The following is a 115,310-nucleotide window of genomic DNA, read 5'->3' as shown; positions in this document are numbered from 1 at the left end:
TACAGAGTACTATCTTTTAACCAGTAAGTAAAACAACAAGAAAGTACTATGTACAAACTTTCTGTACAGTACTATATAAAGTTTGAATAGTATTTTTGTCGGCTTACTTCGGCCATCGTACGGGGAGGGCTTATTGAAGTTGGATTAACTTTTTCCAATCTCTTTATTTATCTACAACAAAATAATATTTTCTTAAATTAATCAAAGCAAGTTCTCGATACCTGTCTTTTCGTGCTATTGATTCCCACTATGTAATGACTTTGTTGCTGAATTACACAAGAAGTCAGAAAAATAATATAATAAAAAAAAATCTTTAAATTCAATATCATGATGAGTAATAGGCTATCCTTCTTTGAATTTACTGTTTAGATATGGAAAGGGAGAGAATTCAAACCAAAATTGTCGAGTCAGTCTCATTTGTTATTGATCCTGAGTTTTACAGCTTACTGCATCTTTGACACATTTCTTTTTGAAGTTGGACTTATTTACGGCATACTATTTTATAAGCATTAGTTTCCTTTCAGGTTGTATTTACTTTTTTACCGGTATTATAATATACCGAACCGCGAACGACTTTAGAAACGCAACACTAGATTATTTTTGTGTTATTTTTGAATGAATGTGTCAACGTCAAAAGCGATGACTGCCTGTTACTAACGCCAAAATGATTGTCAGAAAGGTCAACAAATTCTGTCTGACATTTTTTGGGTTCTGTTTTACACCTTCTGATTTTGCATTTGTTCAGCCCATTATTAGTAATTGGTTTTGGCAATTATGCGGTTGGAACTTGAGGGCCTTACAGGTTTTCCTTCAGTCAATTCTTTGGCAAAGCAGTTCATGGGAAACATTTATGGCATGAATCTGTACTCAATGGCACTCGGCAATTTGGTTAGCAGTTGACGTTGCGGCCGTAAACATGATTGGCAAATGACGTTGCATAATCAAATTCTGTTGATGTTCATTGTCACTACACGTTGATCTGTTCATTGATGGCCAGCAACAAATCTTGTCTACTTGTATCGTTGTCGGAAGGACAGTACTATGTTGTGTCTGTGTATGTGTGTGTATCCATCCAGTAAAGGGATTTCAAGATGAAGTTAATAATGCAGGTTTAGGAGAACGTTTACAAATATCTTTACTTTTAGGCTACATATGTTAAGCAGGGCACACGAAGAAATAAAAACGGCTATACTTCGTGTTCATTAATTTTACACATATATGCTTCGTCTTGACATCAAGAAATAAAAAAAAAACACCTTTGTAAACTTCATGCGTCTAAAGCGCCTTTCTAGATTTACCTTCACCAGGAAATCTCAAAGCCGAGTGAAAAAATGACGCTACTAGCTTGAACTACTCGGTCTCGCATGGATAATAGTTTTTATTTTATTTTTTGTCATAAAGCTCCTTATGTATATACTGGTACTTTAACATTCTTGGTTTTAATTATTTGGGCTTTGGTCGTTTCTAATGAGGGTAATGCAAAAGTAAAATCACAAAAATACCAAACTCCGAGGAAAATTCAAAACAGAAAGTCCCTAATCAAATGGTAAAACCAAATGATAAAACAAATTGTCAATATGTAGGTACATCAGTCATCATTGTGTCATAATCTCAAAACAAACAAACATTTAACAAAAAAGCACAAAAAGCAATTTAATCTTCAGATGAATCAGTTTATAACGTGTTATTTTCATTTTGAAGGTGTATGCCTGTGCAGTAAGAGCCATATGTAAAAGCAAACAGAAACGCAAACAAACTACGAATAAAACAAACTGCGTGGTTGTCGTTGTTTGTCGTCTATCATATGTGTTGTTCCATAATTGTTTTGTTTATTTCATAAGTTATTGGTTTTCTCGTTTTAATAGATCCTACATTTTATCATGTCGGGGCTTCTATAGCTTACTCTATAATACTCTCTTTACCCGGTGATTTAAAGTTGTTTACATCTACGTGTTTTGGTCTCTGGTGCATAGTTGCCTCATTGGAATCATGCAACATCTTGTCATATGGCTATATAATATTGATATTCAATAAAAAACGACCGATTTAAAAGCTCAACTGATTTCTGATTTATGGGACCCAAGATACAAATACTTGGCGTTAAAAAATTGTGCCAATAGGTTAATAGAGTTAATAGATCCAAACATAGTCTATAAGCTTTATTTAGTTATTTATAAATCATTTAATTTTAGCGATGTGTATAAAAAGAAGATACTTTTAAATAACCCGTTAAGCAGGTTTATTCAGTGTGAACAACAATTTTGATAATATTTCTTCATAGACAGAAAATGTATTACAGTCATTCCTTAAGTATAGAAGAGGTCATAGCCGAATAAAACATAACCGAATATCAATTTGATCACAACATTTGATAAAAACTGTTTTTCAGGCCCACTTATATTAATCTGTTTTTGACAAGTAGAATAACGAACTTTTGCACTGTCGCTTATATTAAATCGTAGAATGTAATTTCAAGGTCAATATACGCCAGAAAAGCCGAAAAAATACAAAATAACCCTGAAATAAAGGTTAATGAAAAAATGTGTAAGTATGATGTAATGAATGCCTTTGGATATGGCTTTACAACATCGGAAATAGAGGAGTACATAAATTCTATACGTTACTTTTTAGGAGTTCATCGTTTTGTCCCACTTCTTGGTATTTATGGAGATATCGGATGGATCCCGTGCCACTACAGACATTGGACTAATATTGTGCGTCTCTGGAATAGACTTGTTCAATTTGATAACAATCGCATTACAGAACAAGCCTTCAATCACGACTATGAAAAATGTAGAAATTATAAGTGCTCTGACTTCAAAGACATACTCATGAAACTTGGTATAGAGGACTATTTTGATCGCAAGGACGTTATAAGTATGACTTTGTTCGAATCCATCTTGAAGGAATACTATTACTGTTTATGGAAAAATGACATTGTGAAAACTCCAAAGTTGAGAACTTATGTGAAACTGAAGGCTATTTTTGGAATAGAAACTTATGTTAAATTAAATTTGAACAAAACTGAACGATCTTTCCTAACACAGCTGAGATGTGGAATTCTTCCTTTGAGACAAGAGAAAGGTAGATATAGCGGCGAGCAACCAAATGAACGCTTATAAATTGTATAGTTCGTTCTTATGTTGTACTGTTATACCACTGTCCCAGGTTAGGGGGAGGGTTGGGATCCCGCTAACATGTTTAACCCCGCCACATTATTTATGTATGTGCCTGTCCCAAGTCAGGAGCCTGTAATTCAGTGGTTGTCATTTGTTTATGTGTTACATATTTGTTTTTCGTTCATTTTTTTACATAAATAATGCCGTTAGTTTTCTCGCTTGAATTGTTTTACATTGTCTTATCGGGGGCCTTTTATAGCTGACTATATGCGGTATGGGCTTTGCTCATTGTTGAAGGCCGTACGGTGACCTATAATTGTTAATGTTTGTGTCATTTTGGTCTTTTGTGGATAGTTGTCTCATACCACATCTTCTTTTTTATAGCTTATGTAAGTTTTGTAACAGCAATTCCATGGAGGATGAGTGTCACTTTATTCTCCACTGCTCCTTATATAATGACTTGAGAGAATCTACTTTTAATGATATATTTTCTGGCAATGAACTACTAAATATGACAAACGATGAAAAAACTATCTTTTTGATGACAAACTATCCTAGAAAGCTGGCTAAGTATACAATGAAAGCGTTCCGGCATAGACGTGAAGTCTTCAGTATATAATACATGAACAGTTTGATAAACAGTATATTGCAAAATTATTCCAGTTGACAGTATTGATTGTATTTGACTGTAATATGAAAATATAAAAAGGTGACTTTATTGTGAATCTGAATATTTCCAGTTTCTTTATTATAAATATTAATTAATTATGCATTCAACTTGACATTTACTAAATCGATCTTCTAATAACTTCAATTTTTATATGAGTTTGAATTTTTCATTATTAACTAATTATTTTGAAATTTAGCTTAATCTTACTTTTCATTTATTTGTTTGAAATCCGTGATTACACATGTCACTATAATAAACATTTACTTACTTACTTACTTACTTACTAAATTCAGACTCGGTTTAAGAATGTTGTCAAGCATACTAGGATGGGTGTCCAAGAAAGCTCGGAATTATCAGAATTGAATTCTTTAGGCATACTTACATATACTTTTTTGTTACAAAATAGCAACAACGACAGCAAGAACAAAAGAACTCTTTTTTATCATTATGTAGGTTTTTTTTTTTAAATATTGCATTAATTTACGTGTACTAGCCAGATAATATCTGTCATAAAAAGCAGAACGTATGTATTTCTATTAAGAAAGACTAAATCAAATGTGTGACATCCAGTCAAGACAGTCATTTATTTTCGAATTGTTAATGCATTTAAAAATATAAATGAATGATGAAATAGGAAAACATTTTACATAGACATTTTTCCTGACAGTATTGTTTGATTGTAAGTTCCTTCAACATCTGAGGACATTCTAAGTTTAATACAATCATCTATAATACTAAAATTACGAGGTCCAATTTGTCAGCCGTCATCACGTAAAAACGATGAATCAAAGAATTCAACTTTATATATAACTAATATAGTACAATGCCGTTGATTAAAAATTACACCACTCCAGACCCTTTTGTTTTCCACATAATTAATATTGCCAATAATTAAGAAGTTCCGGGTCGAATCCGATACCGATACCAATAGTATATTCACCTGTTATGTACCTATTACCTTATACTTATGTATGTTCCGCATCTGACAGACCAAACGCTGTGTTAAGGATTTTGCTATATACACGGGTCATCCAGGCCTTTTTGTTTTCCAAATAAAATTAATAAAACTAATAATTGATATAAGTTCCAGGTCTACGGGTTCAAACAGAAAGATGTTGAAAGCAGAGAAAACTGTGCATCTTATAATCGGCATGACTTTATCAGATGACAATACCAAATACTTAAATAAGGCTTACGCAAAGTTATGTTCTTTAACTCAGTCACAGACCCGCGATATCACGGGTGTGTTCTAGTATTTTATAAAAATATATGTAATATGCTTGAATATGACACCTCTTTGAAAAAGGGGGGATATATTGTTATTCTACGATTTTTTTCTTCCACACTAATGTACTAAGTCCACGATTATATACTTCAGTATCACGTGACGCCACCATCCTCAACGCGCGTGTGTCTAATTTAAGATTTTAGAAAGTTCCCCAACAATATATAGACATCACTCTTAATCTACGAAAATAGAAAAAAATAGGGGTGGGTGGGGTTTCGGGATGGGGGTCCAAAGACATGTATACTAGACGTGCCATGTGACTTTGGTACACTCAAACTGGTTGCTGCTACTGTGACAACGTCCAGAACGGGTTGACATCCTCCGCTATTGCTTGCAATGGCAAATCTAGTTCAACTTGTTTTTTTTTAAAGTGAAGCTTTTAAAATTGATACCGGTAATATTAATTTTCATTACTCATCACAGTGCAAAAGTATTTTAATCAAAATATTTCCTTGTATCAATCTAAAGTTCAAGTCAGATGAGATTGACAAGCAGTCTTCTCACATGATTGACTTTTTCTTTAATATAAACTATAAAACTTGTAACACAGTGGTTTTCTGTGGATGCATCCCGTCATATTTGCTGCTTAGTTCATTGGTGTATAAAGTCAGGCCATTGATTTTCTCTACTGAATTGTTTCATATTTTGCTTTGCTGGTAAAAGATTGGTCTTTTGTATAGCTATGCAAAAGTAAAATACTTATATAAGATCTCTATAATCTAATAATAGCATAAATACGAGAAAAGGGCCTCATTTTTAGATATGAGTAAAAATACATTCTGCTAAAGATGTCTTTTACAACTTTTCAACTTAATAAATGATCTGACATTTCTGTTCTAAAATGTACAAATAAGATCACCTTATCAATTATCTTATAACATACTTTTGGAAGGGTCGAATAAATCTTATTACTTGTGCAATTCTAAGGACCACTTAATGGCTCAGATCATACCCCTCTTTTCGTGCCCATTGATTTTGTAAAAGTTAACGACAATTCAACCAATCTTATACATATTCATCATGTGCACTTACAAATCTTAGTTTTGACAGTAATCTGCTGGTATACGAGAATAAAACAAAATCTAGAAGATATTAGCAAAAAAAGGCTTCAACATTCCTAGTATCCTTTGGATTTAAATATCTTAAATAGCCAAAAATAGGACCGTTATAGGTTATCATAATGGCGCCATGCATAAATTTAATCAAAAAAAAAAAGGAAACTACCGTGATTTGTTATGCATTTGAGAGTATGTTTAAACCTTTTGAAATCATAACTCCCCGTGTATTTTACTCATGTTAGCTGCACAGCATTTTGGGTTAAAGACATTTGTGATGGATGATATTCAAGAAATACACTTTTTTTACTTTTTCACATTAGAAATTATACTCGCTGATTATTGTTTGATTGCCATTGATACTGTAGATTAACTACTTAGACCACTAGGCCAATGTTTATCAGTATCGTCAACGGATTTGTTTTACTGTTGATGTCGTTGTCCACTCCATTAGAAGAGTTACTTTTCTTTTGTTATCCGTTTTCCAATTGTCTTATAAGACATTGATTTGACATCATTACTACTTCTGAACTTTCTTAATGAGACCATATTGTTATGGTGATTCGTTATAACATTGTTCGGTGAAACTGACCTTTTATTCTAGAATTACACTACGGTTTCAATAGAAATCTAGAACTTTCTATGACATAGTTTCAGATTTCTTTAAGCGAGTAATTGAAACAATTTTAATATACTTTATTATAAACATTATTATTATTAAGTACACCGAAGTACCTGGGTGATGTTTACAATGTAATTTGAGTATTTGTGGTAAAACAGAGCTTCAGAAATCCCGCTTGACTCAACTATTTGATCTGAAGCTTTCAATTTTTACAAACAAACAAACTAAACTTTATAGAATTTTCAAATTTCTAAACTTTGGTTTAATAACTTATAGTTTGAAATAAGTAACAACATATATAAATTACTTGAGAAAGAAAAACAAAATAATGGAAAAACAAACATGAGTTATTGTATAGGATAGCGTCAATAGCCAGGGTACATGTTTACTCATTTAATGTACTGGACAATTGAGCAAGGGACGAATAGTAAATAATAAGTCTTAATGTCTTAATTGCCAAATAATGAAACAGAAATCAATTATGTACGAGATCAATACTGTTGACAAATCTTTAACGGGATATATGATGATTAAATAACCACGAGGACTGCAAGTAGGACATTTGATATTCTAGGATGGAAACCAATAACTTCTTTATAGTAGCTTATATACAATTATGACAATTTACATTTAGTGAAAAAAAAATGTAAAAAAAAATATATAAAGTTAGTTGTAAATATGCAATACCAATGATTGAATAACGTTATATTATTAACGTTGTGAAATCTGATCTATACTAACGACGATTGAAATCTCTTAAAAGTGTTATGGAAAAATATACCGAGCTGCAGAAGAACTGCCAAAGTATTACAACCGAATAATGTTTGAAGTGAGGATATTTTGTTGGATTATACTGACATGTTTGGTATGTCATTTAAACACTAATTAATCCTTTTAAGTTTTAAGTGTTCGTCATACTGTTACAATAACTGCCGTTTATTTCTGGTTTTATATTAGAGGGAAATTTAGTTTATTCATGCTCATTGTAAAATCATACTTTAATTCATATAATGTAAAACGTTTGGTTTCATTTTATATATATATAAAAGAGTGCCATACAATGATACAAGCGAGAGGTTTATATGGCTATAAAATTAGGTGAAATCCACCATTTTCCTCTTCTGATAATGCCTGTACTTGAGTCAGGAATATGACAGCTGTTATCCATTCCTTTGATGTGTTTGAGCTTTTGATTTTGCCATATGATTAGTGACTTTCTGTTTTAGAATTTTCCTCAGAGTTCAGTATTCTTATGATTTTTACTTTTTTTTTAGTGATTAGTACTTTCATAAAAAAAAAAGATAATGATATGATTTTTGGTAATTTTAACAAAGACGTCAGTTCAAGTTATTGAGGAATTTGCCAAGTTGGATTTTATCTTTAACGAAATCCGTAGTTTATTGATTCTTGTATGACTGTCTTTGCCTTGTATTTTGGATATAAGCTTTATAATGTTTTATTCACCTGATTGTTTATGATTTAATATTAAATCAAAATAATGTTTGGAATTCCAATTTTGTTTCTGAATGAATATGCTCCTGTTACGAAGTTTTCTGGGGCTGATTTTTTATATACCTTTAAGATATAGATTGTGAGCTACCCCGAAACATTCCTTTTTTATAGCAGAGTTATTCAATAGAATTGTTAAAAAAAGGCAAACAGTGTTGAGAGAATGTCATTCGCGTTGAAACCCGAGCGACAACACATAAGATAATTCAATTAACGGGTTTTTGCAAGGTATATTCTGACCACGATTACAGCGCCTATAAATTATACTCATTCCTTCGTCAGGTCTATGTTTCAAAACCTTCGAATTGATAAATTACAAACTTGATCTCGTCTTCATTATGAATGAATAACATTAACAGTTCTATGCCACCAACAACCAATTAATATATCTACTCGGGGTGCTATTTTTATTGAATATTTTTAGAATAATATGTTGAAAAACTAACAAAAAAGGTGAATGCTGAATAATACGTAAGAAGATACTATGGAAACAACCAAAGTTGGTCGTAATAACGGACGGAGTAACGGAAAACACTCCATCACTATATATCGTCCGCTTGTGTTTAATGTAAATATGTAAGTGGTAGGGTTGGGCTGAAAGGGGTGGTGTAGGATGTGGTGTGGGATGTGGTAGGCATACGTGGTTGTTGCTGTATTGTTTTGTTCACCATGACAGTTACTGACTATTGACGCTGATCGGTTTCAGAGTTTGTAATTTGGATATAAAATGTGTCCTTCATCAGAATTGTGACGTTTACATTTTGTTCAATGGATATTTTCCATACACTGATCTTCTTCTTTATTATGAAAAAAATATCATTTGATATGAAGGGTTGTTTATTCATACAATAATAGAGACATAATAAATAATAAACAAATAAGTAAAAGCTTTACTTCCAATACTTACACGTGTTGGTCAACGTTTCTTATTATGTAACCCCTTTCATAATTTGTAATAAATCTTGTATATGAAACACATTGTCAGATTTGAGGTTTTTAATGACTACTTGCAATTTTTGAAAGCTTTGGAAGCTATATGTTAATTTAAACACTGTTTATTAATCAAACATTTCAGCTTTGATGAAATAATATAATATTTATTCAAAATATTATCAACCGAACTTGTTTACCTCTTTGTCATGTTAAATGGACAATAATAAATCTTATAAGGTAAAGCGACTTAGTACATCTGCGGATATTTCTAATGTGAAAAAGTAAAAAAAAGTGTATTTCTTGAATATCATCCATCACAAATGTCTTTAACCTAAAATGCTGTGCAGCTAACATGAGTAAAATACACGGGGAGTTATGATTCCAAAAGGTTAACCCAATAAAAGCCAACACAGCCTAATGCAGTAAATTCAAGACAGCCTTAGGGTTTAAACTAAATTATTTATGGCATGAGAGGGGGAGATGGGCTTTACCTTAGCTGTATGTGGCAACAGTTTTTGGAATTTTGGTCCTCACTGCTCTTCAACTTATTACTTTATTTGACCTTTTTAATTTTTTATGACTTCGAGCGTCACTCATGGGTCTTTTGTAGACGAAACGCACGTGTGGCATAAAAAACTTAATCCTGGTATCTATGATGAGTTTATTTCATTTGGCTTTAAATATAAAGAAGATGTATATGTTAATAAATAAATCTTACGCGACGAAAGTGACAGGTAGTTATGCACTCGCCCAAGAAGAAAAAACCATAACAAACACCGTCAAAAATAGCACTAAAATAAAACACAAAATAACCCACTGAAAACAAAACAAAACAGTGTTTGTTTGGTGTTATATACCTGCATGATCTTTGTAACTTTTTATTCCTGTCTTTGAAAGTTTGGTATCTTCCTAAATATAATGGTTTTTTTTTTACATTATATAAGATAAAAGATATGGTATGATTGCCAATGACACAACTCTCCACAAGAGATCAAATGACACAGAAATTATCAACTATAGGTGACCGTACGACCTTCAATAATGTACAAAGCCCATACCGCATAGTCAGCTATAAAAGGCCCCCAAATAACAAATGTAAAACAATTAAAACGAGAAAACTAGCGGCCTAATTTATGTACAAAAACGAAAACAAATGTATAGCACATCAACAAATGACAACCACTCAATTACAGGCTCCTGGCTTGGGACAGGCAGCTACATACATAATGTGGTGGGGTTAAATATGTTAGCGGGATCCAATCCCTCCCCCTAAACCCTGATCATTGATGAAAGTTTAGTGCGGATTAGTTATAACGGTTCGATATCGTACATTCGAACTTGACAGAAAATCAACAAGCAGCTGATAGTAAAAAATCTGAAAGTGACAACAAAGAAACTTGACCCCATGGTCAACCCTGATTGTTACTTCAGTTTATGTTACCTTTGATCTCAAGATGATGTAAAATTAGATAAGCTAAATCTTTCAAACACGTGAGCCAATTTTGTTACACAATCATTATTATCGACTGTTAGTGGAGCTAGTTCATACCCTGAACATATCAGTACAGTGGAGAGAAGTGGAAAGTTCAAATAGCTAATAAACAAGGTCAAACGTCCATTTTCTTTTTAAAAAAAATGCCTGTTCCTAGTCAGGAATATGAATTTTGTTTTTAAGTCTTATCGTATTTGGTTTTGTTAGTTTTAATGGACCCCCTGTTTAAATAACATATTGTTACTTAAAAATGTATCACATATTGATATATTTAATGTAAAAATGCGCTAAAACCTAATTGTCTTTTTTCAGATATCAAACACGTCAGGCTATCATTCCTTTGGAAATGCACAATACCATTGTTGGCCATTAGCAGCTGATGCAAATTCTCCAACACCTTTAACGTCTTGCTCTGGTAAGTTTTCGACATTCTCTGCTGATGCAAAGTACCCGTTACCTACGCTATAGATTACCACAAAAGGACTCTTTTCGAGCCTTTTAAAGCTGACTTTGTGGTTTTTCTCTTTCCATTGTTGAAGGCTTTTTGGTGACCAGCATAGTTGTTAATTTCTGTGTCGTGTGGTCTCTTGTGAAGAGTTGTCTCTTTGCATTCATACCTTATCTTCTTTTTTTTTATGTTTACAGGGTGACAGTTACCACAGACGTGAAATCATAAAAAAACATACTGACATTATCATTGAATATAATAATAATATCAGGCAGTATTTCTTATCAAGTGGTTTATTGTTATCTGAGACTACTATAACACTGTGTTATAGTAGTCTCAGTTGTTATGTCTCGAATAAAACTAAATTGTCGAAAGAATGATAAACTTTAATGTGGAAAAGAATTCAAATAAAAACATCTTTCAGTAGCAGGAGTAACATGCGTGATACTGAATATTTATTAAACTCTATTAACTATAAGAAATGCTATTTCTGAATTTTTACGCGTTCTGGACTTATATAACACTTAAAATTTCCGTTAAGGTGGCTCGTGGGTACACAAATTTTAGCAAAAAATTCAACCTTTATTTTTTCATTACAAATTTTATTTATTACACTATTAGTTGTTACTTTATAATATGGTACAAAAACAACCCAAACAATTGATTTGGTTTGGCCCCAGATGACTTTAAAAATTGAAAAAGCTACAAATTATCTCCCTTTGGTGCAAAAATGCCATTTTTGGCCTTATATTTGAAATATCTTTTTTAATTCATCGGTGACCTATATTTTTTATTATTGTTTTCAAATAAGTTGTACATAAACTAAATAATGGTAAAATTTAAGCGATTTCTTATATTACGTTATTTTTTTATTTCGATATTTCCTCTTTTTCTCCTATTAGTTCAACAGAAAAAAAGGACATTAACAAAAATGTATGCTTCTTCCAGAGGCAGATTTTAGCTTAAATGAACGGTGACCCCATTTTTTTTATTTCATTTTTCTTTTAAGTATATGATAAAGTTCATTTATGAAAAAATATAGCGAAATCCTATATTAGGAAAAAAAAATCATTTATACCCAGGAGCCCCCTTAAGCGGAAACCAATTTTGTTTGTTTTTACTTCTACTTGGTCGATACTATGATGGTCCAGTAGGTAGTACCCGTTATTGTTATCATTTCATTGATGCATTGTGTTTGTATTTCTATGATGATTTCAGTTCAGTAGGTAGTACTCGTTATCGTTATCATTTCATTGATACATTGTGTTTGTATTTGCTATGATGATTTTCGTCAAGTAGGTAGTACCCGTTATTGTTATCATTTCATTGATACATTGTCTATGATGGTTTTCGTCCAGTAGGTAGTACTCGTTATCGTTATCATTTCATTGATACATTGTCTATGATGGTTTTCGTCAAGTAGGTAGTACTCGTTATTGTTATCATTTCATTGATACATTGTCTATGATGGTTTTCGTCCAGTAGGTAGTACTCGTTATCGTTATCATTTCATTGATACATTGTCTATGATGGTTTTCGTCCAGTAGGTAGTACTCGTTATCGTTATCATTTCATTGATACATTGTCTATGATGGTTTTCGTCCAGTAGGTAGTACTCGTTATCGTTATCATTTCATTGATACATTGTCTATGATGGTTTTCGTCCAGTAGGTAGTACTCGTTATCGTTATCATTTCATTGATACATTGTCTATGATGGTTTTCGTCCAGTAGGTAGTACTCGTTATCGTTATCATTTCATTGATACATTGTCTATGATGGTTTTCGTCCAGTAGGTAGTACCCGTTATCGTTATCATTTCATTGATACATTGTCTATGATGGTTTTCGTCCAGTAGGTAGTACTCGTTATCGTTATCATTTCATTGATACATTGTCTATGATGGTTTTCGTCCAGTAGGTAGTACTCGTTATTGTTATCATTTCATTGATACATTGTCTATGATGGTTTTCGTCCAGTAGGTAGTACTCGTTATCGTTATCATTTCATTGATACATTGTCTATGATGGTTTTCGTTCAGTAGGTAGTACCCGTTATCGTTATCATTCATTGATGCATTGTGTTTGTATTTCGATTCCATGTATGGTTTAGGTTATTACTTTTTAAATTAAAAAAAATGATACAATTCTGTGTTTAATGATGACCAAAAGAACGAAGACAAAGGAGTTTCAAATTTAAACAACAATCGCATTATAAAACTAACCTTAAACTAATTTTTTGTGGTCCTTGAAGAAAATCTGCAGTGATAATTTTTATTGCAAAATATCATAATTATGTCAGTCGTTTGGTGGCCATACCTGCAAACTTTGTACAATTCAAAATAATTTTTTTTCATATTATTATATGAACTTTATCCTATAGAAATCATCAATCTGTTATGCTTCAACTGCAAAGCGAATTATGTTTTTACAAATCAAGAAAAAACAGATTTTTATATGTTTACTTTCCTACACAAAGTTAATATATAAATAAACATTATAACTAGAAACTACTATTCAGGTGACGTTAAGATGCCTTTGAATGGTAATTGCAGAACACTAATATAAAAGGTTAATTTAGTTTTGTTCAAACATGGTAAAAAAACAATTCAGAAACGGTCTGTTTTAAGATATTTAGATAAATCCATTGGGAAACTAACTATTTTCAAATATGTATGCAAAGCGAAATAGATCAATATAGCATAGAAAAGTAATCATTTGGATTTAGTATTCGATAGTTGTTATGCATTTTTATTTGAACAAAAGGAAATATGGTTAGAACGTAGATATATACGACACAAAAACAGAAAAAAATACTGCTTTGAAATCACTGATATTGCATTAATCATTTTCAAAGGACATCTAATATTATATGAGATCTCCAGTCAAATCACCTTTAAAGGCATAATTACAAAGAGGTTTTCACTAATGTTTTTTTTATTAAATTAAATCCATTAGTCCTGGATGTTTTGTTCATGATTTTCAAGAACAGTGAAACATAAGAACTTTTAGTTTTAGGTACATAATTTTTCATGACTAAAACTAGCTGTCAGTAACTGCGAGTACTCTCAGATCTGTACCTAGTGTAATTTTGTTGTGGGGATCCATAAGTACCCTGCATGTCACGTCCTTTTCATGTTTATGTTTGATGTATTTCTATTTGTATTCATCTGGTGAGTTAGACCTTTTTCAACTGATTATAGTTTATTCTTATGTAGTATTGTTACACCACAGTTCCAGGTTAGGGGGATAGGCGCCTTCAAACTAGTTTAACTCCGTCACATTCTATATGTGCCTGTCCGAAGTCAAGAGCCTATAGTTCAGTGGTTTTTGTTTATTGTTGTTTCTCATATTTGATTATCGTTTGTCGTTTTGTATAATTTGTTCTTGTGTTGTGCCGTTGCACAAGGGAAGGTTGAGGCAAACAAACTAGTTCAACTCGACCACATTCTCTATTTGGTTGTTCCAAGCCGGGAGCCTGTAATTCAGTGGTAGTCTTTTGTTGTTATCTAACTTTTATTTTTTCGTTTATTATTTTGTACATACATCATGCTGTTAGTTATCGCTTTTAAATAGTTTCAAATTTGTAACTTCGTGGCCTCATAATGCTGACTATACGGTATGGGCTTTGCTTTTTATCGAGAGTCGTACGGTAACCTATAGTCGTTGATTTCTGTGTCATTTGATCTCTTTGGGGTTGGGTTGTTGACAATGATACCACATTTTTTTTTAGTTTTTAATGGTTTACTAACGCACTGTATCTGTTTCTTTCATTTTAGAAAATCATGGGATTTGTCTATTTCCGACTCTTTTATGTTTACTCAAAATCCATTTTTTATACTCGCTTGAACTGCTGTTCTGACAACTGACAGAAGAAAGTTCTTGCTCCATTAAATAAAACATTGTTATACTTTTGGCTGTACTTTTTTTCTTCTTGTTTCTGTGTTTGGTTTCCTTTTATGAAATACAGACATAAAAATATATAAGTGAATGTGGGGCTATATTTGTTTCTCGTTGGTGGGTTTTCCTTTGTCTGTAATACTGATATCTTAAAATAAGTACATTTTAAAACCATCGATTAGAAAAATTAGGTTGTTTGACCGCCATGGAATATCCAGTCCTCTTTTTCTCGAATGGGATCTACCGTTTGTCACATGTGGGGATGGTTTTATTTTAAATGGGTTCGTGTTTCTCTTGTTTTAGTTGTGAGTGCTGCTATTTGTGTGCGTTGTTCATACTTGTAACGCTTTAGTCTTTTATTTTTCATGAACACGTGTTGAAAATTATTCGGTCAAGTTTCAAGGTAAGGCAATTCTTTTGTGATGCCCCCGTTGTCAACGGAGGGGGCATTTTAAAGTTTTACCCTTCTCAGTACATACGAACGTACGTCCCGAAATTGGTTTCCGTTATGTTACTTTAGTTTGCCCCAACAAAATCTTTTTAAACTCATATACCATGTTTAATATCACAAAACACAGATTAATAAAAAAAAAATGAGAATGGAAATGGGGAATGTGTCAAAGAAATTCCCGCACCCGCAGGCGTCCTTCAGCTGGCCACTAAACAAATATATACAAGTTCAGTGATAATGAACGCCATACTAATTTCCAAATTGTACACAATAAACTAAAATTAAAATAATACAAGACTAACAAAGGCCAGAGGCTCCTGACTTGGGACAGGCGCAAATATTTTGAACTTGAGTGGCGTAACTTTTATCGTATTGGAGTTATACCGCTTCAAAAATAAATAAAAATGCATTCTCTAACTTTAGTTTGCCTCAACCAAATGTTATGAAACTGACAAATAATGCTTATTACGACAAAACACAAATCAAGTGCGATATTTGTTGGCTTCATTCAAACTGTTATCGAGTTAAGGCACTTTATTATATAATTATGCGAGCAGGGTACCATCTGTGTCCATGGAACACTTTCTATAGTTATTTTATTGTCTTTATTACCGCTCTTCCGTGTCACATTTTGTAAAAGTAAACCATTATAGGTAAAAGTACTTCAGCACAGAGCCTTGGCTCACCAACCCGTACAGCAAGCTATAAAGGGTTCCAAAAATTACATGTGTAAAAATAACAGTCGATTCTATGTAAAAACAACAGTCGATTCTATATAAAAACGAGAAACGAGGAACACTTATGAACCACATAAAAACGACAACCACTGAACATTTACTTTTCTGAGAAGTTGAACATCGGTTAACTACTGTCGACTTCATTATCTATGCCTTTTCTACAGTTTTAATTGACAAGCTGTAAACTCTTAAAACAGGTTCAGTCCAATTTGAGAATGCTAGTTTTCCTTTCGAAGTCAGCGGATGCGAAAGTCTTTCTATGAATTGAAAAAGGTCGGATGTTCGTCAATGTCTGAGACAATGAACCTCGCCCTTCACGACAAATCGAACTAAAATACGAAGAGACGGTAACATATATTCTAAAGAAAAATTGTTTAAATTCATGGCGATACAAAACAAGTCATTAACTGAATGTGGAATGTGGAATTTTGTTCATTGTTTTAGCATGTGAATATCAATTTATATGTATATATAAAAAAGAAGATGTGGTATGATTGTTGATGAGACAACTCTCCACAAGAGACCAAAATGACACAAATCAACAACTTTAGGCCACCGTGCGGCCTTCAACAATAAGCAAAGACCATACCGCATAGTCAGCTATAAAAGGTCCCGAAATCACAATTTAAAATAATTCGAACGAGAAAACTAACAGCCTTATTTATATAAAAAAAAATGAAAGAAAATTAAATATGTAACACATAAACAAACGACGCTCACTGAATATAAAACAGGCTCCTGAATTCTTAATCTAACTTAGGAGATAAAATCATTTCATTACAGGCGTCAACATGCGATGGGTTGTCCCCCCTCCTTCAGAAATAGAAGCAGAAACAGAGTTTAACGTCACATACGAACTCATTCTTGATACAACATTCTATACCTGGGCTTTTACTAATGGTTATTTCGACAACTCAGGACCAACTGGGTCAGGATTTTCGTAAGTACGTTAGGACTGACACTAATGACACTTTACTTTAAGCATGAATATACATGTATCTTAAGAATGAATATTTAACCCAACTCTTGTACCATCTAATAGTAAAACGTCTGTATATAAAACAAAATAATAAACCCAACAAATGAATCATCTGATAGTAAAAAGTCACAAATTCTCCAAAATACAAAACAAAGCCGACTTCAACATATGAACTATTATAGTTAAACTTAACCGAATGCTCATCTTTCAAGAAAGCTCGGCAATGGTTGCGTGTAGTTTTTTTTATACCTCACTTTGTTTATTTTGTTGAGTGTATGTCTCAAAATTTTTAACATAAGAAATCACGTAGTTGAAAAGTTTCTAATTACTAATTTTACTGAGAATACCAAAAAGAGAATCAAAACGCTTAAGACAAAGATAGACCAAAAATCATAACGAAAAATAGAGGAAAAGACATCAACTTTATATATAAGTCCCTACATAAGAAAATACAAACTGAACAAAGCGAAACCCGCCAAAAAAAATGAATGATATCAGGTGCTTCGAAGGAAAAGAGTTATGTTGTTCATGGTAAGTAAATTCGGCGTTTAGTCTCTTTCTATGATGTCATAGTTCAGAAAAAGAAGACCGGAGAACGGCTATGACTATTGGAACATAGCCGCTTTTATCTGTGACACAGATATTCTTCATTAACAGTCAGTCACCCGGCTCACAATAGCGCCCATAAAACATGTCCTCCACTGAAACACTAGGAATCCTTGGACTCATAGCGTCCTTGTCAACAGCAACCCTTTCAAAAAAATCATGAAAGAAAACGTAAGTTTTGTAATATCTTTTCAATAAGGAGATAAGTACTCCATATGCAAAAGCTGCTTAAATATTGCTACATAGACATAGTTATGAAAGACAACTGAAATCATTTCTTTTGTTATCAAGTGTTGTTTTAAACCGAACCTCTATGTCAATTTCTAGAAGTTAGACAAGAGTTGTACTTTACCGTATCTGAGGTATCCTTTTACATAATGTCCGATGGGATGGAAGTAGTTCAAATAGTAATAAAATTTCCATATTGAATATTCATTTTTTATCATTGGTCAATTATTAGAATAAACCTGTTTTTGGTTTTACCGAAGACATATATTTAAGAATTGAATGCTTCTGTTTGTAAATTTATTGGGGTGTAAAAGCGTTGACAGAAGTACATTTTGTATGAAGCGCGCGCTTCATTCTAAAAATGTACGCACGGTCAACGCTTTTACAACCCTATAAAGTTACAAAAAGAGGCATTCAATACTTATAATTACATTTTTTTTAGCTAGGATCATGAAAACACGATTTTTATCCAGTTTTATTTAATTCACCTGTGCACTTTATTGTGGGACCTCGTGTCATCATGCATGATAAATGTTATTGTCTCATGCAATTGTTTACGGATTAACATGTGATGTGCTGTTAGCCAATCAGAATAACGTATTATAATGAAACATACATCTAATGTAATTATTTTCATGTGCAATTATAAAATTGAATGATTGATTTTCCGGTACAAATAATTTGAATCTTTTTACCCCTACTTTTAAGTCGTTTCTTCTTCGTATATATTCCTTTTGAAATATATAAATTGAAAGGTTAACAGTTTGTTTTACACACAACTAATAATGGATTTCTTCATAATAAAAAAAGTATGAAGATTTTTTCGTCGAATATCGATCTACACAACTACATATTATATAGGAAGGAATGATCATTGAAACTTTTAAAATACATTTTTTTCCATCTTATATGAAAATACGATGCTTGCTTTATCAGAATATCATCTGGTTTATTAAGTTGCACTGTGCATGGAAGTAATATTACTTCCATGCACTGTGATACTACACGTTTGCTGATTAACAAATGCCCGAGGCTCCCAACTCCTACGGGGACAGGCGCAAAAATGCGGCGTTGTTAAACATGTTTTGTGAGATCTCAACCCTCCCCCATATCTCTAGTCAAAGTAGGATAAAGAAACACACAACAATATGCACAGTAAAACTCAGATTAAGAAGTCTGATTTCGATATCAGAATAGGTAACAAAAGAAACCAAGGAAAATAATAATGATACAAATAAATAAACAAATGTGACTACTTACAGTTACTAACATGCCAGCCTTCATGTATTGCCATATTAATTCTTATGCTTATGTACCCTATAACTATTTGTTCACTCCCGATTCCATTCACAAAATTTAAAATATGACCCAACTAATTCATGTCTATACTTCACAGCGATGATACGACAGCACAGGCTTGGTGCGAGAATACGATCTGTCCGGCTGCAACTAGTGCAGACGAAACTAACTGTTGTGTGCATCATGTTAATGCCCATTCCTGTCCCCTGGCTGGACTTCCTAACGCTCTGTGTGGACCTTGGATACCGCCCACTGGTAGTGTATTTACACACTCTTCGGTACTAGTAGGCCCAGTACAACAGGGAAATTGGTCAAGTCATATTGGCGGACTTTACGAAGAAGGCTTAACAGCGCTTATAGCTCATTTCAAAGTTGCTGGCCTACACTTGGCCTTGGAAATAGAAACTAGGGTACTATCAAAAACAGGTGATTTGTTTCTATTAAATCGGTGTCTTTATAACAGAGAAAACCACATTCAAAGTATTAAATATAAAATGAAGTAAATAAAATTTATAGTAGGTTTACGACAAAATAGAGTTGTTTTAATGTGCATAAAACCATCAAGAGTGTGTGATTTGAAATGTTATTTTGATACACAACATTACATACCTTTAATTCAATTAAGTAATTTCATTTTTTTATTTATTTTTATCGGAAGCAAATAAGTTATTTGGTAAAAGTTGAAAACAGAACGCAACAGTTCTGATGAAAAAATGTCAAACTTAAATTAAATGGAGTAGCTTTGAAAGTGATGAAGTTATTAAATCCAAGTATCTTAAAAATGTTGAACTGTATTAATACCAAAAAATAGATATTATTCATGGTAAAATGCTTCATACTAAATCAATCAAAATGAAAAAGTTCTATGGGCATAGATAGAGCAAGCTGCATTCAGTAAACTTCAAAATAAAGAATAGGTTTGATGTAGGTATAAACAAGATTAGTTGAAACACTCGTTACTATATTAGGACTGGAAATGTTTTACTATTACATTTGTGTCAAAAGCTTTTTACTTAATATATCAAATATTTGGTTAAACATAATATAATATTGTTTGTTCCATACAATGTTTTTTTTCAGATTGTGGGGATGGGACATGTGCCGCTGGAGAGGATTGTGAGACGTGTCCTAAGGACTGTGGATCATGTCCATTACAGTCATGGGCGATCGCCCTGATTGTTACATTTTTAGTCCTTGCCGCTACTGCAGCATGTATCGTTTTTGGAGTAAGTTTACTATTAAAAGGTCTTTTTGATATAAACTATCTGTCAACACACACTCTACATTTTTAAATGAGTAAATTCAATAAATTCAGTTGCTGTCTATAAATAATTCTCATAGAAAATAGAATATGCAATAGGTAAAGAAACATATAACACATACAGCTACCAACCCCTCAAAGAGTTTTTTTTTATATTATTTAGGATATATTTCATCTATATATTTTTTTTATTAATTTGATTGGTTGAAATTAACTTATAGTGTTAAACAAGACCTTATAATTCAGAGTTTTCGCCGGTCGCTGTCTGTAATATATGTTTTGTTTTTTTTGTCTTCTTTAAACATCATAAATTTAGAAACATTTTGTCATTTCGGGGGCCTTCAAAGCTTATAACTAACTATACAGTACTGGTTTGGCTTAGTAATTATGACCGTATGGTGTCCTGTAGTTGCTAAGACCTTCGTTATTTGGTCCCTGGTTGATAGTTGTTTTTAATTGGAATTAAATCGCAATGTTTTATTCTATACTTAAGCAAACTTAGTTTTTAACTTGTAGTATTTCCGGTATCAACAAAGAAAGTTGTTATGGGACGAATCATGGATTGCTAAACACGATGACATCAAAGAAGGTAAACATACGCTTTTTATTACCTCACCTATCTCAAAGGGCAAAGTGAGCTTTCCTCATCACTTGCCGTCAGTCGTCATTTTTTTACAAAATTCTCCTACTCTGGAACAACTGTGGCAAATTTAACCAAACTTTCGCCACAATCATTAATGGAGTTTCATGTTTAAAAAATGTGTCGTTGACCTTGACTACCAACACAAATGACCTACATGGCATAAAAAGAACAAAGAGGTAAAAAGCAAGGATAATGAGTCGACGACATTATCTTAAAAACTATAAAATATAGGTAAAAACTCTAATATTGAAAAGGACAGGCAATTGCATACATAATCACATTTTGCCGAAATAGTTATTAGACTCTATTGTGTTCTGGGCAAAAAACTTCCTCCTCCTCGATGAAAAAAAATAATGAAAACGTTAGTCCACACAGAGCGTTAAGAAGTCCAGCCAGTAAACAGAAATGGGCATTAACATGATGCAAACAACAATTAGTATCGTCTATTTTTAAATGTTGAACATAACATTTTGCCATATACATGATCAGTAAAAGTTCACATACCCACTAACTAAATGTATTTCAGATGATGGATTAAGAGGTGCATTTGGCAGTATGATAAGTGTGAATTGTACAAGTAACAACGACATGAGCGGGACAAACAGTATGGCTATGTCCGCAACACGAAAACAAGTGTTTGCTAAAACAGCTATATAGTATGTATTTTTTTTTAGAGAAATTCAATAACTTTATATTTCAGATAAATAATTATAGATTATCGTTGATTATCTCAACGAAATTGATTTTCTCGCTTGAGCTGGTACAGCGAAAGTGAGAAAAGCAATCGAGTTGAGATGACCAATGATAACCTGTTTATCGCTGTTTTACCTATGACGACGTTGTCAATTTCAATGTCAATTTCGTTAGCAACGCCACGTGGCCTCCTTAGTTTCTAGCGATAATTTTTCCATCTCAAACGAGAAGCATGATATGAAAATTATCACCAAAAAAGATCAATGGAAAAATGCACAAAATAGCGATAATTTCTGTTATCTTGCTATTGAAGAATAAATTGAATCACACAATTATATAAGGAATACAAATGTTATAAAGCATCCCTGGCCTTGAAGGCATAAAAATTTGCCCAGTGCTCGGAGCACAAAAATCATGCTCGAAACATGAAATCCAGCAATTTGATTGGTTGATTTTCGATTCTGAGTACAAAAATCATGCTCGAAGTTTTATGACCGTGAGGCCATGTCCTACATCTGTAAAAACGAGTAGATTTTAAATGTCGGAACAATCATACAGACTTTACTTCAAAGTTAATATGTCAGTGTTATAACCTCTTTTCTGGAACGATTGCTTATACGAAACAAAACCAGTCTTTATTTTTCGCGATTTTTTGCCTGAGTTTAGAAATTCAACGGAATGTTCCAAGCAATAATTTAAAACTGTTACTTCTGTCCTTAACATTTTTATTTCATGGAATTGTAAGGATATTTTGTTTCTAATTTTTGAGCATTTTCAGTATTAAAAAATATATACGTTAAAATATCAACTAATCACGGAACAAAATTAGCATTGTATCAAAGACGACATCTGAATTTATCCACAAATGTCCACATTTGCAATACATAGCATTTGCCCTAGGCGTAGACAGTGTACCTCCGGCATACGAGTTTTTGGATGTCCTCTTGGTATCTTCCAATAAATTTTTATGAATATTGCAAGCATAAATGACAAGTTAGGTTTATATATCATTTTTTCTATTCATATATGTTTTGCGTTCCAATACTCTTTACATTGCATTTACCTTTCCAACCGTAGCAATCGTAATTTTTAGTAATTAGTTGTTTTTAAATTTTTGTTATTAAATTGATATTACTTGTTAAATCATATGAATTCGATTTTGCAGCAAAGGTAGAACAGTTTGCGTCAGGAAAATAAAGAAAAAAGAGTTTTCATTAACATCAAAGATACGAAAAGAAGTTAAAGCTACTAGGTAAAGTATTGCTAGATTACTATCAACAATTATAAAATGAGAATACTCAGACCCTTATCCCGAAGTCTCTGGAATAAGGGAATGGGAGCATTTGGAGTCAAGAAGCTTTGAGTCTTGGGTTTTTTTTTATCAGAGGGTGGTTCGTCCGAATCCCTTCATCCCGATTTGTCTACGACTATGGAAACCACTTCTACTACTTATACATTTTTACTAATAATACCAACATGTGCAACACTATGAAACTCGTTTATTCAACAAATACAAAGTATATTGATATTAGAAGTATATGAAATATCAATGCAATACTATTGTTCATTATTATATGTGTACAAAATAAAAGTTTTAATCATATTTGTATATATTTCGACATCCGTTACCCAATGTAGTAAAGTAAAATTCTTGCAAGAGTGAGGCAGCGGTGTTGTAGTAAGGAATGTATAAATACGAAGCCACGTCTGGTCGGAATAGGAACATTGCACTTTTTAAAAAGAGCATTGCAAAATCTCTCTGAGCAGTGTTTATATGGCCCGTTTACCTTAATTTTCCAGTAGCAGTCCATATTTCCAGCACTGTATCCCTGTAAAACACAATTTGCTAGACCTACCTGTATTTTTTTTATCACTTCATGCTCGTCCTGAACGTTAAGGTAATAATTAATACTGAATGCTAAACAAACTTCAATAAATGAATCAGTCGACATAAGTTATATGAAATGACTAATCTAAGTCGACCATAACTCAACTAGTTATCTATGTTGTTGTTGTGTACTATTATTTGTCTGTTTGTCTATCATTTTAAGCCATGGGGTTGTCAATTTATTTCAGTCGATTTATGAGTTTGACTGTTCCTCTGGTATCTTTCGCCCCTCTTTTTAACTCAACTGTAGATGCTTAATTGTGAATATTTCAGTTTCATGTGTATATCAATACATTGTAGGGAGTTAGATCAGTTAAACCTGTGTAAGTTTGTGGCAGGCTGTATAGATGTACCGAACGTTTGTATACTGACAGAGTACTGCCCTAAAGGTAGCATCAGTGATGTTCTTATGAATGATGAAGTGCCACTGAACTGGGCATTCAGGTTAGAAATGTACAACAGCAGAGATAGAGGAGAAATCGCTTAATTCAATACTTAAAGAAAATAATTTATAGATATTTATATCAGTTATTGGTATTTGAATAACACATTGTATAATAGTATATATTTCTTTTATTTTAATGGAATTAGATGTAAAAGCAGGCAATTGTCTTTCTAATTGAGGGTTGATACTTAATTTACTTTGCTTCTCATTTATCATAGGTTTATAAATCAATCTTTACTAAGTAATTAACTTTTATCTTGCTTGATAATCTCCAATTCATTTTTTTTTAGTAGAATGCACATTGCTATCGGTTGTTTTCTCTTTTTTGCATGCTTTCAGTCAATAGTTTATCAGAGTTATAAATATTTATTTTTACATTTAAGGTTTTCATTTGCAAGCGACATTGCAAGAGGCATGAATCATTTACATGACCACAAAATAATCCACGGAAGACTAAAGAGTAATAACTGTGTAGTGGACGATAGGTGGACAGTGAAAGTCACAGACTACGGACTTACAGAATACCGGACAAAGGACAAAATGATGATAGACCTTGATGACGACGATGATGATAATGATGATGATTATTACAAGGAAATGAGAACACATGTTTATCGAGCACCTGAGTTATCCGGACAATCTTCATACATCCCCACTGAAGCCGGAGATGTTTATGCCTTTGCTATTATATTGGTTGAAATAGCAACACGCAACGATCCATATGGTGTAATTGCTTTTATCACATTTACATATTTGATGTAAAATACTAAAGTCAGGCTGATTTAATTACTATTTATGAACAATCATTGTTTGATCTAAGATAACAAAATTGCAAAGAAACTAAAAAAACTTATGTTAAAATATCTGCCACAATAAATTTGCATATACTTGCATAAATGAATGTTCTACGAAGAACGATATAATTTTAAAGACTTTTACTATTGCACGTGTTCAGAAACATATCAGAAAATTCACGATGACTGTTATTATAATCTGCAAGCGTTATAATAGTAAAGTTATGTTATCAAGTTACGTATTAAGGTTAAACGGTAGTATCAATAGCATTGTCCGTTTTGTTTTTGGTTGCACAGTGTTTCTGCTGTTTCGTTGTTTTTCTATATAGTTGATGTGTTTACCTCAGTTTTAGATAGTAACCCGGATTTGTTTTCCCTCAATTGATTAATGACTTTCTAAAAGCGGTATACTACTGTTGCATTTGTTCCATAGTCGATAATAATAACATGTTATACCTTTACCACTTGTTATAATAAACCTGGACAAAATAATTATGTGTAATATAAGACATAAGAAAACAACTGTCAGGAATATGACAGTTGTTATTCATTCGTTTGATGTGTTTGAACTTTTTATTTTTCCATTTCAATGTATTTCAAAATTTATATTGAAAATATTCATCCTGTAGGTGTTCATAAATAAATTGAAAATATATATATACGATACACTTACTTGTTGTCCATTCGTTTGATGTGTTTTATCATTTGATTTTGCAATTTAATTAGGGATTTTCCGTTTTGAATTTCCCTCGGAGTTCAGTATTTTTGTGATGTTACTTTTTATATCCTATCACAGTGCTCTTAAATTGACTTCCTCAATCTGCTTTGGGAACACAAAAAGTCAACCTACGGCAAGAAAAATGTAACACTACCTTTCCCCTCAAGTCGTCTTCCATTTGAGTCAGAAAGATTGTATGTTACACTCCAGTCAACTCAATCAACCGATTAACTATGCTTGTACAAACGGCAAAAACAATAACAATCATTTTTTAAATGGCAAAAACAATAAAAAGAAACTAATTATAATTCTGCTTGAAGATCCTTGTATATATATTTACAGGACGAAGATGTTAATGACCTTCCTGTAAACTGGAAACCTCCTGTTCCAGACCTCGACCCAGAATATGGAGATAAAGATAATACGTGCCCTTGTCCTGATGATTACATAAATGTAAGTGGTGATAATCCATAAACAATAAATAATCATACCAACATTTAAAAGATGGAATACCTGCATCTATTGCCCCGATAGTTTGTTCATTTTGGAGATCTTTAGTTACCAAACTGAAACGGAAGTACTAAAACATTTTAAATCTAATCTAAAATCTAATAGTCGATCACCAAAATTGGCCGGATTGGTGTATATATGGCAGATCTTTTTGTAAGAAGTTTTCATTTTGTTTTTTTTATCAAATACAAAAAACAAGACCTAAAGACGTAACAAACTCGATTAACGGCAAAACATATTTAATATGCATATCATTTTGACTTTTAGTTCAAACTACAAAAAATCAAATGGAAAGCAATTTTTTTGTAGTTACTGGACCAGTGTTGGGATACTGTAACGGTAAACAGACCAGACTTTGATACTATAAAGAAAACAATCCATAGAATTAATCCCCACAAGATGAGTCCAGTAGATCTTATGATGGCAATGGTAAGAAAATAAGTTGTTTATTACAAGTTAAACCAGAAGACATATATACAAATCATTAACATGTAATGGTTGAGAAACGTAGTACTTTTATTTCCAATTTATAAAAAAATATCGTTGTATAGACATTCCATAAACACAACTATAAAAACAAATTTTTATTTTAACATGTTACAAAACAATGGTCATCTATATAATTATGAACAATTTGAAATACTACTAAAGGACTTTGAGATATATTGGTATATAAACGCAACAGTAGTATACCGCTGTTCAAAACTCATAAATCCGTTGACAAAAAACAAAATTGGGGTAACAAACTAAAACTGAGGGAAACGCATTAAATATAAGAGAAGAACAACGACACAATATTAAAATGTAACACACACAGAAACGGACTAAGCATTAAACAAAATCCAATGAGAATAACAAATATAACATCAAAACCAAATACATGAATTTGGGATAGATAAGTACCGTGAATGTGAATTCACACTTTAAAATAAAATAAAACAAACGACACAACGGAAACACAACGTTAAAATGTAATACACACAGAAACAAACTATAATATAACAATGGCCATATTCCTGACTTGGTACAGGGAATTTTTAAAGGAAAAAATGGTTGGTAGGACCTGGTTTTGTGGCATGCAAAACCTCCCTCTTTTATGGCCATGTGAAATATAACATTAAAATGACAACAAAACATTACAGGACTACAATATAAATAAATAGGAGAACACACTTGACAAAGAAACACACGAATAATAGCTAACAAAAGGCAACAAGTTAAAAATTTTAATACGCCAGAAGTGCATTTTGTCCACACATGACTTACGAGTGACGCCCAGATACAAAGTTTTGAAAGCCGAAACACGTACAAAGTTGAACAGCATCGAGGACCAAAAGTTCAAAAAAGCTTTACCAACAAATGACCAGGGTTTTCTGTTAGATACCATAACATCCCTATATCATTTTTTTCTTTGTCTTTGCACATATTATTTATGTTTACTAAACCTTTAAATCAAATTCAGCTGACTTTCTTTAATCATGTAATCAATTGGTTCATCGTAGATCAAAACATATTTTCGTAAGAAATCCATGCTTATTATTCTAAGTATATCAAACGAAAGGGCATCTAAAAAAATATGTCATTAATATATTCCAGATGGAGAAGTATTCCAAACATTTAGAATCTATCGTAGCAGAGAGAACCCAGGACTTAGTACACGAGAAACAGAAAACCGACCGATTGCTTTACAGTAGGTTAAATCTAACGTAAACATTGTTTTACTTTCCTCTAAGCTACCTTAAAGTATAATTAGTTTATAATTAGATCGTATGATAGGATAATTGGCTTCATTAATGATTTATCTGCTCCAGACAACCTCTTTTCAAGTTTACTTCAATTGAACTTAAAAAAATGATGGCATTGTGGGAAAAAATGCTGTAGTTTGACTATCATTTTGTTTTATCGTGATACAATCAGAATGACGAAGTGGAATATTGAACATGGTCCTATTTATTAAATAAATATGTTAGCAATATGTTGAAAGTTGCGGTATTTCGATTTTAGTCGAGATTTAGAATGCATTCAGAACTTTTCGAACTGCAGCTTTATATTGACACATTGTTATATGTTGCATATATGCTTTCAGTAATACAATCAAATACAAACTAATGATCTACCATCTATAAACAATTTTATAAAATCTTAAATATCGCCCTATTACTTTGATTTAGTCAAAGAGAACTCTGAAATGAAACTGAAAGCAGGTCTTTCACAATCTGAACATTTATTTCTGTAAATACGTATATACACTCCACGGATTTGGCTATACTTTTTGGAACTTTTGGATTATATAAAGCTCTTCATCTTTTATATAAGCTTTAAATTTTATATATTTTGGCCACGAGCATCAATGAAGAGACATGTATTGTCGAAATGCGTATCTGGTGCAGAAAAATTGGTACCGTTAATGTTATTGCAGTGGAACCCATGTCCGTTTAACTAACCCATCCCCTTCTATTACAGGCATGTTGCCAAGGTCCATTGCTGATGACTTAAAAATTGGCAAATCTATTGAAGCAGAATGGTTTGACAGTTGTACAATTTACTTTAGTGACATTGTTGGGTTTACAACCATTTCCGGTGCGAGCACACCAATCCAGGTGGTTCAGTTACTCAACCAGTTATATATCACCTTTGATGATATTATTGACAAATATGACGTATACAAAGTAGAAACTATCGGTGATGCATGTATGTATGAAATCATATATTGATTTAACTAAAGGAATACTTGTTTAATGAAAAAAATATTTATAGAAATAGATAGTAGAAAATATTTCATCTTCCACTGGATTTAAAACGTTTCTGATAATTACGAGAGAGAACATTTTATGTCTTTCATATTTATGAAAAACATTAAGACGTTATAGTTTTCAAAGGTAAATCTAAAATATACATTAACATAACGAAAATTCTACCTTCTAGATATGGTTGTTTCTGGAATACCTACAAGGACATGTTTGCATGCCCGAGAAATTTCTAATATGTCGTTAGAAATAGTAGCTGCATGTAAAGTGTTTGTCATACCACATAGGCCTTCGGAACCACTCAAGATAAGAGTGGGACTTCATTCAGGTAAGTACTTATTTTCATGGTTTCTGGTAGACAATGTAAAAATATATAATACAATTTAAATAAATCAGAAGACAATTATTAGTGTTTTCTTGTATAACATTTTCTCATTTCATTTTTATCTCTTACTTGTCCTGATGTGGCACTATATAGCTTGCTGTTTGTTGTGATCCAAAGCTCCGTGTTGAAGGCCGTACTTTGACCTATAAATGTTCTACTTTTTACAAATTGTGATTCGAAAGGAGTGTTATCTCATTGGCAATCATACCACATCTTATTATTGGTATTATGATATATTCAATTTTGAGTTCATTGAATTGCATATTTGCCCTTTTTCTTTTTCTTATATTTAATGTATATATTACAACGTGAACATTTTATAATTTATTAGTTGACTTTTTTCTAAATTATACTCTACACTAATGTTTTAACTTAATCACCGAACATCGTTCTTGTTAATTCGTTATATTTTTCAAAGCGTTATAATCCGATTCCTTATTTTATATCATCAGGTGCTCTTACGTTTTGATCTCAAGGATTGTGAAGGCTAATACAGATATGAACATTTACATATTTTGAGATTGTTTGACTTTTATTACGCGCTGAAATGTTTCATATGAAACCTCAACAAAAAAATGACGCATATTTATTTTTATAACAGAATGGATAGTTGTACTTATTAAGGTGATTTGGGACTGTTCGATTGCGCATAATTTCACGCACGAATTACAAAAGTATTTTTCTTAAATTCGACAAAATCTCTTTTAATATTGATTGATTACACATGTCAAATCATTGTAGTTATGTAACTAATAGAATATTTTCGATATTATCCGTATTTGTTAAAGGGTCAAAATGACATTTAACCCATTTTCACCATTTTCCCACCAAAATTTGGGTTTTAAGGCAAAATATGTTTTTCCTCTTATCAGTGTCCTATGTTTTTTATTTGCTCATTATTTGAAGCTATATTTCAGCTTTTTATATTACAGTTTTTGACCAAGTGTCATAGCATGGTTTTTTTTTATATTCCGATAAAAATATGTCAATACCTCTATTTTCTCTATCATTTTATTGAAAAATGGTCCCTTTTACATACCTGTTTAAAATTAAAATTTTGAGCTTAAATGGTCCGTGACCCCTTATTTTTTTTTTCAATTCGATTCACTTTCTGTTAAGAATAAAATAACAATAAATACGGCACTTCTGATAGACATTTCGAGTAGGCCCGAGCCACCTTAAACTACTGTAACTATATTTTTTTCTGAAGACTATTCTATAATTTGTCCACATTTAAAAGAAGTTTTACTTTCTTTATTGCTTGCTTCCAGGAAGTATATCGCCGACATATTTTCCGTATGCAAAGTAGACCTTAGTGTGACACTCTCGTAAAAATTTGGTGATCGCAATACGCATGGATCTGTCACTGAAAAAAACTACATGTTATACGCGTGCTCAATATCCATGATTGTTGATTGTTTACTATAAGGTGACAATCGGTAAACTACGGCTTAAAAACACGACAATTAATGAGCTGCCATATTTTCACTTCATAACAGACAGAGAGAGAGAAAAAAATGACGATAATACGATATTTTAGGGTAAAAAATTACAAAAATCGTACCCAGAAGACTAAGTTTGTGATACATACATGCATTGGTTCAAGAATTGGATAAAAATTATTTTTCACCAGTCACTCGTTTCATATGACTTTAAAGGTCCTGCCTGTGCTGGAGTTGTTGGTCTAAAGATGCCACGATATTGTTTATTTGGAGATACTGTAAATACAGCATCCAGAATGGAATCAAACGGAGAAGGTAAGCTAAAAACAAAATAGCTTGTGTTCACTTTATAATTTTCAGATTTTAACCTTTTTTAGATATAATTTTATCAAACGTTATAAGTAAAGTGAACAGTAGTATAGAAGTGTTCAAATGAATACAATTTGTTTTTTCTCTGAATGCATGTCGAATTTACCTTTATTTTGGACAAGCATATGATGTTATATTGACCAATCTTGAAATTAGGATGCTGTTATTGAGAGTGTTTGTACAAGATAACAATTTAAAATCGTATTAAGAAAATGTAGCATAGTGTGGTCAAGTGAACTTCAGGTTACTGATGTTTTTTTTGTCTTTTAGCATACCGAATTCATATGAGTAATTTTACATATGAAGAACTGGAACACATGGGTGGATTTGACTGCGAATCAAGAGGCACAATTCCAGTTAAGGTACGTAAGAAACGAAATAGTAATTCAGACAATTGTTATATTACACAGCATACAATCTAGCCATACCTAGTATATTTTTATATTGAAATTTATATTTAAGATTTAAGAAAATAATACTTATCTATATGAAACCCTGTTCTAATAGATACTAACCATTTAAGAGTACCTTACAGTTAAAGCTATAGCGGTAAGGTCATTGTTAACAACTTTAATGCAATAAATTTATATTCAAGTATTAAAAAAATTATATATTGAAATTAAACTTCAAAAAACGACTATGTAACACAGAAATGTGCCTTATAATGAGATGCATTAGGGGTATCAGACACGATTGTATTAAGTTAAATTATTCTTGTGTATTATTAAAAAAAATATTCTCGAATTCTATTCGTTCTCAACTTCTGCCTGCGTATAGGTAATATTCAAGTTCTGAGTTATTTGTTCCTATTGTCATTGTCACCATGCTGTATTATAGGGTAAAGGAGACATGAAGACATGGTGGTTACTTGGACATACAAATGATTATAACAAAATCCATGAATCATTAGACAACCCAGTAATTCCACAAGGTAGATTGACACCTATCGTCAGTTCAAGGGCAGATGTTTTGGAAGCTGATATTCCAGGTATTAATAAATTTCACGCACTGGCATATGAATAAAAAAAATATACATTGTTGGTTTGCCTGTTTAAATGGTTTTGCACTATTAATTTTGGGGCCCTTTATAGCTTGTTGTTCGTTGTGAGACAATGCTCCGTGTTGAAGGCCGTACATTGACCTATAATGGTTTACCTTTTTTTTTTAATTTTTATTTGGATGGAGAGTTGTCTAATTGGCACTCAAACTACATCTTACTATATCTAATTATTGTGGAGCTAAAACCAAATACTGAGAAAAAAATATATTTGAATTTGAGCATGGCTGATGGTTCATGCTTCATTGTTACATTAAATGACTAAAGCATTGAATGGAAAATCAAGCTTTGTATTCGTTAAATCTGTTTACAATAATCAAAGCTAACAACTTTTTGTAATGTTTTATTGGCAAAAACTACATATATAAACAGTCATAGTAAGTAAGTCCATAGTTTATTATCAAAATCAGGACAAGTACATAAAGTTGATATTTTGAATCATTGGACAAACTTGTAAGTAAATAATAATGATGTTAAACAAAGAAAATCTCACCTAGGCAGCAGGAATTGGTAAATATTTTTATTACATAAAAGTTTACTTATAATGGCATTCTATTAGTTGGAGCCAGGGGTTCCAGGAGAATTCGCTATTTGCAATGGTTAATTTGTATGAAATATTATTTTTTCAGTAAACAAAAATAATTTTTGAGGCTACAGTATTTACTTGTCCACATTGCATTTTTGCTTTGTATATACAATATTTAGTTAATAATATTATGAGGTTTCTTATGTAGTTTTTTTTCTTATATTCCAAAAAGATCTATAATGGTTTACTTTTATAATTTGTTTTTGGATGGAGAGTTGTCTCATTGGCACCTGTACCACATTTTCCTATATCTATATATCTTAAATAAGGGGTAGTTCAATTTGGAATTTTGAATATATCCATTTATTAAGTTTTCCCAAACATTAAATACTTTTGGATAGCATATGTGTTCTAGAGTTTCGGTTGAGTCCGTACAGAAAGTTGTTTTGTGAGACTTTTATTTTGTACCACAAGGTAGATTGGCACAAATCGACAGTCCACGGGCAGATATGTCGGAAGCTGAAATTCCAGGTATTACTAAATTTTATGCACCATAACATGGTATATGGACTTTAGCATTAGATGGCAAATCAAGCTTTGTATTCGTTAAATCAAAACTAATCAAACAATTGTATAGCGCTTGTTTCTTTCAACACAACATATTTTATATGTTTTTGCAGCTGGATGACTCGAAGGTACATTTGCTGTTGTCTTGTTATCTCCTTTTCAAAGGCAACATTGTTCGTCATTTCTCAATGTTAAGTGTTCTTTATTATTTTTCGGTTAATAAAAAGTCTTGTCATATTTTGATGCATGCATGGCTTTATATTTACTACATAATATATTTAATTAGAATAAAACAAAATATAAGTATCTTATGCATTGTGTGACATAGGGATGTAAAAATTGTACCATATGTTGTAGTCTGTAATGGTATACAATATATCCATTGACAGACGAATCTCCGCCTAGCACCCGACATTTCGGAGTTTGAAAAGGCTTGTAGGCTCGGAGTATTAAAATGTGTTCATGTAGGATGAGACGTTTTGCATTATGAACTACCACCTTTAAAATCCGACTCAACGTGTCGGTCTAGTACGAAGAAGGGTTATATTCTTATTTTGTTTAGTTGTTTTAGTCCTGCTGTGCATATCATATTTTCTACTGTACAAACACCTGCTTCATCATAATGAAATTGCTTCGAAGAAAACAATATCAGAAATTTATAAATTCAGCTTTACTACTTGTTCCATGAGGAAAATGGAAACTTCTGCTTTAAAGGATGCATACTTATAGGACTGTTATTAACAATGTATCTGTTTGTCCCACTGAATAAATAAATTATACGAATTCTAGTTAACTGTTTGCTGTATTTTTCAGAATTAGACAATTCAAGGAAGATCAGTAACATCAGCACTTCAAACGATTCCGGCTATAATGAAAAAGCTGACGACATTCTACCTGATATAGACATGTGATTTAGTAGACAGAAATAGACAGCCTGTGTGCAATGCCTTGACTTTGGTGCTTAGCTGTCTGAAAAGTAGTGAATGTAGCATCGATAACAGTTTGAATGTTCATTTGTATGATGGCGATCTCTCTATTCTTTTAGATAGAACTTATGATCTTTTTACCTTTATAGGGAAAACTAAAACTATATTACAATTAAATACCCCAGTCCAAGAAAACCAATTGGTTTATTAAATTGATAGTCATACAACATTGTCGTAGTTACTTTCCAAACAATTTTTATTAACTGTAAAAATGCATGTTTAAAGAAGGAAAAAGCAATTGAAATATATTATATGGCATTATGCAATTACAAGCTCAAAATGCTTTAGTTCCGTAGACAAAATGTCCAAATTGGGTCTAATTATCAAGAAAATGTAAGATCTCAGACAAGATTCTATCTTCTCGGAGATAAACTGCAACAACTTGTGAAAAGATTATTAAAAAAATGTGATATGAAGGATACATAGCCAATCGCTGCTATTGAAAATCAGAAAAATTATTTCTTAAAGATCAAATGTAAAGTCTAACGTAACAACTTTTACTCAAAGGGTCACTTGTATCTAACGAATCTTCCATTTCATTCGATTTTAAAGTGCTCATAACTCCTTGTCAAAGACTTTAACATTTTTGAATCGGCAAGCAAACAAGAATCAATCACACTAATTTCATGCAGAGTCAGTTTACTCTAAAGGTGCATGATAAGCTAATTTAGGAGTTTAAATGTACGTCTTTATCATTTAAGGTGAACAAACCTTGTTACCTGTTATAACAGATTAAGTGATAATAACTGAATGATATGTCTCACTTATTTTAATAAACTACAACACATTTGTATGTCAGTTCAAATTTATTACGTCCGAGTTATCTGCCCATCTATGCATATCCGGTATCTTCATGTCATGGACACTACAGAGTTAATGATGGAAGACGGATCAGATTAAAATCAGTCTGCTGTCTGATCATATATCTTGTTTCAGTCGTTACGACATCTCAATTCGCTTCATCGACCCACAAACAATAACTTAAAGATATACAAAAGTTTTATTTCAAACGAAGATTAAAAACAAAATTAGATATATTTGTCATATTAATAGCAGTTGTAACCGAGAATACTTAATATGAAGATTTTAAAGTCTCTTAAATGATTTATGAATGGTTTGGTATAGTAAGTACAGTAATTAGTTGATACTATTTGTCAAAGAATTCAAAATTTCATTCCACTTAATTTCATATACATAACTAATGCTTTGATGTGTTAAACATAATTAAAGATGCTGACACTCGTCATAGAATTCGTAGCGCGTATACACATTTATAATACTCTTGAGAACAGGTAATGTTGTATGTGAGTAGTAAATATAAGCCATAAAAGTCAACTCTATTTGATCTTTGAATTTTGAACCTTGCAAAAATGTGTCAATTTCGCTTATGTATCTTTCCAGAAATGTTTTCATATCGTTTAAACGAAACTAAGAGAAAAGGTGTAAAACTGAATGTGAAAGAAAATTTTATGTCGCAGTAGTCGCATAACTGTATTATCATTATCATATACATATACAAGCAATGAATACTGGTGTCCGAATAAAGCTCTAACTATTCTTTTTGAAAAAAGATAAATTGTTTCAGGAGAAAAATACGGAAAATTAAAACCAAGTCAACAAACAGATTTTCTTAATTTACTCTTATTTAGAAAAAAAACCAAACTGATGTTCAAACTTTTTGAAAAGTAAATAAAGTACTTAACTGGTTTTGTAAATGTAGGATGTAGTTGCTGTGTTGGCCATTTTTATTACAAAACAGAAAAAAAGAAAAAGAAAATTAAATCGGAAATTACCTTATCAAATGGCACTATTAAAAACTGAAACACATTAAACGAATGTCATATTTCTGACTTGATACTAGCATTTCCGTATTAAGAAAATGGTGGCTTTTACCTGGTGTTATAGCTAGCTAAACAACTCACTTGTATGACAGTCGCATAAATAATCTCAAACGAGCTTAAGCAGATGAAGAACACATAGATAGAAAAAAAAAGAATACTTACGAAGCGATGATTGTGTTCCAATTATCTGGTTTACTCATTTATCAATCAATCACAAAAGACTCAAAAACGTCTTCGTTTCTTATTTGGTGTGACAATTCACTTTTCCAAAAAGAAAATCTATTTTATCATATGATTACATAAACTTTTCGAAATGCAGATCTATTTTTCGCTTACTTGTCTCAAAATATTCTAATGAATATTTATTCAGAAAAGCGCGTGTTATGCATAGTGAAAATATATTTATTTTAACTGTATCTGGATTCGAAATTTTGCTGGTGGACTACCGGTCTGTAAGGATACAAAATCATCCAAATATTTAGTTAAAACAGTATTTAGACGTACAGTTCTAGTTGTTAATTAAAACTGCTGAGAATATAAAAATGATTCAAACGGAGATGCATCGAATGCCTCAATAGTGCAAGCGTTAAATGATTTGCGAATCCTGACTCAAAATATGGGCTTTAATAGGAGGAAAGATTGCAAAAAACATTCTTTAAACATAAATAATTGAAATGTAATAAACGGTAGTTGTGTTTAAATGTTATAAAACAACAAATATTTCTGTCTTAAACCTAAGTCATCCCTTTGAGGAATTTCACGGATGCAACCACGAGCGGGTAAAGCATTACGGAAAATTTGTTTCAAAAATGACGTCAGATATATTCCAATTGTCGTTACTACAATCCTTTCCTCTATGCCTTGAAAATGACCTACCGAATTAGACTTAACACCGAGTATATAATTTATTGAGCTACACGACGGTTGTCACATATAGAGCAGTGTTTCTTACCTTGCCCGAGAACCTGAAGTAATCCCTGGTGTATGATGGTATTCGTTTTGCTTAGTGTTTTTATTTTCTATATTGTGTGTATTGTATATTCCATATGACGTCGTTTTAAAAGTTACAGCTTAATGTCTATGTACCGGTAAATGGTTTCCATAGAATGTAAAAACTCATAAGATACCAGGCTTATAATTAAAGACGTCAGAAACACGTTTTGTGTATGTAAGACTGCTCAGCTCCGCTCAAATCTTTATTAGGTCAAATACGAGTTGAAGAGCATGGAAATCCAAAAGTTTGAAAAAGTGGCGCGAAGTACAATTGAAGCTATATATGCCTAGTAGTGCAACAGTATTCGTTTTCGAATAAATCAACGATTTTACTTTATTACTGAACTTTTAATTTGCTGAGTAAAGTACCAAAAAAATAAAGGCAACAGTAGTATACCGCTGTTCAAACTCATAAATCCATGGACAAAAAACAAAATCGGGTTAACAAACTAAAACCAAGGGAAACGCATTAAATATAAGAGGAGAACAACGACACAACACTAAAATGTAACACACAAAAAAAACGGACCAAGCATCAAAACTTTGCGTCAAATACTACTAATGGGAGTTCAAGAAAAATTATTGTTCGAAGAAATCGGCGACAACTGGGCTATTGGTACCATCGAAACGAAACGTCTTCAATCATCGGCATTGACCCAGTGTTTGGAAAACACTCATCAAACATACAAAGCTCATCAATATTCTACTTATTTTTGTACATTTTTAATACCCGAAAACCATAATTCGTAGGTTTTCTAAGGATTATTTACCATATATCTGACCATTCAGTCAAGACATGTTAATCAAACTCTACAACAGTTACTGAGCACTAGAACTTAATGAAGTGACATCTACGATCGTCACCAATACTATAATTTCAATATTTTTTTGTACTAGTTTCAAACATACAATAAAACGACTCGCTGCATAACATGCCCGCACAACTACATTTTTGTTATTCTGTTTTTGTCGATTAATTCTACGACAATAATAGTTCCATAGTTGAACAATGATTTATCTTTGCTTAGTGTCTAGTGGCAAATATTTCATGGGTATGGGGGTAGGCTCTGTCACACGAATCTCATGGTATTTTATGTAAAGGCAGACATTACACCCCGATGGGGTTCTCAAAGAAATTGTGCAATTAATATATTTACTGTGTAGATAGACTTGAACATTCCCTACCTTTTTATATGATTGTTTAAGTATGAAATTTAGGGCAAATTTGTCAATGAGACAACGCCTCCCCCACTCGAGACCAACTGATATAGAAGTTACAAACTATAGGTCAATGTCCGGCCTTCAACAATTACCAACTTAAATGAAGACTCAAAGAAAAACTGTAGATAGCGCAGATAATTTTTATGATATTAATATATGGAGCATCAAAAGAAAAAGAACTCTGCAAAAGGTATACTAAATGAATTTTAAATAATCACGGTTGTTGATATTTTATTTAAACAATATTTTCAAACTTGAATGTTTATATTTTACTGAAATAATAGCAAGAAAAGACAAGACCACTTTATTAAAACTTAGGAACACTGATTTGAAATGAAACGATCACAATCATATAGAAATCATATATGCAAACAGACCGTTAGATACTAACAAAATGGTTAACTATGGTATACACATGTGAAATAAGGGTTTTCCTCGGTGTTGGATTTTGACCCGGATTTGTTGTCGCTTAATCGATTTATCATCATTGACTGTGATTTTCTAATGTTGCCCTTATCTATGTTAATTCGACAGAAGCATTTGTTCTTCCATCGCTGGGATCGAACTGCTGCTATTGGGAACTCGATACAACACCGACTGCACTCCTGACCACTCGGACACCTAGACTGAACTAAGCAGTCAGCTTTCTATATAATGCTTCAAATCGGTATTATGCATGCCTAAGTTTTAGTAATTTTGACTTGTCTAGTCTATTACTATTTATTTCATTATTTAGGTGTTTTCAACATTTTGTTCAAGAAAAACATAGCGCATAGATCTTATCAAATGAAGTGAATTGATCATGTTTTATTTCTCAACTATAAGTAGATAACATTTTAAGAATGCAGTAACTATTACTAATCAACGTTAGTCTGGTTACCTAGATTTAAATATAACACGGTTACGGTTAGCATTTTAAGAGCTTTGATTTTATAAAAGCTATGTAATTAGAGTTTCCGTTACAGATGGCCTTAGTGGATTAAATAGGAAAGATGTGTGTTTTATAAAACTCTTATTAGGATTGATTTCAAGCAATTAATTAACCAATTTGGAGGAAATTAACGAGAAAATGAATTTAATATTAATTTCAGTATTATTTAGCTCTATATCATTACTAAAGGGAAATAATTGGCCAGCACATACTACGTAAGTTACTTATTAAAACAAAATATTAAACAAATTCACAGTCAATAATGCATGAAATCACTTCAGATACTTTTGATGCACCTTTATATTTGTTTTATGAAATAATATTTAAATATTTATTTTAGATACATGACTTGGACCTACTGAAGAAAAATTGTGTTATATGTGATCTATATTAAGATGGAGATAAGAATAGAACTAATTATATAAATAAAATTGATAATGTTACGCAGCTTGCTTTTGATAAAGTTGAATACGTTCATTTTTATCGCTAACAAATCGCAACTTCAGTACTGATCGAGGCCAAAATATTTTAAAATCAAAAGCTTTTAAAAAATGAAGAGCTTAAAAATCGAAAATGACAAAAGGAATAACCAAAGTCAGCAAATGAACTTACAGCTTTGCATGAGGGGATATATTCCTTAGGTTAATTTAAAATCATTCAAAATATTATGTAACAGCAAATCTTAATAACACGAAGTTCGTATTTCATGACCGTATGGAAGTACATTGACTACTGGCCTGGTGATTCTCTGAGGGACGAAGAGTCCTGAAGCAGAGGTATCGACCAAGTGGTAGTAATAACATTAACAGTACCAAATGCAAAGTAATCAAATGAAATCATGATTGCTTAAAAAAGTTGTTTCTATTTGTAAAAAAGAGTTATTTTAATAAAACCATATTGTTAAAACTAGGAAAAAAAAATTCACTGTTTTTTTCAATTTTCAACAAACATAAATGATTGCAAGTTTATAAATGAATGAACATTTAAGAGAAAAGTCAAGAAATGAATATACTTTTAACATCAATTGCACACTTTTTTTTTTCAAGAAAAAAAAGAAATAGTTAAAAACAAAGAATGTAAGATAAATGAGTATGAACTTTAATCTGAAACGTGCAGGTATCTAGAAGGCTGTCAATGAGCATGACTAAATTATCTGCTTCTACTGATCTGAAGAAATCTGATACATCTGTGTTTCAACCAGACACCAGTCTAATAAACATATCTAAATTAATGTAGCTGTTTTGTTAACTTTATTCAAAACTATTTTTGTATTACTTTAAACAATTTTACTGTTTAAAAAAAAACAAGGTATTTAATGAAACGAAAATTAAAAAAAAAGAAATAAAAAATAACTAAAGTAATTCTTTGTTAACATTAATAAATTTTTCTATATATATGCACATGCAGTTTGTTATGTTTGTTTTTGATGGGTGTCGGTATCTAATCCATGGTGTGACGTTCAAACACATGCATTACATTACCTTTCTGATAAACTTCTATGAAAACCTAATCTATATGAAATTGATTTATCTGTAAAGAGACGGATGAATTTCATTAAACATAATTCAACAATCTAAAGCTCTTAGCTATTTTGTTTTTACTTATCAATCTGATACTGTCTAACTATTAAAACTATTAGGCAATTGGCGTTTCAGTTATTGCAGGAAGAACTTGATAAATGTACTTAAACAATATTATTTAAGATGATGTATTCAAGTATGCTTTTCCACTTACGCTTCTTGAGGATTTGTGACACTAATTTAAATGTATCTCCGTATTCATTTATATTTTATATTTTAGTCGAGATCTTTTAAAACATGTACTTACATTGGTAGGTTATTTCAACAAACTGTCAATTGTTAACCAATTAAAGAGATTGAAAATAACATACACGATATCAATTTTAAGGCACAAGATGCGGATTTCGACAATTAGATACCAGAGGTACCAGGTTTATAATTTAATTGTGAGACGCGCATATTGTCTACATAAGACTCATCTGTAACGATAAGATCACATAAGTTATAAAGCGAAAAAAAGTACAGAGTTGAAGAGCATTGAGGACCAAGAATTCCAAAATGTTGCGTCAAAAACCACGTGTCAAAAACAGCTATGGTAATTTATGCCTGGGATAATAACTCAGTTATTTCGTTAAAAAAAATCAAACATTTATAAAAATGACCATATAATTGATATGCATGTCAACACCCGAAGTGCTTATTGAGGCCATATTTTTGAATATTTTAAATCTAAAACAAGTGTTGAAGATCGGATCAAACAAGAAACGACCTAAGGTTCATAGTATGTTCCAGGTATCTGACGCTTCATTGTTATATAGATATGCCACTGAGGTTCCACTTTCCTCAGTCAAAGCTGTTTCGTGAATTGCTATTTTATTTTCCTTTAGTCTTTTTTTTTTAAATCACTAAATAGATCTTCAGCTAGTTTGATAAAATTCCATGTAAAGGCTTCCTAATTAGAACAGTTTAAAGGTAACCTCGCCTTGTATCCATCATATCATATGCTGTTGTTTGGACTCACCTGACTAATAACCGTATATTAGACCAACCACGTGACATAAGGAAGGGCTAATATAGGGTTATCAGCATGGGATTATTCATCCTCTTCTCTCATCTATGTACGAACGTACCAAGGCTGATAATTCCATAGCAACCCGACCACGTTACGTCACTATATTTGCGTTTATCAGGCCGGGTCCGTTCTAACAACAGTATAAAGCGTAAAATTTATTATGTTGCACTGAACAATCTTTTCGTCAATCGGGTTATACTTAGCGTGTATTCGCATGGCAGGTGATGTATGTATAGCTAGCGTAATGTATCCTGTTAATGCAATTGGTCTTGCACCTTTTTGAGCACAACCGGTTCCCTCGGCCTTTGCTTGTTACCATGATTTATCTCTTCTTAGTCGATTTGCGAGTTTTGAACATCGGTAAAACGTCTGTCGTCTAAATTTATAACATATGCAGAGCTAGGAATTTCTTTGCTTGGTATGTGATAGCTAGTTATGATTTTGTAGAAACCTAAGTAACCAGTCTTCAGATTGAAATCGACGGACATGAATGTGCACTTGTGGTGCTTTCTGTTGTAAACATAGTATGTCTCATTGACATTTACTTCAGCACGTGTTGAAGAAATTGTCAGTAATGCTAGAATAATTCTGTATCGTTTGATATTATGATATTTGTATAAAAATATACACAGATGTCACAGATGACCACAGATATGTTCCAAATGTTATAAACACAACCCCTATCTCTTTTCCTTGATTGTCATATCACCGAATGTCTGAGACGCTGCACAGGGTTTGTACATGCACGAGATACACGGCAAGATCAGCTTCCGTTTTGATAGAGTTCGTGTTGCACAGTCTTTTATCTTCTATGTAATGTTTTGTGGGCTTGTTCGTCTTTTCGTCTTTTTGTTTTTGTTCTTGCCATGGATTCAAAGTTTTTCTTTGATTTTTAAATATTCCCTTTGTACCCTTTTCCTTCTTATCTATTGTATTCTACGTTGTCTGATCATATAATTTCTACAAATTCTCGGGATAAACAGAACGTACCATATTTCAAATTCCTTGGATGAATTTGACCAAACTGTAAAATACAGCTTTTTTCACATAAAAATCTACATAGGGATTTCAGAATAACTTACGGATCAATTTTAATGGTAAGATAAAATGGTAAAGCAGTCGAAGGCTTAAATATTTTTTTCAATGGTAAAAAAGACACGGATAAAGCACACAATACGATAACACCGAAGTTTCAAGACTAAGAACATGCGAGAGTTGAGATAAAACAACAAAGAGTACGATACAATTTATAATGATAATATGCAACTACACTTTGATTATATAACTTTACATACCACAGGTTATAAATAAAAACCTTATCGAAAATTGATATTCCAGATAACATCTTAAAATATTTCTGAACAAATGAAAACGTAAAGTAAGAGTATGACATCACAAATCTTACATTTCATTTTAAGATAGCTATATGTATTTATGAAGGCAGCCATCAATCAAAATAGAAAGGAGACATTGAAAAAGTATAACAGTTCAAGAATGTCGTCTGCTTGATAAACTACAAGATGTCCTATCTTTTGTTTGTTTCACATCATTTGGAAAAATAGTGTTTATGATTATTACAATTGGAATATCAAAGATTAAATGATATACGCTTAAAAAGATCAACATCACGAAACACATATAGTTACTAAGTTTTGCATTGCTGATTTAATATGTTATTGCAAAACATGACGTAATTTTTTGATAAAATCCTGTTCTGAGGAAAACGAATGTAGTACTCAGCTTTAACTTCGACGGAATTTTGATCTTGTCTTTTTCAAGAAATTCTTTGATATTCACACTTAGATAAATGCTTAAATGATGCTTAAATCTCTAAAACTTCAACTGCAGAGCTATCAATATTTTAAATTTAGTAGCATAGCGTGTTCAAAATATGACTAGAAGTTGTGAGAACCACACATCAAGTACATAAGCTTAGCATTGAATATTCTAGTTATATTAGAAATCTCTTTAAAAATAGCCCTTTCGTAAAATAATTTGGTATATATTGGTAATATCTCTTTTCTAAACTTGACATCTATTGTATAAAAAAAATGATGTAAATGCAATGCATCTGAAAAACAAGGAAATGAAAAAGCAGTAAGCTTGACAATCAAATTTAATTTTCAGCACTTCACATTTTATAACTAATATAGAAATGAGATCTAAATGGTGTTGGGATCCGTAAGTATGCAACATTAGATAAAGCTTATCAGCTGCTCAAGCTTCCTATAAACTGTTTGAAGATTTGTAATTAAAACACGTGGTTGGTATACACATTAGGTAGCATTAGGTAGCTAGGGATGTTTAGAGTGGGGTACTTCTCCCGAAATTACAACCCCAGATTACATTTGGAACAATTTAAGTTTTTTTAATATGTTATACACCAGGAAGATCACCAAATGAATGACAGTTTAAAAGACTTAATGTCCTTCAGTTCCAGAACGCAACAATTTTGTACAAACATTCAGATCCTATTGAATTATCCACTCGAAATAAAAAGTTTGATATGATTAGTTATTCTCCTAATTGCATAAAGTGAAAAAGTTTGAAATCTTTATAAAACAGCAGTTATTTGGGTATATTTCCCGTCATGTGTATACTAATTATTTGATTTTGATTGTAGATCTATATGGATTCTATCTTTGAAACTTTGCATGAGAAAAATTCTCTTGTAGCATACATATTACTATTTTTGGTAGTTGGTCTAGGTTTTTTTTAGAATCATAACTGCCAGATCGGATTATTTGATATTTAATTATTTTCATAGAAGATATAGCACAAAAAAAACAATAGTCTTTTGTCGTAAAATTCCTGCAACAAAAAGTAGAAATGTTTGACTTAATTAAAAATCTTTTTAGATGATAGTTATTATATTTCTAAACTAATTTTGTCTCTCTTTAACTTTTGCATGCAAGATTTGTATAGTGGCATGTTTAAGTTCAGTGGAGTATCTTAATTGAGCATGTATGTAAGTTCCGCTGAGTTTATTCATTGAGAATGTGTTCAGGTTTTGCAGGATGAATCATATCTCAAAGTTCTGCAAAGTTTATTTATTCATTAAACAGAATATGAGCACGTCTTTGGTAAATCTTAAATAATTTCTCTTCAATGTTTTCTAGGTCAAGCGTATTTGATGTAATCTCAATGTTTAAATGTTAGGTAATGGGTGATATGTAATCTAATTCGATGACGAATTCTAATTATTTCTATTCATATAATTCTAAAATACTTAATAAATTTTTCCCTGAAAAGAGAAAAAAAAACCAAGAATTTGTAATATAAATCGCGTGATACCAATCACATTTTACTTGTAAAATTTCACTTTTTTTTTCTTGAAACTTTTTTCCCTATAGCAATGCAACATCAGGAGATTAAATATAATGAGAGTCTTTTCTTTCATTTATCTTAATTAAAAAAAGAAGGGTTCCTTGAATGAATCCTTGTCGGATGTAGATTTAACAGGGGAAGGTTGAAATGAAAACTCCTAATTAATAATTTACAGGTCTCCAATTGAACCTGACAAGTCGATTCTCTGTATTTTTGTTTGACAATGAAACATCCTTGTTTTAAATTTCTTGAATAAATACTCGAAATGAGTTATGACTTTCATAAAATTGTTATTTATTATTTTTATTACGTAGAGTGAAAGTTTTAAGTAAGAGTAATATGAATAACCACCTCATATGCAGATAAATAAATTCATCGTAGATATCAGGTTTATCTTTTCATAATTACGCCAGACGAGTTTCGTCTACAAAAGACTCATCGGTGACGCTTGAATCAAAAACATTTTAAAAGGCTAAATAAAGAACGAAGTTGAAGTCGAATGCCCAATTTACATTTATTAATTATACATATTAAGTTGAAGCATTCTTATAAGTCAAGAGTGTCGACATATTCATCTCTTAAAACAGTAGCAGAGGTCTGACGTCGGTAAAACCAATTTGAGTGAGTATTGTTTTTCTATGAAGCAAAAGCAGGTTTATTTATTAATATTTTTTTTATGGAAAATAAAACGTTTAGAAAATATTTCAAATACGCCACAGATATAAAATTTTCAGGACAATCATTTGAATGCTTTATATTGTTTTGTCTTGCTTCCGATTGTATTTCAAATGTTCTGTTCTGTTATGATATACATGTATATATTTATGATATAACTAAAAGCTGTATTGCTTGTACTTTGAAATAAACTAAAAAATAGAAGAAAATATAACATGGGCAGATTTTTCGTGGATTTAGCGTGTCTATGTCAATATATGATGCAACCACTCATATCAAACGTTTATCTAATTGAACAGATATTTTTTCAACAGGTATTCAAATAAGTATATAAGAAGATATTTTCCAGTTAGAAGATTATTATGCATTCCTGGATATGAAGGGGATAACTGTTCGATACGTAAGTGTTATAATATTTATTTTTAGTATTTTTGAAAATTTGAAAAACTAAGGATTTTTCTTATCTCACAAGTAGATCACCTTAGGCGTATCAGGCTCAACTTTTTGGAATTTTTAGTCCTCAATGCTCTTCAACTTTGTACTCGTTTGGCTTTATAACTATTTTGATCTGAGCGTCACTGATGAGTCTTATGTAGCCGAAACGCGTGTCTGGTGTATTAAACTATAATTCTGGTACCTTTGATAACTATTATAATCCTGGTACCTTTGATAACTATTAACTGTTGTTGTCAAGATTTGATAAGAATACAAGAGAAAGTGTATCGTGGTTATAAGTCCATGTGCAAATGAATGTAAATAAAAAAGAGATTAAAAACACATATAAAAAATAGTATACGCACAACAAATGATGAGGGAGTAACAAATATCACATGCAAATAGTAACTGCTATAAAAGCAGTGAATTTCAGAGAAACACGTTTTATGAAAATCATTTTATTTGGACGACTTCCTATTTTAGACAAAAACATAATTTAGAAGTTATTTTTTTAAATTAAATTCGAGGTTATAATGAGATGTTTACCATGATAGGCTATTGTCATCTTTCTATATTCATGTTGAACATAACTAAACTTTAATAATTGGTTTTTGGTTTTAGAATGTTTTAACTGCAAACGTTTCAGAGAATTGGATACAAGAGTTAAAACACTCGAAACAAATCGACCGGTAAGTTATAGCATACAAAAGTTTAATATTGAAACATTGATGAAAATGTATTTCTGCTTCGTTTATGTCCATTATTTCCGTAGCATAACTGGTTATATTTTAGGCAAACATTTTTCAATACAATACTGTAATTTTTCATCGTATTCCTTGAACATAGTGTTGTCGCGAATAATGTTGAAGTTAGCTTTTTATTAGAATTGCAAAGTATGCAAATACTAGTACTGAACAGCAACACAATTTCTAGATATACTAATTCAATGTTCAACGGCACTTTTGATTGGATATAGAGGTTATATTAAGTAACAGAAGAACATAGATGTACAATAAGATGGAAACACTTCTTGTTGCAGGTGGTTGGATGTTCACATTATGTTTGTACTTAACACACATAATAATAACATTTTAACGCAAAACATCGTGATATGTATATAAGCAAAGTTGTTGCATGGAAATAACCTGTACCATCCTCGATGAAATAATTCCCATTGCGTAAAATGAGGAAGAATTTATTTAAGAGTAAATTTAGTAAACTCAAAACTATGATAATTATGTTGAATTTTGTTGTAAATAAATCCCGTCAATCTATCTCTTTTGAAAATAGAACGCAAATACCACACGATAAAAGTAAATTATAATAGTTCTTTCGTTATATTTATTTGTGTGTGGTGTATCACACATTTTATATTATTCACTTATTATGTTGTGTTGAGAATCAAAAGGAACTAAAAGACTAAAAGAGGGACGAAAGATAACAGAGGGATAGTCAACATAAAGATGCTTCTTCTATAATTACACATTAGTCGAATATCGCTTCAATACTAAGCATATGGAATGTTTTTGTTCAATTCAGACAAGGTAAATTTAGTAATTTCTATAAAATAAAGAGTTTTAAACCGCTAAGATTTATTTGAATATCATAGTAGAACCACTGTAATAAGATTACCTTATATTTGAACCGTTGCTACTTCACTGAATATTACGGCATTTTGTCTTTTTTCAAGGTCATCATACCGAATAATGGTGGAGGAGGTGGAACAGGTCAAAAGGGAGAAAAAGGGGAAAGGGGTATGACAGCAGAAAGAGGGCTACAGGGTTTCAAAGGTGAAAGTGGTGAAAAGGGTAGACCAGGACAAATTGGATTTACAGGATTTAAAGGTGACAAAGGAGAATCAGGAAATGATGGGAAACCTGGAGAAAAGGGAGATACAGGTTTGAATGGACTACAGGGAGAAAGAGGACAGAAAGGGGAACCTGGAAATATGGGTAGTGGAAATGGAGGAAGCGAAAATAAGGGAGAACCAGGTATAAGTGGTCCACGTGGTCCACCTGGATTGACCGGACCCCAGGGGCCAAAAGGAGATCAGGGACGACCAGGAGTTGATGGACTACCTGGCCAAAAGGGAGGTCCAGGAATGAATGGTAAGTTTAGTCTATATATGACACGAATTAATGTAAGGATGTTCAAGTACCTGACAACGTCCACTCTGTGTTTTCAGTATAAGATGTTTTTTTTTATTCATATCCTTCTGATGAGTTTACCCTTTTGTATAGTCCTTTCTTAAGTCGTACTGTTACACCACTGTCCCAGACTAGGGGGTTGGGATTCCACTAACATATTTTACCTCTGTACACCTTGTATGTGCCTGTCCACATGCAGTAGCCAGTAATTCAGTGGTTGTCATTTGTTACTGTGTTACATAATTGTCTTTCGTTCATTTTTTTTGGTACATTAATTACGCCGGTTTTTTTTCTCTCGTTTGAAATGATTTACATTTGTCATTTCGGGTCACTTTACAGCTGACTATGCGATATGAGCTTTGCTCATTGTTAAAGGCCGAATGGTGACCTATAGTTGTTTATTTCAGTGTGACTTAGTCTCTTGTGAAGATATGTTTCATTGACAATCATACTGCATCTTCTTTATTCATATTTGCATTTTTTTTTTCATAATGTTATGAAACTATACACATGATGAAAAGTAAATTAAAATACTTTTATTTCCTTTCTTTAATGTAAACAGAATTACTTGCTTACTTGTTTATTTTTATTATCAGGAATTAATGGCTTTCCCGGAAAAGATGGGTTAAATGGATTACAAGGACCGCAAGGGATAGCAGGGATGATTGGCGATCGTGGGTATCCGGGCATTCCAGGGGGACCAGGACAAAAAGGAGAGTCTGGTGAACGTGGTCTTATGGGACCACCCGGCTTGACAGGTCCTGCTGGTTCTATAGGAGTTCCAGGAATAACAACAACAATTGTAGTTCCTAATGAAGGTGAATACAACTTTGAGATGTTATGCATTCTACTTGGTCGAATAAGCATATTTGCATTGATACATATATCTAACAATTTTTCTTAGTATGAAACGATATGTTTTAAGTCTCAAATTATAATTTTGAATTGTAAGTAACTAGCTTAACTGCATTACAGTAATCGTTCAGTCACATACTTACGATCACTAAATAGTATATTCCATGTTTATTTCTTGTGTATAATCCATTCAACATGTTTTATTTCTTTTTCAGAAATAACGATTTTAAAAGACAGAATAAAGGTAATGGTATTTGTTCTCGTAAAAACTCATTGTAGTTTTATCTACAAATAAAATGATACATTGTAAAGTTTCTTAAAAATTGCAAATACAACATTTTGAATATTATTTAGGCAGTTATTGTGAAATTGTCCGTTTCTAAGTATGTTGGCATTTATTTTTTGTTTCAGTTCAGTATGTCTGTTGTTCCGTTGGTTTCATAGGGACACTTGGTTTAAGTTTGTAACCCCCGGATTTGTTTTCGCTTAATTAATTTATGACTATTGAACAGTGGTTTACTTCTGTTTGCCTTATTTAAAATAAGAATAAAAAATGTATGTTATTACAAAATAAATATTATGAACGCACTATTATCCTGGTATCGATGATGAGTTTATTTACAACAACTGGGTCGATGTCACTGCTGGTGGAGATTTATTTCCCTAAGGGCATCACAAGCACAGTAGTCAGCACTTTTTTTGCTGACATGAATTGTCATTGATATGGTTATATTTACTACAAATTTTTGAATTTTTTTGAAATACTACGGCTTTTCTACCTCAGGCATAGATCACCTTGGCTGTAAATGGCAAAACTATTAGGAATTTTGGCTCATACTCTTCAACTTCGAACTTTATTTGGCCTTTATGACTTTTTTGGATTCGTGTCACTGATGAGTCTTTTGTAGACGAAACGCGCGTCAGGCGTATATACTAAATTAAGTCCTGGTATTTATGATGAGTTTATTTACAACTTAAAAGGAAGATAAAAAAAAACCACGTCACATGTATATATTTTTCAGAGTTTAGAAAATAACGTATCATCATGTTGTAATGAAGTGACAGAACTAAAAATCATAGTTACAGGAATATTAAAATCTTTAAGTACTACTACAACTGCCGCTGTACCAATTACTACACCTACCTTCATTTTTCCAAGTACAACAACAACTACTACGACACCAGCGCCAACAACAACAACTACGACGACGCCAGCGCCAACAACAACAACAGAACCTGTACCAACATCGTTCCAAGGTAACCAAATTATCCAATGATTGCTGTCTGCGGGTCTTAACTTTGATATTCTAATATGCGCAATAATGAAAACTCAATGAGCGCGTCTTCTCAATTTCATATTATTCGTTGTTGCCAATTTGATTTTAAATTGAATTTTCACCGTTTAGGGGAAAGTAATTTTAAGCGAGTAAACAATTCGATTATACATGTTTATAGAATTGAGACGACGATGCTGTGTGATAAACCCACTGGTGGCCTTCGGATGTTTTCTGCCCCTTGGTCGGAATGTTGTTTCTTTGACACAATCCCATGTTCCATTCTTATTTTTTTCATAAACATGCGAGATGGTACATATAGAACTTGCGCGTTGTGTCTGCATTAAGCACAACAGGGGTGTTCCATTAAAAAGAAGCAGGCAGGCAAAATCTATTACGAAGCATTGAAACCTACTAAAAGTTGTGCTAAATTGGTTTAATGCAATTTGATATTGCTCCTCCCCTTTTAATCTCGATCATGTTCCTAACATTAAGAGATCACAAAACTGAAGCCAGAACATGGCAAAACACATAATCTTTAGATTTACAGTATCATAGTCACAACTATTACTACGCGTATAATCCTTCATTGGGAGTGCTTATTTTAGGAAAAATGATGTTACACTTGAACTAGTGGGGGTGCAGTTATGTGCCAAATCCTTTTGAGTAAAAGCTAGATACAGAAATAAGTAGTGTTCCTCCATATAAAAAGCAAAAGTAAACTATGTACTATATGTTTAAACACCTACTTCCGAAAAAGATTCTGTACGAAAATACCATAATATGCTAAAACCTTCTTATTGATGTTTTCAAAAATGAATAGCTGCTTATTAAATATTAAATTGATATTAATAAGGTTTCTTTTTTTTTTTTTATTCTTGTTGGATATTTCCTTGACCAAAAAGGAGCATTCAATTGTGCTTACTTTTCCGCTCTGTGTCGTCGTAATATAGACGAACATAAGATAAGATAAGATAAGAATTTTATTAATCTAATCAAGAACCCATAAAGGGCATCATTTTACAACACAATATGATTGGAAAAAACAAAACAGAAAACTAATACCATACTATAACGTTATGGACAGGATCAGAGCCTAACACAACGTGTGTTTTATATAACTATTATATTAAATCTTAAAACAATAAAATATCATATTACTTCATATATTTTGTTTACAATTGGATCTTATTTCTAAAGCTTTGATAATGTAATTTCCTAGGCAAACAAGAGTTGGTAAATGCTCATTTGTGAACAGCTAGAAATATTTCTTATCATTAGGTAGTTCTTTAAAATTAGTAAAAAAAAGTGATAACTTTATCAAATAATGATCATTCTCTCTATGTAGTTTTTACTATATCTATCTTTCTCAATTCTAAGATCATGAGCACTTATTCTCATTTTACATATAGCTCTTCTTATACTAAAATCTATAATTGATTAATAAGCCTCCTTTACAAAGTCAGTCTTGAGTTTGAAATAATTTTCTAATTTACTATTACCTTGTGATAAGGTTTCAGATCTTTTGACCAATCAAAATATTTTAAAACTATTACAAAGTTTACATTTTACAAATTTAATTAATTTATAAAAAAAACATACGTGCGACAAAATGTGTACTGCGCATCCGACGTGTCTTGGATATAAGTTAATTCTTATAGCTGTTGTACGTTATGATTCTTTGAATTGACATTTATTCTAGTAAAAGAGAGATAATTCAACTTAACCATGCTAAATCGCACATTACTTCCATGCAATAACACTATAATAGTTATTTACCTTTAAACTTTTTTACAATTGATACAGGTTGTTACATGTATATTATAAAAGTGGGATATGTGTTATGGTATTTGTCACTGCATTGAAGCATTTACATATAATTAAAAATGCATACTTAGTCGAATAGCACAAACCAGTTACTTATATAACATTAAGAAAGAAAAAAACCATTGCAGGTTGTGAACCAAATCAGTTTAAGTGTATAAGTACAGATAGATGTCTCCCATTGGCATTTAGATGTGATGGTATCAATGATTGTGATGATGAAAGTGATGAACGTAATTGTGGTAAGTGATACCAATAGACATGAATCCATATTGTCGCTCTATCATTTGAATAAATGAGGTGTGACATGATTGCCAATGGGACAACTATCAACCATAGTCAAAATAACATGGATGTAAGCAACCATTTTGGAATGCATATAGTATAACTGGTATAAAGTAGAATTATGTCAAAAAAGATTCCATAAACACTTTACTGAAAATCCTGATGGTGAGTTTTGGCTTTTTCATGATATAAGATGTCTTTTAAAAAAAGAAAGATATGGCAAGATCCATGTTGTGCTAGGGGAAACTTTAGAACAACATAATTATGATGAAAGGTCCATACTGCCTTTATGTACGTAAATCAATTAAAATCGAAAATTCATTCATCACAACTCATTTAGTGATGTTCCTTTTCTGAGGTCGAGAGACTGTCAATGGAAACAAACCCTTGAAGACAATATGTATGACTATGACCACATATATTTACCCTATAGATAACAAATATGACAATGTCAGTCAAAAAAATGTAGCTAATAATTATACCACAGTTCATCTCATAGTCAAATATTTTTTAGTCTAATATATAGCTATTAACAAGACTGACAATACATCCCTTTACGCATAACTATTACATTATATATATTTGCAGATTGTAACGAGTTCCAGTTTACATGTGAATCTGACCAGCGTTGTATTCCCATAGATAAGAAATGTAACAACGAATTTGATTGTAGTGATAGATCAGACGAAAGCAACTGTAAATATGATAATATTGTTTTTCCCTTTCAACATTTTTTTCATTTCCATACCTCATTTCTAAACTTATACCTTCAATTTGACATAAACGGTCATCTCAATATCATAATCTATGACAAACGAGACGATTTAAATCCCCCACCTTTGTAGCAATGTACCAAAAGCTTGCAGCTGCTAACCAACAATATAAATCGTCCCCAGTGCCGGTGAGCAGATAGTTTATGAACAAGGGTGATGTCAAAGACGTCTGGTCCTTTTTCTAAAAAAAAAATCATTGACAGATAACAACACCTTGTTAGTAAACACTCCGTATCAACTGAACAAATAAAACATGATGGTTTTGAATAATTAATTATCAATTATTAATTCTAGGTACTGACGTTGTTTATCATCTTAATTACGCATTACAGTTAACTATTTTTGTCATTGTAAATTATTTACCTTTGCTGTTAAGTCCATTTTAGGTAATCTACTTTTGTCGTGACTCGGAACTTATTCATCATGTCAATGTGCCGTTTTTTGTAGTCTTGTCTTTCAGTTTTGCTTATGTGTTTTTATGTATCTTTTTGTCATTTTTTTTTCTTTTTTGACATACTTGTTTTATAGAGATTATTATTAAAACACTGGGGACTGCTGTACCCCTATTTTTAACATTTTATCTACATTTTATGTATGTTTTGTTTACAAGTTGTTGTAAACATCGTGAAATTTCATACTACTGTCATGCGACATATTTACATGAGGAAATGCCCGTACAAAGTCAGGAATATGACATTAGAATTTGATTCGTTTGAGGTGATTAAGCTTTCAATTTTGCCATTTAAGAGATAACTGTATTGTATTTGAAGCTTAAAGGACGTCCATCGGTAGTTTTACTGTCGCAAATTGAGTTTACCTGGCGACGCTTTTGTCCCGCCTCAGAATGTAATAAAATTGGATAATAATAAGATTTTTAGGTGCAAAATGTGAGTTTCTTTTTGGTTTATCATAATAAAAATTACATGTTAACACATTCAGCAATTCAAAATGTCGGCTTCCTTAGTTACAGACAAGGAGATAGAGAATTTTATGTTGGCTGGCAGCCAATCAGAACCATTGATACAAAATAATTGCATTTGAATTGATAATGGACTTTCCGAACTTAATTTTCCATGGAGGTCGATATTTTTGTTGTTTTACTTTTTCCACATCTTTACTTTAAATCTCGTTAGAGACACTAACTTTAAAGTATTGGCATAGTTTTTTCTGGTTATAAACGTGTACTTTTCTCTTTTGGTCTAAACATGTATCGAAAGTGTTGTGCAGCTAATTGTTTGTCCGTGTTGTGCAGTCAATTGTTTGTCCTTAGTATGCAGTTTATTATTTGTCCTTGGTGTGCAGTTTATCATACAAAAAAGTAAAAACACAAAAATACTGAACTCCGAGGAAAATTCAAAAAGGAAAATCAAAAATCAAAAGGCAAAATCAAAAGTCCAAACACATCAAACGAATGGATAAAAAAAATGTAAAATTCCTGACTTGGTACAGGCATGCTCTAATGTAGAAAATGGTAGATTGAACCTGGTTTTATAGCTAGCTAAAGCTCTCACTTGTATGACAGTCGCATCAAATTCCATTACATTGTCAACGATGCATGAACAAAACAAATATACTCAAAGAGACAGCAGTCAATATTGTGTTATCATCTAAATATCACTATAAAAACAACAAATGTAACGAAGAAGCACAAATAGGCATACATCAAATTTTACATACTCATATTGTTATTCTTATACGACTTAATTAATCTATGTAAAGTCTACCCGTAAAGGATAGAAGGTTTTCAGAACTGGTGTAAAATTGCGCGTTTGAAATTCGCACAGGTAGACATAAAAATAATTTTGTCGTTCAAAGTATGACGGCATACATACATGCAGAGTCACGTAAAGTAGATATAACAAAATATATTTAACAATAAAAGTAATAATAATAAATAAAATAATTGTGTGGTTCAAAGTATGACGGGATACATAAGTACAGTTTCACGTCAAATGTATATCATTAAAACAGACTTAACAGAAAAGTTTGTTTGTTTTACAGTCCATTGAGTGTCCTTGATGTGCAGTTCATTGTTTTATGTTTATATGCCGTCCATTATTTTTTCCTATTGTGAAGTCCATTGTTTGTCCTTGATGTGATTAAATTGTTTGCCCCTGTTGTCTAGTCCATTGTTTGTCCTTGTTGTACAGTCCATTGTTTTACCTTTTTGTGCAATCACTAATTTGCCACTAGTGTGCAGGCCAAATTATATTTGTATGGTCTCGCAACAAAATTGTAGGTGTGATGTAGTTTTACCCTTGCCCGTCATTCCGTCGTTCTGTCATTCCGTCATTCCGTAATTCCGTCATTCCATAATTCCGTAATTCCGCAACAAACCATTATACGAACTTTTTTGGAATGTAAGTTAACCACGATGAGTTACAGATCAAGTTCAAGTGTCGTTCTGCTCCACTAGTTTTTGCCGAAATTACGGGCTTCCGACTTTGATAAATTGTTGAAAATCACAGTTATACGGTTAAAACGTACTTCTTTCTATACGCCTTTACATATTTTTGGCTGATTTTTGATATGCGAGACTACCATCATGTTTGTGTCAACATGAGTTGTTGAAATTGCAGATTTATCAACTTTTCGACACATCTTGTTTTAGATTTAGATTGATTTACATCCTGTAATTATCTTTCCTTGTTAGATACTAGTATACCCCGCATGTCTATGTAAAGATGGTGCTATATCGACGTCTAGCAAATATTTCGCTCGCTTCAAATGTGCTAGGGATCATCTTGAATTGGCATTAAGTTGCAAGCTTTTGTTCGTTTGGTCGTAGGTAAAGACGGCATCGTGAATATGAGATGAAAACTACAGATGAAAGTGCTGTTCTTCTGCTATACACATTTAGTTCTTTTGATTTAGATTTTTTTTTGCTATGTCTTTCTAGAGTTCCGGAACTTCAACTTTTTAAATAAACGCAAGTTTTCACATATTGCACTTACACCCAGTATGACTAAATTTGATTTCCTTAAAACTGTACATTATTGTTGGGAGTCTTCATTTCGATTTCTTTATATTTTCTGGTTTGTTGTTACAGAGTTACGGGACTTTGACAATCAGAGTAATACAAGACAGTTCTTCACATTTCATGGTTATATTTATAAATAAACTGTTCTGAAAATTTGAGAATTTTTGAAATACTAAGACTTTTCTACCTTAGGCATAGATTACCTTAGCTGTACTTGGCAAAACTTTTAGGAATTTTGGTCCTCAATGCTCTTCGCCTTCGTACTTTATTTAGCCCTTTCAAACTTTTTTGGATTCGAGCGTCACTGATGAATCTTTTGTAGACGAAACGCGCGTCTGGCGTATATACAAAATTTAGTCCTGGTATCTATGATGAGTTTATTAACAGAACCAAATTACTACAAATTTAAAACTCTTGGTAGAATTGTTAATTAAATACTCGCTTTACATTTTGAAAATTGTCTGGTTTGTTATTAAAGAGTTATGTGATTTTGAACTGTTATATACATAATAGTTATACATCATGAATATGTTTCTATAGAGCCAATTTATTTGGTTTTGATTAAAGTCATATGCAACGAGTTTCTTGAAATTATATTGCTTTCAAAATTATTGAACCCATACATGCATTTAAATTTTTAAAAATCGGCTTTACCTTCTAGTTCACGTTTGTTCACATTATTTTCTATACAATTTTCCACACGCAATTGTGATGTGCGCTTGTCGAATTTCTATAACTTCTGCAAACGGCATAAAAGCCTTCTGACATTTTGTTAATCGTTTAACATCAGTTTTGTGATTCAACTGAAGAAACTCTACGAAAATTTATTACTTATAAATCCACACATTGCTTCAATTTGAATTTGTTTTACAATTTCGGGAAATAATTTCTAAAAATACAAATAGGAATCACTCTTTTCAAATCACAGAATTTGCAACAGAAATCAATGGGTACGTTCATCGTAAATCATGTTTAGGTATTTCTATTTTACTTTCTGAAAAAATGTCGTCAATGTAAGTGGCTTTTAGTTTTCAAAGTATGATTAACAATAAAAGCGTTTACTTTTTTAAGGTGAGACAACTGTCCAATGTCCGGAAGGTTTATTCAAATGCAAAAATGGAAAATGCATCAGTAGACATTTACAATGTAATGATGCCGATGACTGTGGCGATGAAAGTGACGAACAGAAATGTGGTAAGTGTTTATCTTATGTCAAATTACCATCGTCATCTGAATACTAGTAACAATGAATAATGCATGGTAAAAATCTTTGAACTATTGCACGCAAAATATTGATGTTATAATTTTAAGCAATATATATATACGGAATTTACAATACTTGTATTATTTACTCCATTATATAAAAATAATAAACTTAATTAGTCAGCATTATATTAAATTGTGTATGTCTTGTTCTACCTTGTCACGATTTTAATTAGAAATGTCACTTTCAGTGCTTGAATGTTATAGAGAAGGACATACAAACGATCAAAACCTCAAATGTTATAGTAGTAATTAATATAATTTAATACTTTTACTTCTCTTTTTTATACAGAAATTGATATTGAAGGCACAGGTGACCAAGAACTCCGAGGAGACGTACCATACTCTGTTCGCTAGTGCAGTATCCACCCGCTTGTACAGTTAACTAACGCGTCTTTCTTTTATTTGATTTTTGACCTAGTGATATGGCATGTACACTTCACAGATATGTAAACTATTCGATAGCTCTCTCTTTCTAAACCTGTAGCTTTTGAATTGTATCGCATTCTTAGCTGTTTTGTGATTAAGGCAAAATGTTGCAGTGTAAAAAAACAAACTTTTAAGATAACAGTGCTTTTCTATTTTGCTTCAATTTCTTTTTTGTGAAGATTTTTACTCTCAAAATGAATGCATTCGACACAATCTACATGTAAGATTTGTTAGATTTGTTCGATAATCTTGAAAATATATCTTTAATTTTCGTTTTCTTGAAATTATATAACTCTGCCGCATTTTGCATTTCGGTATATTATACGTCATCCTCGGAATACTCTTGGAATATGCAATTCTTTTTAAAAAAAATGTAATGTAATTTTTGTATGAATTGATTAAAACTTACATGACAGTTGTTGATGATATATTTTTTGTATTTTTGAGGAAATAAAAAGTTACTTTGAAAAGATGATATGACTTTTATATGACTATTTTTAAAATCAGCGAACTCAAATGACACTATTTAAGACTAACGATCTAAAAAGGTTATGTAACTTTTGTTGCAAAGGAATCAATGAAGATTAATAATGCTATAAAAATAAGAATCAAACTACGTATCTATCGGAGCCGCCATCTTGAAATTGTCGCTAGTTTTATAAATCTGCAATTTTTTGTATTAATATGCTAACATTATGATTAAAAACCGATAGTTTATCATTATTTTCGGGGAAAATGTTCTTCTTTGATATATTTCATTTCTGATTGCATTATAAATATTAGGAAATGTAATACACTTACAGACTTCTTTACAATATTTTGTGACAAAGTCAGTGATTTTGTAAAGCCATTTATCTCAATGACGACTCCTTAGAAAGTTATGAGATTCTCTCCGTAAAGCAATTTAACTCAATAACAAATCCTAAGAAGGTTCTGATAGTCGGTTCGTAAAAGCGGGTTTTTCAATGACGAATCCTCAAAAGGTTACGAGAATACCTTCGTAAAGCCATTTAACTCAATGACGAATCCTCAAAAGATTACGAGATTCTGTTCATAAAGCCATTTATCTCGATGAAGACTTATAAAAAACTATAGGATTCTGTTTTAAAGCAATTTATATTCATGACGACGTCTTGGAAAGTTATGATTCTGTAGATAAAAGTTTACCACCCTATTTTTCAAAAAATAAATACGCTGACCTATATTTTCCATTCAGCCAAACTTAGTAAAAGTAATTGTAGTCAACCAGTTTAAGTGTCTATCCGACTATCCTTTACTGCCCCAATGACACACTACTTGTTTGGCTTTACGAATATTTTGATATGAGCGTCACTGATGAGTCTTATGTAGACGAAACGCGAGTCGGGCGTACTAAATTATAATCCTGATACCTTTGATAACTATTTATACCACTGGGTCGATGCCACTGTTGGTGGACGTTTCGTCCCCGAGGGTATCACCATCCCAGTAGTCAACACTTCGGTGTTGACATGAATATCAATAATGTGGTCATTTTAATAAATTTCTGTTAAAAAAACTCAATTTTTCGAAAAACTAAGGATTTTCTTATCCCAAGCCTAGATTCCCTTAGCCGTATTTGGCACAACTTTTTGGAATTTTGATCCTCAATGCTCTTCAACTTTGTACTTGTTTGGCTTTACGAATATTTTGATATGAGCGTCACTGATGAGTCTTATGTAGACGAAACGCGCGTCTGGTGTACTAAATTATAATCCTGGTACCTTTGATAACTACTATAACCATTGTATCCGATTTTTGGAATGCCGCACATGTATTTGTTCATCTTTATATTCAGTAAATTCGCATAAAAAAATAATTGTAATACTTAAATATAAGCTTATGGCTTTTTCTGCAATTTTTTGATCATTTAAACCGATTCTGATCAGATTGTTTCAATAAACACATGCGTTATTATTATAATTATAAATTAATTGTTTAGAAAACTTTGAATTTTTAAAATAGTAAGGCTTTTCTATCTCAGGAATAGATTACTTAAGCTGTTTTTGGCAAAACTTTTAAATATGAAAGTTCAATACTGGTAGCTGTCATAAGTGTATTTACTGAAACTATTTCAAAATTTGTATATCTTCTCGACATCAAACTCGACAACAACAACAATTACTTACAACGAGATTATTCATTTTGGGAGAGAAATGTTGAAATATATAGTTAATGATCATAACGCCTTATACATTTGTTTCGTCCGAAGCGATAATATGAATTACTATCATTGGGACTGTACAATCATAAACAAGTTAACAAATACATAAATAAAGGCAACAGTAGTATACTGCTGTTCGAAAGAAATATATCGATTAAGAGAAACAAAGCCGGGTTACAAACAAAACTGAGGTAAACACATCAACTATAAGAGGAAAACAACGAAACAACATAAACAATGAAACGCATAAAAAAACAACAAAAAAACAAGGAAACACACAAGGAAACGAACTATAAGATAACAACTGCCATTTTTCTGACTTGGCACAGGTCAAATTTTATTAAAACAAATGGTGGGTTGAACCTGGGCTTGCGGCTAGCCAATCCAACTTTTATGACATTGATAAATATAACACTACAATACTAATATTAAAATGATTAATGATAAAACAGGAGGAGCAATGTGACCAATGAAACCTTAAACTATAGTCAAATTCATCTTAGATCAAATTTGACAGATGGAATTTCATTGCAAAAGGAGAGACAAATCTTTTGGACTATCTATACACTTATACTATAGTTATATTACGTCAATGTAACCATTTCTCATTGTTTTTGTATTGTATCGATGTGCACATGTAACACATTTAAATCACTGTTAACCTTTGTTAGTATTTATTTATTCCACGGTCAAAACACACGTACAAATAACTGTGCCCGACAAATTGTTATTTATCTGTTATAATAATGCATTGGTCAGTATTTCAGTCAGTGAAGACAAAACGCGCGTCTGTCGTATATACAAAATTTAGTCCTGGTATCTATGATGAGTTTATTCACCTTCTAGTAACTTTGGAGATATATATGTAGGACTCGGATCCGCGATGGTACTCCGAACCGCGATGGTCACGCTGAAGTGCGATGGTCTACGCTGAAGTGCGATGGTGACATTGTGACGTTAATTTGTTTATTTTTACGTTGAAGTGCGATGGTGGTTACGCTGTAGTGCGATGGTCAACCTAAGAATTTGTTCAAAAGCAAAATATATGAGCTGTTTCATTAAATTAACACCATTAAGATTTGACAAAATAAGCTGCTAGCCTCTAATTTGGAAGATGGTTTAATATCTGTTCAAATCATACCAAAGACTTTTATTTTTGTTTTAATCTAACTTTCCTATTCTCCTTTTAGCATGCAAGGGTATGGAGTAAGGTTTTCAAGTTAAAAATTATGAAAAAAAGATTCAGCGTGTAGGTCTTTCTAATAGTACTAAGAAGTGTCAATATCATTTACAGAGGCGGATAAAGGGAGAAGGGGACCCGATCCCCCTTTTCTGTGGCTTATATAGGGAATCACTGAAGCATGACTTGAGCGGACCCCCTCTTAAGCAGTCAGCAGGCCCCCGCTTGTTAACATTTCTGGATCCGCCACTGATTTACTTAAATATTATGATAAAACTTAGTGATTGTTCACAATAATTCTTCATCAATATATTCATACCTGATGACGAAACAGTATCCACGAAGTAAAATACCGCATAGTAAATCTATGCTTCACTAATAGCGAGGCTTGTCAATTATTTCACGAAAAATATGTTTGAGGATAATTAATTGGGAAGTACACATTGGGTTTAGTCAGGTTAATTTATGTCTAACATGTTGTAGACCATCAACACTGAAACCATGAAAAAATAAGACTAGAGCGATTGTGTTCTTTCAAAACTAAATTTATCTCGGGAATAAAACAACATTATGTGAACTTGAAATAGCAAAAAAAATAAAACATTGCTAATAATAGCAATTTTTAAATTTTTTTTTATAAAATTGCCCATATAAAATCATGTGCCGATTACGTAAAGATAAATTAAGATTAGTATACTGTATTTGTCGTACAAAAAGTCTGCGGAATAATTCAGAATACTGGTTAGCCCATTTCGTGACCAAGTTCATCTTTCAGCCGCTTTGCTGCCTAAAATTTTTAAACATATGTTTTTAACCTCAACATGTAATGCTTAAAAGTTAAACTGTTCGGGACTTGAATCGTTCGTTTCATTTCCCCCATTACTTTCCTTTATTAGCATGAAACATTATTCTACAAAACCTATTTTCCTGCCTTCGAATCCATGTTGTATTTTGAAAACGTCACATATTTCAAACGTCATACACAAAACCATCGCGCTTCAGCGAAAAAGACCGTCGTACTTCGGCGTGGATCATCGCAATTCAGCGTGACCATCGCACTTCAGTGTCCCAATCGCACCTCCGAGTCCTACATATATATACACATGTTTCTGGTAACATTTATATTTGGTTCTAATAACAATGTGAATTTTTAAAGTTACCTTATCAAAACACACAGATAACCAAAGTGAGATTATGTTAATATATATTATTATTTTTTATTGTCTAACGCTATGAAAGCAAAGCAGTTGACCCAGTAAAGCCTTAATGACGGTAGCATGCAACTTACTCTTTCATGATTAAATAAGAACCATTCTAAGATTGTGATGACATTTTCGATAGAGAAACGTGTTGCAATTCTTTCGTGTATATTAAAGCAACGTCTATTTGTTGCTTTAAGTATTTTAGAGCAAAAGTTGCTGTGGTTTGCGTACCCCATGGAAACGCATTCGGTTAGTTCACGTAACGTAAAATAACGTGTGCAGTTCCTTCGTGTCATTAAGAGCAACATGTAGCAGCTTTTCCACGTTTGAAACGCGTTGAAACAATGTATATCTAATATAAGTCAATGGGCATATTTATCATATATACAGTCAGGGGACGTTGTTTATTCTTCTATAAAAATAAAGTGTACAGTTCGAGCTCTTTATGTAAATTACTTATCCGTATACAGCGTATCCGCTCATTAATACTTTGTGAAATGAGTTTATCTTGTCAACTACCTTCTTCTGAAGAATTAAATAAGATTTGTCTCCATCAGAACATTTGATCTATGATGAATAAAGGCAACAGTAGTATATCGCTGTTCAAAACTCAAAATCGGGGTAACGAACTAAAACCGAGGGAAACGCATTAAATATAAGAGGAGAACAACGACACAACACTGAAATGTAACACACACAGAAACAGACCAAGCATCAGACAAAATCCCACGAGAATAACAAATATAACATCAAAAACAAATACATGAATTTGGGATAGACAAGTACCGTGACACGTCTTATCGCAATGTGAATTTATGAATTTGACAATAATTTAAGGTTTCATTGTTCATATAGCTCCTCCTGTATTATCATTTATCATTTTAATATTAACATTTATATATATATGGTTCTAATAACAATGTGACTTTTGAAAGATAACTTATCAATACACACATATATCTGAGGCTCATTAATACTCTGTGAAACGAGTTGATTTTGTCGACTGTTTTCTTTTAAGGAATTAAGACGTAGTTTGAAACCATCATATCACAATTTTAACACAACATTATACAGAACAATTAATCATTTAACAAATATGAAAATGTAATATAATTTAAAACTTACTGCAAACTGAAAAGCTGTGTATTCTACTTCAAGAAAATACTCTAACGTGTTTGTTTTAAAGTCCGGCAAATTTCATTACAATATTTGCGATGCTACTTTATACTTCTATAACTTTGAGGGCAAACTGTTAACCATGATGCACTGAAAAGTACCTATTATGTAATTCAACTTTGTAGATAAGTATACATTATTTCATATATATTTTCAAATGGTTCTATCTATTTACTTTGTTTTTAAATAACCTAAACGAATGGAGTCAAGAGTAATCAATGATTAAAAAATCATCTTACCTTATTATTTGGTGAAGGTAGAGGTGACATACCTGTGATTCCAACAAATGGACAAACAAAATCGAATATTGTGCCAGCAAACACACCAACTACTAACGGTCTACGGACAACAACCGAAGGATCAGGATCATTTGGATCGGAAAGGTAATAATAAACTATCGACACACTACGGAAAATAGTTGCTTATAGATTGCATTAAATGATGATTACTGCTTTTAGAGATCAATGCCATACTTTTGCACGAGATCGGTTTAACCCCGGGATGTTCGAAAATAACATTCATTTACGAAGGTCATTTCAGCTGCGATATCTCAAATATCCAAATAGATATTGTGAATGTTTCATAATATTGCCAATCATAATTTACAGAATTGACCTGCAGGAATTGAATGTGTCATTTATTTTTATTTTTGGTATTAAAAGAGATTTGTTTTCAAATTGTTTGTACATTGGTTTAACATGATCACTCGTGGATTAAATTTGTAAAGTATTCATGAACAAAATAAACAGTGAAATCGGTTCCTCATCTTAAAAACCACTGTGTACGTATTTTATACTGATACATTTATATTGCCTTTCACAAAACAATGAACTGCATTACAGTATAACTCGACCGCAACGGACCCACTCAGACATCGAGAACCTACTTTGTCAAGTTTGCATTAAATACATTCATAATTTCACTCAATGAAAGTAAAATATTTTATTTATACAATAAAGTTCTCATTTTTATTTGGAAGTACTGTATCCTATTACTACATCAGTTTGTCTTTAATTCTAACAGTACTGAAGTTTGGCCTTTTGTAACTGACGGATCTGAGAAAAGTCCGGAAACAAGTTCAGATATAGGTAAATTAGTCTTATTATAATACTGTATGTTTGTGTATTTTATAATAACAATGCAAGTATAACATTCTACTTAGCTGAGTGCAATTTATCATAGTATGCCATGTTTCCTCAGAATCTTTGATTTAAAAAAAGTTGTCGAATTGATATCTACAAGTAGAAAGGTTAAATAGCACACTTTCTTTTGTTTAAAAACGTAAATGTTTCAGTGATAAAATTATACCAAAAAACATGTCTAACGTCGGGTTAAACAATCGTTCACACGAAATCACAGAGACCAACCGTTTCCTCATTTCAAACACCAAACACTTAATTGATGTTGTAGTAATATTTGCCTGCTTTAAAACTTTATATCTTAATCATCGAAATTCTGATCTACCAGTATCCTCTCATGTACTCGAGGAACAATTTTTGTCCAAGAGATGTTTTGTTCTCAAGCTTGGCACAAAAAATGGTAAATATTAAATTCAAAGTTTGAACCATGATGCCATGAAAAAACAGTAAGCACAGGGTAAAAATATAGGGTTTTGATCCTGGTATCTATGATGAGTTTATTTATTCACTCGATTTGAACATTGGTATGTTTATTGTAAATACTGACACATATTCTCGTTTTCCAAACTTAAGGGAACAGCTCTACTAAAGCATTCAAAGTAAAACATAATTTGTACAGGAGTGTTCTCAAGACATCATCTTGTTTGACATACATTGTACTTAGTGCATTTGATATTTGTCTTCAACTTTTGTGCTAATTAGGCCTATTGTCTTGTCAATCACAAAATTGCATAATTTAAAAACTTGTCGAGTTACAACCAGCATTATACATTATAAAAAAGTAATAAAATTTAACCTTTACAAATGATAAAATCAAACGAAAGGAAAACAACTTATATATCTATGACTAAAAAGAAACGTGGTGCTCAGACACACTTAAAAGACAGTACCATACAATGTCGCTTGTAAATATTACAATATAATCGTCAACATTGACACCATAGTATACGCTCTTGCTCGATCAGCGACATGAGAAACAAGAATGTGTTAATAGTACATGCACTATCATTTTTCATGTTCAGTGACCGTGAAATTGGGATCAAAACTTTAAATGGGAATTAAAATTAAAAAGATCATACCATAGGGAACATGTGTACTAATTTTCAAGTTGATGTGAATTCAACTTCTTCAAAAACTACCGTCACCAAAAACTTTAACCAAAACTTTAACCTGACTTTTGCACTACCATTTTCTCTGTTCAGTGGACCGTGAAATTGGGGTCAAAACTTAATTTGGCTTAAAAATTAGAAAAATCAAATTATTGGGAACATGTGTACTAAGTTTCAAATTGATTAAAATTCAACTTCATCAAAAACAAACTAGACTAAAAACTTTAACCTGAAGCGGGACGAACGGACGGACAGACGAACGAACAAACGGACGGAGGCACAGACCAGAAAACATAATGCACCCTACTATTGTATGTGGGGCATAAAAAAAACGTAAGCAAAAAGAAAAAGCAAGTCTATGTAGGTAGCACTTGACTTTGGACGAACACATGCAAATGAACTGATACTCTTGTAACGATGCCAGAATAACACCTGGAAAGAAACTCGTAAACTGTGAATAGACAAACTTTACGATGTGAGCTTGTTTATTAAATGATTGTTTATGAATTAATTTCTTTAAACCGTTAAAACAGTTGAAAGGGTTTTAAGTAAACTTATCAAACCTGTTTTCTAAAGTCAACTATTTTTTCAATATATTATCATTAATATAGTAATTCGACATTTAATTTACAGATGAGGGAATATATCTAACAACAGCTGATTTAAATAATAAACCTCGATGTATGACTATCAACTGTTTGTTCCCACCACCAGATATAAAGGGAAATAACTCTGTGCCCCCGCCGCCTTTACCACCAATGGAAATGATGCAAAAGGACGAAGTATTCAAAATTGTGGGATTATTAGAACATGACTGTCAAGAAGATGCATTAGCATTACTTGATCTTAAAACAAAACGTGACCACAAAAAACGACATTTGATCGATAGAGCTGTGGTAGTGATGTCTAGTAATAGTGGTACATTAGGACAAATAGCTGTTTTTGAGTTAATGATAATTTTATGTGTTGGATTGTTGTAAACCTGCAGAATTTAGATAACGTATAGACTTTTACATTAAAAAAAGACATACTGTAACTGTAATAACCAACTAGTTACTGTAGCAACATGGAATTATTTAGATTTTGAATTCAATTTGAGCATTTCCTTATCGAATTAAACTTTACCATTAATTTTAATGCCAGTGTGATTTTTTCCTTTTGCCTTCATTATCATACAACGCGTTTTAAGATGTGTTTATTAACCTTTACAATCCTTCCTGTGACTTTCCCTTGAAAATGTTCGTAACAAGAAAAACAAACTTTTTAAATTGCGTGCGTCCGAATCCCTTATCTGGATTTACCATCATCAGAAATGCACACGGCTAAATAATTGAAAGCCAAGGATTTGTAAGAACCGAAACAGTTGAAAAGCTATATGACAAAAGAAATGAAATAAAATTTAAAAAAAATAAGATACATCTTTCTAAGATATTTTTTTTTTAGTAAGATCACAAAAATACTGAACTTAGAGGAAAATCAATTCGGAAAGTCCATAATCGCATGGCAAAATCAAATAACAAAACGCATCAAAAACGAATGGACAAGAACTGTCATATTCCTGACTTGGTACAGGCATTTTCAAATGTAGAAAATGGTGGGTTAAACCTGGTTCTATAGCGCTAACCCTCTCACTTTAATGACAGTCTCATCAAATTCCGTTATATTAACATTGATTCATTAAATAAACAGACACAATAAAAAAAATAGTCAAAATATGGGTACATCAGTCATCATCGTATAACAATTTTAAAAGGAACAATTTGACAGAACAGAAAAACATCTACTATCTATGAACACATTCATTGATTTTATTGAGTGTCTGACGTTAGAAAATTTTATACTTCACATAAATTTGTCGTTCAATGTGCATACAAACAATTTTAAAATTTACATAGGCAATGTTAGCATGGTTTTAGTATGGTTTTATTGATATACAAGATAGTAAATAAAATAGTTTTTGGTCCACAGTTTCAGCAATTAGTCTTAATATATATATATATCTATCTATCTATTCTTTAATTCCACATAGAATTGAGAATGGAAACGGAGAATGTGACAAAGATACAATAGACCAACAAAAAAAAGACCAGAAAACAACAAAAGGCAACCACGGTATCTTCAACACAGCGAGCAAAATTGGCAGCCTTCAGATAGTTCCTTTTTAAAAATGTATACTAGTTAAGCGACAAGGACGCCACACCTATCTTTTAAAAATGAAAAAGAACAAAACTTCAATAAATATAAAACTAACAAAGGTTAAAATTTCTACCTTTCATCCCAGGGCCCGTCGACCTCGTTTTCAGGACCCAACAATTGTAAATATTGTTAATTTCATCTCTACATTAACATGAAAAAATGATTTTCCACTGGAATTGAGCAACAATCAATAGTATATAATCTATACAAAATGTGACAATTTTGCAAAAGTTTCTTTTCTGAAAAAAGTACTGTTCCCGTTGCGTTCTTAACGCACTTTGTACTTATTTCCCTTGCCTATACATTTTGTACTTAAAAATTGTGTCTCGTCACGGTATTTAAAAACACTTCTCAGCAATCGGCATAAGTAAAATATTTTATTAGTCTCTGGCATAATGAAAACACATCTGATTAGTTGGACTGGAGGCAAGTAGATCTTGATTTGTAGACGATGTTTGTCTTGCTGAATATTGTACCATTCAACCAAGTTACAGAGGAGAACATTTTCAACAAGTTACGACGAGACACGACTGGTATTTGCCAACTCGTACTTAAACCAACTCGTACTTAAACCAACTTGTACTTAAACCAACGACGACCCAATATTTCAATAGTGTTTCAACCCATTTCAGTTGTTATTTTATTTCGTATCATATACTATATTTTATATGTACAACTTTATTGACCGGTAATCTGATGCATTTTTTTTCAATTCAGATAGCTATTTAAATGAATAGTTTATACGAAATTGTTTCAATCTGTTGAATAATCATTATTATTTAATAAACTAATCATTGATTATTAGGGGAAAACAAACATTGGGTTGTTACATATGAAAAATTAACATAGAAGAATTCAAGAAAAATACAAATTTTCAAATAAATGCGGCACTTTGATCACGTTGATTTTTAATTACTTGAAAATTCCCGCAAAATCACAGTATAATAAGGTAATTTTTAAAACCAAGAGTATATACATTTCGCGTCCAGTACGCCAATTGAGAATGTGCGTAAAAGGCAATGATCGATAACGGTCTCCGAATTTGGATATTTTCTATAAGAAAATGGCGTTTTCTATGGAAAAGAAGATTGATTTAAAGACAAATAGGAAGTACAAAATATTTGAAAATGTCTGTACCAAGTCAGGAATATGACAGTTGTTGTCCTCGTTTGATGTGTTTCATCATTTGATTATGCCATTAGACAAGGGACTTTTCGTTTTGAATTTTCCTCAGAGTTCAGTATATTTGTGAATCTACTTAACATTACATTTATACGTCATATCACAAATATTTTCAACGTATGGTTTCAGAGGAGTGGCGTCTAAATAGAATCAGTCTCTTCCTTCAATATAATGGATTTTAATTATTTGCGTATTGAAAGCCAAAACTTGGGGGGGGGGGGGGTGTAAGGGGGAAAACATTTTGATTTTTCATACATACATGTGCTTGGTTTTTTTATAACAAAAACATATCATTCTAAAATATTCTTTTAAGCTTTCAAGACTGTGTTGATGATGTTCCATAAAAAGTAAAATCACAAAAATACTGAACTCGGAGGAAAATCTAATCGGAAAGTGCATAATCACATGGCAAATCGAATGAGAAAACACATCAAAAACGAATGTACAAGAAATGTCATATTCCTGATTTGGTACAGGCATTTTCAAATGTGGAATTAAACCTGGTTTTGAAACACTAAACATCTCTTTTTGATGACACTCTAATGAAATTCTGTTATATTAACAACTAAACAGACATAATAAATAAAAAAGTCAAAATATTGGTACAGCGGTCATCTTTTAAAGTACAGAGTCACGTTAAAAGAACCAAAGAAACACACAAAAAAAACAACGCACATACACAACACACCAGCAAAAAATGAAAGATAATACAAACATATTGACGAGATGTTTAAGTACCGAGCCACGTTAAATGGGTATTACATACAGTATCCAACGGTTAAAGAACAATATAACACGTTGTTAAGATGATAAACAACTTCAGTACGCAGAATTTATACATCAAGACCATCATGTCTTATTTGTGAAATTGATACGGAATATTTTATCAACAAGGTCTTAGTACCTTCCGTGTGTTCTTATAACTACATAAGAAAATGCAAGTACCAAGTCAGGAATGTGATAGTTGTTATCCATTCGTTTGATGTGTTTGAGCATTTGATATGAGATTTTTCAATTTGAATTTTTCTCGGAGTTCAGTATTTTTGTGATTTTACTTTTTACCAACAAAGATGAAATATAAAATAAAACATGCTAACCAAAATGGGTACGATTAGTCAAAGAACGAGTTGGAAAATATTGGGTAACATTTGGTCAAAGTAAGAGTTTGTAAATATTGGGTACTAATTGGTCAAAGAACGAGTTGGTGTATATTGGGTACGACTTGGTTGAAGTACGAGTTGGTGAAATTTCGTGTACTCATAATAGCAGTCTCGTACGGAATATTGTGCATAACTATTTCATTTTTGATTTGTAACAAGTTTGCTGTCAGCAGTAATAAATACAGTGATACATTGTACAAAAAAACGTGAATCAAACAAAGAATTTACATTTTGCAGATAGAGAGTTTTAATATTCCGATTCGAATATACGTTCTTTGAAAATTTCATTTTCCAAATTATGAAAGTTATAATAACATATGTATTGTGTAGATTATGAAGAAATCGAACGTAACATAAAATAATAAAGATACAATGTATATCATTTCCCAAATCAAGTAGTGTAAAACTTAATGTAACGAACAGAGAAAATGCATTAACAAATAAAGAAAGTGCATTTTATAAATTAAGAAATGTATAATTATGGCAGTGGTGTAACAGTACAACATAAGAACAAATTATACAGACCAGTTTTAAAAGGCTTAACTTGTCAGATCGACTTAAAGCACAAACACACCTAACAAAAGTACATAGTGGACGTGGCAGAATACGAATACATCCCTACAACAAAAAGACATAAAGTACAACACTGAGAGTGCTCGCTGTTACTGACAGCTAAGAGTTGGCATTACTTTGCTTCATAAAAAAGAATGGCCAACGTAGATACAAGTATCTTGTCTTAGGGAGGGATACATCCTACTTTGTAAAGAATCACTCTGATTCAAACAAAAAATTCTCTGATACTGATATTATCAAGATGCTTGATTTCTTGATGAACAACATATTTGTTACGTTCGGAGGACGTGTTTTTCAACAGACTGTCGGCAATTCAATGGGAACAAACTGTGCCCCTCTACTTGCCGACTTGTTTCTTTATTATTATGACTTCATGCAGGAACTTCTTAGGAAGAAAGATAAGAAGTTAGTAATATCCTTTAACTCTACTTTCCGCTATATAAATGATGTTCTTTCACTAAACAATTCAAAATTTGGTGACTGTGGAATGCATCTATCCCATCGAAGAAGAGATAAAGGATACTACAGATACAGTTAAGTCGGCTTCATATCTTGAATTACATCTAGAAATTGACAATGAGGGTCGGTTGAAAACAAAACTTTACGACAAACGAGATGATTTCAGCTTTCCAATTGTGAACTTTCCATTTTTAAGTAGCAACATTCCAGCAGCACCTGCATACGGGTTATATATTTCCCAATTGATACGATATTACCGTGCTTCATTTCCTATTATGATTTTCTTGATAGAGTGTTGCTGCTCACCAGGAAGCTATTAAACCAACAGCTCCAAATGGTGAAGTTGAAATCATCCCTTCGTAAATTTTACTGACGCCATCACGAGTTGGTTGACCGTTATGGAATAACCGTTTCACAATGATATCGCATACGATCCTTACTTCGTAACTACAATCCCCTTCCCTTTCATGAATGTGACCTACCGAATTAGACTATTTACCGGATTTGTAATCACATAAGCAACACGACGGGTTCCACATGTGAAGCAGGATCTGCTTACCCTGCACCTGAGATCACCCCTAGTTTTTGGTGGGGTTCGTGCTGTTTATTCTTTAGTTTTCTATGTTGTGTCATGTGTACTATTGTTTTTCTGTTTGTCTTTTTCATTTTTAGCCATGGCGTTGTCAGTTTGTTTTAGATTTACGAGTCTGACTGTCCCTTTGGTATCTTTCGTCCATCTTCTAGTTTAACACAATAACCTAGAACAAAAACATGCGTCTACGATTAAATTATCAATCAGTGCACATCCAACATCGAATGGAATTAGTGTAAAGACGTCATAAACAGAGAAATGCATGACCTTGTGTAATGTCAAGATACAAGTATAGACAGATTGTACCATGAATGAGAATACATATGTATATAAAAATACTTTTTATTTTCATTTTCTTTACTAATAAGAAAATCAGTATTGGTACCAATAAGTACAACATTCAAATATTTAATTATAGTGTTGAATTAGTAAACTTTTAGATTAGGTTTATTTAAAGGATTGATAACTTTACTCGGATCATATCTAAATCTAAGGACTCGGTAAACAAAATCTCCGTAGAATTTAGGATGTGCTATCCCATTTTAAAAAAAGTTTCTGCAGGTAATGATAATTGTATCTAATGAAATAATTTTGCCTACCGAGTTTAAGTAACTTGTAGTATTATGAACCAACTGTACATCAAAGCGAGAATCTTCTTAAGGTAAACAAAAACGACCCTTTTTTCACACAAAAAGCCACATACAGCCTTATTGACTTTTTCATTAGTCTTCATGTTTACAGTAATCATATGTGTCCATGCCGTAAAATCAATTGAAGATTAAAGGGTGAACTTTGAACGGCTCTACAAAATTTGAGTTGATTTTCGCTTTAGACAATGTTGAATCAGTATCTTATATACACTGACTTGATCCCCTTCTTTGACCGAAATGAATTTTGTTGCAATAAGATGCATTTTAATGGGCGAAATACGCATCCCCAAAACAATGATGTTCGTTCATATATGAGGTCAATGTCTTGTGAAGTGAAAATTAACAAGACTAAGTCATAAATATATTGTATTGAAAGAGTGCAATATTATGACGTCAATTTAATATCATTACTATGCCTGGTATATTAATATTTTACACATTTTTTCAACTTTTAATAAAAATTTCCAAAGTTTCATTTCATGGGATTTTAAAGCCAGGTTTCACCCTTCGAAATCTACTACTTTTACATTAGTGGTTATTAAACCAGTATTTAACACTTGACAGAAATAAACGTCAGTAATCGTATTATTATTTTATCCTGATTCCAGAACATATTTTAATTTTAATTTAAATTTATATTGAGAAGTACCGATTTAAAGTTATAAACATTTGTTTATTGATTTCTGAATGTATTACATGCTTCTTAACTGAGGACAATAATTATTGACACTTGCTTTATATATATAAAATGTATTTCACTTAACTTTTACCATACATATAAAAGTGATATCAACAAATTGAGATGGCGGAAACAATCAAAATACTTTCTGGTGAAGATTATGTGAACCATTTTGATTCAAAGGCATATACAGGAGCATTTTTCAGTGAGATTGAAATCGATGGATATTCGTTTGCAAAATTTAGATTGAAAACTCTACACAAAATATATTCAAAAGGTAAAACGAGTACATTTATTTGTATCAGCTAAGTCAATGACATATACATTCAGCTTATCTTGTTAAAAAAGTATGTTTTTGATAAATCTTTCATATTTGTTAACTTTCATTTAAATGTGAAGAGTGCATCTTTCGAATGATATTTAAATAACAGTCTTTGTAAGAATAAGTCAATTAAGAAGATATTCAAAACATGAACGAACCACAACGAGCTATCTGAGGGTTCCAAGCGGGTCAAAAGAAAGTAACATCCTGATAGGGAGTTTGAAGTTGGCAAAATCCATCGTCAAGAAATATATACTAATTATGTCATTCAAAAATACCATATAGTCGGCTATAAAAGTCCCCGACATTAACAAAAAAGAGAGAAAAAAAAAAGGCAACATTATTCTAGCGCTGTTCAAAAGTCATTTATCGATTGAGGTGATATAAATCCGGGTTACAAACTAAAACTGAGTTAAACACATCAACTATAGGGAAAACGGTACCATTATATTTTCCCAGCATTATGTTCGCCTTTGTGTACCTAAAGCAGGTGAAGGAAGTCAACTTAGGAGCGCTGTGATTGAATGTAAGAGTTCAATATGTTTTTTTTATTTATCTATGAATAACTGTAGTGTGTTTATTTACAATATATCGCCGCGAAATAGCCTTTTTGTGCTAATGCGGCGTAAAGCAACCAACAATCAATCAATCAATCAATTTACAATATAAATTTTGAAACCTATTGAAATATATTCTAGAGAATTATTCGGAAAGACTTCCAATAATTCATAAATTTGGTATAAAATGACGGTGGGCATGGATAACATAAACAAGCTCCGTTAAAATTTGGTCATGATACTAATTAGCTTCAATTTTTAAAACAGAATAATAAAGTACTTACACCACACATAACTGTTTTATCCACGTTTTCATTATAAAAAGAAGTAAATTTGAAAAATGTTGGTATTGTCGCCTATGACAGAATATATAGAACAATTTTCCTTAAAGAGGAAAACAATAAAGCAACAGAAACACTGAAGTGCAACAAAAAACCAAAACGACAATGCAGGACATGAAGGACATGCAGAAGGACAATGCAGAAAATGAAGGACATTTTTAGAAAAAAAAGGTCGGTTATTAGAACATTATAAACAAGAAAACTATCAGCTTATTTATAAAAAAAATTAGCTGGATCATGCTATTGAGCTCTCAAACATTCCCTAACTAAACTATACAGACATGTTGTTAAGACAACAATATTTAAAGTAACACGATGCACGTTCATGGCGCCTTTTACTGGCATTATATTCATTAATAATTTGTTTTACATAGTTTGAGTAAATTAATCATAACTCTTGAAGTTTGTTATAATGTCACATGTATCACTTTTTTCATAAATTTGAAATACAGTACAAAATGTTTTGAATGCACACGAAAACTCATTAAAAAACAGTAACACTTTCAATTTTATTTACTTTGCCTTAACTCAATAGTTATTTCAGCAAAGTTTTTTTTCCATGCATATATGATTTTAAGTATCTTATTCTCAGGTAACATAAGAGGAAAAGTGCTACTTGAAATTGGATCTGGACCGTGTATACACACAGTTATACCAGCAGCAAGTTGGTTTGATGAAATAATTTTGACAGACTTTTCACCCAGTAATAGAGACATGCAAGAAAAATGGCTGAAAAAAGACCATGGCGCACATAACTGGGACAACTTTTTCAAATATTACAGTAAACTAGATGGTAATGAGTAAGTTGGTATTTACAGTAGGATTTTTTAATATAGATGCATCGGGGACAATTTCAAACAACAAACGTAAGACAGACGGATTTTTATCATTCTGATTAAAGTTTAGTTCTCTGATTTTAGTTTACTTATATGTTAGAGCACGCGAGTCAGTATGGGTCAGATTTTTAAATTTGATTTCTTTTAAGTAGCAACAAATGTTGAAAAATTACAAACGTCTCATACCAGTGAATTTTAATGAATGTTTTAACATGTTTGTATAATTAAACTGAAACTATTAATTCAACAAAATAAGTGAAGCAGAACGAAAAAGGATAAAAGCAACCTTAATAAAAATGGGTTTATGACGGAGGATTGATTTTCCCATTTCAAAGGCAGTTTTTCCGTCAGCAGAAAGTCAATCAGATCATATAGCTTACTCACTCTGAATAATGAATTACTTTAAACCAAATCAATTAGTGTATATGGAAGATATTATTATGCACTAAACTACTATTCTTTATTTCCCTACCTCGAACTTGAGCAAACATGCCTGTGCATGTCAAAGAGTTTTTTCTTTCTCAAGTCTAAGTTTGAATCTATTTCCTCCCGAAAGTGGTTATTCATTACAAAATAGAAAAAAATATATTCACCCAAAATTAATTAATTATATGCAAGAACAGCATAAACAGTTTTGAAAACGGATATATAGGGATTAAGACATTTTAAACTATATGATTCATCCACTCGCAGATCAAGATTTATATAATCCTGATATATCTTATCTCTCTTGGAAAGTTATCACGATCATTAAAACCAACGAGTTGGAAATAGAAACATCGGTATTAATTGCCATGTCGAGAAGTCGTTTGACTCTGCATGATGTTTAAATACACAGCCGGTGAATGGTGTGAACGGACTATGTAATATATACGTGTTTCTCGTTTCTCGTTTTGTTTATATAGATTAGACCGTTTGTTTTCCCGTTTGAATGGTTTTACACTAGTAATTTTGGGGCCCTTTATAGCTTGTTGTTCGGTGTGAGCGAAGGCTCCGTGTTGAAGACCGTACTTTAACCTATAATGGTTCACTTTTTAAATTGTTACTTGGATGGAGAGTTGTCTCATTGGCACTCATACCACATCTTCCTATATCTATGAAATGTTCTACTGTCCTCTTCACCTTTGTGTATAAACTTATGCTCGTGCTGTGATGGACACATGATTAAGCACACTGTTGTTACAACTCCCTTGTCTAGTCATATGAGTCGTATATGTTGGTGCCGTGACCAAGATACGTAGGCATGTGATTGTTTTGTATTCTCTTTATTGCTATTTCAAGCTACGACTGATGATCGAGAATCTATTGTTAGATTTTTTTTTTTAATTTTCAATGGAGCAAAACATGTTGAATGTTTCACTCAACTGGTATATGAAAACGGCTCAAACGGTTCAAACCCACAAAAACGAGGAATAGATGTACACGATGTAAGTACAATTTACATGCTCAACACCTTTACTTGGTTGATCTCATAATGTAAATGTTTCGTTAAAATAATGTTGATGTTAAAAGCAAAAATGTTGCTATTTTTTTTTTTAATTTTTAATGGAGCAACACATGTTGAATGTTTCACTCAAAAGGTATATGAAAACGGTTCAAACGGTTCAAACCCACAAAAACAAGGAATAGATGTACACGATGTAAGTACAATTTACATGCTCAACACCTTTACTTGGTTGATCTCATAATATTAATGTTTCGTTAAGATAATGTTGATGTTATAAGCAAAAATGTTGCTCATTTATTTTTTTATTTTAGATTTTTATCATTACGATGACTGATGTTTTTGAATGCATTTAATAGAGAACACTGTATATTTTATAAAAAAAGACTTGAATATTGAAGATTTAATTTATTGTAAGTTAAAAATATTAAGAAATATTATCAGAGTAACGAAAAATCTTTGTTATTTTGAATTTAAATCCTAATAAGTCATACCTGATGCTAAGCCATAAAAATAGTGCACGTTTTTTGGTAGTGTTAAAACACAATACAGTAACAATTTTTCTATGTAAATAGAAAACCAAAACTGTTATTGAAATATTCATAAAATGACAGAATTATCTTCACAAAATAGCGCAAAAATAATAAATAGTTATCAAAGGTACCAGGATTATAATTTAATACGCCAGACGCGCGTTTTGTCTACATAAGACTCATTAGTGACGCTGAGGTCAAAATAGTTATCAAGCTAAACAAGTACAAAGTTGAAGAGCATTGAGGACCCAAAATTCCGAAAAGTTGTACCAAAAACGGCTTAGATAACCTATTCCTGGGATAAGAAAATCCTAAGTTTTTCAAAAAATTCATCATGTCAACAGGAAAGGAGTAGGTCCGGTAAGGGCTGATATAGGCCTCAAATTTTAAGTTCATCTGACGAAAGATTTTGGACACTTTTTCAACACTTAAGTGTCTATTTCAATAAGTTTATGTGAATCAGTTTAAATGATTTAATCATTTTAAACTCACCAATTCAAAACTTAAACATGAAAAATCTATCAAATATGCCAAAAAATGTCACTTTACAGATGAATTTGGTCAAAAATTAAAGTGACCGCAACCGTGTTCATCTTCAACCTTTATATATGTTATGTGTTATTATAAAATACAACTTACATTTCAATTTTAGGAATAAACACAAACGGTCTAGAATTTAACTAAAATGCTAAAATTGTGAGTATTTCAGTAATTTAGCATAACTTAATGATGCTAGTACCCGATATATGTGCATTGCATTGTCAAAACAGCCCATCTGTACTTTCCACGTAGATACAAGTATCTTGTCTTAGGGAGGGATAAATCCTACTTTGTAAAGAATCATTCTGATTCAAACAAAAAATTCTCTGAAACCGATATTATCAAGATGCTTGATTTCTTGATTGACAACATATTTGTTACGTTTGGAGTTTTTTTTCAACAGACTGTCGGCATCCCAATGGGAAAAAACTGTGCCCCTCTACTTGCTGACTTGTTTCTTTATTATTATGACTTCATGTAGGAACTTCTTAGGAAGAAAGATAAGAAGTTAGCAATATCCTTTAACTCTACTTTCCGCTATATAGATGACGTTCTTTCACTAAGCAATTCAAAAGTTGGTGACTATGTGGATCGCATCTATCCCATCGAATTGGAGATAAAGGATACCACAGATACAATTAAGTCGGCTTCATATCTTGACTTGAATCTAGAAATTGACAATGAGGGTCGGTTGAAGACAAAACTTTACGACAAACGAGATGATTTCAGCTTTCCAATTGTGAACTTTCCATTTCTAAGTAGCAACATTCCAGCAGCACCTGCATACGGGGTATATATCTCCCAATTGATACGATATTCCCGTGCTTGCATTTCGTATCATGATTTTCTTGACAGAGGGTTACTGCTTACAAGGAAGCTATTAAACCAAGAGTTCCAAATGGTGAAGTTGAAATCATCCCTTCGTAAATTTTAAGGACGCTATCACGAGTTGGTTGACCGTTATGGAATAACCGTTTCACAAATGATATCAGATATGTTCCTTACGTCGTAACTACAATCCCCTTCCCTTTCATGAATTTGACCTACCGATTTAGACTATTTACCGTATTTGTAATCACATAAGCAACACGACGGATGCCGCATGTGGAGCAGGATCTGCTTACCCTTCCGGAGCACCTGAGATCACCCCTAGTTTTTGGTTTGGTTCGTTTTGTTTATTCTTTAGTTTTCTATGTTGTGTCATGTGTACTATTGTTTTTCTGTTTGTCTTTTTCATTTTTAGCCATGGCGTTGTCAGTTTGTTTTAGATTAACGAGTTTGACTGTCCCTTTGGTATCTTTCGTCCCTCTTTTTTTCCCCAATAAATAACTAAAAGTTTATATTTTAACAATTTTTTTAAAACTGCTTTATTTTGGGCCAAAAAGGGGTCTTACCGGACCAATTCTAATTACCATATAATTGATATTCATGTCAACACCGAAATGCTGACTACCGGGCTGGTGATACCCTCGGGGACGAAACATCCACCAGCAGTGGCATCGACCCAGTGGTGTAAATAGATATCAAAGGTACAAAGATTGATACAAATGTTTTGTGTATACTAGTATTATAAAGTTTTGAATATTTCGTGAAAGATGAAATATAAGACTATATATATATATATATATATATACGAGTCTAAATTGAAAACTACGTTCAAACCTATGACTGCGTTGGATAAAAACCGCAATTTTTATACGTGTGCATGTCAAACAAATTTCGTTGTAGAAGGGTCTAAAAACAGCACAAACAACATTTTCCAAAAGACCAAAAGCGTGAAAAAGTATATTTAAACAAAACGCATTTGACTAACAGGTCGAACAACTGATGTTCTTTAACACTTCTGACTGCCATTGACGATTGCCAAATAAAATTGATCACAAGATGTTAATATAAATTTAATACGTCACAGAAAAAAAAAATTGTTAACTTGTGGACAGGATGTTGTGCCACAAACATTCGGTGTCAATATTTCTTTAGTACACCATATCCGGATTTCGACAATAAATGTCTCTTCAGTGATGTTAGGGATCGAAACGGTATTTGGAAGGCCATATAAAAAGTACCCTCATTTTTTAGAGAAAGTACCCTCATTTTTAGATTAACTCTTGAATTTTAAGAGTCAATATATAGGATGAACGGATCATATAAACCGGAGGGAAAATATGATACATGCCCAAACAAAAAATATAAACGAGTCTAAATTGAAAACTACGTTCAAACCTATGACTGCGTTGGATAAAAACCGCAATTTTTATACGTGTGCATGTCAAACAAATTTCGTTGTAGAAGGGTCTAAAAACAGCATATATATATATATATATATATAAACGAGTCTAAATTGAAAACTACGTTCAAACCTATGACTGCGTTGGATAAAAACCGCAATTTTTATACGTGTGCATGTCAAACAAATTTCGTTGTAGAAGGGTCTAAAAACAGCACAAACAACATTTTCCAAAAGACCAAAAGAGTATATATATATTTGTAGGGTTGTCACTGACTCAGACGTACTTATGAATATAATTATTTTCTGTGACTGTATCTTACATTAATTTGTAGGATCCTTTACTATAGATAATTTAGCTGATCTGTAACAATAACATCTTCATGCCTTATATATCATGTACTGTAGTACGCCGCTAGATTAAAACTGACGTGGAAAGGTAACACATGGCCAGCGAAAGCTCTTTTTTGAGAGCCCAGGTGGTCGTGTGGTCTAGCGGGACGGCTGCAGTGCAGGCGATTTGGTGTCACGATATCACAGTAGCATGGGTTCGAATCCCGGCGAGGGAAGAACCAAAAATTTGCGAAAGCAAATTTACAGATCTAACATTGTTGGGTTGATGTTTAGACGAGTTGTATATATATATATTTATAAATAAAAGATTATTTGAACTTCATGTATATTAACAATGTTCAAATGAAATGCATGGAAGTAGATATTACATAATTATTCGTAATGAACAATAACGCGATATGAATATAAAATTTATCTTATTACTGATTAAATGAAGAAAAAAATAAGAAAAACAAAAAGGGTCATAAGGTCATATCTTACCTCCAGTAATAGTTCTGAAGTATGTTTTAAAGTGTAGTCAGAATACGTCTGTTGATGAAAAATGAAACGTTTCCAGTCATCAAAATAAAATTTCGACAGCAATAAGAAAAGGTCAGGAAAACAACCTGATCAATGTTATATAAATGACTGTGAAGGTAAACAGCATGTTAAAACAATTGTTACCAGCTCGGTACTTATAATTTCTTACATTTTTCGTTAAGAAATTTTGAAATAAAAAAAAAAGGTTCCGAAACCCCCCAGCAAACTTGTCTCATCGTACCACATCTCCTTGTTTAAGAACTACATAACATAACTACATGTATTAATTCTTTTTTTATGTATTTCCAGGGACAACTGGCAACAACTTGAAGCCACTTTAAGACCAAAGATAAAACGAGTTCTTCCCTGCGATGTTTACAACCAAAATCCTCTCGATCCAATTCAGTTAAATCAAGTTGATGTCATCTGCACGAGTGCGTGTCTCGAATCAGCATGTCTAGATAAAGATGCATATCACAATGCGATGAAAAATGTAATATCTTTGTTGAAACCGGGCGGAAAACTTATTCTGATCGGTGTTCTCAATTGTCCTCAGTATACTGTTGGGAGTGAAATTTTCAAGTGTTTTTCCATCTCCAGGGACGAAGTTATCAACACAGTTAAAGCGAACGGTTTAGATGTAATTGAATTATTTGACGACGATTCTTCGGCAGAAGAGGGCACAACAATATTTAATGGAACAGTTGTCATACTTGCTGAGAAAAAATAACTGGCAGTGGTGTTCGATCACTTCAATTACTAAAATATCGAATAGACTTTTTTAGTTTTGATATATTTCTTCGGCGAGATGTCATTATATATAGTAGGTGCAATCAATTAGGACTAATTTGATATATTAATCAACAACTTGAACTTTGAACTTTTATTATTGAGATTCGATTTTAATAGACAATGATTGAAATGTTCTGATTTTAATAACACGATAGTACTGTCAACTTAGAAGCCAATTATTCGGTACTGTCATGTTTGTAAATGATACATGTTATAATTCCACTATTTAAAGAGAGGTTTAATTAGTCATACAGTGTGCTGAAGTTCAAATACGATTGTCTTCTGTCCAAAAATTTAGTCATTAAACCAAATACTTGATTACTGGTGTACTATATTACTGACCAAGTCTTCTATTTGTAGAAACACATTTGCACTGGTTATTTAACAAAAAATAAATTTAACCACAGCAATATAATACTGCATGACAACATGCAATATTTTACAGGATTAGATTTCAATGATAGATATTCTGTTTTTTTTTTAAAGTGCAGTAACTCTACTACACAACGTATATTTGAAATAAAGCACGCTCACTGCCCGTGTGTAAAAAATACAGGTTCAGGGTGTTCACTTTTATCCAATGATATACTAGAATGTAGAAGTCTACAACTTGATAATTACAGCACCACTTGTCCAATTCTCACAATGTTTAGAACCGTTAAATACAGGTGAAATTTTATTCTATACTTTTTGCAGCTACAGCAATAACATGAATTATTGTAAAAGGGCAAGTTCACTTTTGATAAAATTATCTTTTATCGTTTGATAGGAATTTCATTGTAATGCATCGTAGAAACCTTACAAATTTTGTTTGAATAAAGTTTCACTTGATTTAACATTTCAACTTCAAACACAATATAATCAATGGATCATAGAATACAGGTCAGTTTTGATTTTTTTCTCCTGGTTCTCAAATTAACTGTTCAGCAATGACAAGTGTGTATACAAAATAACAAGTTCTTAATTGATCCGAGTTAAAAAAAAAAAACAAAAAAAAACAGTACTATCAAGACTTCCCAAAAATTGTCTGTAAAGACAAGAATAGATGAGACTCGTGATAAGCACACTAATTATTGTTATTTAACATTTTCCCACTCGTTATATGAATATGCTGAAATGTCTGTACTTGAGATTTTAAAATGGTTCCAGTAGGTTAACACTATTAGGCAAAACCTTCCGGTCAACTTTGAAGTTCTAATTATTATCCAAAAATTAAAGAAATACAAAACTTAATTAAAATTTGGTCTTAACAAAAAGCTCCGCGTGCGGGAGTTTCTTGGTACATTGAAGACCCATTGGTGGGCTTTGGATGTTGTCTGCTCTACGGTCGGGTTGTTGTTGCTTTCACACATTCCACATTTCCATTCTCAATTTGACTAATTCTAATTGGAAAGATAACGATTATCAAGACACTTTCTTTTCCAAAATTAAATAATCTGTTTAAACATTACAAGCATCATGCTTTGCTACTCAAACAACTTACACAAGTACAAAAAAGTAAAATTACAACAACAACTAAATTAACTCCGAGTTATATTCAAAACGAAAAATATGTAGTCAAATGGAAGAATAAAAATCTATTGTCATATTTTTGACTTGATACAGGCATTTTCTTCTGTATAAAATGGTGGATTAATAACTGGTTTTACAGCTAGCTTAACCTCTCACTTTTATGACAGTCGCATACAATTCCATTTATGGAAACGATATGTGAACAAAACGTACAGACATAATAATTAAAATGTGAATACTAGGGTTTCAATATTTTGTTTTATAATATTGATCCCGATAAAACCAAACAAATATAGATAAAAAAAAACACAAAACGTCAAAAAGACAAAGCACATTAGCAAAATTGAATGACAATAATACATTTTTTTTTATCATAGCTCATTAACACGATGACAGGGTGCATAAGTACAGAGCCACGTCATATGTAACAAAGAAACACACAAATGCATTTAGAGAAGCAATGAAAGACAAGAACACAATTATTTACCATAACACAATCAAACTGACGGGATGTTTAAGTAAAACACAAACTAAACAGTAAAAGATAATATTCATAAAGACAAATAAAAGAATGCTTAAACATATTTTGAGGATAATTTACAACGTTAGTACCCCGAATCATTGTTTGAAAAACATCGTGTATTATTTGTGAAGTTGATACGGGATATTTATCGAAACAAAGGCAGTGAAGTTAAGTCTGTCGCATATCGTGACTTATATCTAAGAAATTGATAATGAGCGTCGACATGTTTTTTTTATTAGTTGTTAGTGGCTTTGAACTAGCTGTCAGATAACTGCGAGTACTCTCAGATCTGTTCATTGTGTCTTTTTGTGTCGGGATGTATAAGTACCCGGCCACGTCCACTTTAATTTTTTGTCTATCTGATGAGTAAAGCCTTTTTCAACTGATTGTTATACTTTGTTTCTTATGTTGTACTGTAATACCACTGTCCCAGGTTAGGGAGAGGGTTGGAATCCCGCTAACATGTTTAACCCCGCCACATTATTGATGTATTTGCCTGTCCCAAGTCAGGAGCCTGTAATTCAGTGGTTGTCGGTTTTTTTATGTGTTACATATTTGTTTTTTGTTCATTTTTTTACATAAATAAGGCCGTTTGTTTTCTCGTTTGAATTGTTTTACATTGTCTTATCAGGGCCTTTTATAGCTGACTATGCGGTATGGGCTTTGCTCATTGTTGAAGGTCGTACGGTGACCTATAGTTATAAATGTTTGTGACATTTTGGTATTTTGTGGATAGTTTTCTCATTGGCAATCATACCACATCTTCTTTTTTTTTTATACTTTACGACAAATGAGATGATTTCAGTTCACCAATAGTTAACTTTCCATTTCTTTGTACCATAATTCAAAGACCTTCTGCATAATGATAAGATAATCCAGAGCTTCCATTCCTATTATCATTTCTTTCAAAAAAAAAAAAAAAGGTTGCTGCTCACACGTATGCTATTGAAGCAAAGGTTACTATTTATTTTAGGTATTTTTTTACATATAGCTCTTCAATAGTTTCGGTACTTATACATCTTCGAATTTCAAATGTATTGCAAATATGTGCCACAGATAACCATGGATATGTTCCAATTGTCGGAACCACAATCCCGTCATGGTTTTCTATTTTGTGACATCCCCGAGTGAGACTCATTACGGGTGTTTTATTTACCTTGATCAACCCGATGCATGCATGTTGTATTACTGTTATTTTGTTGTACCAGTAAAAGATTCAAAATTTAGAAAATAAAAAAGTCTTTATCATTTACCCTGTTTCTATATTTTTCCCGAACTATATTGTGCCTTACTTGATATTGATTGAGCTTTTAAAATTTAAACATTACCGCATCACAGTATTGATTATTGAATGTTATTTGTTAACATAATCAAGTTAAATCGTAGGTACTTCAATCACAAGCAGCTCACAGATATGGCCACAACTCCTCTACTTCGTGCTGGTGAAGATTACAAGAAGATTTTTGATGGAAAGGTTTATGCAGATACACTGTTCAACCAAATTGAAGTCGAGGGATTCACGTTCACAGAGTTTAGACTTAAAACACTTCACAACATATTTTCAAAAGGTAAGTAGATATAGGAAGATGTGGTGTAAATGCCAATGAGACAACTCTCCATCCAAATAACAATTTAAAAATTAAACCATTATAGGTTAAAGTAAGGTATGTTTATTTATAGAATCAAGGTAAATGATTGTATTGATACAAAAAATTACCTGTCGAACCAAATATACACTAACATACTGAAAGTAAAAACTAAGAATTACATGTGTTTTCGTCGTTTAATCTTTCATTGATAAAATTAAGCAAAACTCTGAATTGCATGTATACTATGATTTTTCAGGGACTATAAAAGGAAAATGTCTTCTAGAAATTGGATCTGGACCGTGTATACACACAGTTATACCAGCAGCAAAATGGTTTGATGAAATAATTATGACAGACTATTCCCCTTCTAATAGAGATATGCAAGAAAAATGGTTGAAAAAAGATTCTGGTGCTCACAATTGGGATATCTATTTCAAGTACTACAGCAAACTAGACGGAAATGAGTAAGTTGTTACTTAGAATAATATATTTGAAACCTTTTTTCTAAGAATTTTTTAGTTACTTCGGTGTCATTTTTTTAGGAACAAAATTCGGTCCACGCAAATAGGGAAAAAGCGTAAAACACAATTGAATCGAAATAGACATTTACAGGACAATTAAAGTCAGTTATTATTTCATAGTACACAGTGCTGTGTATGTTCTTTTCAAGGATAATGTCAATTAAATAATCTGGAAAGTTACTTTTTAGCTCACTTGGCCCAAAGAGCCAAATGAGCTTTTCTCATCACTTGGCGTCCGTCGTCGTCGTCCGTCGTCGTTAACGTTTAAAACATCTTCTGAAATTACTGGGCAAAATTTAACCAAACTTGGCCACAATCATCATTTGGGTATCTAGTTTACAAAATATGTCCGGTAACCCGGCCAACCAACCAAGATGGCTGCCATTGCTTAACATCGAACATAGGGGTAAAATGTAAATTTTGGCTTATAAATCAGAAACCAAAGCATTTACAGAAAATCTGATATAGGTTTAATTGTTTATCAGGTCAAGATATATCTGCTCTGAAATTTTAAGATGAATTGGATTACCTGTTGTTAGGTTGCTGCCCCTGAATTACCCGGTTAGACTATTTACCGGGTGTGTTATAACACGAGCAACACAACTGGTGCCACATGTGGAGCAGGATCTCCTTACCATTTCGGAGCATCTGAGATCATCACTAGTTTTTATGTGGGGCTCGTGTTTTCTATGTTGTGTCTTGTGTACTATTATTTGTCTGTTTGTCTTTTCCTCTTTTAGCCTTGGTGTTGTCGGTTTGTTTTCAGTTTGCGGGTTTGGTGTCCCTCTTGTTGCTTTCGCCGCTCTCTTAGTAACTCTTTACTTTAAGTAACCTAAAAAGTGAAATATTGTTTTATCCCAGTGATTATTTTTTCCTTTTGAGACGATGATGTTCTTTCGTTTCTTTTCGGGGTGTTAAAAATAGTATTATTTACTGTTCAATGAACAAATTATACTTGTTTAAACATATACGATACCAATAGTCACTGTGACTGGTAAACTATAAGGTCAGACAATCTTTTACAAAAAATAACTGAAAATATTTTTTATTGTCTCCCATAGATACATTATTTGGTTTTGGAGCTTTGCGGTGTCCTTATAAATTTTATTATAACAAACGCAATACCATATCCTATTTTTAATATGATGTTGTTAAAAGAGTTCGTTAAATTAGATTCATTTACTATGCATGTAAACCTATATAACGAGTTCCTAACAGTGGTTGATCAATTTAACAATTATAAAGATCTTTGAAGATTATCAGTACTAACATTGATCTTTTCAAAAATAGTTTAATACAAATCGATTTACGATTTGCTATCCAGTAATTAGCGCTTATAGTTTTCAATCATGCGATAACTATACATTTTCATAAGACAAGGTAATGATTTTCTCAGAGTACTTACAGATTCTTAACCAATAATTTTGTGCTGATATTTTTGTTTTAAAAAACATGTTTTTCTTATTTTTTCAGATCGGTCCTCTTTGTATTTTTATTTAAATAAATAGTATGGTTATCATTCCACATCTCCATATTTTCATATTAGATATACATACTAGTTTCAAAGAAGAGATAAGAATAACAAGGAGGCATTCAAATATATCTTCAACACTATGCACGTTTGGCGGTCGTGTTTTTCATCAAACAATCGTAAAACCATTGGAACCAAATGTGCCCCTCTTCTTGCCGACTTGTTCTCTTGTTTTATGAGGTTGGTTTCATACTGGACTTTTTAGGAACAAACAAAAGAAGCTAGCAAAATACTTTAACTTTAAATTCCGCTATATACATGATTTTCTTTCCCTATCTCCCTAAATAATTCAAAATTAAGTGACTATGTTGAACTTGTCTATCAAATCGAACTTGAGATAAAGGATTCAATAGATACAGTTATATCTTGACTTACATCAATGAGGGTAGGTTGAAAACAAAACTTTACGACGTAAGAAATGATTTAACTTTCTAATTTTGAATTTTCCTTTTCTATGTAGCAACATTCAAACAGTGCAAGCATACGGAATTGATACGATATTCCCGGGCTTGTATTTCCTGATTTCCATGATAGAAGGTTGCTGCTCACAAGGGAAGTTCCAAATTGTGTGGTTGAAATCATCCTTTCGAAATTTTACGGACACCATCATGACTTGGTTGGAATATCCGTTTCACATATGATAGCGAATATGTTCCTAATGTCCTAACTACATTCCCGTCCCTGTTTCACTAATGTGACCAACCGAATAAGACTGATTACCAAAATTGTACTAACATAAGCAACACAATGCGTGTCACATTTGGAGCAGTTTCGGCTTACCTTTCCAAGCACCTAAGATCACCCAAAGTTTTTGATCCGTTCGTGTTGCTGAGTCTATAGTTTTCTATGTTGTGTTTTATGAGCTATGTTTTTTTTCTGCTGGTATCTTTCACCTATCTTTCGTGTGCAGTCGTAATGTATGAGATAATCTTCTTTCATTGGATTATACTTATATCTTTTGGTTCACAAGCACAAAAAATCTATAATAAACATTCAACAAAAAACCGCTTAAAGTTAAGTTTATCTTGGCAATTTTAGAGAATAAAGGATCGATTTTAAACGTGAAATAAGTGTTAAACAAATCACACAGCGACTAATAATAAATTTAAAGTTCTATACTGTAAAAGATGTCTACTTTTATATTTTAGAGACAACTGGCAACAACTAGAGGCTGCTTTAAGACCGAAGATTAAGAGAGTACTTTCATGCGATGTACATTTACCAAACCCTCTAGATCCAATCAAGTTAGAGCCAGTTGATGTCATCTGTACAAGTGCTTGTCTTGAATCCGCCTGTCCAGATAAAGATTCATATCATATTGCCACGAAAAATGTAGTATCTTTATTGAAACCAGGAGGGAAACTGATTCTGATCGGAATCCTGAACTGTACCCATTATACCGTTGGAAGTGAAAGGTTTCAATGCGTGTCCTTGACAAAGGATGATGTTGTAAACACCGTCAAAACGAATGATTTAAAAATTATTGAAATCTTTGATGATGATAGTTCATTGGATATGGATGCAGCACCATTCAACGGTTCTGTCATTATACTTGCTGAGAAAAAAAGCACCTAGATATGAATCTTGCTGGTGAATTTTTCAAAGACACCTGCTTCTTATTGTGCATACCACTGCTTCTAATATAGGCCAGTTCTTTAGTAAGATATATGTTGTCCGTCTTATAATATACTATATCATTCTTAAACATCAAGCTCATAATTGTGAAAAGGATTTCTATTGTACAAATTAAACCTTAAAATTTAAACAAAATAAGAAAACACTTCATTTCCCTTGCACATATTTGAGTTCTATTATCAATAGTTATTGAAGGTATCAGGATTATAATCCTCATGTTATCTTTGTATAAATTGTTTTTATTTTGTTGCCATTAAACATGTGTTAACATCGTAATTACTTATATTTGAGTGTTGAAAAAAAAGTCACAAAAATACTGAATTCCAAGGAAAATTTAAAACGGAAAGTCCCTAATCCAATGGCAAAATCAAAAGCACAAACACACCAAACGAATGGACGACAACTGTCATATGTCTGACTTGGTACAGACGTTTTCTTATGTAAAACCTAGCGCTAAACCTCTCACTTGTATGACAGTCGAATCAAATTCCATTATATTAACAACGATGCGTGAACAAAATAAACAGACCTGATATGTCAAAATGTCAAAATAGGGGTACAGCAAGTCAACACCGTGTCAATATCTTAATCACAACAAAAGCAAAAAAATATATTTAACAAAGAAGCAAAACAAAAAGCATATATCACATTTAACAACCTCAATCATTGCTTAATTATTTTTGTATTATATCTATGTACTATGTTTAATCATCCCATGAAGGATTGAGGGATTTAAAGTACTGGGACCGAATGATTTATAGATTAACATTAACTCTGGCGTAGAATCGCGTGTTTGACGTCAAAATGTAAACGTCACACAGGTAGAGATATAAAATAAGTTGTCGTTCAATTTCAAATTAAGCAAAAATCATAATGGAACAATAACACAACGGCGGGATGTTTAAAGTACAGAGCCATGTATCAAAGAAACACAAAAAGTCACATGGACAAATCACACAAGCAAAAATGAAAGATAATACAAACAACACAATGCAATTTCAAAAATTCAAAAAAACATTATCTGTAATTCAGTGGTTGTCGTTTGTTTATGCGTTACATATTTGTTTTTCGTAATTTTTTTGTTCATAAAATAGGACGTAAGTTTTCTCGTTTGAGTTGTTTTTCATTGTCGTTTCGAGGCCTTTAATAGCTGACTATGTGGTATGGGCTTTGTTCATGGTTGAAGGCCGTACGGTGACCTATAGTTGTTTAAAATTTATATGTCATTTGGTCTCTTTTGGAGAGTTGTCTTATTGACAATCATACCATATCTTCCTTTTTATAATTATCACATACTATGATTCAGTAAAAAGATAAGTATACATTTTGTGCAGTCATGAATGTTTTAAATAATGGACTAACACACAAAAATAAGTAATATAAATAAGCGCATAGATTTTTTTCCGACAGATTATTTACTGCTAACAAATATTCTGAATAACAAGACTGCTTTTCCTAAATTAAAAATGGAGTTGTCTCTCTTGTCACACACAATATTTCCCAAAATGCCCACCAATTTTGTCATATTCCCTGCTTTAATATTTGATACGACATATGACATTCCAATCAGTCTGACAAGATGTTCAAAACTCTTGGTCTCGTTCTTTTAGCAGTTTGCAAATCCTTCATTACAAAACCAAAGTCCGGCATACAGTCTTACCCTTACCTTTACCTTGCAGTGTTTGCATACAGGCGCGGATCCAGAGGGAGGGGGTTCCTGGGGTTGGAACCCCCTCTTTTTGGACGATCAATGCATTTGAATGGGGACATGTAAATGGAACCCCCCTTTTTAAAATGACTGGATCCGCCCCTGGCATATGAACACTCTTTTTTTATATATATATTTTACAATGAGAAGATCAGGAGGTATCATTAATTTTACCAAACATCAAACTTATCTTTGTTTATTTAACTATTAATTAAAACCTAGTTTTCCATATTTATTACTCTTGGAAAAATTCTGCACTGCCAAAATAAAACACAAAAAGAATATTGTAGAACTAAAAGTACTAGTATTTGTTTTATAACATCGAATGCATCAGTCTTATGGTGGATTTGGAGCATTATCCGTCTAGTTTGTCATCGTTCTATTTTAAACAGTATGAACGTTGTAGAATCAGTTGATAACCGTTCATCGGAAGATAACAAGATCTTGTTGAACATGACAAATAAAACATGATGGTCTTAAAGTATGGATTATAGGTTCTGACGTGATAATTTATTACTTGTTATAGTATTTTGTATTTGTCTTTGCATAATATGAACATTTACTGTTTAACCCATTTTAGGTAATATCTTTTTTCTTATTTATACACCCCATCAATGTGTTATAATGCTATGGCAACTTTTTTGTATTTTTAACATTTATTTTTGCTTTTGTGCCTTATCTATAGAGTATCTTATTTCCATTTTGTTTTACTTTGTTGACATTGTTGTTTGTTTTTATAGTGATAAAGATTGAACCAGGTTTAATCCACCATTTTCTTTTTTATTTTGCCATTTGATAAAGGACTTTCCGTTTCGAATGTTCTTTGGAGTTCGTTTTTTTGTTGTTTAACATTTCAGTACATGTACCATACACATTTGTAAATTACAACATTATTTGCTTCACTGGCTTTGCTTTTATATGCATTAAATAAAATTGAGAATGGAAATGGGGAATGTGTCAAAGAGACAACAACCCGACCAAATAAAAAAAACAACAGCAGAAGGTCACCAACAGGTCTTCAATGTAGCGAGAAATTCCCGCACCCGGAGGCGTCCTTCAGCTGGCCCCTAAACAAATATATACTAGTTCAGTGATAATGAACGCCATACTTATTTCCAAATTGTACACAAGAAACTAAAATAAAAATAATACAAGACTAACAAAGGTCAGAGGCTCCTGACTTGGGACAGGCGCAAAAATGCGGCGGGGTTAAACATGTTTGTGAGATCTCAACCCTCCCCCTATACCTCTAACCGATGTAGAAAAGTAAACACATAACAATACGCACATTAAAATTCAGTTCGAGAGAAGTCCGAGTCTGATGTCAGAAGATGTAACCAAAGAAAATAAACAAAATGACAATAATACATAAATAACAACAGACTACTAGCAGTTAACTGACATGCCAGCTCCAGACTTCAATTAAACTGACTGAAAGATTATGATTTCATCATATGAACATCAGGCACAATCCTTCCCGTTAGGGGTTTAGTATCATACCATCATAACATATATGAGAAGAAAATAACCCGTGTCATGCCAACAACTGTTTTTAGAATAAATGTGTTTAGTTCCGACGCAAAGACCTTATCAGTGACTCAATATTAACGCCAACATATGCAATCTTTAATGACTTGACAACAGTATCGTAATTATACCCCTTCTTAATAAGTCTATTCAAAGGTTTTGTAAGTTTCTGAGGTGAATACTGACACCTTTGTGCTTAATAAAGAATATTTCCATAAAAAATTGGATGTGAAATACCTGAACGTATAAGAAGTCTGCATGTTGAGCTATATTTACGAATGATGTCTTTATACCGATGATAAAATTTAGTAAATGTTTTGACTAGTTTGTGATATCGGAAACCCTGGTGTAATAATTTTTCAGTAATACATAAATTTCTCTCGTTAAAATCTAAAACATTGTTACATACACGAGCGAATCGTACAAGTTGAGATATATAAACACCGTAAGATGGTGACAAGGGAACGTCACCATCTAAAAACGGGTAATTAACGATAGGAAATGAAAAATCATCCCTTTTATCATAAATTTTAGTATTCAGCTTTCCGTTAATGATATAGATATCAAGATCGAGGAAAGGGCAGTGGTCATTGTTAGTATTAGCTTTATTTAAAGTAAGTTCAGCAGGATAAATTTCATTAATATAAATACTGAAGTCGTCATTATTGAGAGCCAAAATATCATCCAAATATCTAAAAGTATTATTAAATTTGTTTATCAGATGTTATTTTGATGGGTCTTTGCTTATTTGTGTCATAAATTGTAACTCATAACAATACAAAAAGAGGTCCGCAATAAGTGGTGCACAGTTAGTCCCCATTGGAATTCCGATAATCTGACGATATACGGAATTCCCAAAGCGAACAAAAATGTTATCTAGTAAAAATTCAAGGGCATATATAGTATCAAAGCATGTCCAATTAACATAGTTTTTTTGTTTATTGCTACTAAAAAATGACCTAAAAGAGTATGAACATATATATTCACATTCTGACTTTTTGAATGCCCATTTAATGAGGTGTGTGAATTTTTTCTTAATAAGAATGTGAGGCAATGTGGTATACAGGGTAGAAAAATCAAAACTTTGAACAGATTCAAAATCACCAATATAAGCATGCAATTTATCAAGTACTTCCAACGAGTTCTTGACACTCCAAAAGTAATTTATTCCACTATTTTCGAAAGCCTTATTTGAACAATTTATTATAAGGTTTTTAATTGTACCAAGTGTGCTGGTAAGAAGAATAGACAATTAAGTAGTTGAACAATGGCTTGAAGACGAAATAAATCTATATTTGTAAGGGGTTTTGTGTAGCTTCGGAAGCCAATACATAGTTGGGACTTTCATTGTATTTGGCTCTGCTTGTAAAGCGGTGGCTAAAAGTTTATGTTTGTTACAGATTTCGTTTTCTGAAAATGGAGTCAGTTGGAATGTTGGTGAATTGGTGATTTCCTTTTTCAGAACCTCAATGTAAAATTTACGTCTAACAATAATAATATTATTAGCAGCTTTATCGGCCGGGACAAACACAAATTCCTTTGCTAGTTCTTTTAGTTTATGTTTGATACGAGAAATAGATTTATTGTGGTTATTGTTAATAGTAAAATGTTCTTTAAAATGTTGAATACGTATATCAACTATCTTCATTACTGAATTAAAAAAAGAGTCCAAAGATTTTTGTCAGCTTTTTCCCGTTTTATCCATTTCATACAGTAAGTATGGAGTGAGTCGTGGATGATATTACGACACTCATTCCAATTAATAATTGACGGGGGACGATATTTAGGTCCTTTACTGAGGAATGAGTTTAACTCTCGGTCTTGAACGATGTTAAGATCTCCTGTTACAACATGGGAAATGGGTCCATGATAATAGAATGATTTAATGACTTCTGTTGAATACATACGGTTTTTACTAATTAAGAAAGTTCTTACCGGAAACAAGTGTAAAAAGAATAAATTATATCTTTTTTAAGATATAATTTTAAGTATTATAAGTATACATTCTAGGTACTGATATTGTTTTCATCTTAATTTAGTGTTAAAAAGATCCCTTTGTTTGTCATTGTATATCTTTGAATTATACTGTTTAGTCCATTTATGGTTATATACTTCAAACGTGGTTCGGTATATACATCCAGACATTGTGTAATTGTCCTATGGTCAATTTTGAATTCTTGTCTTTCATTTTTGCTTCTGTACTTTGTCTCTATTCCATTTTTGTTTCATTATTGAAACAGTTATTTGTTTTTATCGTGATTAAGAATATACTACAATCTTGAATGTTGTTATTTTTGACATTTTTACCTTTAATGTCTGTTTGTTTTGCTCAAACATTGTTGTCAATATAATGAAATTAAATGTAACTGTCATACCAGTGAGAGGTTTACCTAGCTATTAAATCAGGTTTTATTCATCAAAGATTCGATATGTATAAGCTGCTCAGTAATTCTTGTTTTTAAATTAAAATTGACATCACTTAATATTATGATGGTGTTGTTCATTAGATACATATTAGTTTCACAGTTTAAAACTATAAATAAAACGAACCGTCATCGTCTTCTGCAATATTAAAAAAGGTTTTGTTTTATGCAGTTAAAATCCCATTTTTTTCAGCGCCTATAGGATTTGCTATATGTCTGTGCTAAAGGGTAACTACAAAGATTTAACCAGTTTACATTTATGTATCTAGGATATATAGAGTTATTCCTCTTTTTTTGTATATAATTATGTAAACAAAAGTTATACGTGCCATAAAGTGATTAGTTATGATTTCTTATGGACCAACTACCAAACCTGACGAAATGATAAGGATGAAAACAATTTAAGCATATTTTAATAATTATAAATATTAACTGTTAACAAAACTCTTTGAAATGCTAAGGCTTTTCTACCTCAGAAACAGATTATCTTAGCTGTATTTTGCAAAACTTTTGGGAATTTTGGGTTCTAAATGCTCTTCAACTTCGTACAATATTTGGCATTTTTTACCATTTTTTATCTGAGCTTTACTGATGAGTCTTTTGTAGACGAAACGGTCATCTGGCGTAAATGTAAATTTTAATCCTGGTATCTAAGATGAGTTTATTTACAACCATTGGGTCGATGCAACTGCTGGTGGAGATTTATTTTCCCGAGGATATCACCACCCCAGTAGTCAGCACTTCTGTGTTGACTTGAGTTATCATTGATATGTTCAAAATACCTTGAATTTTTTAAATACTAACGCTTTTCTACCTCAGGAATAGATTACCTTAGCGGTATTTGGCAAAACTTTTAGGAATTTTGGATCCTCAATGCTCTTCAACTTCGTACATTATTTGGCCTTTTTAACATTTTTTTATTCGAGCGTCACTGGTGAGTCTTTTGTAGACGAAACGCGCGTCTGGCGTCAATATAAAATTTTAATCCTGGTATCTAAAATGAGTTTATTTATACATGTCCGAGTGGGTGTTGTTTGTTTTGTAAGAATATTGGAGGTTGTAAAAAGTAAATAACAAAAATATCAAACTCCGAGTAAAATTCAAATTTATAAGCTCAAGGATATCAAACGAATGGATAACAACTGTCATATTTTTGAATTGGTACAGTCATTTTTCTATGCAGAAAGTGGTAGATTTAACCTGATTTTATAACAAAATCCTGCATGCAGTTGTAAATATTTTTAATGTTTGATATTCTGTTCCAAATATATCTTTCTTGGAATTGCTCATATTTATTTCATGAATTCATTTGTTCTTTTGTCTAACATAAGTCGTTTAAAAAAACCTCCTCTCAAAGTCTATTTGTTTTAGTTTTAAAATTATTCCTTAAAAACTTTTAATTAAAACTTTTCTGTCATCCATTAAATCATTTCGTTTATACTCTATTATTGTCTATTATTGTCAAATTCTGCAGCTTGAGTTAATAAATGATAACTATTTAATTACGATTGCATAAAAGAGAGTGCTTTCGATTTTTCCGAGAGGGGTAAAAGAAATGAGTTCTTCTGTAAGAATCAAAGTGTATTTCTATGAAACGGATATAAACAACTAAATTATTATTATTGAATTTTAGGGAAGGGTGTAATTGAACGTGTTTGTATCAGACGTGGATCGGTGTGTCGTCGATAAAACGATGCACAATCTCGGGTTTCTTGATTAACACAAGTAGGACAAATCTTAGAATAATTGAATAAAAACTTAGGCGTAGCTCGCAGCCGGAGCAGAGCGAATTAAACAAAATGTAATATATTTTTTAGTTGATGCCAATATAGCATTATTTGCAACTAGAGTAAATAAAGGCAACAGTAGTATACCGATGTTCAAAACTCATAAATCGATGGAAAAAAACAAATCTGGTTCACAAACCAAAACCGAGGGAAACGCATTAAATATAAGGGGAGAACGACGACACAACATTAAAATGTAACACACACAGAAACGAACAAGGCATAAGACAAAATCCGATGAGAATGACAAAATATAACATCAAAACTAAATACATGAATTTGGGATAGAAAAGTACCGTGACACGCGTTATAATAATGTGAAATCACACTCAAATAAAAGAGGAAACAAACGACCCAAAAAAAAGGATAACGTTAAAATGTAACACACACAGAAACGAAATACAATATAACAATGACCATATTCCGGACTTGGTACAGGACATTTATAATGCAAAATCTCTCGCTTTAATGGTCATGTTAAATATAACATTAAAATGACAACACAACATTACAGGACTACAATACAAATAAATAGGAGAACATATACGACAAAGAAACACACGAATAATAACAAAAAGCACCAGGTTTAAAATTTAATACGCCACAAGTGCGTTTCGTCCACACAAGACTTGCTAGTGACGCCCAGAAGCAAAAGTTAGAAAGCCAAAACAAGTTCAAAGTTAGCCACCACTGAGGACCAGAAGTTGTGCCAAAAACGGCTAGGATTTACTGTTTGGGATAAGAAGATCCTTATTATATAGAATAATTTATACGTTTGCAAACAGTAAATTTTATAAAATAAAATGACTATATAAAAGACATGCATTATAAAACTGAAGTATTAACTAAATACAGAAAACAACCGGATACATTACACAAAAATAGACACTCCCAAGTAAGTCAAGGCCTCAACGCAAAGGTATAATACCACCAAATCATGGTACGTCACATCCGGTTGCATACGAAAGTAGGTCTAAAAAAATATTCCCTTGAATTTGTCCGTTGTAGGTAATTAATCCTACGTTTTATTGCAGTAAAACTATTTCTGTGTCATAAACATATTCCTTGGGTATTTCAAAACACCATTATTTTTTATTTGTGATTTCTATAGAAAATTTTGTAATTTTGAGGTTACATGGTGACTAAACCTTGTACACAGATAGAATAAGGGGATAAATTTGATTGGCTAATTTCCAATGATGGTTATTTTCTTATATGCAATGAAAGGTTATGTGAAACTGGACAGGATAAAACTTTACTCATGCCAAGTATTTCTTTATTTGAAACAAAATTAAATTCTGCACAATTTTTTGAAAAGTGCAAATTTAACAAAGACTAATAGGGGAAAATCAATGGTGGTATTACACCTAATAACGCCAGAAGTGCGTTTCGTCCACACAAGACTTGCTAGTGACGCCCAGATGCAAAAGTTCGAAAGCCAAAACAAGTTCAAAGTTAACCACCACTGAGCAGCAGAAGTTGTGCCAAAAACAGCTAGGAATAAGAAGATCCTTATTATATAGAATAATTTATACTTTTGCAAACAGTAAATTTTATAAAATAAAATGACTATGTAAAAGACATGCATTATAAAACTGAAGTATTAACTAATTACAGAAAACAACCGGATACATTACATAAACCGATAGAATCCAACACAAAAATAGACACACCCAAGGAAGTCAAGGCCTAAACGCAAAAAGTGACGTCACATTTGAAATTGTAAAAAAAGGACAAAAAAAATGACGTCATATTTGAATTTCTAACACAGCACACCGAAAAATGACGTCACATTTGAATGAATAAAACTATGTATCAAAAATTAGATAAAATGATAATTGATTTAAGATTATACTTGTACTAAATACTGATATTACATTAAATAACACTGAAAGCTGCAATACTTATTAATATCAGACTGATGTAGCAATTAGACAATTAACTATATTCTATGTTCGGTTAATTCAGCATCAAACTGTAAACGTAAGACATCGTACAAATTACGTTAAACCAAATCAAACTTAATAAATGAAAATAAAACTACCAAAAAATTATTTTCGTTTGCCATAAATTGAGATATATATTGCTAAAGAAATTTATACATCAAGGCCGAGAAAAAAGTAGTTTTTTTTTGTTATGTTTATATTTTAAAAGATTAAGCACTCATAAATTATCATCATCATACTTCTTTCACCATGACTTAAAGTATCTATCATGATATGTTCTTTAGGAGGTCTCTATGAATTACTTTAACGCAAATTCTCCTCAAAGTAGATTAAAGAAATGTCCCAATCAGAGTCCCTTCAATAGACTTTATCCTGCAATCCACTTTCCTACGGTACCCTAATCATACAAGGTGGTAGAAAACACGTAGCGATAAACGTATAGTATACGTTAAACGTATATTGGTATCTTTCTTTGTTGTGAGCGATTGGTTTTACTATAAACGTCAGATCGTCGTCGCAGTACGCGTTTATGTCATGTTATTAATATCAAAAAGTAAAATAACAAAAATACCAAACTCCAATTGAAATTCAAAACGGAACGTACTTGTATAACATAACAAATTCAAAAGCTCATGCACATCATCAGTGAGAGAGTTAGCGCTTTAGAACCAGGTTAAATCCACCATTTTCTACATTTGAAAATGCCTGTACCAAGTCAGGAATATGACAGCTCTTGTCCATTCGTTTTTTATGCATTTTGTTATTTGATTTTGCCATGTGATTATGGACTTTCCGAATTGGTTTTCCTCTGGTTTCAGTGTTTTTGTGATTTTACTTTTTTCTAACGAATAGAAATCAACTGTTAAAATCCTAACTGACTACAGGCATACCCTTATGTAGAATATGATGAATTAAAGCTGCATGTTTTAAATTCAACGTGCAAGCTTAAGAGTAAAAAAACAACAATTTAATCTTTAATGTTAAAAAGCAGGATTAAAAATTAGTCGTACAGTGTAAGAAAATATAAAATGTACTTGTCCATTCGTTTTTGATGCGTTCTGTTTTTGAATTTGCTATGTGATTATGGACTTTCCGAATTGATTTTCCTCGAAATTCAGTATTTTTGTGATTTTACTTTTTTTTTGTACTTGCTACGAAACTTGAAAAAGGCTCGCCGTGCCTAGCTTGTCAAGTTTTCTCTATATTGCTAAAGCTCGTACACATAAGCTTCATAGTTTCCTGCTTAAAACGAATATTGTATAAATATACACTGTATATGACAAAAAGAATATTTATTTGAATCTTGAAATTAACAGTTTTTTCTAAAATGTTTTATTTATTTCCAAATCCAGTACTACAATGATGTCTTCAGGAATTTAACATTCGCTTGGAATTTATCTGTTTATTTTACATATTTTCATTTTTTAAGTTCTATAAAATTAGAGGTGCTACATTCGTAAACAATTTAAATAATTTTAGTAATGACACGGTCAATAATATATTAACAATTAATTTAAAACATAATCATAATTTCTCTTATTATAATTGAAGCGAGGCAAATAATATTTCTCATTATCACTCTTTTTTCCGGATGGTAAATTTGTACAAAAAATGAGCATGGTATAAATATCTGAACAGATGTCTGAAAAAGTTTGGTGCAGATTTGTCAGTCGTGCGCTCTTGGCACTTTTAACTTTTATATTGACAGAAAATAAATATTTCTATTCAGTGTAAATTGTCCTAAAACATATTTCTACATAAGGCACGTGTCAAGACCGTCAAAGGAAGGGATTAAAGGACAACTCATGAATAAATGATAATTTCTGATCGTTTATTTCTCTTTAAAGCAGTCTGTGTCGAATTTCCTTCTTATTATAATAATGTTAATATGATTTTCTGTAAAAACAATAAAATATGTTCAGCATTTGAGTTAAATAATATGTTCACATTTCCCTTAACATCATTGAAGCTATTCTACATAACTGGTATGGGTATGAAGGTCATAATATAAATTGTATGTAAGAAAATATATTTTATTTGTCTTGGAAAATATATAACACAAATTTTGAACATGCAATTTTATTCACATTCCAGGTTTTGGGATATAAACTCTCGGTCGGGATTTTCACATTTTGGCCGAAAAATGAACTATACTTATATAACGGATTTATTTTGCATTTATATATTTTATATAAGTTTTAAACATTTATTTATAGTGAATTGGGACACCAATTTTGCAACTTTTCCACTTTGCGTGTGCGAGTGCTGCCTTGTAGCGGCATTAGCCCTACTCTAAATCTACGAAATCTACAAGGGTGTATCTTACGTGTAAGAGATATGGCTCTCTCTTAACACGGGTCATCCATTTATCGTCCCCTTCCGACGGACTATTATTTTCCATTTCGAGGTGTTTGCTGAACAATCACCATGCAGTATGAATATTCAGTATAATAAATATAGGAATACGAAAATAGGAATATAATAAGAATATTCATTGTTCTTACAGTGTTCTTCATTTTAACGTTACATATTATTATGCACTATTTGTATGCAAAAGATTATTTTGTGTATTTTGAACAACCGATAAACCCAACCTGATAATTTTCCACATACGTGAACTTTTGTGTTCTTGAACACAGCTCAAAAATCCCGCACGCAGAGGCTTGCATCATCTTGCCCCTCAACAAAAATGTGTACGAGTTCAGTGATAATGGACATCATACTATACTCCGAAACATATATATAAACTTAAATTAAAAATTCCCTAGCGCTTCAAAAAAGGTAGAAGCTCCTGACTTGGGACAGGCGCAAAAAATACGGCGGGGTTAAACATGTTTATTGAGATTTCAACTCTCCCTCTATACATACAGCCAAGGTAGAAAAACAAACAAACAGCAAAACGCACATTGAAATTCAGTTTAAAAGAAGTCCGATTTCGATGATGGAATTGGTAAAAAAAGAAGCTAAGCAAAATTACCATGATACATAAATTAACAAAGGGATACTAGCAGTTACTGACATGCCAGCTCCGGACCTGAATTAAACTGATTGAACGATTGTTTATTCATCTTATGAAAATCAAGCGCAATCCCTCTCTTTAGTGGTTGAGTATCATACCAACATAATATATATATGAGAAGAACATAACCTTAATCATGCCAACAACTGGTGGTTTATACTAAATATGTTTATTTCCTATGTAAAGACCCTATGAGTGAATCAATATCAAACCCAAAATATGCCTTTTTTAATTACCTGACAACAGTATTGTTACTATATCCCTTTTTAATAAATCTGTTTAAAAGTTTTGTAAGAGGTGTTTGTGCTTTGTGCAGAATATGACGATAAAAAATTGGTTGAGAAATACCTGACTTTAAAAGCATCTGCATGATGATTTATGTCCATGTACCGATGTTAAATGAAGTAAATGTTTTGACTAGTTTGTGATATGGAAAACCCTGGAGATTTGTGTGTAGTAATACAGAGATTTCGTATGTTAAAATTATACGTTGTTACCTATTCACGAGCGAATCGAACAAGTTGAAATATATAAATACCATAAGATGGTGACAAAGGAACGTTACATCACCATTTAAAAATGGATAATTAACAATAGGGAATAAAAAATCATCTCTTTTATTATGAATTTTGATATTAATCTTCCCGTTAAAGATATGGATATCAAGATTCAGGAAAGGGGAGTGTTCATTCTTAGTATTACATTATTCAAAATTAGTTCAGCCGGATAAATCTCTCAAGTGTACATACTGAATCGTCATTATTGAGAGCTAATAAGTGTACATACTGAATCGTCATTATTGAGAGCCAATATATCATCCAAATATCTAGAAGTGCTATTAACGTTTTGTATCAGATGTTTTTCAATGGCATTTTGTTTATTTTAGTCATAAATTGTAACTCATAACAATATAGAAACAGGTCCGCAATAAGTAGTGAACAGTTAGTCCCCATTGGAATTCCGATAACTTGACGATATATGGAGTCTCCATAGCGAACAAAAATGTTACCTAGTCAAAATGCAAGGGCAGTTAAAGTTTCACAGCAGGTCCAATCGACTTGTTTGTTGTTCACAACAAAAATTAAATTTAATTAGGTTTGTAAATAAGATGTGGCAATGTGGTATATAGAGTAAATATCAAAATCGAAATCACCAATATAAGTATGCAATTTATCTAGCTAGTTCTTTTGACACTCTAACTAGTTCCACTATTTTCAAAGTCCTTATTTGAACAATTTATCATCAGGTTTATAATCGTATCAAGTGTACTAGTAAGTAGACTTGATAGTTTAGTATACTGGAAAAATGGCTTGAAGACAAAATAAATCTACATTTGTAAGTTGTTGGAGTTGTTTTTGCAGCCTCGAAAGCCAGTACACGGTTCGAACCTAATTGTATTTGGTTCTGCTTGTAAAGAAATAGCTAAAAGTTTATGTTTGTTACAGATGTCATTTTTCAAAAATGGAGTCAGTTGGAATGTTAGTAAATTCGTGAAACCGTCTGCAGAATCTCAATGTAAAATTTACGTCAAACAATAATGATTATAATTAGCAGCCTTATCACCTGGGACAAAAACAAATTAGTTGGCTAGTTCTTAAAGCTTATGTTCGATACGAGAAATTGGGCTATTGTGGTTGTTGTTATGACTAAATATTCTGTAATAAAATTAACGGTACTAATTTTCTTGCACCAGATGCGCATTTCGACAATACATGTCTCTTCAGTGATGCTCGTGACCAAAATATTTGAAATCCAAAGCTTATATAAAAGATGAAAGATGTAAAATGTTCTATACCTATATCAACTATGTTCATTACTGAATTTTTTTAAAAATAAGACTTTTTTGTCAGCTTTTTCTCGTTTTATCTGGTCAGATGAATCCAACAACCTGTTGTTGGATTGCTGCCCCTGAACTGGTGATTTTAGGGAAATTTTGCAGTTTTTGTTTTTATCTTCAATATTATTATAGTTAGATAATCTGCAAACAGCATGAATGTTCAACAAAGTAAGATCTACAAATAAGTCAACATGACCAAAATTGTCAGTTGTCCCCCTAAGGAGTTATTGCCCTATATAGTCATTTTTTGCAATTTTTCGTAAATTTTTGTAATCTTTTACAAAATTCTTCTTCTCTGAAACTCATGTATTTTCAATAATTATTTGGACGATTTCATACTGCAATATGGAATTGTGTTGCAATCCTCTGAAATTTGATGTATATTTATTTAAAAGTTTAGAAAACAAACGGTTATGTTTACTATTCAAAGTTAATAAGACAGATACGAGATGTTCATAGATAAAGTCAACAGTAGTATACCGTTGTTCAAAACTCATAAATCCATGGACAAAACTGAAACTAAAACTGAGGGAAACGCATTACATATAAGAGGAAAGCAATGACACACCATTAAAATGTAACACACACAGATACGGACTAAGCATTAGACAAAATCCTATGAAAATAACAAATATAACATCAAAACCAAATACATGAATTTGGGATAGATACGTACCGTGACACGTCTTATAGTTATGTGAATTCACACTTAAAAATAATAGAAAACGAACGACACAATAGAACACAACGTTAAAATGTAACACACACAGAAACAAACTATTATATAACAATCGTAGAATCGAATAATTAGGAATGTCAGGAAACGTCCGTTTTGCAATGATAATATGAACCTTAGAGTCGTCAATAATACGATGGCGGTTGCAGATCAATTGCTTCTAGTCCTACAGCGCTCGCTCGATATACTTCTAAATGTAGTGACGTTTTAGATTTTAATAAACGAAATATATATGTAACTGGTAAACTATTAAGTCAGGGACTTCGTAACATGAAAACAGGATATCACATTCTATGTTTACGGTTGTGGTGTTAACAGGAGACCAGTTTAATTAAGATACTATCCATGTAAACTCATTGGTCCTTTAAATAAACTTGTTCTTAATTTAAGTTTTTTAATCAAACGCCATAGAAAGATCTTTAAATTTTACTTTTATCGGCTAGTAACATAGATTATGTTTTCATATGGAAAATCTAACTTAATATGTTTTGCTATACAGTTGTTGGCATGATTAGACGTATGTTCTTCCCATTTTTCTATGATGGTATGATACTTAACCCCAAAAGGGTTGGTGTGTACTTTTATTTCATACAGTACAGTGGTCTTACATTACTACTTTCCTTGTATTTTATATTTCACATGGTAATATTTTTTACTTAATCAAATGGATGTGTACTGATAGATATTTTAGTAATGAGGAAATTATCTGTTAGTTGTAAATTGTTGGAGCCTATTATTTAGTGGGTTTCATTGGATACTTTGGGTTTTTTGTAAATTGTTTTGTTCGTTGAATAAATCAGGCCGATGGTTTTATCGTTTGTTCCGTTTGTTGTAATAATAGTGCAGTGTTGGACACTCTTCTGTAATAATTTTGTGTCTCTATTAGATTGGATTTGAGCTGCCATTCATTCACCTGAAATTTGTTTTAAGAAAGTTTTGCAACAAACCTTGACAAATCTATTAGAAAAACGAATTATTACAGAAGAGTATTCACCATGAATATTAATAAGTGCATTATCATTAAAATAGTAAGATAGAATGATATACAAATGGATGATAACTGTTATACAAATATAAATATAAAGGAGGGACGAAAGATACCAAAGGGACAGTCAAACTCAGAGATCAGAAATAAACTTACAACGCCATGGCTAAACTAGAAATAGACAAACAGACAAATAATAGTACACAACATAGAAAACTAAAGACTGAGCAACACCACGAACACCACCAAAAACTGGGAGTGATTTCAGGTGCTCCGGAAGGGTCAACAGATCCTGGTCAACATGTGTCAACCGTCATGTTGCTTATGTTTTTACAAATCCGGTGAATACCCCTATTCGGTAGGTCACATTCGTGAAGAGGAAATGGGATTGTAGTTACGGCATAAGGAACATTTCCAATATGATATGGAAACAGATATTCCATAACGGTCTACCAACTCGTGTTGGCGTCCGTAAAATTTACGAAGGAATGATTTCAATTTCCATTTGGCATTCTCGGTTAAATAGCTTCCATGTGACCAGCAACCCTCTATCAAGAAAATCATGGTAAAAAATACAAGCACGGGAATATAGTATCAATTGGGAGACATTTATTGTTGAAAACCGGATTTGGTGTACTAAAAAAATATTGACACCTTATGTTTGTGACACAACATCGTGGCCACAAGTAAATTTTGTTTCTGTTTAGTGTTAAATTTATTTTAAGATCCATTTTGTTTCATCTAGTGGTCAATTGTATTTGGCAATCGCCAATGGCAGTCATCAGGGTTAAAGAACATCAGTTGTTCGACATGTTAGTCAAATGCGTTTTGTTTAAATATACTTTTTCACTTTTTCGGTCTTTTGGAAAATGTTGTTTGTGCTGTTTTTATACCCTTCTACAATGAAATTTGTTTTACATGCACACGTATGAAAATTGCGGTTTTTATCCAACGCAATCATAGGTTTGAACGTAGTTTTCAATTTAGACTGGTATCTATTGGGAGATATATACTCCGTATGCATGCGCTGCTGGAATGTTGCTACATAAAATTGAAAGTTCACAATTGGGAAGCTGAAATCATCGCTTTAATCGTTTTCAACCGACCCTAATTGTCAATTTCTAGATGTAAGTTTAAATATGATACAGACTTTATACTGTATCTGTAGTATTCTTTATCTCTAGTTCGATGGGATAGATTCGTTCAACATAGTCACCAAATTTTGAATTATTTAATGAAAGAACATCATCATAGGAACTTGTCTCAGAAAAAAATATAAGTATGTGACTTAGCCTAATTTTCAGGTAGAGTAATATTATTTTTTTCTGAGGCAAATGCTTGTTACCATCCACCATATACCAGAACTTGCGGTCATCCGATGTGCAGTACTTCAGTAATTTTATTAATTATTCCATTGGATGACTAGTTACTTAATAAAGTTGTATACCAAAAAGTGTTTCTTAATCAAAACAAAAAGTAGTCTTGCCTGGTGTAGGTCTAAACTATTTAGATCAAAACGTGTAACTTATATAATTAAAACCAGATCCTTCTTTAGTTTCAATAAAACAAGACTACCAATGTAGTTAAACATGATGAAATAATGTCTGACTCTCCCTCTGTAAATTATATGGGTTTGAGCTACAATGCTTCCAAAGGAATTTACATATATTCAAATAAAACCACATGAGCGAAAAAGATGAATATTTTTGCAACAATGTTTAATGTATCATTTAATGACACCCAATCAACATTCATGACAATATTTGTTCGCTCCAAAACATCTGTATTCCGATTCTAATTAATACGAGACGATATCCGCAACGACTACGATTCATAAATGGCCTCCAGGGAGAACGCAAGAAACAGTCTTTTGAACAATATCCAAATGGTTAATTTTCAAAATCTGATTTATCAAATATTGGAGTATCTTTGATTTGAAGAACAAGCGTTTAATATGGCTTGTTAAATAATTTTGTTAAGTACAAAATTAGTTGGTTCGAGTAATTCATTGCGTTTCAGTGATTTAGACGTTGATGTTATTCATGGTGGATTAAACACGTGACAAAGTTCTACTGGCACGCGTCGAAATAAACTCCTGGGATTCCTATTTACGTTCATTACCATATCAATGTTTGGTAAGAAAAGCGGATTCTCTTATAAGATATATCGACAGACGGAAAAACTTCATAAAAGTAAATAACATGGACAAAATATTCATTCTTTTCATCATAACCAATCTCGTTGTGTGTTTAATTTTTAGTACTCTCATTTGTTTATAATGCAATTGCAGGATAGCAAGAAGGAATATGACCGCTGTCGTAAGCCGAAGACGAATAATTACAGAAAGGTTTTTAATCACTAAACTATCTAGCAATTGTGTATAAAAGTAAAATAGGTTGGAAAAAAAAGAGAAAAACAAAAATAAGCGCATTCGTTTCCTTTTTTAATAAAAAAAGAAATGTATAATCGAATCAATGTTGGCCACTGCAATATGATTTGATATTTCAAATCATGTTTAGTTAAGAATTACTTTTTCATACTCTTCACTGGTATGCTGGACTAGTGAGGAATATTGTCAACAGCAGAAAGTGCAATTTGTTGTTAATAAAAATTTTAAAAAAAGAAAAAAGTATTTCTTCTTATCTATAACACTTGGATATTTTTGGTTTGTTCATATAAAAACCGCAAGTTCTACTATAGAATTCCTTTAACTTTTAAAACGGTGTATGTGTGACATTAAAGAAAAGAAGAGTATAACGGCTGCAAATGATAAATACTCATGTCCAACTGTTTAGAATCTCTTCTAAACCAGAAGGCGATCAAAGAGTTAAAAAAAGAAATTTAAATGACTGATTCATAATCTTTTTGTCAGCAGCAACCTTTATCAAATCATTTACTCTTCGAACAAGAAGCTCTGACAATTGTATATTTCTATAAAAACTCAACTTCAGAACGACAGATTGTAGAAGTGAGAGCTAGTTGAGATGTATAAACAGCATAAAATGGTGACAAGGGAATGTCACCATCTAAAAACGAATAATCAAAACAATAGAAAGTGAAAAATCATCTCTTGTATCATAAATTTTGGTATTAAACTTCCCGTTTATGATAAAGATATCAAGGAAATGGCAATGTTCATAGTTAGTATTGTTAGTTTAACAGGATAAATCTCAGAAGTTTTTCGATAAGTCTTCGTTGATTTTAGTCATAAATTGTTACTCCTAACAATACAAAACAGGTCCTCAATAAGTGGTGCACAGTTAGTCACCATTGGAATTCTGATAACTTGACGACATACGGAATCTCCAAAGCGAACAAACATGTAAACTAGCATAAATTCAAGGGCAGTTATAATATCAAAACTCGTCCAATCGACATAGTTCTTTTTGTTTGTTGTTACTAAAAACTAACATAACTTTGAAGAGTTTGAACATATTTTCGCATTCTGACTTTTTAAATGCCCATCACAAGAATATGAGGCAAAGTGGTATGTAGGGTAGAAAAATCAAAAATTTGAACAGATGCAAAATGACCAATTTATCTACCTCCTTTTCCAATATGTTTGTTCATCTAAAAGTGTGGTGAATTTAAGAAAAAATATTCCAAAAATAAAGGAAAAAAAACATTTAAAAGGTCGGATGGCAAAGACATCTTACACTTCCTATTCATCTACGGTGTTTTACACTTTTCGTAATCCAATGTAGTAATGCTTATTAAAGTCAATAGGTGCAAATAACGAATTACGATTGTGGACCAAGGTTAAGAAAAGCTATTAAAGCATGATCCGTAAACATTATTTTAATAAATGCTAACCTCTTAGCGTTATTAGCCAGAAACAAAACACAATGTAATAACAATTGACAATTAAATTTCTTAAACTGGTATTTTAAATACTACTTTAAAAGAAAGCATTAAATTCTTCTATAATATCATTGAACATATTCGTTGACTTTCTTGTTCCTAGATTATAAAGTATTAATAAAGTTAGTGATCAACATAATATTTCTTTTGGAATGGTATTATGTTTCACTTGGTTATATTTTTGCTGTGAGATCCAATAGCACTGCATTATAAATAGTATAGAATAAACAATTTCACCAAAAAAAAATATACCAATAATTTCATCCCAAATGTCTGGCCTCATTGATGTATTCAAAGCATTTTTTTTATTTTAAGAATTCCTTTATGGTACCAATAAAAATGAAAATATATTGGACATTCAGCTTTATTCTTCTATGACAATGTATACATTGTGACAGCGGAAGTGGTGCATTTAAAAAAAAATGGTACCGTAGATGTTATAACTATTACAGGGTTAATACACCTGTTGTTGGTATATTACCCCCCCCCCCCCCCCGACTCATTTGCAATGTAGTATTTCGGTACTTGCATGAAAATACGGATATTTTTTAAAGAAAAATTTGCGGTTATAAATTTTTCGGAGATAATTGTTGATCTCCCTCCCTCGTGCATAGCTTTGATCCCATGTTAGGGTTTTACTATAATGTTTGTCCTTTGTGTTTTTATCAGCTCTTTATTGTTAATATTAGGTTTTGAACGTCTAAATGTTTTAGCTTCGAGAATTACGGTATAAAATCTGGTACAATATAATAGGTAAGAACAGTGGAATCAAATAATTCTTGCGTGCCCTACTATTATTTTCAAGGCATGCATGTGGTTCATGGACTAAGGAAAGGAAAATAGTAGTCTTTAATTTTCCTGACATAATATCGCCATATTGTATTCCATACTATAATGGTGGTGGAAGTCAAATTTGAAAGATTTGATTGGATGTATGAATATAAATTATTATATAATACAATATTTCATTATTTATGAATAACTTTAATATGAATATTTACAATACAAACTTCGAAACAGTTGAGAAAATATTTATGAGAAATCTTCGGACAAGCTTCTGATTATTTGATAACAATTTGATTCAGACTGAAAGTTGGGATTAATAGTTCCGCGGGAAAACGGTCATGTCACCGTTTGATTTTTATCTCTAAAAAATACATAAGTTATAGAGATTGCAATACAAAAACTCCTAGTGTACAAGTATATTTAGTTAAACATTTTACCAATCAGTATTTCATCCGTTAAACATTTAAAAGAAAATTGAGAACACATTTTAATATGATTCAGAAAAATTATGTAAAATTGAATTGCCAGGAAAATTAAAATGGTTTTGGAAAATTTGTTTTTTAGTCTGCTGAAACAACAGATTTTTCTTCTTAGGTCAATAACTTATAGGTTACTTATGCCATATAGGATTTAAAGTTTGAGTTCCTCGTATACGCACACATATAGCTATATATAAGTTAAACTAACACACATTTCATTATTTTGTATAAAAAGAATTTGTATTATCCAAGATAACAATGGTCGGTTTATATAAGTGTTGTTGACTGTAACAAACAGTAGTATGGTGAGAAGCAGTGACATTTTAAGTATGTGTAGAAACACTATTGATCCATGTTATGATACCAACGTACCAAGTTTTGTCAGAGAACCACACAATTTTACAGAAAGTTTGCCTTGTAATAAGCTATAATGTGAATGTATGATCACTTTAACGTAAGGAAGTTTACACGAAGCTTGTTTTAATAGTTATACAAGAGGATTTAGTCATGGTTGATATTAGTTCTTTAATCACATTTAATGGTATTTTGGTAGGAAAATTGTTTTAAACAATTTGTACAAACTTTTATATAAAATAGATACATAATGTTTATAAACCATGCCCAGTATTTTATTTTAGCTTTTACTTTTATTTTATGTTTGTTTAAGATTTTACATCTAACTTAAACTTACATATTAGGTAGAATAAATGTTTTGATAACCAAAGTAGTGTTCGCACGTTGAGAAAATCCGAAAGTTTTTCTTCCGAATTAGATATGACAGGTCTATATTATGATAACCCCTCTTAGTATGGAATTTCTGTTTAATAAGTAAAAATCACTTTTGTCTTATTATTATTTAAATATTCAATTTTTATATACATAGTTTATATATGTCATGTAGACTGTTTATGGGACTTACAGATTTTCACTGTTCTCACAATTATAAAGTTATCCGTTACGTAAATGTTTTCATTCATAAATGTTTCCCAAAGATTTTTCTGCTTTAAATCGTCACTATTTTAAGACAAACATTGCTCATTACTATTTCGTATATTTTATGTGGGTTTGAAGAACGGGAATTTAAACCAAAACAGTTTATTTTTCTTGTTAAATGTGACAAGAAGATATAGATATGAACCCTTTTCCTCTCACTATTACTAGTAAACCTTCACTACCAATTTCGAGAGTAAACTGAAGGATTTTTGGTTGCTTAACGTCCAGTGGCAAATATTTCATGAGTTTTTAGGACGATACAGACTAGATTTTGTAATACAAGTAGTAGATAAACAACTGTGGCACTGTGAGCTCTCATAAAACAAATTTGACCGTAAAACATATACAAATGGTTATACCAAGCAGCGAATCTTGTTTGTGGTTGTCTCATTTCATATCTCATTGTTTTATATGTCGTAAAGGGTGGGAAGATCAGGCGTGTCGGTTAGCTTTTTCTTTTATAATAATACGATAAAAAATGATGATCTGAGATTGAACGTCCCCTTTGTTACTTCCGATTCATTTTTATATCATGACATGTATTATTGGTACTTACTATGCGGTACAGTCTTTTCTCATTGTTAAAGGCCGTACGTTGACTTATAGTTGTTAATTTCGGTATCATTTGCATGGTCTCTTGTGAACAATTGATTGATTGACAATCATACTTTTTTTTATAATAACAATAGGATAAATAGCAATTATTACAATGCAATGCAACAGACTCAATTGCGATTAACATTGATAAAACCTGATCATCATTTGTACAACATGATTGATTAATAGTAATTAGTATTGTTGAATAGGATGAATCACTGCTATCAAAAAAGGAGTATGTAACTAAATAGTATTTCATTAAATATATCAATCAAAAAGAAATTATTGTAGAATCGACATCCTGTTTAGGATGAAAATAAATGGAATAGTTTTAGAGATTGTTTCTTCATTTTTTGATTTTTTACGCACGACACTTAGCATGGCTATTAACATGAACAACATCAGATCATTGTTCAGTATATATCAGATGAATAACAATTAGCAATGGCATAACTAAATGGATAACAATAATGATTAGAATAACAGTATGAATATTAATTAACATGAACAACATGAAAACCAATTGTCATTTGAATATTAAGATGAATTAAAATGAATAACAACAATTGTCATCGGAATATCGGGGTAGTAAAAAGTTATCAAAGGTACCAGGATTATAATTTAGTACGTCAGACGCGCGTTTCGTCTACATAAGACTCATCACTCGTATCAAAATATTATAAAGCCAAACAAGTACAAAGTTGAAGAGCATTGAGGATCCAAATTCCAAAAAATTGTGCCAAATACGGCAAATGTCATATATCAGGATGAATAACATATTTCACAGGAATAAAATAATGAATAATAATTATAGTATTGTGCAGAACATCAAGATAAATTACTGCTATCAATCGAGTATCTGAATAGATAAGAAGTATCATTGGAATAACAAGATGAAGAACAATTAACATTTAAAATTTAGGATGAATAATAAATGTCATTAGGATATCAGGATATCAGGATGAATAGCATTTACAATTGGAATAAAAATATAAAAATATGAATAAAAATAACAATGTGAATATTAAATGTGAATATTAGTTGATAAATACCACTAGCACGCTGTATAACGAATGTAGCTTACCGTCTGGCATTTAGACTAGTGAACTATCACGGTGATTTAGTATTCATTATGAAGAACCTACTTCCATTGGTCAATAAAAAATCAGTGCTAATAATAAGAGTTTGTAAGCTTTTTAAAATGTGTTATCTGCATTTATTTTCAAATTTTCATCATCAATTTCTTCGTCTGTTGTCCGGGCGAAACGTTTTGTATATATGGAAGTGTTTAACGACCTTGACTGGCTTTTCAACCGTCGCACAGTCGGTTTTGCTCTACGTCGTATTCTTTTTATAATAGCACGTGACATCAAACTAACCGTATATTACTGTGATTATTCAGTGAGGTTTGGGTTATAAGAGCAGTGGCTAAAACAGTTTACCAAGTTGCAGTTTGAACTTTTCTCACACGAACTGACCAACTGGTTAAATATTTTTAAACCACTAACCCCATATCAAATATATATAGATTCCATAACTGCAACAGTGTGTTGCGATATTTGTCCTTTCATGACAGTTGTTTTTTATATCTATAGCTTGCCGAGCTTTTTGAATAATTAAAATTTTACTGTTGAGATTGTTAATATCATTCAAATAGCAGGACTGATTACAAATATCATTACAATATCAAAACGAAAAACAAATTTCATTGCAAATTCACGATAAATATCATATAAAATTGAAATATCAGGACTAGTAACATATGTCGTTGCAGTATCAGGATGATTAACAAATATCATTGCAAATTCAAGATAGATAACAAATATCATTTGAATATGAGGACAGATAACAAATATCATTGGAATATCAAGATGAATAACAAATATCATTGGAATATTACGATTAATAACAAATATCATTACAATTTCAGAAAGAAAAACAAATATCATTGCAAATTCACGATAAATATCATATAAAATTGAAATATCAGGACTAGTAACAAATGTCGTTGCACTATCAGGATGATTAACAAATATCATTGCAAATTCAAGATAGATAACAAATATCATTTGAATATGAGGACAGATAACAAATATCATTGGAATATCAAGATGAATATCAAGATGAATAACAAATATCATTGGAATATTACGATTTATAACAAATATCATTGGAATATCAGGATGAATAACAAATATCATCGGAATATCAGGATGAATAACAAATATTATCGGAATATTAGGATTAATAACAAATATCATTGCAATATCAGGAAATAGCATTGCAGTATCAGGGTGAATAATATACAGTTACTGTCTTTGGTGAGGTAAATATGTAGTTTTATTGACTTTTAAAAAACTGATATTCACTAAGGTCGTTGCCTTAGTAAATACTAGTTTTTCAATAGTCAATAAAACCACACATCTATCTCACCAAAAGACAGTAAGTGTTTACCATTTGAATATCAGGACGAATAACAAATATCATTGGAATATCAAAATGAATAACAAATATCAATGGAACACCAGGACTAATAACAAATATCATTGGAACATCTAAATGAATAACAAATAGCATTGGACTATTGGGACGAATAACAAATATCATTGGAACATCAGGACGAATAAATAATATTCCATATTACTAAAACTTAAATAGGTTTTTCCATATGAATGGGATTTTGAATAAATAAGCATATTAACCTGCGGGAAAAGTTTATTCACCGCGCAAAACGTCGCGTGCTTTTACGTGTATAATTTTGGTAAAAAAAAATTGATGTACAATTGGTTTTGGTAAATATTTTGCATTACATACATTTCTCTTGGAATATGGAATAAAAAACAATTACTGTATTTTGTTTTGGTAAATATGTGGTTTAAGTCAATAAAACCACACATTTATCTTAATAAAAGACAGTAATTGCATAGCATTGGTACATCAAGACAAATAAAAAATATCATTGACTATCAGGACTAATAAAAATACATTGGAATATCCGGACGAATAACAAATATCATCGGAATATCAAAATGAAGAACATTTAAATGAATAACTAACATCATTGGAATATCAGGACGAATAACAAATATCATTGCAATATCAGGATTAATAACAAATATCATTTGAACATCAGGACGAATAAAAAAATCATTTGGATATCA

The 115,310-nt window shown here is 31.9% G+C and overlaps 4 protein-coding genes across 10 annotated transcripts; all 4 read left to right on the top strand.

The window, feature by feature from the left end:
• Window positions 1–7,161: 7,161 nt before the first annotated feature.
• On the top strand, window positions 7,162–35,158 carry LOC134695285 (atrial natriuretic peptide receptor 1-like). Of its 3 annotated transcripts, none has more exons than XM_063556507.1 (20): window positions 7,162–7,619; window positions 11,001–11,103; window positions 17,006–17,162; window positions 19,432–19,760; window positions 20,415–20,560; window positions 21,112–21,184; window positions 21,765–21,894; window positions 23,097–23,183; window positions 24,120–24,263; window positions 24,648–24,990; window positions 26,119–26,229; window positions 26,596–26,715; window positions 27,883–27,976; window positions 28,750–28,977; window positions 29,212–29,361; window positions 31,077–31,175; window positions 31,500–31,591; window positions 32,067–32,217; window positions 33,287–33,343; window positions 34,193–35,158. In XM_063556507.1, the coding sequence occupies exons 1-20, from the start codon at window positions 7,575–7,577 to the stop codon at window positions 34,288–34,290; spliced, it is 2,757 nt and encodes a 918-aa protein (XP_063412577.1). In that variant the 5' UTR covers window positions 7,162–7,574; the 3' UTR covers window positions 34,291–35,158. The 3 variants fall into 3 exon arrangements, with proteins under 3 accessions (XP_063412577.1, XP_063412593.1, XP_063412585.1); XM_063556523.1 differs by having other exon boundaries at window positions 17,006–17,166; XM_063556515.1 differs by lacking the exon at window positions 33,287–33,343.
• A 4,134-nt stretch (window positions 35,159–39,292) lies between these two features.
• LOC134695253 (uncharacterized) lies at window positions 39,293–67,335 on the top strand. Of its 4 annotated transcripts, none has more exons than XM_063556475.1 (14): window positions 39,293–39,566; window positions 44,071–44,124; window positions 46,260–46,345; window positions 47,002–47,069; window positions 48,071–48,488; window positions 49,124–49,345; window positions 49,598–49,626; window positions 50,405–50,639; window positions 52,612–52,722; window positions 53,354–53,461; window positions 57,590–57,712; window positions 64,207–64,333; window positions 64,974–65,038; window positions 66,832–67,335. In XM_063556475.1, exons 1-14 carry the CDS (start codon window positions 39,490–39,492, stop codon window positions 67,176–67,178), a joined length of 2,070 nt encoding a protein of 689 aa, XP_063412545.1. In that variant the 5' UTR covers window positions 39,293–39,489; the 3' UTR covers window positions 67,179–67,335. The 4 variants fall into 4 exon arrangements, with proteins under 4 accessions (XP_063412545.1, XP_063412560.1, XP_063412552.1 ...); XM_063556490.1 differs by having other exon boundaries at window positions 39,294–39,566; window positions 44,097–44,124; XM_063556482.1 differs by lacking the exon at window positions 44,071–44,124 and having other exon boundaries at window positions 39,294–39,566.
• A 6,367-nt stretch (window positions 67,336–73,702) lies between these two features.
• On the top strand, window positions 73,703–82,429 carry LOC134711567 (indolethylamine N-methyltransferase-like). Of its 2 annotated transcripts, none has more exons than XM_063572227.1 (3): window positions 73,703–73,966; window positions 75,502–75,709; window positions 81,672–82,429. In XM_063572227.1, exons 1-3 carry the CDS (start codon window positions 73,813–73,815, stop codon window positions 82,090–82,092), a joined length of 783 nt encoding a protein of 260 aa, XP_063428297.1. In that variant the 5' UTR covers window positions 73,703–73,812; the 3' UTR covers window positions 82,093–82,429. The 2 variants fall into 2 exon arrangements, with proteins under 2 accessions (XP_063428297.1, XP_063428307.1); XM_063572237.1 differs by having other exon boundaries at window positions 75,502–75,702; window positions 81,672–81,987.
• A 2,920-nt stretch (window positions 82,430–85,349) lies between these two features.
• On the top strand, window positions 85,350–89,696 carry LOC134711558 (indolethylamine N-methyltransferase-like). Its single transcript, XM_063572215.1, has 3 exons — window positions 85,350–85,757; window positions 86,035–86,242; window positions 88,979–89,696. The coding sequence occupies exons 1-3, from the start codon at window positions 85,541–85,543 to the stop codon at window positions 89,403–89,405; spliced, it is 852 nt and encodes a 283-aa protein (XP_063428285.1). The 5' UTR covers window positions 85,350–85,540; the 3' UTR covers window positions 89,406–89,696.
• The last annotated feature ends 25,614 nt before the right edge of the window (window positions 89,697–115,310 follow it).

This window comes from Mytilus trossulus, chromosome 1 (genome assembly GCF_036588685.1).
Source record: "Mytilus trossulus isolate FHL-02 chromosome 1, PNRI_Mtr1.1.1.hap1, whole genome shotgun sequence".
Classification (NCBI taxonomy): domain Eukaryota; kingdom Metazoa; phylum Mollusca; class Bivalvia; order Mytilida; family Mytilidae; genus Mytilus; species Mytilus trossulus.
Note: the sequence above shows the minus strand (reverse complement) of the source record. Positions and strands in the feature narration are given on the sequence as shown.

Excerpts from the sequence above, each read along its gene's own strand:
- LOC134695285 (XM_063556507.1), top strand. The coding sequence starts at position 7,575 with ATGTTTGAAGTGAGGATATTTTGTTGGATTATACTGACATGTTTG. Across the intron at positions 26,716-27,882 it reads TAGATCTTATGATGGCAATG|ATGGAGAAGTATTCCAAACA; the intron begins GTAAGAAAATAA and ends AATATATTCCAG. Across the intron at positions 32,218-33,286 it reads TTTGGAAGCTGATATTCCAG|GTAGATTGGCACAAATCGAC; the intron begins GTATTAATAAAT and ends TTGTACCACAAG.
- LOC134711558 (XM_063572215.1), top strand. The coding sequence starts at position 85,541 with ATGTTATTTGTTAACATAATCAAGTTAAATCGTAGGTACTTCAATCAC. Across the intron at positions 85,758-86,034 it reads TCACAACATATTTTCAAAAG|GGACTATAAAAGGAAAATGT; the intron begins GTAAGTAGATAT and ends ATGATTTTTCAG. Across the intron at positions 86,243-88,978 it reads AGCAAACTAGACGGAAATGA|AGACAACTGGCAACAACTAG; the intron begins GTAAGTTGTTAC and ends TTTATATTTTAG.
- LOC134711567 (XM_063572227.1), top strand. The coding sequence starts at position 73,813 with ATGGCGGAAACAATCAAAATACTTTCTGGTGAAGATTATGTGAACCAT. Across the intron at positions 73,967-75,501 it reads ACACAAAATATATTCAAAAG|GTAACATAAGAGGAAAAGTG; the intron begins GTAAAACGAGTA and ends TCTTATTCTCAG. Across the intron at positions 75,710-81,671 it reads AGTAAACTAGATGGTAATGA|GGACAACTGGCAACAACTTG; the intron begins GTAAGTTGGTAT and ends ATGTATTTCCAG.
- LOC134695253 (XM_063556475.1), top strand. The coding sequence starts at position 39,490 with ATGAATTTAATATTAATTTCAGTATTATTTAGCTCTATATCATTACTA. Across the intron at positions 48,489-49,123 it reads GGGAGGTCCAGGAATGAATG|GAATTAATGGCTTTCCCGGA; the intron begins GTAAGTTTAGTC and ends TTTTATTATCAG. Across the intron at positions 57,713-64,206 it reads AAGTGACGAACAGAAATGTG|GTAGAGGTGACATACCTGTG; the intron begins GTAAGTGTTTAT and ends TATTTGGTGAAG.